Genomic DNA, 144,179 nt, shown 5'->3' with positions numbered 1-144,179 from the left:
CCTTAGCGCGTGAACCACAGTTTAATTTCTTCTTCGTCTTCTCCTAACATGTTGTCGAAAATGACCAAATGGGTTTGACGGGAGTCAGAGACGATGCCGTCGTCTTCTTTAGGAATGCCTTCCACAAACACGATGAAATCGCCTTGACTTTCTCGCAAGAGGCTGTACGCCGATTGCCACTCTTTGTAACACCACACGATGCGTTGAGGTGGTCGATCGATCAAATGATGTTTATGTTCGATCAAACGTTTGACGAATTCGGTTTTGCCTGAACCGCTAGGTCCAGCAATGAGCATGTTAAAGGGATGGCGAAGATACAAAGCCTCCCAACTGGCACGATCTAAGTGTTCGTCGATGACTTTGACAGTGGAGGAAGAGGGAGCAGAGACAGCAGAGGTAGCCATAGTGTTAGGAATGTCACTTGTGACACGAAAACAAACAAGACAAGAGTTTATATACTTTTTTCAGGACACGTTTATTGAATGTTTTAAACATGAATACGAAAGATATAAATACATAAAAGCCAAAGGCTTAAGTACAACGATAAAAGGCACATGAAAACCATCAACGTGGAATAGAAACAGGTGTCTGTACAACATGTTTTGGGTAATGTTCTGACCAGTTCTATAGGGGGTAAGGTCACACAAGTGTCCTTCCGAAAGGGTCTTCAGGCATGTCCACGACAGTCCTGTCCTGGGTGACGGGTTCTTCTTCTGGCACCGTCACTAACACAGGTTGAAAAGTGACTATTTTACTTGAACAACTCTCGTGCATACTGGGCCACTTCTTGGGTCCAAGCCTCAAAACCCCCTTTTTTCCAGTCACGAACATCTGTCCAATGGGGGTATAAGTCACAAGCTACACACACATTGACATACACTTCTTCGGTAGCTAAAAGTTGACGAATCTTTTTTTCCCGTAGAGGTCGAGAAGTATCCAGATGAAAACGCAAGGCTTTGAGCAAAAGTAGTGTCTCGTGAACATTTAAAGGCACCAGTTTCATGTTAAATGGGGTGGTAAATACTGTTCGTAAAGAGTCCACAAGGAATCGGCTGGTAAACGAAATCCCAGGAAACAAGTCACTAAGACACACACCACTTGTCGACCCAAATTGAATGGATACAGTTCTTGTAATAATTGATGGTAATAATCCACATTTTGAATATGGTCATTGAGTTCCTTCCACGGAATCTGTTCAATCACATGTGATAAAAGTCGTGGCATGGGTTCCTGTTTTTATACTCTCTTTGTTTCGGAAGCAATACACATATTTTCTAGCCAGAGATCTTCGTTCTCCAGTGGGGAATGTAAATCTTGCATACTGTAACCTAAACTTCAGAGTTCGATTAGAAGTTTCCTCTTCCTCTAAGTAGATTCCACGTAAAATATGTTGGTAATCCTTTAACTTGTCTTCCTCAATGCGATGCACTAGGCAAATCTCGAAGTAACCAAAATGATGAACATTTTGTCCATTCACTAACTCAAAGTGTTGAACAAGGTCTGACCACTGAAACAATTTCTGACGAATCAGTTCTTTTATACCATTCAGGTACCAGTTGTTAAACATCTGGTGACGTAACGGATGCAATTGTTCTTTACGTTTCACTTGTATTTTGACCAGCTCTCGGTAAATGCGTTCTCTCAACTCCACAGGCAAACCACGAATGTTCTCTTGTAAAGTATCCATAAATAGGTCATACTAAATTCTCTTTCTGACACAATAAATGTACTGTTTGCACAGACATGGTTTTAATTCATTGTCGAATCTAAATCGTTTAATCACTAATTTACACATTACAATTCGTTCAGAAGTTTCCTCTTTCACTAAGTTGACATTGCGTAAAAGATGTTGGTAATTCATTAACTCTTCCTCTGGAATTCGATCCAGTAAGTTTACAATGTAGTAGATAGAATTATCAATACCAAACCAATTCTTTTTAAAACCAGGGGTCGTTGATCAATGTCAGTCCAATGGAACACTTTCAACTCAATCAGTCCTTGTATAGCATTCAGGTCCTAGTGGTTCAAACACCGGTGACGTAACGGATGCAACTGTTCTTTACGTTTCACTTGTATTTTGACCAGCTCTCGCTAAATGCGTTCTCTCAACTCCACAGACAAAGCACAAATGTTCTCTTGTAAAGTATCCATGAATAGGTCAGTCCGTACAATTCACAATCTTCTCCTAGAGCAAAAGTAATCCACATAGTGAGTAATTTCTGACCACTGCCATTCAGGGTAACGTCCAAGAATGTCACTGAACTCTTTTGATGTAAACGGTCTAGAGTAATATAATAGGACGAAAGCACACTTGACCCAGAGAAATCTAACACTTTGATTGACTTTTTCACTTTCCTCTTGTGAATTTCTCGGCACAAAGGTTCTACAGTCACCGATTGAGATTTCACTCTGGCAAGCCCCTGCCAAACTTCCTTGTAAATCTTCTCTTGCAGTTCTTTAGGTAATGATTCAATATCGTTTTTGAAATGAAGTTTAAATACTGGTCTCGGTGATGTCCAACATTTGACTCCTAACCAATTTGGTTTCTTCTTCAACGACATGGTAAGTTACTTCAATGTCTCGGTCCCACTAAGGGTAAGTAATGACAATTCGGTGACCAAGGAGCATGTTCTAGGTAGGACGAATCTTGTGGTTCCCAGTGGTGAAGTGACACACCGCAACTGAAGCACTTGACTTTATCCCCTTCGCCCAAGTAGAAAAATCCGGCTCTGGCTAATTCTTCGGGGGTCGGTCCTCCCAGATACTTAGGCCATTTTCCTTTGAACGATTGAAGACGATTTTCAAAGTCGCAGTATTCCGACAAACGCACAGGAAACGAATATTCGTCTTTCACAGGTTCGTTTCGATGAGGGTTGGGTGACATGGACAGGAGTTTGCTCAGGGCTGGATGACATCCGTAGCGGGGTAGACGTGAAGGTGGACATCCACATTTAAAACGAAACCCAGTAAAGTGTCCAAGAGGACAAGCGGCATCGCTTTCGCATCCCTCAGGTTTGACACGCACAGCATCACTTTCCATGATAGGGGTAGTGACACTAAAGTTCCCATGATGCTTTACGGCATCGCTAAGGTCACAACGTACGGGATCGTTCCCATCGCAAGGCTCACAATCGCATTCCACTTCAGAAGCCCCAAACTTGAATTGTGCCTTTCTGAACTTGTTTTGTGTTTCTCTGAAAGTATTCATCTTGTTCGCTCGGTCTTGGTAGTCACAATGAACTATCGATCTTGCCTAGGGTTCCTTTTTATATACAGACCAATACCGACGTGTCCATACGGTAAGGTGAAATGATTGGGAAGTCGCACTCGCTTCTGGTACACGATTTGATAGACTTTTTCCAAGGGTCGACTGACGATGTGGTGAGTGGGTAAACGTACAATCTTGTCGGGTTGATAGGTGGTCACTTTAAAGTGGTCATCTTCTCTAGACCGCAAGGCTTCTTTCAATACGTCAAAGTTCACCACTCGACTGGTACGATAATTCAGAGTCAATCCTTTCACTTTACAATTCGTGTGCACGTCTCCTTGTTTGTCCCGGTATTAGTAACCGTAATTTTTAGGACCACCACTGGCGAAACTTAGAATCTTGTCGTCCGGGTGTTCGTCTGTCCAGGTTCCTAAACGGTCTCCTTCGATGTCAGGGTGCTGTTGACTCGGGTGATGGATGTAAATGCAACTGTCCGTGTCAAAGTACAAGACACGTTCCCCTAACAGTTCTAAAGCTTCGTACAATTTTAAGCGAGCATGAGCTGTCACGTAAGCCGCAATGATGACATTTCCAAAAGGGTCGTCTTGTACAAAGTCCAGATCTTCTTCGTAATTCACTAAGATCAAATTTTCGCGAACGACGTCCACGTGTTTCATGAATTTGGTTTTGTCGTGAATCATCTGGAAGTAGCGGGAAGGTTCTGTCAAATATTCCGTCTTGGGTAAACACGGTCGTTGTGCCATTTTTCCCCACAAGCAATTTAACATCACTTTGGCAAACAATCTCCTGCCTTCGTTTTTCACGATGTGATCTAAAGTGATGCCTTCTTGTTCATTGTATTTCTCTTTGAATTTTATTTGGTCTTCGGGAGTGTGACACCAGGAAGGATAGCCGCTGGCTTCTTGCTTCAGTTTCAAAAAGGCATCCACGTAGTCTGCGAAAATGCTTTTCTGAGTGGGGTCACCCTTGTGGTATTGTCATGTCTTGGGAAAGTGGCAAATTTCGTACACTTCTAACAGTTGGTATCCCATGTCCAGAGCTTTGAACAATTCTACGCTGACCCACGTCCCCGTCAAGGCCCGTTCTTCCTGGGTGTGATGACAAGGCTGATCTTGGTTGCACGTTTCGGCACAAGTACGGCACAAAGGAAACATCAGTTTGCCTTGGCAATGGTGAGGTAAGACGGGATGGTAAAGGTTCGTGGGAGGCAAAACTTTGCACTTGATCAAGCCTTCGTATTGTCGAATGTTTTTCAGGTCGAAATGTTCCGTCAACAATTGTGGGTGCCCTGCAGGAAAGCGACAATATTTGCACACTTAGGGATACAGCCAACACACGTCCAAGTATTTAATTTCTTCTCCTTTCTCTTCGTCAGCTTGGTACAGCAAACAGGTGGCATTGGTCCTTCCTCCGTGCAAACTATCCCTCGGGTTCAGGGGGTCCATGAGCTGGTGACTTTCCACGAGGCGTTTAAACTCGGGATCGGTTTTCAAACGGTGATCGTATTCGTGTTCCCACATTTCCACCACTTGGTATCCTTCCTGTTCTAACTTTAGGTGTCGCTGACAAGTGTCCTGGTACAAGTCTTCCATGGTTCGTTGTAAAAACTGATTTTTAGTGCTACGGTCATGGTAACAGACGGGACATCCGTGAAATAAGCAATCGTTAAACTCGTACACGATCTTGGGGTTTTCTAAGTCCCAGCCATCGACCGAATGCGTTCCGATGGTCTTTTCGCCTCCTCCGTTGCGGACATGCTGAATCCATTTGTCTTCCTTGTCACACAAGTAATGTAACCAGCGTAGGGCTTTGACCGAATATTGACGTTTGACATAGTTGGTCGTTTGAGGACTGATGACAGCCACGGTGTTTTCAGGCATGAATCGTTGGCGGTACACTAAGGAACACGCTTTGGCAATGGTGCAAGCTTCTTTCAAAGGATCGACCCCTCCGTGTTCCATGAACAGTTCTCGACATTTTCCACAGCAACGCCGTAAAATGTCCACGTCGGAACGACAATACTTTAGCATTTCTTCTTGAAAGTCGAAAGGGTCGGAGGCGTGAGCCTGGTACCAAGCGTAGAAAGCTTCTCCTTGTTCGGCACGCATGTTGTCAGGGTCGTAATAGTGAGCCTCAGGCAAATGGGGTAGAACGGCGTGTTGATTGGCTTCCGTATTGAAAAAGTGTGGAAAGTACCCTTTAGCCATTTCTGTCATTCCAAACGTTTTAGGCATTCGACTCAAAGGCATGGCCAAGTAACTCATCGAATCTTTAAACTGCACTTGTCCCACTTGCATGAAAATGATTTTGGCTCCGTTCAAAGTGACTTTAGGACGTCCTGTGCCATGTTCCCTATAGTACCTCAAAAGAAACTGTCCATCGTATCCGGAGAAATTGTGAGCCATCACCGTGGCATGACGATGACAATCTCCGTAACGTTCAATGCCCTCTTGGCTCCATGTCTTGTCGATGTGGTCTAAGACCCATTGTGCGAAATCGGCTAGCGTGTTCGGTCCCCGAAAGATTTTTTCACGTCCTCCAGGAATCTTGCTGCAGTGATGGCAATGTCTCACGATAGGTTCTTGAATGCATTTCTCGCATGCTCGATGAGCCACGCAGAAATTAGGAACGTGAATACCGGTCTCTTGCATGCATTCGAAATCGAAAAAGATGAAATTGCCTTTCTTCTTCTTGTTACCATCCTCTTTCTCTGGTTGGGATTGGTATTTTTGCACGTAGCATTGGTGTTCCAGTTCCACGATGTGGTGACAAATGTGACATTTTTTCTTTCCTGAACATACGTGTGCCTTGGTACTGTTGGTACGTATGCCTTGTCCACACGCGGGTCACAATCTCAGCAGTTGGCAAGCACATTTCTTCTGTGAACCTTGCGTCTTCAGATGTTGTTGGTAACAGGCAGGGCTGACAAACGTGCGCAGACAAGCTGGACAATGCACTGGCTTTTGCCCTTCGCTCAGACAGGGTGGAGAGGCCAAACATCCTGAGCATTTCGATCCGCAATGTTTGTGTTGCTCTCGATTATTATAGCCATAGTCACATTTCTCACAGTAATAACCGTATCCCAGGAATGAGGTGATACTGGTAATGGTATCGAAATGGCCTCGAAACAATAGAGGCCCGCGCACTTCTTGAGGGTACACTTTCAAGGTGTAGCGTGGAGCTAGAATATCTTGCAATTTTTGCATCTCAGAAATGCCACAGGGTTTGTCTTTGGGCAAGTCGGCTTGTTGCAACAAGAATTCTGCTTCGTTTCGTTGTTTGGCTCGGTCCGATTTTCGAATGTTCTCCAAGGCTCTCTTCCATTCTACCGTGTCGTTTTTGTCGACATAGGTTCGTCCCACCACGATAGCCCTGGCTAAACACATCTGGTCTTGAGGGTTGTTAATTCGGACGAGACTTGTTTTGGTGCTGCGAAGCTCGTCCACCAATAACAATTTTTTGCGTCCAGTCCCTTGAGGAGGAGAGACGTGGGTCATGTCCAGTGTGGCTTTTCCATCGGTGATATCAAACTGGTCATTGGATTGTTGCACGTGTTGAATTTTGTTCATGACTTTGGAAGCGGTCAATTCTGCAGGGCTGCTAAACTCGATCCAAACAGGGGATTTCAAACCGTCGTGTTGTATGGAAAGTCTCAAGCGATCGTCTTTTTTGGGTTGACATTGTCGCTTCAGTGTGGTGAGCAAAGAATCCCACATGTCGGTGATGAACCCTTCTGCTTTCTCTAACTGTACTTCGGACTTGAAATCTTTAAACTTCACCGTGTATTTGTAAGCCGTGGTTCTAAATTTTCTAGAGGGACGCTTTTCCGTCTCTCGAATGTCATAGTACTTTTCAGGGTTGACTAAAGGTGGTGAACTTTGTTTAGAGGGTTTGGATTCTGGTTCACTCATGTCCTCTTCAAAATCACTGGCATGAATTTGTGCCAAGACTTCAGCCCTGGTACGAGGCGATAGATCACGTTTCTGCCTCTTACTTTCTTCTTCTTTCTTCTCAAATGAATTGGATCGTTTCATCTTAATAGCAAAAAGTCAAATGACTAAAGTTTAAACACCTTGGACTAATTTATAGTCATAGCAGACCAGTGTATATAAAGTATGTGTGTCTTGTCCTTCCACTATTCATTTCACTCTCAAACCGAGCACAACGATTGAAGAGACTCCACAAATCGAACGTTTCATCAGAGCTTTGCGAGGGGTTATCCGAAAATTCTCTTCAGACCAGTCGTCGGACTACTCACCTTCCTTGCGAGATAAAAGTCAAGATACTTGCTATATCTGTCAGAAGAAAGGGTATTGGTCTTTAGAGTGTCCAGACCGTCAAAAAAGAAAAAAGGGGCTAGAAAAGACAAAAGTCAAGATACCTGTTATTATTGTCAAGAAAAAGGACAGAAGAAGTGTATGAATTTTTTTAAAGTGCTCTGTTGTGAATTGTGAATTGGATTGTAAATATTTATTAAAGAATAAATTAGGCATAAAAAGGTAAGTGTCTTTGGGTTTTGATTTTAAAATAAGAACCTACACTCACACACTCATACACACGTACTATAGGGGTAAAATGTTTTTTTTTTTGAGTTTGAATGGATGTTGGCAATTGAAAGTCTATCTCTTTTCGATAGACGTGGGTGGCCCTGACAAGGGCCTTTTTTGGTGTAGGGGTGAGTTTAAGCAATCAACTTTAACTGTCTTAAGCCTTTGCCACGGCCAAGGCCTACTTCTGGACTGCGTACTGTTGATGATGATGATTTGGTTGAGATCACTAAGGGTGGCACGGTAGGCTTAGTCACAGGGTTGGCGTGTTTAGCTCGGGAAGGTCGTATTCTCTTCGGTCGTGATAAAGAAGTCTGATACATTTGTTTCAGACTTCTTAACTCAGATAAAATGTCTAACAGTACCGTGACCGTTTGATTTTCACACCCTTGTTTCTTTGCTGCTGCTGCTTCTTCTTCTTCTTCTTGTTTTTTTCTTACCTCTTCTTCTTGCTGTTGTTGCTGTAGGAGAAAAGCTTGTTCCGCTTCCTTTTGCTGTTGTATAAATTTCTCCAATTCTTCTTTCTGTCTCTGTCTAAAATTCTCCACGTGTGGTACTGAAGGAGAAGGTGACGAAGGTACCGGAACAAATTCTTGCGAGGTAAGAAAATCCACAAAATCCCAATCCACCTCTTCTGAAAAAGTAAGTCCGGGTTCCCTTGGGCGGTCTCCGCTGCTGTTGCACCCCAATTTATCGTTTTCTGAGTTTCCGTCATGTTGAAAAACTGTCGCATGAATTGACTGCACACAGGCGCTAGCGAATCTATATAGACCACGTGACGTCACAGACTGCCCTCTTCGGATTGGATGCGGGCTGACTGAATTATGTAACGCGTGTTTGGATTGGTCAACGAACTCAATCCGTTTCAATCCTTCCTCTCCCTATAAATAAAGTTCACTGCATTCCTTCACTTGTTCTCGGCGTCTCAACATGTGGACCGACGTTCAATCTTATACGCTTGTGTCAACGATGATGTTCAGGACGGACATACCGATGTATGTCCGATCCGAGTGGACAGTTATCCATAGGACCGACACGAGCCTATGGATACGTAGGATTTACGTGGAGAGGCAAGGATGCCTCAAAAGAGTTTTAGTCTATGGACCTACAGTTAGACGAAGTTTAAGAAGAAGAAGATGTCGCAGATGCCCTTTATGTTAAGGGCATATTAACATAAACCCAAAGGCCCTTTTCAGGGCCACTCATAGGTCTCGAAAAGATCTTGACTTTCAATTGCCTAGCCCTTTTTTATTTTTTTTTTATTTTCTTTTTTAAAATAAAAAAAATAGAGACCCTTCCTGATTCAATTTCCCATGTTAATTTCCCTTGTCCCTAGACAGACCCACAATTTATTCCCCATGTTAGATTTCCCCTTGTCCCTAGACAGTCCCACGATCTATCCCCCATGTTAAATTCCCCTTGTCCCTAGACAGTCCCACAATTTATTCCCCATGTTAAATTTCCCCTTGTCCCTAGACAGTCCCACGATCTATTCCCCCATGTTCAATTCCCCTTGTCCCTAGACAGTCCCACGAACTATTCCCCATGTTAAATTCCCATTGTCCCTAGGGTACAAACTTTTTTTCTCTAATGTTAAATTTTACCTAGTCCCCAGGGTACAACTCTCATGTTTTTAATGGTAAGTCCCATTGTCCCTAGGGTATCCCCATTCACTACTACCACACTACGAGTCCGAGTAGATAAATATACCCCATTACGGACACAAATGCAGTTGGATCATTCTCGATGCTCCCGAACAAGGTTAATACACTAAAAAAGATAAGTAATCAGTCTAAAAAAACAAAAAACAAAAACGACATAAAATGGCAAAGAAGATTACATCGTCGGTGGAGTTTCAAAAATAACTTGAGCTCCTAAAATATCAATCCAATTTCTCTCAGTTTATGATATCATCAGAGCAGCAGATGTTTTGCTCCGTGCCAATCACTCCCAAATGACCTTTCTTACTTCAGCTTGTACTAAAATGTTAAGAGAGCTGTTTCACTTGTCTCTAAAGTCGTATATCATAATAGACATAAAGGCCGCACTAGAGACATGGCTTGATCAATCGATCGATAGATAGATAGATAGATAGATAGATAGATAGATTGATTGATTGATTTATTGGTTGATTGATGGATTGATTGATTGATTGCATGTTTCTTTGGTTGGTTGGATAGTTTGTACACATACATAGAAACATGTATTTAAATAGATTGAGAAAGTCCACCAGATAGACAGTTTGATAGATCTAGCAACAAATGGCAACACAACTGCTAAAGTGGTTTGTAATGAAGGTTTCCAAAAATAAGGAATTTGAATCATAATAGTTCAACAACTTTAACTAGCAAACATAAAATATTCAGACAAGTAAAGTTTGTACGAGACGATAGACTTTGTTATCAGATTTTTATAGCTGACAATTTGTTTTTCCATGCAAATGAACCGACCCCATTACCCCGAGAAATGCATGGTCGGTGCCTTACATGCATGCAATGAGAAATCTTTACAGATGGTGGTAGAGACAGACATAATAAATCAAGCTTTGTTGGGTGCCAATCAAATTAGTCCATCTTTTTGTTGTTTTGTAAGGCTTTACTCGTTTGTTCTATAGTCCGATGCTGTGCTTTGGGCAAACCCTGACTTCACCTTATTCGATATGCTATACTATATATATATATATATATATATATATATATATATATATATATATATATATATATATATATACACAGAGAGAGAGAGAGAGAGAGAGAGAAGGAGATCACTTTACTCTAAGCATCTTTCTTTTTACGGGAATTTTGTCGACTGCTACTGGAACTTCCAGTCTCGAGAAAGATATCACGTCATGACAAATTGTAGAACATTCAGTGTTGACATAAATGTCTACTGTTCAATCTGCACATCATTAATCATATCCTTAGTTTGATTGGTGAAGTTTATTTAAATCTCGGTTGCATACAAGCAGCCAACGAACAGTGCACATATACTTGTTAACTAACCTTTGTACTCCTACTCAGTCTTTGTCAAAGGCAGAGAGAGGACACACGATGAACACAAAAGAAAGCTTATAAATCACAAACGTTTGCATGACTAATGTCTCATGGAAATGTTGTTTTAAAATATTCGATGTCGCCTAATTGGTTGTAACTCTGATGATAAGTATGGCCAGTTTTGTAATTTTTGTTATTGTTTGTCTTGTGTGTAATAAAATCCGAATTTGTGAAATGTATTTGGTATAACTGGATTAAGCTAAATTATATAAAAAAAAGAAAATTACGGAATTTGTAATTCTTCATATTTGTGCACAGTGGAAATAAAGCCATATGCACAGAAGAGAATATAGACGTTTTAAATAACTTGTAAAAAAACCCCGCAAAATCAGAAAATAATTGAAGTATAAAGAAGAAACAAATATGTCCTAAGAAAAAGGAAATTCTAGTCACAGGCACGATAAACAGGTCTAGACAAAATTTGCTTTGTGAAACTTGCAGTAACTTTCATTAGTTAGCGGTTTCGCATTTGACCATTTACGGGACGCAGAATAACCAGGTAAAGCATTCAGTTTTTGATAGTCAAATTCTTAAGTTCACTTTGCAGAGTAACTATGAATACGGACAGCCGGACACATAGTAGTTTCAAAAGTGGATTATTACCACTTCCTAGAAGTGTAATTAGTTCTTGGACATGTACCTTTTGAAACAACCAGTTTTACACGAAATTAGTGTAGTAGATTTTACAAATACTATAATATCATGTAAATACTTTCATTAGAAGTATATCAGATGTTTCAAATGTTCAAATCATGCATTAAAATCTCCATGTCATAATGACCAATTGGTCCAAAAGATTTGCAAAATCGCGTTCCTGTTTTATTTTTTTTTGTTTTGATTGGTTGTATAACCCAGGTCTCCTGATGCTGTCAGGATGAGAAACTCCTGGCTTAGACAAAGTACTATGAACACAGACAATACGGTGTTACATGTGTCTCTCTACATATTTAAATGTACCATGATGTAACTTAATTGACAGATACACAGACTGCTGAACACAAAGATAGATTGACAGACCGTACGGAACACACGGATAGAGAGACAGACTCTACCGAACACGCGGATAGATAGACAGGCTATAATGAACTCATGGATAGATAAGCAGACTCTACCGAACACATGGATAGATAAGCAGACTCAACTGAAAACACGGATAGACAGACTCTGCTAAACACACAAATTTATAGACTATACTGAACACATGGATAGACAAACAGAATCAGCTGAACACACTGATAGATATATAAGCTCTACTGAACACACGGATAGATTGACTACTGAACACACAAATAGACTATACTGAACACATGGACAGACAAACAGACTCAGCTGAACACACAGATAGATAGATAGGCTCTACTGAACACAGACTCTACTGAACACATGGATAGATAAACAGACTCTACTGAACACACGGATAGACAGACTGCTGAACACAAATAGACTCTACTGAACACATGGATAGATAAACATACTCTACTGAACACACGGATAGATACATAAGCTCTACTAAACACACGGATGGATTGACTACTGAACACGCGAAACAAATAGACTCTACTGAACACGTGGATAGAGAAACAGACTCTACTGAATACACGGCTAGATAAACAGACTCAAATGAATACATGGATAGATAGATAGTCTTTACGGAATACACGGATAGTTAGACAGACTCTGCGGAACACACGAATAAAATAGACAATCTTTACTGAACACACGAACATACCGACAAACCCTACTGAAAACACTGATAGATAGATAGATAGATAGATAGATAGATAGATGGATAGATAGATCTTGCAGCAAATACCAAAGGTCCTTTAAGTATCAAGCAAATAGGTCTCACTAGATAGTTTCGTATTGTGACACCTCCCTAATATTTAAGGTAAAGGGCATGAACCTAATTATTATAAGCCTAGCATTTATAAATACACACAGAAGCTAAATCTGTAATGTGGTTTAGATTTACTTTGAGTTAGGCTTGAAAATGGGTTGGCTTGTTTGGTGACTGCCTGTCACAGTTAGACTAGCATTGGAGATCAAATATGTAACTTGGGCTGCAAATGTACAGCGACTTGGCTTACCTATTTACGTATGTCTGCCAGAGCTAAATATCTAAAAATCGAGATGGTTGAAGGGTCATAAGTATGCTAATTTGTTATAGTACTAGTGAACTTTATTCATGCATAACGCACCCGCTTATTCTTTTAGACGCCTTTTCACAGGAAAATTTTCCAAATAGCTCTTTGCTGTCAAAAATGAATGTAAAAAGAGGGGTTGGTGGCAGTGTTGGTTCAGTATAAAAGCCACCAGTTGTATAAGGAATTAACCTGATTGCCGCGGTCAAAATCTCACATGCATGCTTTTTCCTCAAAACTCATTAGCTTGTTTTTATTTGTATCTTCAGTGTAAAATTATTTTTATTTCTCTGCACTAGGTCATTGTCGGATGAAAAATCACCAGATAAAATGTCCAGTGAGACATTATCAGATGACCTCATTTAGGTGGCCTACATATGCTGTCTGTGTATTGCTGGTTGTACCCAAAGTGCTTTAGACATTCAAGTCATGTCACAATGTAGAACATTCATTGCTGGTCTCATTCTCTACTTTATTTCATGATTGTTTGGCATGTTCCAGATGAGCAAATCAATAATAATAATATCATATAATAATGTCACAATGTAGAACATTCATTGTTGGTCTCATTGTCTACTTTATTGCATGATTGTGTGGCATGTTCCATATGAGCGACTGAATGAATAAATGAATAATAATAATAATAATAATAATAGCATTAATAGCATTACTAATAATAATGTCACAATGTAGAATATTCATTGCCGGTCTCATTCTCTTCTTTATTTGCATGATTGTGTGGCATGTTCCATATGAGCGAATCAGTAATAATAATAATAATAATAATAATATTGTCACAATGTAGAATATTCATTGCTGGTCTCATTCTCTACTTTATTGCATGATTGTGTGGCATGTTCCATATGAGCGAATCAATAATAATAATAATAATAATAATAACAATAATAATAATAATGTCACAATGTAGAACATTCATTATTGGTGTGATTCTCTACTTTATTGCATGATTGTGTGGCATGTTCCAGATGAACAAATCAATAATAATAATAATAATAATAACTGCCATGCCTGTACAATGAGTGGTAGTGAGAAAAAAAATCTAATGTGACTTGAAAAATATATCTTAAATATCCTGAGTTTTAAACATGATAGTTAAATATCATTGCTAAACTGTAATATAACATTTAGATATGAAACCTTTATCAAACGCGATGCTCCATAGTTTATTTAATCTTCTTGGAGAAAGTGTTGAGTGGGACTTGAATTTTCCTTCCCTGCACTTTTTCTTTTAATATTCACTTATAAAAAACTGTTATGTTGCCTGCACTAGGTGGACCAATATTTTATATGCTTAAGTGTTTATTTTACAAATGGAAAGCTGGATGTTTCTTTAATGTTTTTCCTCTTTGTGCTTCGAAAAAGAACCCAGTCCACCTACACTTACTTATATATATATATATTGTTATGCAATGAACGCGAACAATGCGTTTTATATATATATATATATATATATATATATATATATATATATATATATATATATATATCAACATATCATGATGGATCTTAACTGGTTCCATGTTCTTAGAGTACCAGAATTAGTCGATAGCAACTCTACCTTAAATTATATCAGGCACCATGTCATGCCACAATGTAGAACATTCATTGATAACCTATGTCCTTTACAGGCTTGTGCTCGTTTTACTTTGTTTGTTGTATCCCACTTCCTTGACTGTGCTAGGGGCATACTCAAAACTATAAATAACCCGTGGAATTCAATTCATGGTTATCGGCTATACTGAAGGCAAGCTGGTAAGACTGACGGAAACGTAGGATAACGGCAGCGTTAATACATGCTTGTTGAAATGAGGGGCAGTAGACTCGTATTTTTTCAATACAAAGCGGCACGTTAGGCTGGGGGATACCATGATTTCCACCTGTCTTGTGGCATATTGAACATTTTATATTACTTGATGTCATGCTAGTCATTTTGCACTTTTTTTCTTGTATCCTGACTCACACGGTATCTGATCGTTTGAGTCCAGTGTCATTTTCCCAGTAATCTTTGCATCTGATTTTTTCTTGTTTCGGTACATTGTGTGTCTGTCTTGTCGTATATCTGTTAATTCTGCAGGAATGTCTGTAAACATTTTCTTTTCTTACAGATTGTCTCAAACACAGGCGAAAAACCGTTCAGATCTATCAGAAGCAAGAACATCGAAGCAGCAAAGATTCCGATTCTGTGAACTCCGTTGCAACAGCACAATAGTCAGTTGATTTGGTTTTGTTTTGCATGTTACACTAAGAGACGATATATATATATATATATATATATATATATATATATATATATATATATATATATATATATATAGGCATGAAGTGCTGTTTATAAATTATATCCCTAGATTTGATGCAAATTTTGAACGCGTACAAAAACTATGATATTTTTATAAGATACTTATCAAAATCCAACGAGTATGTAATCATACATGTCCATTATAAATGTATTGCCTTCGTAATGATCTTGATATAAATCCAGAAAATTACACTCACCTAGGCCCCAAAATTGTGTGCCTATACTCACACGTTCGGAGTATTTACTTAAAATCTTATGAGAAATAGTACAAAGGAAAATAGTACTTCCGAATGAATAACATTAAAATTCCACATTTATATTTAATAATTTCGTTATACGTATTTCTTAGTGTCGTGTGGGGTTAAAGACGATAGAAATGAGAAAATTGTGGCTAAGTAAATCACTAGCTTGTGGCTTTGTCGGAAATGTTTGACCCATCAATGCATAATTTGCTATTGATGACGCAGAGAGAGAGAGAGAGAGAGAGAGATTTCAGTGTCAGAGAATTGGAGATTTTTCTTTTCCTAGAATTAAAGCATGGCTCAACAACCAGCATCAAGAAGGTATCATAGAGACCCCATGGTGAGAAAACTATGGGAACTGCAGGGCCAGATGAAAGATACGAAGACTCTGGACGAAGCGTTGGAGCTGTATTCTAAGAGGGACAAATACTGTGAGGACCATACTTCACCTGCCAGTCCCGTGTTACAGGAAATCAGCCAAATGACATTGACCCATCCTTGGAGTGAACTTTATGCCCAAGGAAAAACACTATGGAATCTGATGCCAGGGATGATGTCCGGTTTTCTGGAAGGTAAGCTGGTAACCTTAGATTTTGTATGTATCAGTGACGAATTTGGCTTTGCATTCAATAGACAGAAGCCTTAGGAAACGTTCTTATTATATGCTCATTTTTCTTTCTATTAACTTTGCATTGTCAGAAAGTTAATGCGGAATGTAGCAAAAGCAGCTGGTATGTGGCTGTCCACGAAACATCTGCTTTAGTTCCTTCAGAAACAAATGTAATCAACCAAAACGTAAACCGCCTACTATGTGAGTATACATGATTTGCTTACAAAAAGTGCTGGCCATCTGCGTCCATTGTTTATTTACAATAGGAAGTAGTTCCTTTATGAGTGTAATATGAAGTTGCGCGCGAGTTCAGTATCGTAAGAGACTGAACGATTCTGACAATGCAAAGATAATGGAGAAAAAATGATCATATAATAAAGTGTAGATATGGTCATGCAGTAATATAATGTAGATATGGGCATGCAATAATATAATGTAGATATGGGCATGCAATAAATATAGTTTAGATATGGGCATGCAATAGATATAGTGTAGATATGAGCATGCAGTAATATAGTGTAGATATGGGCATGCAATAAATATAGTGTAGATATGGGCATGCAATAAATATAGTGTAGATATGGGCATGCAGTAATATAGTGTAGATAAGGGTATGCAATAAATATAGTGCAGATACGGGCATGCAATAGATATAGTGTAGATATGGGCATGCAGTAATATAGTTTAGATATGGGCATGCAATAAATATAGTGTAGATATGGGCATGCAATAAATATAGTGTAGATATGGGCATGCAGTAATATAGTGTAGAAAAGGGTATGCAATAAATATAGTGTAGATATGGGCATGCAATAGATATAGTGTAGATATGGGCATGCAGTAATATAGTGTAGATATGGGCATGCAATAAATAGAGTGTAGATATGGGCATGCAATAGATATAGTGTAGATATGGGCATGCAGCAATATAGTGTAGATAAGGGTATGCAATAGATATAGTGTAGATATGGGCATTCAGTAATATAGTGTAGATAAGGGTATGCAATAGATATAGTGTAGATATGGGCATGCAATAAATATAGTTTAGATATGGGCATGCAGTAATATAGTGTAGATATGGGCATGCAGTAAAATAGTGTAGATATGGGCATGCAATAAATATAGTGTAGATATGGGCATGCAGTAATATAGTGTAGAAATGGTCATGCAATAAATATAGTGTAGGTATGGGCATGCAATAAATATAGTGTAGGTATGGGCATGCAATAAATATGCTGTAGATATGGGCATGCAGTAAATATAGTGTAGATATGGGCATTCAGTAATATAGTCTAGAAATGGTCATGCAATAAATATAGTGTAGATATGGGCATGCATTAATCATCAGTACGATCTCTATTAACATCAGGAATCAGCTGAGGCAAATATTATGATCGTTTTACAACTGTCTTTGTAGTTACATAAATGTAAAAACAATTACCGGTTCCTGATTTTCACGGGTCTATGTAGCTTTTATGGCAAATGATTTATTGGTGTTTCAGGACAGTTCCTAAAATTTCTGGTCAGTATGTCTAATGCCAAGAGGGTTCTCGAGCTTGGGATGTACACAGGCTACAGTGCGCTTGCGTGTGCAGAAGCACTTCCGGGGAATGGTGAGGTTATCACGTGCGATGTCGACCCATATCTAGAAAATCTTGTAAAGAAGTACATATCCAAATCTGTCCACGGAAGAAAAATAAGTATACGAATAGGTGAGGATTCATTTGGCCCAATTGGAATCATTGTAAACTCTCTCTCTCTCTCTCTCTCAACCATGATTGTGAATGCCGCAAGTATGAGTGGATATGCCTGTCACAGGGAGTAAGAGGGAAGGGTTTACTTCTAAGTATGGTTGCATTTTGGTTTCAGAATGATCGAAAACATTTCTTTAGCTAAGATCATTTATTTCTTTTTATCAGAAAGACATGCTTTGTTTGTCTTTTTCACCTTAGGTCCCGCTCTGGATACCATCAACAAACTAGCCGACGAGAAGCAAAGCTTTGACATTATTTTCTTGGATGCAAATAAAGACCAGTATTGGGAATATTACCAGGTATGTAATGCGTACGTTTTCATTTAATGCTTATGTCATGTTGAATAATAAAGTTTACTTTTATGTTTATTATGGACTTATACAGCTTTTCTATTCTTAAATTACTGCGCTAGTGCCTTAAAGTTTTACGTGGTCTTATTCGGTTGCTCGTTAGTGCATGTTTTTCACGTCTGCGTTCATGTATGTATAAAATTGCAAACTTCTTAAATATTGTTTAAAACAAAATGTACAAACTTTCAAAAGCATTGTAATGAGTATTGAAGATATGCAAAATGGTACTGGAATCATGATTCATGATTCAATATGATTGATGTATTGATGATTTAATGCATGGAGGAATGGCGGTAAAGTAGGTGGGGTTGGATGTGAATACCCGAGAAAAGTGCACGGACATTTTACCCTGTTCTTGTCTACCATAGCCTGATTCTATGTATCCATTAAACTATGCAGGTGATCATGGATAGAGGTTTGTTGGCTCCAAGAGGCACCATTGTTGTGGATAACGCCTTCTTCCAGGGACAAGTCTACTACGAAACAAGAGACATGAATGGAGAGGGAATGAAAAAGTTCAACGAAAATGTGTCCAGGGACCCACGTGTTGCTACAGTAAGTTTCTATTGTTCCATTAGTTTGACGGTCATTCATTTCAATCTCAATTTTTTCTACTTAAAATATCGATATAGATTGATTTTGTGACTGAAACAACTTTTCCAGTTTTTCTGGGCTGGAGAGATTTTGGTTTAACTTTAATCCAATCAAATTAAGCTTTTCTAGTTGTGATGGACTCGAGTTATTAGCTGGGTCAATTCAGTATAATGTGCATGTAGCTCAAGGAACTGGCCTAGATGTAAATTTTGCACATGTTTTTGTTCTGTCATTGGTAGTTTTGAATCATAGTGTGGAAAAAATACGAAATTCTTTTAATTCAAATTTTCAAGAAGACGCAGGATTAAATGTTATTTGTAATTCAGTATAAAAATTAATCTCTTTGGATTTCATTAAATTCTCTTTTTCAGTGCGGTTTCAGATAGAAATTTCATCTAAATTGCTGTACAATTTCGCGCTGTAGATCAATGTTTAGAACCAATGCGATTCCGATTAGCAGAAATAACAAAGAAAGTGCATTGGTATGTAAATTTATTGCCATTGTTAATACCAGTTACAGATGAAATTTTAATTCCCTGTCACTTGCTGATCTTTGTTGGAAGGACCCAGCCACATGACCTGCATGACGTGAATTATACATCCAAATATTTTGTTTTCAAAAAAGGTAAAACGGACACAATTCCAAAGCAACTGGAGTGTGAAAGCCCATTTTGCCAGCAAAAAAGATAGCTTTTTCATCGTCTTGGCTTCTTGGCTCCGAGTCTCTTGTTTTTTTACCAAAACCCGCCTTCTTCAGCAACGTTTTTTTTCTCGAATTTACTGCTTGAACTGAAATGTAAATTGGTAATGTCTCTAAGAGAGGTGGGACAGCCGTTGATCTTGATGTGGGTTTCTATGCTATTTTTATGACCCTTGAGAGCACGGATCATGGTCTAAATCATTCGATTTGCGAATCATTATGATCATGTTTCCAACTAAGCGTTTCAATGATCAGAATGATATTTACAATACTGCATGTCTCACTTTTGTTGTGCACATTGGAAACATGACGTTCAGTAATTTTACTTGGTTGAAAGTTTATCTTTGACTGAGTGAACATATCCAGATCGTCAGCTTTATCACCTCTGCTTTCAGATGGACGGAATATCTTCTTTCCAATTCATCCACAGCCAAATGGAATAAATAAAAAGCTCCGCGTCTGCTACACGAGCTTACATTGTTTGTTTAAAATTAAAAACAATTCCGAACACACGATACTATTTTTATGCACACGTGTCGTACAGTATGAAGCAGTGCCGTGTGTAGAAATACTCTACAATTCTGACATTGTAAAGTTATTTGAGAAAAAATGATCCTGCAATAATAAAAAATATACACTACAGAACATGTGAAATAGGTGTTATACAGTCCATTCACACTAATCCATCTTTAATCAATATTATTCAAGCCTTGGCTTTGCATTTTTCTTTCTTTATATTATTATTATTATTATTATTATATCAAAGACTGTACTTAAATGAAGCATGCCGATTTTCATATTATACCTACATCGAAAACACCAGAACTCATTGAAGACTTACAGTTACGCATGACTTAAATGGTAGCTAATTATTTTGCAATTTCTTCACAGGTTCTCGTTCCTATTCGGGACGGTGTACGCTTGATAAGAAGAAACGAGGACATGGAGGCTTAACTACGAGCCTATCAGTAAAATGTTTCAAATGATGTGAAAACTTCTTAATTGTAGATGATTAAAAATGTTATATACTTAGTATTTTATTAAAAATTTATCTGACTCATTATCACACCATTGTCATGTAAATGTCATGGTTCTTATTGTCATTGTCATCTAAATGTCATTTTTTTTTGTCATCGTCATATAAATGTCATGGTTTTTATTGTCATTGTCATGGAAACATCATGATTTTTCTTTTCTTACTGTCATTGTCATAGTGACAAAAAATAAAGTCTATAAAGAAATACTTTATTTCTTCTTCTAGGAAGAGGAAAATATTGTATAAATATTCTAAGACTTGCTGTAATGTCAGATGGATACATTATTGATTGTAGGACTCGCTGTAATGTCAGATGGATACATTATTGATTGTAGGACTCGCTGTAATGTCAGATGGATACATTTTTGATTGTAGGACTCGCTGTAATGTCAGATGGATACATTATTGATTTTAGGACTCGCAGTCATATCCGATGGATACATTTTTGGTTTTACGACTCATTGTCATGTATATTATTGCTATTAGGACTTGCACTCATGTCCGATTTAAATTTCATGAATGATACACAAAAATCGGTATGAATGGTCTTTCAGTCAACTTCTTTCAAATTACTATCTCCTCCCCCTGTACATCTTAATGACCATGCTCTAACATATGTCAAAAGTTATACGTATTTGGATCATATTATAAATCCATTCGGACAGATGATGAAAATATTACACATTTCAGTGTACTCGAACATACTTGTTTCTGAATAAAGTTATAAATTATTCTTTGAACATCAAAATTAGGTTATTTAAATCTTATTGTTGCAGTATGTTTTGTGCTCCTCTGTGGACAAATTTTAGTGAATGTATGAAAATGAAACTACTTATTGGTTATAGTAATAGTCTTCGTTTACTATAAAGCCTTCAAAGATGGAACAATGGCCCTAACATATTTGTAAACTATAATATATTCAGTTTTGGAGGGTTAATGAGAAAGTACGTGTTCTCACACATGTGATGACAAGAATATCTTATTGTAAGAATTGTATCATGAAATCCCTGTGGAACTTTGACATTTCTTTAAATTCTCGTGTTATAGATAGATAGATAGAACAAATTAATCTTTACTTCTTACATGATTTCATTGCTAACAATATCGGACACAGTCCATTGTTGTAGATGTGTCTGTATATTTGTACATAAGATATCTATGATCTTTTTGTTTAAAATATTGTTATTTTATATTTATATTTTAATTTTGATGTATGGACTATTCAATCTGAAATAAAGAATTATTATCTTATCTATTAACATCACTTTTTGTCTGAATTATCTCACTCTCTCGCTCTCTCTCTGTCTGTCTGTATTTCTTTCTCTCGTGCAGAATAAGAACGTTACTGTTAAAGGGAGGCTTTTATATTGAGCCTATGTATTTCCTAAATACAGCTTCTGCCATTTTATAATTGGCCTATTTCTTTGGGAATCACCGATGGGCGAATGATTCAAAGGAGCTCTGTTAATGATGACAAACAGCGATCATTTTTTAAAACCTGGTTTTCAACTACCATACCCAAAAAACAATATCCGTTAGAATAATTAACATGTCCGATATCCGAAGTACTGACCTTAAGGTATTATTGCCCTAGCTTTTTTCTTTCTTAAAGACAACGTGTGCTTATATCAACCTTACTGTACGCGTATGAATGCATGTGTGCTTATATCAACCTTACTGTACGCGTATGAATGCATGTGTGCTTATATCAACCTTACTGTACGCGTATGAATGCGTGTGTGCTTATATCAACCTTACTGTACGCGTATGAATGCATGTGTGCTTCAGTTTGTGTGCAATGTCACGAAACTTCTCGAGATAGAGACCAATAGAACTGTCGAATTTACTTGGGCAAATGTAGTTTGCAGATACGCACACATAATTGTAAGCCATCGAGGTGCCTCATTCTTCAATCAGTCTTATAAAAATGCTGGATGTGGGCTGGCTGCAATGTATTATTATTATTATTATTATTATCTGAGTTGGTGCATGTACATCTGTTGATGATGCATAAGATGCATTCAGATGGAAATTTTTATATCGCTAAAATATATGGTGGCAGATTTCTCTCAACCACTTGCCACTTATCGATTTAACGAAGCTGTCACAAGATGAGAAGTAAGCCGACTTATGTAAAATCTAAGGCAACGTTTGCATTTCTTTATGTTGACAAACTAAACGGATAAGTTGGCCAAAATTTGTGTTAATGACCGCTTTTGCCATCTATCGTGTATGGTGGCAGACTTCTGCCGACCACTTGCCACTTATCCACTTATATGAGACGACTTATTAATTCTAAAATATGTTGACATAATTATAAATAAGTCCTCTTATGGCGAGAAAAAAGTCAGCCTTTGTAAAACCTAAATCGACTTATCTGCTTGTTTATGTCGAGGTAATAAGAGGATAATTTGACCACTAGCCGCATTAGTAGTACCCACTTATGACATATGAGGTTGCATATTTTTGCCACTTATCCACTTAAATAAACCATCTTAATCATTCGTATTTGTTGGCATAACTACATTGATGACGTTTACAGACTCGAAATAAGTCGACTAACAATCTATTTCTGCCACTTATCCACTTAAAAAAGCCGTCTTATCATTTGTACTTGATGGCATACTCGTTTACAGACTCAAAGTAAGTCGACTAACAATCTAAATCTTAGGTCGACATAGTGTCTTTTCTATGCCGATAAAGTCGACCAAAGGTCGTGTTGATGCCAACATATGCCACCTGTCATAACCACTTGCATTACCCAAGATGTTACCGTGTTTTCTTTCTTTTTTATTTTTGACACTTATTGAAGATAGATGCTGTAGTTCATTAGTTGTATTTGCCCAGTATTTGTTTCGTACTTCAATGGAACATTTCTAAACGTTTCAATTTTTTACAAGTGATTTATGATGAAAAATCGCCTAGAGTGTCGCTCATTCTTATTTTCTTTTCCTTTTGCCTCAATCTTATTTTGAGATATTGACATCACTAATCCGGTGGCGATTGCAACAGCGCAGTCATAGTTATTGTCGTGTGGTACAATTTTGTGCTAACTGCTTGCACTCTAGGTACGGAGATGTGTCATTGTACACAATCAGAGTTCTGACCGAAATAGCGTTTAATTTTCAACATTTCATCGGATAAGATATTTTACACTGAATACTATGCTCATGTTTCTAAACTAAGCGAATAATTAAAATGAGTCGTTTGTATTATGTTTCCACGTGCTGTTTTTCTCGTTTTTAAATTTTATAAGTAGAAAGACACACAGATTACATATAACACCTTTTTCAGACCTTAAAATAGCACAAAAATACATTCATTTATTCGTTCGTTAAGCGGGATCTTCTATTGTCATCGTTACTACTCACTTTAAGAGAAAATACGAATTGGTCGTTTGTAGCATACTGACCCAATATGTTCCATAGATATTGAAGAAATGGGGATTTCGATGGCCACATGTATCCTGGGTAGTTGAGGGTGTTTTTAGACAGTCTTTTGTTATTTTAGGGTAGTCATGGGGTCTTTCATTTGATGATAAATTCCAATATGGGGGAAAAACTCTCCTGATCTTACTCTATAATTATACAATGCAGGATTTGACTGAGCACTGTCCTTTTTAAGGTTTGATTCAATATAATGGTATACATGTATCCTGGGTAGGTGAGAGTGTTTTCGGACAGTCTGGAGCTAGCTCCATTACTTTTAGGGTGACAGATAGCAAAATTAAACTGTTGGATGTCTAATTCATGCATAAGTTGTTGGAAATAATCAAACATAAAATTTGCTGGACAGATTTGGGGAGGCAAACAAGTGTTAGAAACATTGCCTACACTTTTAGAACAGTTTTTGCTTTAATATTCTTCAAAGGAATAGACTATGGAAATCTTGAGGACGCACACATTATGGTCAACAAGTATTGGTTGCTTGATTTGGTATTAGGTAAAGAACCGACAGTCTACCATTCTTCTTTTAAATGGCTTGTCAAATGGTCAAATGCAGAAATAGGTTGCAGATGCGCCTTATATATCTTCTGTTTGGGATTTTCTACCATTTGACAAGTGTGACAAGATATATGGTACTTATAAACATCACTTTTAATTTTCGGCAAATAAAATGGATTCAGGATCTTGTGATTAGTCTTATTGACACCAAAATGACCAGCTTAAGGAGTTTTATGGGCATTTCCTGTCTATATGACTTAGGAGCAACAATTTGATTGCTCACTGACCACTCATCGCCAGCAGGTACACCAGGTGTCTCCATTTTCTCATAATGACCCCATTTTTCACAAAGTAACAAACTCGTACCTGTGTGGCTTGAATGTCTAAAACCCAGTATTGTGTCTTCACTGAAGAATAAGAGTACTTGGGGGCTTTTAACTCAGATTAAAATAACTTGCATGCTTATAAAGTAGCTGTTACTTTCTGCAGTCAGAAATTGGATAGTGGTTTATTATTCCGTGAAGAAACTAACTTATTTATGAATCTCTCTCTCTCTCTCTCTCTCTCTGCTTAGTGATTAAGACATTTAAATTATGGAAGTTACCTTATCCATTGTTCCAAGGCACATACAGTAGGGATAAGATGCCAAATTTACAGTTTCATCTCAGGTTCATAAATATAATAGTTTTGTGAAGGTCAAAGTATCAGAATAACAAATTAGCAAATAAAATATAATCCTTTACGTGGTTTTTGCTCATAGCAAGTGCAAACAACTTGTTTTTATTGCCCACAAAATAAATTCATCAAAAAGTGAGCATTTTTATACAGTATATATATTGAATACAGATCCAGTAATGGAATGATTTTGGGGATTAATTCTTGAAACAGACAATACGGAATATAACCTGACTGTTCTTGAGTCAAAATTTACAAATGTATGTGGTACACAAAAGGTAAGGTGTCCTGGCCAATCCAGGATTTACTGTTTTAATTCCTCAGAATTTGCAATGATGAGTGTATGTCCAATCCAAAGGCCAGATTGTGTGAAAAGCTTGTCTTCATTCATGTTTTATTTATGTGAAAGTAAAAAGCAAAAGGGATTGGCAAATAAATCTATAAGAACAATGTAACAAGGCAATCCAGGTATTTGTTCCTTATAATTGCCTACCTGTATGATAATTTTTGTTTCAGACTAATTCATCTAACAATACTGTTTTTATGAATGCCGGTTTAAATTAAACTTTTTTTCTTCTTATATTTCCTATGAAAGTTAAACATAGTACTGTATATTGTTTTTATTTATTTATTTATTTTGCTTATTGCATAGTTGCATTGTGCTGATATTTTTTGTGTCATGACAATATTAGCTTTTATTTAAACAGGATAAAATAATGATAAAATCACAGACAAATGAAGATGTTCATGTGGGGCGGTGGAGGTGATGGATGCTACAACAGCCTGAGCTGTGACTAGCCTTAAAAACGTTACAAGTTTTTTAGAAAATTATGTGGGGTGTGTGTGTGTTATTCTTCCAATAGAAAACAATCACATCTGTAGAAGATACATGTAAAAAAATCATTAATCTTTTTAACTACTACATTAATTTCATATCCAAATGTAGCAAGCACTTTTAGTACTGTTTGCTTCTTGCTGTTGCATTGGAATTGGAGATTTAAAATGAAATTGGAGATGTGACATACTTGTCACAGACAACTAGTGACAATACTCGCTGGCTCTTGCATAATCATCCATGCCATACATATATAAGAATTATGCATAATTTGATTATTTACCTTACTTCTAGTGATGTATATATATATATATATATATATATATATATATATATATATATATATATATATAATTAAACTGCCACTGTAAACTGCAAATTAACAGAGAATAAACAAAATCCTCATCTTTGTGATGTACTCTCTCTCTCTCTCTCTCTCTCTCTCTCTCTCATGAATAAAGAAGAAATGAAAGTATTGCCTCGAGGTGCAATTATCTGCATTTTGCTCAAACCTTATGAGGTCTTTACTGCTACAAAAAGCAGATTTTGCACTCTAAAATAATAAATATGTTCTAAACTGATAACATTGTGAATGAGAATATATAAACAAATTATGGACTTAAATCCTACTTGTAAGCGACTACCCTATTCTGCCACCGTGCGGCAGCTGTAAATTAAACAGACAAAATGTTCAAATAAAATGGGGTGGGAAGGGTTAGCGGAAACATAACGTTGTGTAAATACATCTAATTGTATACAATTTGATACATTTAATTTATTTTGTGCTACTTGCAGGCCACCTCTTTTTCGAATGTTAATACTCTGAGACATCAGCTGCTGTAATTAAATTCGAATTATATTTTAAATAAGACGCCCAAACATGCCGTAAAGTGGTTAACCTCTTGTTGCTAGGGTGAGGGGAGTAGTCGTATTTTAAGAAATTGACGTGTCACAGCGCCATCTATTGTCATAATGAGAAATTATTTTATGCTGCCTTCCTTGATTCTAACTTGCAAAGTGCTTGATGCTATATTATAGTCATGATTTTGGAAGGTGCAATTTGTGTAACTTGTGATATAGCAAGTTTATAAATGGAATGTTAAAACTTGTAATAACTGACATAGAATTTGCCATACGACAAACTACAGAATCATTTCATTAGTTGGCAAATTGCAAGATACAAGGACGCAGAAGGAAAGTAGATCTAGGCAATTTCAAGCAGCCATTTACAGCTTGCAACAATGAAGAATAGAAAAATCCATGACTTGAATTATGATAGTATCACTTGCAAGCAGCCATTGGCAATAATGCCGAAGGAAAGTAGCACTTGCAAACTGCCACGTACAATCTGCATCAATGAAGAATACAATATACATTGATATAATTAAGAAAGTAGCACTTGCAAGCAGCTATTTACAATGGATCATCAAGGAAGATTAGAAAATACATGCATATAATTATGGCGGTAATCCCCCTCCATAGATAATATCTTGGGTAATGCAAGTGGCTATGACAGATTGCATATGTTTGCATTAACACGACCTTGGGTCGACTTTATCGGCATAGAAAAGACACTATGCCGACCTAAGATTTAGATTGTTAGTCGACTTATTTCGAGTCTGTAAACGTCATCAATGTAGTTATGCCATCAAATACGAATGATTAAGATGGTTTATTTAAGTGGATAAATGGCAGAAATATGCAACCTCATATGGCATAAGTGGGTATTAACACGGCTAGTGGTCAAATTATCCTCTTATTATATCAACATAAACAAGCAGATAAGTCGATTTAGGTTTTACAAAGGCTGACTTTTTTCTCGCCATAAGAGGACTTATTTATGATTATGTCAACATATTTTAGAATTAATAAGTCGTCTCATATAAGTGGATAAGTGGCAAGTGGTCGGCAGAAGTCTGCCACCATACACGATAGATGGCAAAAGTGGTCATTAACACAGATTTTGGCCAACTTATCCGTTTAGTTTGTCAACATAAAGAAATGCAAACGTTGCCTTAGATTTTACATAAGTCGGCTTACTTGTCATCTTGTGACAGCTTCTTTAAATCGATAAGTGGCAAGTGGTTGAGAGAAATCTGCCACCATATATTTTAAAAATGTCCATCTGAATGCATCTTATGCATCATCAACAGATGTACATGCACCAACTCAGATAATAATAATAATAACAATAATAATAATAATACATTGCAGCCAGCCCACATCCAGCATTTTTATAAGACTGATTGAAGAATGAGGCACCTCGATGGCTTACAATTATGTGTGCGTATCTACAAACTACATTTGCCCAAGTAAATCCGACAGTTCTATTGGTCTCTATCTCGAGAAGTTTCGTGACATTGCACACAAACTGAAGCACACATGCATTCATACGCGTACAGTAAGGTTGATATAAGCACACACGCATTCATACGCGTACAGTAAGGTTGATATAAGCACACATGCATTCATACGCGTACAGTAAGGTTGATATAAGTACACGTTGTCTTTAAGAAAGAAAAAACCTAGGGCAATAATACCCTAAGGTCAGTACTTCGGATATCGGACATGTTAATTATTCTAACGGATATTGTTTTTTGGGTATGGTAGTTGAAAACCAGGTTTTAAAAAATGATCGCTGTTTGTCATCATTAACAGAGCTCCTTTGAATCATTCGCCCATCGGTGATTCCCAAAGAAATAGGCCAATTATAAAATGGCAGAAGCTGTATTTAGGAAATACATAGGCTCAGTATAAAAGCCTCCCTTTAACAGTAACGTTCTTATTCTGGTGGCGCTATACAGTTTCGCATTTTGCATAGGTTAGGATTTTAAAGAAAAAGAATGTCCCCGGCTTTCCTCACTGGTTATACTGGCTATTTAAAAAAGACCTTGTATATCCTAGGTATAATGCAAAGAACCTTTAATTCCCTTTATTTTTGTGTATGATTGATGGGTGTACTATGGGTTATAGAGTATACAGCTTGGCCTTACTTCAAATGTGCACCTTTCAAAAAAGTGCTAGCTCTACTTGGTCATTTTCACTTCCTGAACTTCAGAGGTAAATTGTATAAAAAAGAGCCGATAACTTTTTATACATTTTATATATTTGGTAATTCATTCATTGCATTTTCAGAAGCTGGTATGTCTAGTCTGGCAAAATTCATTTTCCCTATTTTAATAGCTGCTATGTATAGTGTACTTTAGACTAATTCAGACTGATTTTTTAACACAAGGGAGCAGTCATTTTAGTTAGCAGTGTGCTTAAATCATGTAATATTTCCAAAAGTACAACATCCAAAAGAAATATCATCCACATTAAATTAATGTAGCATAGAGGTATGTAAACATTCTCTCCACTGTGCATGTTTTAAATGCGAACTACTTCACCTTACATACGTCACTCTCTAAAAAGTACATATTATCTGGTGAGCGCCACCTCTGCACGAGAGAGACAGACAGACAGACAGATAGACAGAGAGAGAGAGAGCGAAAGAGGGAGATAATTCAGACAAAAAGTGATGTTAATAGATAAGATAATAATTCTTTATTTCAGATTGAATAGTCCATACATCAAAATTAAAATATAAATATAAAATAACAATATTTTAAACAAAAAGATCATAGATATCTTATGTACAAATATACAGACACATCTACAACAATGGACTGTGTCCGATATTGTTAGCAATGAAATCATGTAAGAAGTAAAGATTAATTTGTTCTATCTATCTATCTATAACACGAGAATTTAAAGAAATGTCAAAGTTCCACAGGGATTTCATGATACAATTCTTACAATAAGATATTCTTGTCATCACATGTGTGAGAACACGTACTTTCTCATTAACCCTCCAAAACTGAATATATTATAGTTTACAAATATGTCAGAGCCATTGTTCCATCTTTGAAGGCTTTATAGTAAACGAAGACTATTACTATAGCCAATGAGTAGTTTCATTTTCATACATTCACTAAAATTTGTCCACAGAGGAGCACAAAACATACTGCAACAATAAGATTTAAATAACCTAATTTTGATGTTCAAAGAACAATTTCTAAATTTACTCAGAAACACGTATGTTCGAGTACACTGAAATGTGTAATATCTTCATCATTTGACCGAATGTATTTATAATATAATCCAAATACGTATAACTTTTGACATATGTTAGAGCATGGTCATTAAGATGTACAGGGGGGAGGAGATAGTAGTTTGAAAGAAGCTGACTGAAAGACCATTGATACAGATTTTTGTGTATCATTGATGAAATCATTCACAAATGCGTATTGTTCATAGATCTTTAATAATTTCCTTAAAACTGTGATAAAAGGACTTATTAATTACATATCTTCAGCAAAACTAATTGTTAAGAAATGACACATTTGTTTTCAAATGTAACAAAGTAAAGGAACACCTCATCGTCTAATCTAATTAGTTACATGGAAGGAGCTGAATACAACAATTCCCCAACGAACATATTACAACTGTTTGCCATACCAGTTAACTAAAGTATGAATTGTGTAGACGGGTATATGAATATCAAGCAAATTTTTAAAAGTGTCCATTGACTGACTTAAGCAAATGCCTTACTAGTGTCTAAAAAAAACAACATGCAAACACAGCGCTGCCACATTCAGCATACTATTTGACAGTTTCCTTAAAGACATAGAGGCATACGTCTGTTGAATGGTGCTTTTTAAACCAAACGGATTATCAGAAATTGTGATTTCACATCTCTGTAGTATAATACAGTCAAATGTTTTTGAAATAATTGTCAAATAAGAACTATCAGTCTATACTTATTTTGTCTGTCACGTGAGTTTTTATTAGCAGCATAATTGTAACGTTTGTGCAATCATCTGGAACAAAGTTATGCATAAACGTACAGTTGAATTAAAATCATCAAAAGGACGTGAAGTCTACTATCTGAAATTTAAAATGTTCCTCATATAAAAATCTGATGTTGGATATTTACCCTCTTTTTGTTTAGCTACGGCACAATGGATCTCAGATAATGTGATTAGTTCAATATGACTAGAGGGGGCCTTGAAAGCTGAAAGAACACACTCCTTATTCGAATCGTTTTTAACACTATTGAGTAAGGCGTCAAATAATTTTTCCACAGTTTGCATGTTATTTTGGCCAAAGTTTTCATCAATGCAAATAGTAGGAAGGTGATTTACATAACTCCAGCAAAAAAATCCTGAAATTTGTATCACCTAACGGCAACGAAGAAATTTAATGTTAGAACACAATAAAGTCTGACAGTCATACAAGTTCTAACATCAATAATATACATGACAATGAGTCGTAAAAACAATAATGTATCTATCTGACATTACAGCAAGTCTTAGAATATTTATACAATATTTTCCTCTTCCTAGAAGAAGAAGTAAAGTATTTCTTTAAAGATTTTATTTTTTGCCACTATGACAATGACAGTAAGAAAGTAAAAACCATTACATTTCCACGACAATGACAATAAAAACCATGACATTGACATGACAATGCCAACAAAAAAAACATGAAATTTAGATGGCAATGACAATAAAAACCATGACATTTACATGACAATGGTGTGATAATGAGTCAGATAAATTTTTAATATAAGTCTTAAAAATACTAAGTATATAACATTTTGAATCATTTACAAGTAAGAAATTTTCACATCTTTTCAAACATTTACTGACAGGCTCGTAGTTAGGCCGCCATGTCCTCGTTTCTTCTTATCAAGCGTACACCGTCCCGAATAGGAACGAGAACCTGTGAAGAAATTGCAAAATAATTAGCTACCATTTAAGTCATGGGTAACTGGAAGTCTTCAAGGAGTTCTGGTGTTTTTGATGTAGATATAATACGAAAATCGGCATGCTCCATTCAAGAGCAGTCTTTGATGTATTAATAATAATAATAATAATAATAATAATAATATAAAGAAAGAAGAATGCAAAGCCAAGGCTTGAACAATATTGATTAAAGATGGATTAGTGTGAATAGACTGTATAACACCTATTTCACATGTTCTGTAGTGTATATTTTTTATTATTGCAGGATCATTTTTTCTCAAATAACTTTACAATGTCAGAATTGTAGAGTATTTCTACACAAGGCACTACTTTATACTGTACGACACGTGTGCATAAAAATAGTATCGTGTGTTCGGAACTGTTTTTAATTTTAAACAAACAATGTAAACTCGTGTAGCAGACGCGGGAGCTTTTTATTTATTCCATTTGGCTGTGGATGAATTGGAAAGAAGATATTCCGTCCATCTGAAAGCAGAGGTGATAAAGCTGACGATGTGGATGTGTTCACTCGGTCAAAGATAAACTTTCAACCAAGTAAAATTACTGAACGTCATGTCTCCAATGTGCACAACAAAAGTGAGACATGCAGTCTTGTAAATATCATTCTGATCATTGAAACGCTTAGTTGGAAACATGATCATAATGATTCGCAAATCGAATGATTTAGACCATGATCCGTGCTCTCAAGGGTCATAAAAATAGCATAGAAACCCACATCAAGATCAACGGATGTCCCGTCTCTTTTAGAGACATTACCAATTTACATTTCAGTTCAAGCAGTAAATTCGAGAAAAAAACGTTGCTGAAGAAGGCGGGTTTTGGTAAAAAAGCAAGAGACTCGGAGCCAAGAAGCCAAGACGATGAAAAAGCTATCTTTTTTGCTGGCAAAATGGGCTTTCACACTCCAGTTGCTTTGGAATTGTGTCCGTTTTACCTTTTTTGAAAAAAAAATATTTGGATGTATAATTCACGTCATGCAGGTCATGTGGCTGGGTCCTTCCAACAAAGATCAGCAAGTGACAGGGAATTAAAATTTCATCTGTAACTGGTATTAACAATGGCAATAAATTTACATACCAATGCACTTTCTTTGTTATTTCTGCTAATCAGAATCGCATGGGTTCTAAACATTGATCTACAGCGCGAAATTGTACAGCAATTTAGATGAAATTTCTATCTGAAACCGCACTGAAAAAGAGAATTTAATGAAATCCAAAGAGATTAATTTTTATACTGAATTACAAATAACATTTAATCCTGCGTCTTCTTGAAAATTTGAATTAAAAGAATTTCGTATTTTTTCCACACTATGATTCAAAACTACCAATGACAGAACAAAAACATGTGCAAAATTTACATCTAGGCCAGTTCCTTGAACTACATGCACATTATACTGAATTGACCCAGCTAATAACTCGAGTCCATCACAACTAGAAAAGCTTAATTTGATTGGATTAAAGTTAAACCAAAATCTCTCCAGCCCAGAAAAACTGGAAAAGTTGTTTCAGTCACAAAATCAATCTATATCGATATTTTAAGTAGAAAAAATTGAGATTGAAATGAATGACCGTCAAACTAATGGAACAATAGAAACTTACTGTAGCAACACGTGGGTCCCTGGACACATTTTCGTTGAACTTTTTCATTCCCTCTCCATTCATGTCTCTTGTTTCGTAGTAGACTTGTCCCTGGAAGAAGGCGTTATCCACAACAATGGTGCCTCTTGGAGCCAACAAACCTCTATCCATGATCACCTGCATAGTTTAATGGATACATAGAATCAGGCTATGGTAGACAAGAACAGGGTAAAATGTCCGTGCACTTTTCTCGGGTATTCACATCCAACCCCACCTACTTTACCGCCATTCCTCCATGCATTAAATCATCAATACATCAATCATATTGAATCATGAATCATGATTCCAATACCATTTTGCATATCTTGAATACTCATTACAATGCTTTTGAAGGTTTGTACATTTTGTTTTAAACAATATTTAAGAATTTATGCAATTTTATACATACATGAACGCAGACGTGAAAAACATGCACTAACGAGCAACCGAATAAGACCACGTAAAACTTTAAGGCACTAGCGCAGTAATTTAAGAATAGAAACGCTGTTTAAGTCCATAATAAACATAAAAGTAAACTTTATTAATCAACATGACATAAGCATTAAATGAAAACGTACGTATTACATACCTGGTAATATTCCCAATACTGGTCTTTATTTGCATCCAAGAAAATAATGTCAAAGCTTTGCTTCTCGTCGGCTAGTTTGTTGATGGTATCCAGAGCAGGACCTAAGGTAAAAAAGACAAACAAAGCATGTCTTTCTGATAAAAAGAAATAAATGATCGAGGCGTTACAGTCTAATACAATGAAATAATGTAACTGATACTTGTAAAATCTAAGAACAAAATCAAACTAAACTTCCTGGGGCTAAAAACGTCTTAGCTAAACAAATGTTTTCGATCATTCTGAAACCAAAATGCAACCATATTCAGAATTAAACCCTTCCCTCTTACTCCCTGTGACAGGAATATTCACTCAAACTTGCGGCATTCACAATCAGGTTTGAGAGAGAGAGAGAGAGAGAGAGAGTATACAATGATTCCAATTGGGCCAAATGAATCCTCACCTATTCGTATACTTATTTTTTTGCCGTGGACAGATTTGGATATGTACTTCTTTACAAGATTTTCTAGATATGGGTCGACATCGCACGTGATAACCTCACCATTCCCCGGAAGTGCTTCTGCACACGCAAGCGCACTGTAGCCTGTGTACATCCCAAGCTCGAGGACCCTCTTGGCATTAGACATACTGACCAGAAATTTTAGGAACTGTCCTGAAACACCAATAAATCATGCGCCATAAAAGCTATATAAACCCGTGAAAATCAAGAACAGGCGATTGTTTTTAAAGTTATGTAACTTCAAAGACAGTTGTAAAACGATCATTATATTTGCATCAACTGATTCCTGATATTAATAGAGATCATACTGACGATTAATGCATGCCCATATCTATACTACATTACTGAATGCTATTATCTACACTATATTTATTACATGCCCATATCTACACTATATTAATGCATGCCCATATCTACACTATATTACTTGATGCTCATATCTACGCTATATTTATTACATGCCCATATCTACACTATATTACTGCATGCCCATATCTACACTATATTTATTACATGCCCATATCTACACTATATTACTGCATGCCCATATCTACACTATATTATTTGATGCCCATATCTACACTATATTATTTGATGCGCATATCTACACTATATTACTGCATGCCCATATCTATAGTATATTATTGCATGCCCATATCTACACTATATTACTGCATGCCCATATCTACACTATATTACTGCATGCCCATATCTACATTGTACTACTGCATGCCCATATCTACACTATATTATTTAATGCCTATATCTACACTTTATTATATGCTAATATTTTCTCCATTAACTTTGCATTGTCAGAATCGTTCAGTATTTTAAGATACTGAACTCGCGCGCAATTTATTGCACTCATAATGGAACTACTTTCTACTGTAAACAAACAATGGACGCAGATGGCCAGCACTTTTCGTAAGCAAATTAGGTACACTCACATAGTAGGCGGTTTACGTTTTGATTGATTACATTTGTTTCTGAAGGAATTAATGCAGATGTTTCGTGGACTGCCACGTACCTGCTACTTTGCTACATTCCGCATTAACCTTTTTGATACAATGTTTCGGATTTAGGCGGGAGATGCCAGATTTCATAAAATTGCTGGGTACCTACAAAAATCATGCAAGTGACAAGGCATAAACTGTTTTCTTTACCTGGTAATACGAATGGCAAAAAAAAAAAAAAAATATACGTACAGTTTTACATCCTGAATTTCCTTTCCTAGTTCTGCATATCCAAATTATATGAGCCATGTCATGGGTTCTCATGCTTGATTAGACACTTCGAAATTGTGCTGTAATTTCGACTATATTCCAAGTGCAATTACATCCTCCTTACTGCACTCAAAATGAAATAAACATTAAATTCGATAGCGTCTTTTTGATAATTGCAATTGAAAGACTTCATATTTCCCCCCACATTATGATTTTAAATATTCAATGACAGAACAGAAACGCACTTGCAGATGTCAACACGCTTCTCCCTCGCTACTTCAATCTGATGTATTTCATTCAGAATTTGCACAGATGAATCCAGTCGATAATCACGACATTTCATAGAAACGACAAAAATATAAAAAAATATTAATTCCAGATCAAATGGATCAAATAGCCTGTCAGTAATGCGATGTACATTCATTCACAATTTGAATCTAAATTTCAATTCTAAGTAGATGAAAACGCCATTTGCTTTCAAAAGTTATGTCTAGCGCGCGGCTAAGTTCAGATTTATCTGGGCGGAGTTATGTGCGCATTAATAATGTTGTGTAATGATGAATCTGCGCTTGTGTAGTTAGTTTGGAATACGGCATACATTCGGTTATTTTGTTTCTTGTAGTGTATTTTGTTTATATAATTAAGCCTTGGGTAGAATAAGAAAAACAAGCATCTAATAAAAAGGTTACTGCATTTGTATGGGAAAATATGAACTTGTTTTGTCGGATGGATTTACTGTACTCCAAAGGTCGTGCAGTTTTCCATCGAAAAAACTAGTTCATATTTTCCCATGCAAATGCAGTAATCTATAAATATGGTACATTTTGAATACTGAAGTAATATGTTTCGTTTTGAATATTAAGGTAAAAGTATGGTACATTTTGAATGTTAGGCAAATATCTGAACAAATGCTTAAGTGGTCTCTTGCGATTAATATTACATAGCTATGAACATGCAATAATATAGTGTAGATATGGGCATGCAATAATATAGCGTAGATATGGGCATACAGTAATATTTATAGGCTACTGCATTTGTATGGGAAAATATGAACGAGTTTTTCGGATGGAATAATGCCCGACTCTGGGAGTGCAGTATATCCATTCGACAAAAAGAGTTCACATTTTCCCATACAAATGCGGTAATCATTTTACTATATGCTTATTTTTCTTATTTTACCCAAGGCTTAATTATATAAATAAATCCGAAACATTGTATCAAAAAAGTTAATCCGGATATAGCAAAGCAGCTGGTATGTGGCAGTCCACGAAACATCTGCTTTAGTTCCTTCAGATTACACATCAACCAAAACGTAAACCGCCTAACATATGAGTGTACATAATTTGTTCACAAAAAGTGCTGGCCATCTGCGACCATTGTTTGTTGACAGTAGAACGTAGTTCAATTATGAGTGCAATATGAAGTTGGGCGCGAGTTCAGTATCATATAATACTGAACTATTCTGACAATGCAAAGTGAATGGAGAGAAAAAGAAGCATATAATACGAACGTTTCCTAAGGCTTCTGTCTATTGAATGCAAAGCCAAATTCATCATTGATACATACAAAATCTAAGGTTACCAGCTTACCTTCCAGAAAACCGGACATCATCCCTGGCATCAGATTCCATAGTGTTTTTCCTTGGGCATAAAGTTCACTCCAAGGATGGGTCAATGTCATTTGGCTGATTTCCTGTAACACGGGACTGGCAGGTGAAGTATGGTCCTCACAGTATTTGTCCCTCTTAGAATACAGCTCCAACGCTTCGTCCAGAATCTTCGTATCTTTCATCTGGCCCTGCAGTTCCCATAGTTTTCTCACCATGGGGTCTCTATGATACGTTCTTGATGCTGGTTGTTGAGCCATGCTTTAATTCTAGGAAAAGAAAAATCTCCAATTCTTTGACACTGAAATCTCTCTCTCTCTCTCTCTCTCTGTGCGTGCGTCATCAATAGCAAATTATGTATTGATGGGTCAAACATTTCCGGCAAACCCACAAGCTAGTGACCTAATTAGTCACAATATTCTCATTTATATCGTCTTTAACTCCACACGACATTAAGAAACACGTATAATGAAATTATTATATATAAATGTGGAATTTTAGTGTTATTCATTCGGAAATACTATTTTCCCTTGTACTGTTTCTAATGAGATTTTAATTAAATACTCCGAACGTGTGAGTATAGACACACAATTTTGGGGCCTAGGTGTGTGTAATTTTCTGGATTTGTATTAAGCTCATTACGAAGGCAATACATTTATAATGGACATGTATGATTACACACTCGTTGGATTTTGATAAGTGTCTTATAAAAACATTATAGTTTTTGTATGCGTTCAAAATTTGTATCAAATCTAGGGCTATAAATTAAAATTTCCCAACAATTTACAAACAGCACATCATGCGGATATATATATCGTCTCTTAGTGTAACATGCAAAACAAAACCAAATCAACTAACTATTGTGCTGTTGCAACGGAGTTCACAGAATCGGAATCTTTGCTGCTGGATGTTCTTGCTTCTGATAGATCTGAACGGCTTTTCTCCTGTGTTTGAGACAATCTGTAAGAAAAGAAAATGTTTACAGACACTGCTGCAGAATTAACGGATATACAACAAGACAGCCACACAATGTAGCGAAACAAGACAAAATCAGATGCAAACATTACTGGGAAAATGACAATGGCTCACACGATCCGATACCGTGTGAATCAGGATACAAGAAAAAAGTGCAATATGACTAGCATGACATCAAGTATTAAATGTTCAATAAGCCACAAGACAGATGAAAATCATGTGATTCCCCCAGCCTAACATGCCACTTTGTATTGATAAAACAAAAACGGTTCTACTGCCATCATTTCAACAAGCACGTATTAACACTACTGTTAACCTACGTTTCCGTCAGTCTTACCAGCTTGCCTTCAGTATAGCCGATAACCATGAATTGAATTCCACGGGTTATTTATAGTTTTGAGTATGCATACCTAACACAGTCAAGGAAGTGGGACATAACAAACAAAGTAAAACGAGCACAAGCCTGTAAAGGACATAGGTCATCAATGAATGTTCTACATTGTGACACGAAATGGTGCCTGATATAATTTAAGGTAGAGTTGCTATTTACTAATTCTGGTACTCTAAGAACATGGAACCAGTTAAGATCCATCATGATATGTTGATACATGTAGGGATATATAGAGCTTCTAAAGATTAGGCGCTATACTATTATTATTATTATTATTATATATATATATATATATATATATATATATATATATATATATATATATATATATATATATATATAAAACACACTGTTCGCGTTCATTGCATGACATATGTCATGGATAATTTTCATAATAATAATAATAATAATAATACTAATATAGGTAGGTGGACTGGGTTCTATTTCGAAGAGCAAAGAGGAAAAACATTAAAGAAAAATCCAGCTTTCCATTTGTAAAATAAACCTTTAAGCATATAAAATATTGGTCCACCTAGTGCAGGTAACAAACATATACAGACATGATTATTATTATTATTATTATTATTATTATTATTGATTTGTTCATCTGGAGCATGCCACACAATCATGCAATAAAGTAGAGAATGAGACCAACAATGAATGTTCTACATTGTGACATGATTATAATAATAACAATAATAATAATATTATTATTATTATTATTATTATTATTGATTCGCTCATCTGGAACATGTCACACAATCATGCAATAAAGTAGATAATGAGACGAGCATTGAATGTTCTACATTGCAACATTATTATTATTGTTATAATTGATTCGCTCATCTGGAACATGCCAAACAATCATGCAGTAAAGTAGGTAATGAGATCAGCAATGAATGTTCTACATTGTGACATGACTTGAAAGTCTAAAACACTTTGGATACAACCAGCGATACACAGACAGCATATGTAGGTCACCTAAATGAGGTCATCTAATAAGGTCTCACTGGACAGTTTATCTGGTGATTTTTCATCCGACAATGACCTAGTGCAGAGAAATAAAAATAATTTTACACTGAAGATACAAATAAAATCAAGCTAATGAGTTTTGAGGAAAAAGCATGCGAGATTTTGACTGTAGCATTCAGGTTAACTCCTTATACAACTGGTGTCTTTTATACTGAACCAACACTGCCACCAACCCCTCTTTTTTACATTCATTTTTGACAGCAAAGAGCTATTTGGAATATTTTCCTGTGACAATGTGACTAAAAGAAAAAAGTATGTGCCTTACGCATGAATAAAGTTCACTAGTTTTATAACAAATTAGCATACTTTTCATCACCCCATCAACAATCTTGATGTTTGGATATTTACCTCTGTAGCAGACATACGTAAATACCTAAGCCAGGTCGGCTGTTCATTTGCAGCCTAAGTTACGCATGTGATCTACAATGGTAGTCTAACTGTGACAGGCTGTCACCAAACAAGCCTACCAGCTTTCAAGACTAACTCAAAGTAAATCTAAACCACATTACATATTTAGCTTCTGTGTGAATTTATAAATGCAAGGCTTATAATAATTAGGATCATGCCTTCTACCTAAAAAATTAGGATGGTGTCAAAATACGAATATATCCAGTGAGACCTAATTGTTTGACACTTAAAGGAGCTTGGGTAGTTGCTGCAAGATCTATCTATCTATCTATCTATCAGTGTATTCAGTAGGGTTTGTCGATCTGCTCGTGTGTTCTGTAATGACTGTTTATCTTATTTCTTGTGTTCAGTAGAGTCTGTTTCTCTATCCACATGTTCAGTAGAGCCTGTCTATATGTTCGTGTGTTCAGTAGAGTCTATTTATCAATGTGTTTAGTAGAACGTATCTAACTATCCGTGTGTTCAGCTGAGTCTTTCTGTCTATCCACGTGTTCAGTAGAGTCGATCTTTATGTTCGTGTGTTCAGTAGAGTCTGTCTATTTATCAGTGTGTTTAGTAGAACTTATCTAACTATCCGTGTGTTCAGCTGAGTCTTTTTGTCTATCCACGTGTTCATTAGAGTCTATCTATATATTCGTGTGTTCAGTAGTCAATCTATCCGTGTGTTTAGTAGAGCTTATCTCTCTATCCGTGTGTTCAGCTGAGTCTGTTTATCTAGCCGTGTATTCAGTAGAGTCTGTTTCTCTATCCACGTGTTCAGCTGAGTCTGCTTATCTATCCATGTGTTCAGTAGAGTCTGTCTATCTATTCGCGTGTTCAGTAGTCAATCCATCCGTGTGTTTAGTAGAGCTTATTTATCTATTCGTGTGTTCAGTAGAGTATGTTTATCTATCCATGTGCTCAGTAGAGTCTATTTGTGTTCAGCAGTCTGTCTATCCATGTGTTCAGTAGAGTCTGTGTTCAGTAGAGCCTTTCTATCTATCCGTGTGTTCAGTTGAGTCTGTTTGTCTGTCCATGTGTTCAGTATAGTCTATCTATTTGTGTGTTCAGTAGTCAATCTATCCGTGTGTTTAGAAGAGCTTATATATCTATCCGTGTGTTCAGCTGATTCTGTTTGTCTTTCCATGTGTTCAGTATAGTCTATATATTTGTGTGTTTAGCAGAGTCTGTCTATCCGTGTTTTCAGTTGAGTCTGCTTATCTATCCATGTGTTCGGTGGAGTATATCTATCTATCCATGAGTTCATTAGAGCCTGTCTATCTATCCGCGTGTTCAGTAGAGTCTGTCTCTCTATCCGTGTGTTCCGTACAGTCTGTCAATCTATCTTTGTGTTCAGCAGTCTGTGTATCTGTCAATTAAGTTACATCATGGTACATTTAAATATGTAGAGAGACACATGAAACACCGTATTGTCTGTGTTCATAGTACTTTGTCTAAAGCTAGGAGTTTCTCATCCTGACAGCATCAGGAGACCTGGATTATACAACCAATCAAAACAAAATAAAATAAAACAACAACGCGATTTTTCTAATCTTTTGGACCAATCGGTCATTATGACATGGATATTTTGATGCATGATTTGAACATTTGAAACATCTGATATACTTCTAATGAAAGTATTTACATGATATTATAGTATTTGTGAAATCTACTAACTTAATTTCGTGTAAATTTGGTTGTTTCAAAAGCACTAATTACACTTCTAGGAAGTGGTAATAATCCACTTTGACTACTACTGCTACTACTACTACTAATACTAATAATAATACCACTACTAGCACTACTATGTGTCCGGCTGTCCGTGTTCATAGTTACTCTGCAAAGTGAACTTAAGAATTTGACTATCAAAAACTGAATGCTTTACCTGGTTATTCTGCGTCCCGTAAATGGTCAAATGCGAAACCGCTAACTAATGAAACTTACTGCAAGTTTCACAAAGCAAATTTTGTCTAGACCTGTTTATCGTGCCTGTGACTAGAATTTCCTTTTTCTTAGGACATATTTGTTTTTTCTTTATACTTCAATTATTTTCTGATTTTGCGGGGTTGTTTTTACAAGTTATTTAAAACGTCTATATTCTCTTCTGTGCATATGGCTTTATTTCCACTGTGCACAAATATGAAGAATTACAAATTCCGTAATTTTCTTTTTATATAACTTAGCTTGATCCAGTTCTACCAAATACATTTAAAAAATTCGGGTTTTATTACGTGCAAGACAAACAATAACAAAAATTACAAAACTGGCCACACTTATCATCAGAGTTGAAACCAATTAGGCGACATCGAATATTTTAAAATACTATTGCCATGATACATTAGTCATGTAAACGTTTATGATTTATACGCTTTCTTTCGTGTTCATGGTTTGTCCTCTCTCTGCCTTTGACAAAGACTGAGGAAGAGTACAAAGTTTTTTTTTAAAAAGTATATGTGCACTGTTCGTTGGCTGCTTGTATGCAACCGAGATTTAAATAAACTTCACCAATCAAACTAAGGATATGATTAATGATGTGGAGATTGAACAGTAGACATTTATGGCAACACTGAATGTTCTAATATTTGTCATGACGTAATATCTTTCTCGAGGCTGGAAGACCCAGCAGCAGTCGACACAATTCCCGTAAAAGAGGAAGATGCTTAGAGGGAAATGAACTCCCTCCCTCCCCCTCCCTCCCTCCCTCCCTCTGTCTGTCTGTCTGTCTGTCTGTCTTTCTCTGTGTGTGTGTGTGTGTATATATATATATATATATATATATATATATATATATATATATATATATATATCGAATAAGGTGAAGTCAGGGTTTGCCCAAAGCACGGCATCAGACTATAGAACAAACTAGTGAGTGAAGCCTTACACAACAACAAAAAATTACCCAGTTTGATTGACACCCAACAAAGTTTCATTTATTATGTCTGTCTCTACGACCGTCTGTAAAAAAATTCTCATTGTATGCATGTAAAGCACCGACCATGCATTTCTCGGGTAATGCGGTCGGTTTATTCGCATGGAAAACAAATGGTCAACTATAAAAATCTGAAAACAAAGTCTATTGTCTCGTACTAACTTTACTTGTCTGAATATTTTATGTGTGCTAGTCGAAGTTGCTGAACTATTATTATTCAAATTCCTTATTTTTGGAAACATTTATTACAACCCACTTTATCAGTTGTGTTGCCATTTGTTGCTAGATTTATCAAACTATCTATCTGGAGGACTTTCTCAATCTATTTAAATATATGTTTTTATATATATGTGTAGAAACCATCCAACCAACCAAAGAAACATGCATTCAATCAATCAATCAATCAATCAAGACATGTGTCTGGGGTGGGGTGGGGGGCTTTAATATCTATTATGATATACGACTTTAGAGACAAGTGAAACAGTTCTCTTAAAATTTTAGTACAAGCTGAAGTAAGAAAGGTCATTTGTGAGTGATTCACACGGAGCAAAACATCTGCTGCTCTGATGATATCATAAACTGAGAGAAACTGTGTTGATATTTTAGGAGCTCAAGTTATTTTTGAAACTCCACCGACGGTGTAATCTCCTTTGCCATTTTATGTAGTTTTTAGACCGATTACTTATCTTTTTTGCAGTATTAAACCTTGTTCGGGAAATATTAAAATCTGATTCTCAATAAATATTGTGACTCAGTACAAAAAGATAAATATTTGTTTTACTATAGTTAGAAATGAATTATTCCCTTAGTGACGCTGTCATCAGTTTCATATTTTTACTTTGTTTAGCTGTTACCAGTGACGTTGTCACTACTTTCACTTTCACAATTAGTTACTACTTTCATTTTGCTTTGACAATCACTGGTGACTTTGTCACCGCTTTCACTTTCACTTTTACAATGGATCGTTTCACGATCACACATGATCTTTCTCAACTGTCTTACACGCGCATTCACAATCTATTTTGTTTCTTATTCGTGAGACAATTTTGATCTAATTTTCTCAATCGCGTGTGCGAGTGAAACGAATCGTTCAACTTGTGTGTCTTCGACGGTCTCCAACGACTGTGTCATTGACTATTGAAGCAATTTTATAAACCGGTATCCGGATGGTAATGTATATCTACCCTGGTATCTTTGTTCCGACAGTGATTCAAAATCACAAATAATTTTTTCAGGATCAGGTTTATCAGAAAGTTGTATCTCTTCATCATGTAATTTTTCGATGGCAGAAATAATAGCATTTATATGTTCAAAATTCATTATATGATAAATAAAATTAATAAATTTACACAACACATATTTACAGAGTATATAATCTTAATTATATAGACGTCACATCTCCCAGTTGAACCCCTAGATTATCAAACGATATTCTAGCAGGTCCAGAGGGTGATAGGAAATATTTACACAAAACAGATTTACGTATATATAATCTTAATTCTATGGACGGCACAACAAGTGAACCCCTAGATTTCAAACGACATTCTAGCAGGTCAGATGTTAGATGCATCTATTTACATATATACACAACCCAGTGAACCTCTAGATTACCAAATGATATTCTCGCAGGTCAGAGGTTATATACATCCAATTACATCAGTGCTATCCAACCCACGGCCCGCGGGCTTATTTTAAATGGCCCTCAAGAGCTCGAGCAGCTATATAGTCGTTGCTTTTCAGTTTTCTGCTGTGGCCCTAGGCTTAAAGAAAAACATTTTTCAGTGGCCCATGGTGTCAAAAAGGTTGGACAACACTCATTTACATATATACACAACCGAATGAATCCTAGATTGCCAAACGACATTATAGCAGGTAAGAGGGTATATACATATTTACATCTATTTACACATTTACACACAGCCCAGTGACCACCTAGATTACCTAACGACATTCTAGCAGGGCAGAGGTTATATACACATATATTTACATACACCACCACCAGGGGGCCATTCTCTACGATCAACAGATTTATGCTGATAACTGAAATTTGTTTTGCACATCTCCCCCCCACCAAAAAAAAAAATCATCCTCGAAAGAGTGCAAATAGAACCAACCACGTTATGACACGGTGGGAAAGTGTCCATGAATTTTCAGTTATCGTTATGTTTTTTTCTGTTGAATTTCGAGCGTTATCAGGCGAAGCCCAACTTATTATGTGTGTGTCAGAAACTATATAAGCTTCTCAATACTTGGAAATCCAAAAGCAGCTCACACAACGGGCGTGGCTGCGCTGTTTGTATTTTTTTTTTCTTAATTATTATCGTTGACAAAAATCGAGAGGAAGCAAGAAACCTGACATATTCAGAAAAATTATTAAAACGTTATTCATTAGTAAATAAAAATTGTTTATGACACCTGACAGAGTTATATTCCTTGACTTAGTCATTGACTTAGTCCAATGACAAAGTAATTGACGCTGAATTTCTCTGTCTTACAATAGAGTTATGCTTCAGAAGTGAGATAATTTCTTTGAAAAGACCGATTTGGTTATATTATTTGCGACATGATGCAAAAAATTAACCCTCAAAAAGTAATTAATTTATAAGCAAATACTATTGTAAAATACAAGAGAGACAACTCTTTAATCGCTCTATCTTTTACAAGGCAGAGTTACCTCCCTTCATGTAGAGCATTTTTGCAAGACAACTACAACAAAATTCAAAAGTATTCTTTTGTCTTAATATTCAGGAGTGGTAGCTTACTTAAGTAGTATTCGTTGTTCAAATTTATTTGAAAATATTGATCTTATTATTCATCTGCGACCTGTTTTACTGAAGCACTGTAAATATCGAAACATTTGGCAGCCGCATATATCGAATGAAATTCTTTTTCTTCGCCTGTCTCCGCGTTTACAGATATAAATGCTCCTGAGCTCTTATCATTATCACTGGTTCTTCGGAATTTACAATTCTTACTTTGTGTAATTGCCCGCAAAGTAATCAAAAAATTATCGAGCTTTATACCGTTGATATGATCTATCACAAGTCCATCTTCGATTACTCCGTGAAAACACTCGTATATAAATCTATGACAATGATATGTTTCTTAGCAGTAAATTTAAGATAACCAGCATTATCGACCGAACCAACTGGGACTTGTCGTCTACAGTTTCGAATTACACCATCACGAGATGTCTCCTTATCTTTAATGATTGGATATTTCACAAATTCATTTTGCTCCATTTATATATCAATATTATTTGTCTTAATAATCATTTTGAAAATCTGGCGAGATAATCGCAAGTGTTTCTTATTCTGATGACGTTGTCATTATTGCCTGCGTTATATTTTTTATCATAATATCGTTTTATCTCTCTGCATTTTATTTTTACCACAACATTGCAAACACAACTGCGTTTCTCCTCTAACCCCTTTCCTACATTTTAAGCACGGTTTTGGTAGTAGACTCCCTCTTAGCATGCTTTGCATGTGATATCCACAAAATTCGTTTACACAGACTTTGTTACAGGGAGGTTGAAGAGCCAGTCATTAGCCGATTACAGTTGTTCTTTGCTTGAATCATTAATATTATAAATTCAACTTATATATATATATATATATATATATATATATATATATATATATATATATATATATATATATATATATATATATATATTGGTCTTAATTATAATATGAAGGAATTACCTGCGATTAAGCCTTCTAAACCCAGATTCGATCTTGACAGAATGCGCTGCCAAGTTGGCGATTCGAACGAGTTAACGTGAACAAGCATGGTATAGCTTATGCCGGCGAATCAGACCCTAATCAATTGTATCGGTGAAGCAAAGAAAGAGTTTCGCAACGATGGAGCGGCTCATGTGCTGTCAACATTGAGAACCATATGCGACGTTGATGCTACACTGAATGACCAACCAGCAGCGCCGATTATTAATTATCTTGACGAACGAAGATACTATATTTTAATAAAGTTTATTATGGAGACAGACGATATCCGTGACAAAAGTGAACCTGTTCGAGGTGGAGATATTGTAACGTTAAGTAAAAATTCCAAAACAGGAACGTTAACTGGTATTGACAAACCACATTATGAACGAGCTTATTTTGTGACTGTAGTTGTTTATGCGATATTACTACTGAATGATAAACTTAGCATTGACGATCTCAAAACCGATGAAATTTTCTAGCTTAAAGTGTGTAGTTGATCGAGTTACAGAACATTTCACAAACGCGATGCGTGGAAATGGTTTAAATGATTTACGACGTGAAAAAATAAATAAATGGGCAGAAACAGTTAAAGATACCGGAGCGTCTATCAGCGACGTTGCTGAACTGGAAAAGAAACTAAAATTTTCGATTACGGTGAAGACACTAACAGGCTAGGCTTTGTATAAATCATCAACATATGAATGAAAGGAGCTCCGATAACAATTTTTGTTTATAACGAATACGCATGGACATCGTCTGTAACAATATTTCCGCGAGACAGAACTGTTAAATTTCGTGATGATTATATATTTGATTTTATCAGAAATATCAGCAAAAATGGTCCTGTATCCGTGTGGATATTTAGTTCAGATGACGAATCTAAAAATTACGATGAATTTGTACTACCTAATGGAGATATTTATCGATCTGAAGATCTTCACGAGAAAATAAAAAATCTTGCGATGAGCTATACCGATGATACTTGTAAGGATACAAATTTCTGTCGATCTATGAAGGGCACATTAACTTGGGCCTTAGAACAATTAATTAGAGTTATGGGAAGAGGTGCTTGGCAAATCGCTATACTGTAATGATTTCTAATGTCTGTGTCAGGAGAGGAAGTGATTTTTAATTAAGCCTTCATTTACATAACCGTTTGACGACTAGAAAAGGGGAAGGTTAACTTCGATTTTATATCGGAACTGTCAGAGCTGAGTTTTTCCAGAATCGCTGTTTGGAAATCTAGAAGTCAGGTTGACCATAATTTTGGCGTCTCGTTATAAAAGGCGGTAGATATATTTAATCCTGATTGGTTACGCTAAATTAGGGGGGTGTTTCCCACACGAAATTTCCTAGATTTAAAATTGCCCTCATGAAAAAAATCTAATCAGTCTGCATTTTTCCTGCAAGAATGAAAAAATAGAAGGGACTCCGAGATTGAACTTAGAAGAAATTCTCTCGTAAACATTCGTAAAAGGGATCCGCTGTCGAGAAAGTCGACGGACGCAATTCAGCTGTAGACGAACAACGCTTGAAAACACAAGGTATTTGCGTCAGTCTCATGTAAATCGTTGATACCAATATAATGATTTGCTTTAATTTATTTGCTTATATTTGCATGAATGTATTTGTTTAAATCCGTAGTTCAATTCTCTTGATATGAGTATAACTGTGCTTGAGTTCATCTCACTGAATTCGTACAATGATCTTCTTTTTATAAGTTTGACGAATTGTTTGAATTTGTCATCTTGATTGTTACAGCAATCTAAGAATTTCATGCATTACTTTAGTTGATATGGTTTACGAGAATCCGTGTGAATTCACCGATCTTAGATGATTTCATGTATGATAAAGACTTGAATGTGTGTATTCGCTGAAAATAACGTAGTTAAGTCATCTAATGAATTTCATTCGCTCATTTGTGTCATTAAGACGATAACGGAACTGTTATGTCTCGTGTGATGTTAATGTGTCAGGATGGAATAGCCTTTAGGAAGTACATTAATCATATGAAACTAGGTGTGTTTATGGGCTGCCATGTTTAGCTTGACTAGATAGCCTTTGGTATCTGTTTGAATTCCGATAGAACGATATCTGACATAACGAGAGGGGAGTAATGATCTATTGCCAGTAGGAAAACTGACAGAAGATTTAGGTTGCTTCTCTGTTTATTTTGAAAATGGAAACAGCTCGACTGGCGTATCTACTGATGTATCCACTGATATATCTACTGACGTATCCACTGAAGAATCCACCAACGTATCCACTGAGGTCCACTGAAGTATCTACTGACGTATCCACTGACATATCCACATAACAATTGATCTAAGTATCTACGTATCTACGTACTTACGTTTCCACCTACCCGCACAAAGTTTGAGGGCCGAAAAGAGGCGAGACAGTAGGGAGGTTGGAGAAGGGATAAAGCGAAAGGACCTAGAGGAACAACCACAGTGAAGTTGGAGTGGACTGGAATCAGCAGGTCATGAAGTTGTATAAGGCAATGACTTCGATTATTCACTCGATTCTATGATGAACCAATTCTATCATTTAAAACAGATCGGCTATTTATATAAATATATTTGTGTTTGAAATTCCGCGAAAGATTTATTTAAAAAAGAAGTGTATCTTCCTAATGTAATGAATGATCACAGTTGTTTATGTAATTAATTGTTGGTTTATTCACGTACGGGGGCCCGTATCATTCTGTTCTATGTATCTGCTCAGATCTCTTTTTATTCCATCTCTAAGTTTCACACTTTATATTAATATTTACTCGATTCGGGCAATAACACCGATGGTGATCACCCTCTAGATAACGATAGCCAAACAAAGCGGTCACCTTGTAAGAAGATACAACATCACAGCACCACCACCAGTAGCACTGCTACATTACTGAACAATTACTAAGTCATTATTTTACGGTTCCGTCGGTTGCTGCCTCTTTCGTCAGGGAGAAAATTCATGGAAACGGACACGACGGGAATTTATTGAAGATGTACGGACATGGAGGATTATGGAATACTATATATAATTACAGAGAGGTTATCAGCGCTGATATGACTGCATGTTATCCTGTACGTTTTCTTGGGATGGGAGAATGTGCTGAGTATTTTAAGCAATTGGACATCCAACACACGAGATGACCAGAGTTGCAATAAATGGGCCTTTACCAGATTTTGATTTAAGTGGATTTGCATGTAATAAATCGTTTTCGTTTAAGGAAGGTCTTCATCCCATTGTTTATGTCTGGTTTGGTCGTCATTTTTCAGAAATATGTTGGGCTCCAATACTACTATTACGATATATTCTTGATAATGGAATTTTAATATTGTTAACTGTAAATGAAGCAGTAATATGGTATCGCCCACAGAAAAAAGTCTGGTAACCAGCATCTGGCAACAGAATTGTTAGCGACGATGTCAGGGAGAAAATTATTCTCGACGAAATCTTTGAGCGTAATCCTGATGAAATTTAATATGAAAATAATCGGTAAGTTTATCCCGGGTGGCATATGATCACAAACGATAATGCAACGATTAATTATAGACGATGCCGAATTCGATTTTATAATTGCTGATACAACGGAGAATGGCACATTTATAAGCCGGAATAATACTTACTTGTCGGAGGGAACTAAAGTAGGTACAATTATGAGCTATATTGATGGTGACTCACGGCAGTTTACCCATTTGAAATCGTCGATGTTAGCGTATGTTTCGATAAAGTTGTCGATGATAAACAGGTTTCCTGATACCGCGCTTAGAGTCCCCACAGTATCATTTTATATCAATAAAATACACGGATTTTAAAGATTGGTACCGATACATCATGGAGTGAATGGAGAATAAAACGAGAAAAGATACTTGGTTAATCCGAATCAGCCGACGTTGAATCTAAGGATATATACCACAAGAATAATCAATTGTCATTATTATCATCAGCACCATCGGTATATGATCCTGTAGCTAGACATAAAACCGTTTATCTTAACGGGTGCGGTGGTTCTAGTAAAACAAAACGTACGCTTGAATTTTTTTGGAATATTGACATGGTTGTTTTGACACCTACACTTAATTTCGCCAGAGAAATGATCAAACGTGAAGTAAAATCTCAAACTTATCATAGTTTCTTTACATGGCGCCGAGACGCATGGAGACTTGAACGAATGGGTGAAAAATAAATTCCCAAGATCAATATTTTTGATGAATTATGCACGGTGTCGCTGGGGATATTAATACTATACTCGAAACACAGCTGTAATAATGTATGGCGATCATGGTCAACCGCCGCCTTTTGTTGGATCATCTCCGCATGAAAGGTTAAAAACATTCGTTGATTATAACGAAGAAATAACCATAGATTACTGAGCGCTTGATCCAGAATTAAGATAGTTAAAGAAATTAATCAGATTACAACCAGACAAGATTCAGTGTGAAATAACGCGTGAAATAATTCCGGAAACACATATAAATGATGTTTGGAATTTATGGAGTCCTACTGATTTGATAGTTACAAGTAGAGAGATAGTTCATGATAGACTTATTTATGTTACATAAAGAAAAAAAATTCAAGTCTACCTGTACCATTGTGTTATCACCCAGCAGATACGAGACGACAGAAAATCGATGATGAAATTCATGGAATTAATGAGAAACAAAATATTGTACTAAATGATATTGATTTAGTTCCTGTGAGTACTTTTGAGAGCGCGTTAACGATGGATAAAACTCCATGGACTCTAGGATATGCTATAACGATTCATTCGTCACAAGGATTAACTATTTCCGATACAGATATTTGGATTGTCGATGTTCGTATTGAATGGTCAAATTTAGTTTATCTCGCAGTCTCTCGAGGCAGAAGAATGTCTCTGCTGCGAAGGGTTATCATAGACTCCACTGTAAATAATATTCAAAATACTGGCGACACCGAAGGTGTTGTTGATGATGTAGTAAAGAAAAAATGAAGTAGTTACAAGCGATGTGACAAAAAAAAAATTAAGCGCGACTTTGATCTCGATGCTGAAATTATAATCACACTGAAAAGCGGCAGAATAATCGTTGTGCGAGCTGTAACACAGAAATGTTGTGGCAGTATTTGAATAATAATCCAAGACTTGGTCACCCACGCGAAAATATGATGCTGACCTGTCTTGAATGTAATTTAAGGATATAAAATATTGGTCCACCTAGTGCAGGGAACACAATTTTTTTTTTGAAGTGAATATTTAAAAAAAAAGTGCAGGGAAGGAAAATTCTAGTCCCACTCAACACTTTCTCCAAGAAGATTAAATAAACTATGGAGTATCACGTTTGATTAAAGTTTTCTAAAGTCAGTACTTCTAGAGCATCGCGTTTGATACAAGTTTCATGTCTAAACGTTATATTACAGTTTAGCAAAGGTATTTAACTTAGGATATTTAATATATATTTTATTTTAAGTCACATTAGAAAATTTGTTTTTCTCACTACCATTCCTTATACGGGAATGAAAATGATTATTATTATTATTATTATTGATTCGTTCATCTGGAACATGTCACACAACCATGTAGTAAAGTAGATAATGAGACCAGCAATGACTATTCTACATTGTGACATCATTATTATTATTAATATTATTATTCATTCGCTCATATGGAACATGCCACACAGTCTTGCAATAAAGTAGACAATGAGACCAGCAATGAATGTTCTACATTGTGACATTATTATGTAACATTATTATTATTGATTTGCTCATCTGAAACACGCCACACAATCATGCAATAAAATACACAACGAGACCAGCAATGAATGTTCTACATTGTGACATGACTTGAAAGTCTAAAACACTTTGGATACAACCAGCGATACACAGACAGCATATGTAGGTCACCTAAATGAGGTCATCTAATAAGGTCTCACTGGACAGTTTATCTGGTGATTTTTCATCCGACAATGACCTAGTGCAGAGAAATAAAAATAATTTTACACTGAAGATACAAATAAAAACAAGCTAATGATTATTGTAGAAAGCATGCATGTGCGATTTTGAATGCGGCAATAAGGTTAATTCCTAATGCAACTGGTGGCTTTTATACTGAACCAACACTGCCACCAACCCCTCTTTTTTACATTCATTTTTGACAGCAAAGAGCTATTTGGAATATTTTCCTGTGACAATGTGACTAAAAGAAAAAAGTATGTGCCTTACGCATGAATAAAGTTCACTAGTTTTATAACAAATTAGCATACTTTTCATCACCCCATCAACAATCTTGATGTTTGGATATTTACCTCTGTAGCAGACATACGTAAATACCTAAGCCAGGTCGGCTGTTCATTTGCAGCCTAAGTTACGCATGTGATCTACAATGGTAGTCTAACTGTGACAGGCTGTCACCAAACAAGCCTACCAGCTTTCAAGACTAACTCAAAGTAAATCTAAACCACATTACATATTTAGCTTCTGTGTGAATTTATAAATGCAAGGCTTATAATAATTAGGATCATGCCTTCTACCTAAAAAATTAGGATGGTGTCAAAATACGAATATATCCAGTGAGACCTAATTGTTTGACACTTAAAGGAGCTTGGGTAGTTGCTGCAAGATCTATCTATCTATCTATCTATCAGTGTATTCAGTAGGGTTTGTCGATCTGCTCGTGTGTTCTGTAATGACTGTTTATCTTATTTCTTGTGTTCAGTAGAGTCTGTTTCTCTATCCACATGTTCAGTAGAGCCTGTCTATATGTTCGTGTGTTCAGTAGAGTCTATCTATTTATCAATGTGTTTAGTAGAACGTATCTAACTATCCGTGTGTTCAGCTGAGTCTTTTTGTCTATCCACGTGTTCAGTAGAGTCGATCTTTATGTTCGTGTGTTCAGTAGAGTCTGTCTATTTATCAGTGTGTTTAGTAGAACTTATCTAACTATCCGTGTGTTCAGCTGAGTCTTTTTGTCTATCCACGTGTTCATTAGAGTCTATCTATATATTCGTGTGTTCAGTAGTCAATCTATCCGTGTGTTTAGTAGAGCTTATCTCTCTATCCGTGTGTTCAGCTGAGTCTGTTTATCTAGCCGTGTATTCAGTAGAGTCTGTTTCTCTATCCACGTGTTCAGCTGAGTCTGCTTATCTATCCATGTGTTCAGTAGAGTCTGTCTATCTATTCGCGTGTTCAGTAGTCAATCCATCCGTGTGTTTAGTAGAGCTTATTTATCTATTCGTGTGTTCAGTAGAGTATGTTTATCTATCCATGTGCTCAGTAGAGTCTATTTGTGTTCAGCAGTCTGTCTATCCATGTGTTCAGTAGAGTCTGTGTTCAGTAGAGCCTTTCTATCTATCCGTGTGTTCAGTTGAGTCTGTTTGTCTGTCCATGTGTTCAGTATAGTCTATCTATTTGTGTGTTCAGTAGTCAATCTATCCGTGTGTTTAGAAGAGCTTATATATCTATCCGTCTGTTCGGAACTGTTTTTAATTTTAAACAAACAATGTAAACTCGTGTAGCAGACGCGGGAGCTTTTTATTTATTCCATTTGGCTGTGGATGAATTGGAAAGAAGATATTCCGTCCATTTGAAAGCAGAGGTGATAAAGCTGACGATGTGGATGTGTTCACTCAGTCAAAGATAAACTTTCAACCAAGTAAAATTACTGAACGTCATGTCTCCAATGTGCACAACAAAAGTGAGACATGCAGTCTTGTAAATATCATTCTGATCATTGAAACGCTTAGTTGGAAACATGATCATAATGATTCGTAAATCGAATGATTTAGACCATGATCCGTGCTCTCAAGGGTCATAAAAATAGCATAGAAACCCACATCAAGATCAACGGATGTCCCGTCTCTTTTAGAGACATTACCAATTTACATTTCAGTTCAAGCAGTAAATTCGAGAAAAAAACGTTGCTGAAGAAGGCGGGTTTTGGTAAAAAAGCAAGAGACTCGGAGCCAAGAAGCCAAGACGATGAAAAAGCTATCTTTTTTGCTGGCAAAATGGGCTTTCACACTCCAGTTGCTTTGGAATTGTGTCCGTTTTACCTTTTTTGAAAAAAAAATATTTGGATGTATAATTCACGTCATGCAGGTCATGTGGCTGGGTCCTTCCAACAAAGATCAGCAAGTGACAGGGAATTAAAATTTCATCTGTAACTGGTATTAACAATGGCAATAAATTTACATACCAATGCACTTTCTTTGTTATTTCTGCTAATCAGAATCGCATGGGTTCTAAACATTGATCTACAGCGCGAAATTGTACAGCAATTTAGATGAAATTTCTATCTGAAACCGCACTGAAAAAGAGAATTTAATGAAATCCAAAGAGATTAATTTTTATACTGAATTACAAATAACATTTAATCCTGCGTCTTCTTGAAAATTTGAATTAAAAGAATTTCGTATTTTTTCCACACTATGATTCAAAACTACCAATGACAGAACAAAAACATGTGCAAAATTTACATCTAGGCCAGTTCCTTGAGCTACATGCACATTATACTGAATTGACCCAGCTAATAACTCGAGTCCATCACAACTAGAAAAGCTTAATTTGATTGGATTAAAGTTAAACCAAAATCTCTCCAGCCCAGAAAAACTGGAAAAGTTGTTTCAGTCACAAAATCAATCTATATCGATATTTTAAGTAGAAAAAATTGAGATTGAAATGAATGACCGTCAAACTAATGGAACAATAGAAACTTACTGTAGCAACACGTGGGTCCCTGGACACATTTTCGTTGAACTTTTTCATTCCCTCTCCATTCATGTCTCTTGTTTCGTAGTAGACTTGTCCCTGGAAGAAGGCGTTATCCACAACAATGGTGCCTCTTGGAGCCAACAAACCTCTATCAATGATCACCTGCATAGTTTAATGGATACATAGAATCAGGCTATGGTAGACAAGAACAGGGTAAAATGTCCGTGCACTTTTCTCGGGTATTCACATCCAACCCCACCTACTTTACCGCCATTCCTCCATGCATTAAATCATCAATACATCAATCATATTGAATCATGAATCATGATTCCAATACCATTTTGCATATCTTGAATACTCATTACAATGCTTTTGAAGGTTTGTACATTTTGTTTTAAACAATATTTAAGAATTTATGCAATTTTATACATACATGAACGCAGACGTGAAAAACATGCACTAACGAGCAACCGAATAAGACCACGTAAAACTTTAAGGCACTAGCGCAGTAATTTAAGAATAGAAACGCTGTTTAAGTCCATAATAAACATAAAAGTAAACTTTATTAATCAACATGACATAAGCATTAAATGAAAACGTACGTATTACATACCTGGTAATATTCCCAATACTGGTCTTTATTTGCATCCAAGAAAATAATGTCAAAGCTTTGCTTCTCGTCGGCTAGTTTGTTGATGGTATCCAGAGCAGGACCTAAGGTAAAAAAGACAAACAAAGCATGTCTTTCTGATAAAAAGAAATAAATGATCGAGGCGTTACAGTCTAATACAATGAAATAATGTAACTGATACTTGTAAAATCTAAGAACAAAATCAAACTAAACTTCCTGGGGCTAAAAACGTCTTAGCTAAACAAATGTTTTCGATCATTCTGAAACCAAAATGCAACCATATTCAGAATTAAACCCGTCCCTCTTACTCCCTGTGACAGGAATATTCACTCAAACTTGCGGCATTCACAATCAGGTTTGAGAGAGAGAGAGAGAGAGTATACAATGATTCCAATTGGGCCAAATGAATCCTCACCTATTCGTATACTTATTTTTTTGCCGTGGACAGATTTGGATATGTACTTCTTTACAAGATTTTCTAGATATGGGTCGACATCGCACGTGATAACCTCACCATTCCCCGGAAGTGCTTCTGCACACGCAAGCGCACTGTAGCCTGTGTACATCCCAAGCTCGAGGACCCTCTTGGCATTAGACATACTGACCAGAAATTTTAGGAACTGTCCTGAAACACCAATAAATCATTTGCCATAAAAGCTATATAAACCCGTGAAAATCAAGAACAGGCGATTGTTTTTAAAGTTATGTAACTTAATGTAGGTCACCTAAATGAGGTCATCTAATAAGGTCTCACTGGACAGTTTATCTGGTGATTTTTCATCCGACAATGACCTAGTGCAGAGAAATAAAAATAATTTTACACTGAAGATACAAATAAAAACAAGCTAATGATTATTGTAGAAAGCATGCATGTGCGATTTTGAATGCGGCAATAAGGTTAATTCCTAATGCAACTGGTGGCTTTTATACTGAACCAACACTGCCACCAACCCCTCTTTTTTACATTCATTTTTGACAGCAAAGAGCTATTTGGAATATTTTCCTGTGACAATGTGACTAAAAGAATAAGTATGTGCCTTATGCATGAATAAAGTTCACTAGTACTATAACAAATTAGCATACTTTTCATGACCCCATCAACCATCTCGATTTTTAGATATTTATCTCTGTAGCAGACATACGTAAATACGTAAGCCAAGTCGACTGTTCATTTGCAGCCCAAGTTACATATTTGATCTCCAATGCTAGTCTGACTGTGACAGGCAGTCACCAAACATGCCAACCCATTTTCAAGCCTAACTCAAAGTACATATAAGCCACATTACATATTTAGCTTCTGTGTGAATTTATAAATGCTAGACTTATAATAATTAGATTCATGCCTTCTACCTTAAAAAATTAGGATGGTGTCAAAATGCGAATCTATCCAGTGAGACCTAATTGTTTGATACTTAAAAGAGCTTTTGTAGTTGCTGCAGTATCTATCTATCTATCTGTCTATCTATCAGCGTATTCAGTAGGGTTTGTTGTTCTGTTCGTGTGTTCAGTAAAGACTGTCTATCTTATTCGTGTGTTCCGTAGAGTCTATCTATCTATCCGTGTATTATGTAGAGTCTATCTATCTATCAGTGTATTCAGTAGGGTTCGTCAATCTGTTCGTGTGTTCAGTAGAGTCTGTCTATCTATCCGTGCGTTCATTTGAGTCTGTTTATTTAGCCGTGGTTTCAGTAGAGTCTGTTTCTCTTTCCACGTGTTCAGTAGAGTCTATCTATCTATCCGTGTATTCTGTAGAATCTATCTATCTATCCGTGTGTTCATTTGAGTCTGTTTATCTAGCCGTGTATTCAGTAGAGTCTTTTTCTCTATCCACGTGTTCAGGAGAGTCTGTCTGTATGTTCGTGTGTTCAATAGAGTCTATCTATATATTCGTGTGTTCAGTAGTCAATCTATCAGTGTGTTTAGTAGAGCTTATCTATCTATCCGTGTGTTCAGCTGAGTCTGTTTGTTTATCTATATGTTCAGTAGAGTCTGTGTTCAGCAGTCTGTCTATCGGTGTGTTCAGCTGAGTCTGCTTATCTATCCATGTGTTCAGTAGTCTGTCTATCAATCCATGAGTTCATTAGAGTCTGTCTCTCTATCCGTGTGTTCCGTACAGTCAATCAATCTATCCGTGTGTTCCGTACAGTCTGTCAATCTATCCGTGTGTTCCGTGCAGTCTATCTATCCGCGTGTTCCGTAGAGTTTGTCTCTCTATCCGTGTGTTCCATACAGTCTGTCAATCTATCCGTGTGTTCCATACAGTCTGTCAATCTATCCTTGTGTTCCGTACAGTCTATCTATCCGTGTGTTCAGCAGTCTGTGTATCTGTCAGTTAAGTTGCATCATGGTACATTTAAATATGTAGAGAGACACATGAAACACCGTATTGTCTGTGTTCATAGTACGTTGTCTGAAGCCAGGAGTTTCTCATCCTGACAGCATCAGGAGACCTGGGTTATACAACCAATCAAAACAAAACAAAATAAAACAACAACGCGATTTTGCAAATCTTTTGGACCAATTGGTCATTATGACATGGAGATTTTAATGCATGATTTGAACATTTGAAACATCTGATATACTTCTAATGAAAGTATTTACATGATATTATAGTATTTGTAAAATCTACTACATTAATTTCGTGTAAAACTGATTGTTTCAAAAGGTACATGTCCAAGAACTAATTACACTTCTAGGAAGTGGTAATAATCCACTTTGACTACTACTGCTACTACTACTACTACTAATAATAATAATACCACTACTAGCACTACTATGTGTCCGGCTGTCCGTGTTCATAGTTACTCTGCAAAGTGAACTTAAGAATTTGACTATCAAGAACTGAATGCTTTACCTAGTTATTCTGCGTCCCGTAAATGGCCAAAGTCGAAACCGCTAACTAATGAAACTTACTGCAAGTTTCACAAAGCAAATTTTGTCTAGACCTGTTTATCGTGCCTGTAACAAGAATTTCCTTTTTTCTTAGGACATATTTGTTTCTTCTCTATACTTCGATTCTCTTCTGATTTTGCAGGTTTTTCTTTTCAAGTTATTTAAAACTTGTATTTTCTCTTCTGTGCATATGGCTTTATTTCCACTGTGCATGAATATGAAGAATTACAAATTCCGTAATTTTCTTTTTATATAATTATAGTTTAATCCAGTTATACCAAATACATTTCACAAATTCGGGTTTTATTACACATAGGACAAACAATAACAAAAAATACAAAACTGGACATAATTATCATCAGAGTTGAAACCAATTAGGCGACATCGAATATTTTAAAATACTATTGCCATGACACATTAGTCATGCAAATGTTTGTGATTTATAAGCTTTCTTTTGTGTTCATGGTTTGTCCTCTCTGCCTTTGACAAAGACTGAGTAAGAGTACAAAGGTTAGTTAAGAAGTATAGGTGCACTGTTCGTTGTCTGCTTGCATGCAACCGAGATTTAAACAAACTTCACTAATCAAACTAAGGATATGATTAATGATGTGTAGATTGAACGGTAGACATTTATGTCAACACTGAATGTTCTACAATTTGACCCAGTAGCAGTCGACAAAATTCCCGTAAAAGAGGAAGATGCATCGAGTAAGGTGAAGTCAGGGTTTGTCCAAAGCACGGCATCAGACTGTAGAAAAAAGGAGTGAAGCCTAACGAAACAACCAAAAAATTGACCAATTTGATTGGCACCCAACAAAGCTTGATTTATTATGTCTGTCTCTACGACCATATGTAAAGATTTCTCATTGTATGCATATAAGGCACCGACCATGCATTTCTCGGGGTAATGGGGTCTGTTCATTTGCATGGGCGATAACATCGAGGGCGATCACCCTCTAGAGAACGATAGCCAAATAAAACGGTCATCTTGTAAGAACGTACAACCTCACAACACCACCACCAGTAGCACCGCTATAATACTGAAAAATTATAAAGTCATTCTTTACGGTTCAGTCGGTTGCTGCCCACTTCGTCAGGGAGAAAAATTCATGGAAACCGACACGACGGGAATTTATTGAAGATTTGTGGCTAAGTTACGTTGAATACGGACATGGAGGATTATGGAATACTAAATATAATTATAGAGAAGTTATCAGCGTTGATATGATTTCACGCTATCCTGGAAGTTGTCTTTGGATGGGAGAATGTGCTGAGTATTTTAAGCAATTGGACATCCAACACAGGAGATGACCAGAGTTGCAATAAATGGACCTTTACCAGATTTTGATTTAAGTTGATTCGCATGTAATAAATCGTTTTCGTTTAAGGAAGGTCTTCATCTGATTGTTTATGTCTGGTTTGGTCGTCATTTTTCAGAAAAATGTTGGGCTCCAATACTACTATTACGATAATGTTGGGCTCCAATACTACTATTATAATAAGTTTATTCAGGGTGGCATATGAGCACAAACGATAATGCAAAAATTAATTATAGACGATGCCGACCCCGATTTTATAATAGCTGATCCAACTGAGGATGGCACATTTATAAGCCTGAATAATGCTTACTTGTCGGAGGGAACTAAATTAGGTACAATTGTGAGCTATACTGATGGTGACTCATGGCAGTTTACCCATTTAAGATCTTCGATATTAGCGTATGTTTCGATAAATTTGTTGTCGATGATAAAAAGGTTTCCTGATACCGCGGTTAGAGTTGCCACAGATTCATTTTATATCAATAAAATAAACGGATTTGTTAAAGATTGGTACCGATGCATCATGGAGCTAATAGAGAATAAAACGAGAAAAGATACTTAGTTATTATTAATCAGCCGACGTTGAATCTAGGAATAAAACCACAAGAATAATCAAATGTCATTATTATCATCAGCACCATCGGTATATGATCCCGTAACTAGATATAAAACCGTTTATCTTAACGGGTGCGGTGGTTCTGATAAAACAACAGGTGCGATTGAATTATTTCGAAATCTTGACATGGTTGTTTTGACACCTACACTTAATTTCGCCAGAGAAATGATCAAACGTGAAGTAAAATCTCAAACTTATCATAGTTTCTTTAGATGGCGCCGAGACGCATTGACACTTGAACGAATGAGTGAAAAATAAATTCCCAAGATCATTATTTGGGATGAAATATGCACGGTGTCGCTGGAGATATTAATACTCTAAACACCGCTGTAATAATGTATGGCGATCATGGTCAACCGCCGCCTTTTGTTGTATCATATCCGCATGAATGGTTAAAATCGTTCGTCGATTGTAACGAAGAAATAACCATAGATTACTAAACGCTTGATCAAGAATTAAGATAATTAAAGAAATTAATCAGATTACAACCAGACAAGATTCAGTGTGAAATAACGCGTGAAATAATTCCAGAAACACATATAAATGATATTTGGAATTTATGGAGTCCTACTGATTTGATAGTTGCAAGTAACAGAAAGTTCATGATAGACTTCAACAGCAATTATTTATGTTACATAAAGAAAAAAAATTCAAGTCTACCTGTACGATTGTGTTATCGCCCAGCAGATACGCAACGACATAAAATCGATGTTGAAATTCATGGAATTAATGAGAAACAAAATATTGTACTAAATGATATTGTTTTAATTCCTGTGAGTACTTCTGAGAGCGCGTTAACGATGGATAAAACTCCATGGACTCTAGGATATGCTATAACGATTCATTCGTCACAAGGATTAACTATTTCCGATATAAATATTTGAATGGTCAAATTTAGTTTGTCTCGCAGTCTCTCGAGTAAGAAGAATGTATCAGCTGTTTAGGGTTATCATAAACTTCACAGTTAATAACAATCAAATACTGGCGACACCGAAGGTGTTGGCGATCATGTAGTAAAGAAAATATTAACTAGTTATAAGCATTGTGACCAAAAAATAAAAAATAAGCGCGACTTTGATCTCGATGCTGAATTTATTATGACATTGAAAACGCGAGAGAATAATCATTGTGCGAGCTGTAGCACAGTAAATGTGGCAGTATTTTAATAATAATCCAAGACCGTTTACCATAGATAGAACTAATAGTAGTCTTGGTCACACACGCGAGAATGTTATGCTGACCTGTCTTGAATGTAATCAACGTCGGGGCGCTGGTGTACTGTTTTCATAAAAGTGAAGGTGGTGGTAATCGTGTATCCTCAGGAATTACTTGTAATTGTTCGCGTACAAGCGTACACATCCACGTTGAAGCGCAGTTGAATCTAGTCTGTAGAGTGTAGGTCTACCCGTGGATCGTAGCACGCTGTAAATTTTATGTGTAGTCACATTCCAAATAGGATTAGTTGCTCTTTTGCTCTTTTTTTTAACCACCTTTACGTTCACCAGATTCATGTAAATATCTTACAGTCACATTTCCTAGTACTGGTTGTTTTGAGAAAGAATCACCACGTTGTATTGGTATATGTTTTCTATGATCGCATTAATGGGTTTCATAGAAGTTCCACGAGTAATTTCATTACTTAACGCAGCTATAACGCATTCACGAGATCTCATGTCTTTTTGAACTTTGTTCAGGGATATTTCCTGCGCATACTGGTATCCAAACAATCGCCCAGAAAGTGTTCGCCAAATGATTTCCTGATCGCGATGAATTGCGGTGTGCTGTCGTCTGATTTTGACGTTATATTGCTTGGTCATCGACGTTGCTGTACCAAGAAATTCTTAGCCACGATCAACCTGTAGGAACTGTGGCCATCGTGGACCACCACGTTGATAAATTCGTTTTAACGCAGATGACTCTTCAATTGACGTTTTAGTTTGTAACGGCTCTACTTCTTTATACCTACTTGCAACGTCAACGACAGTCAACGTGTATTTGTATGTGCGTGATTGTTTAATGGTTTCATGTGGTAAAAACAAAATATCTGCTTGATGAACTTTATTGGTAGAGCTGACATGAAAATGTGCAAACTGAATTTGTTTAGGTGGTGGTAGTTAATTGGCCATATTGCCTGTCATGCTAACCAATTTTAAGCATCAGAGTAGCGATTAGTAAACTTGCTGATGACGCGTTGATGTTAGCTGCCCTAGCTTGTGTGTATTGATCTATCAGTTGTTCTACAGAGATTGTTAACCATTTAACTCATACAAAACTTTGATTTCTCCATATGTAACATAGCTCAACATTATCTAACATAGCAATTACTTAAAGTAACCATTTATTTTGTCATAAGAATTATCACGAACGTGTTTGTATGAGAATAGATACGATAAGATAATTTTTACTATAACCGCTAACTTAGCCCAATAGTTTATTATGCGACTTTTAATGTTGATAATTAAAGGGAAACTATTGTATACTATATACAGAAGGGTACATTTTTGGACATTCTAAGGAAAGAAAGATAATTCTTCGACTATATCAGATTTCACAAATCCCTAAATTTTACAAGGAGATAGAATCTCACAAAGATGCTATACATCACACTTTGTATACCATTCAACACCCGATAATACTATCCATAACCGTTTTGTTTTGCTTAGAGTGTAAGGGAAGGAGATGAAATATACTACCTATCGCACCTTCCATACCATTCATCATCTGATAAACACTATCCACAACGTCTTGTGTTAGCTTAGAGATTAAGATAAGGAGAATAAATCTCATAAACATAATATCTAAAACATCACATATAAGTAGTGAAGGGGGGCACTATACGTACAATGGGAATTAGCATTAAAAACACCCTTGGGGCACTATACGTACAATGGAAATTTAACATGGAGAAAAATCGTGGGGCACTATACGTACAAGGGGAATTTAACATGGTGATAAATCGTGGGGCACTTTACGTACAAGGGGAATTTAACATGGGAATAGAGTTTGGGCTTGTTTAGGGACAAGGGGAATTGAACATGGGATTTTTTTTAAAAAAAAAAAATTTTTTTAAAAAAAGGGGTAGGCAATTCAAAAGACTATCTCTTTTCGAGAAATATGGCTGGCCCTGAAAAGGGCCTTTGGGTTTTCTTCTTCTTCTAATTTCTTCTTTTCCTCCACCAACTTCTTATTTTATCTCCAACACTCTTTTTCTTCTTTTTTTTCTCCTTCTCTTCTTTCTTCTCTTCCTCCTCTTCTTCTTTCTTCCTCTTCTCATTTTCCTCTTCTTTTTCAATTTTTTCGTTCCATGTTCTTATTCTTATCTTTTCCTCTTCATCCTCCTTCTCCTCCTTGATCTCTTTCATGACACCACTAATCTTGTCCTTTGCTTTCCTTAAATTGTTAATTTCCATCTTTACACGATGGGGACTATAGGAATAATGGTCTTCAACCAGTCTTAATAGCATCTGTTCCATTATTCCTAAATTGTCTAAAACGTCTTGCAAGGTTTGTAATTTGTCCATTTGGTTTGACGCCATCTTCTTTGTATTCTTTGCAGAATGGTTTGAACGACGAATACTGTGGGTTCTTATACGAAAAGCGCGTACGTGAAGGAAAACATCCCCCTAAAACATAAAATTGATCTTACCTAGATGATGACCGAACATCGCGCGGACGTGAAGGAAAACATCCCCCTACTTTCTCATTTCATATAATATAACCCTAACTATACTCTCCACATTTGCTAAGAAACCCATAATCTACTATTCACACCAACATACCTGAGCTCTTACAAACACACACAAACACATACACTTCCACTATTAATAAAGAGTTAGTGTTTATTTTCACACTACTCTACCTACATACATTGGCAAATTAATAGTTATTTCTTTTCTAGAGTATTGGGTAGCCCTGAAAAGGGCTGTTTTGTTTGGAACTTCATGGACACCTGGTTAATGGTGGCACCTTCCAGGCCTGGCGCCACATACACATCTTATCCCCCAGTTACTTTTTACCTTTTGGGGGGAGAGAGCAGAGGCAGGATATGTTGCTTCAGAATCCCAATTTTCACTCTCTGGGATTTTGAAATTTCTTCTCTCCTTTTCCTCCTCCTCTTCTTTGTTTCTTCTTTCCTCTTTATATCTTCTTTCTTCTTCTTCTTCTTTGTTTCTTCTTTCCTCCTCTCTTATCCTTCCCTCCTCGACAATGGCTTCCGCGGCCAGTTCATTTAATATGCGCCTGGCATATTCCAGATGCACATGAAGCTCCAACAGTTTCTCCAGTCTCGTGTTCATTTTTGGTGTTGATCAATCAACAAGGGTAGCTCGACTGCCGAACGAGTTTCAATTTATAGTGAAAGCGCGGACGTGAAGGAAAACATCCCCCTAAAAACATAAAATTCATCTTACCTAGATCATGACCAAAAAACAACAACAACGCGCGGACCTAAAAGAAACACTCGCTCACTTTTTTTATGCTACCCATCACTTCAATAGACTATCCACATACGCAAAGCAATCCAATCTAACCCCTAATATACACCTCAAACAACCCCAAAAACAAACATCATTTTAATCTACTATCCACACCAACCTACTTTATCACTTACAAACACAATCACACAAACTCATACGCTCACATTTTTAAAAGCTAGAGTTAGTGTTTATTTTCACACTACTCTACCTACACACATTGGCAAATTAATAGTTATTTCTTTTCTAGAGTATTGGGTAGCCCTGAAAAGGGCAGTTTTTTTGTTTTGCTATGGCATTCTTTTTTAGTTTCTAAGAATGCGATGTCCTCTGAGGATAGACTTTCTGGCAATAGGTCTGCTTCTTCGGAAAGAGAAGAAGAATTCTTTGGTGTCTATACGACAATCGACAAAGCCTCTGTCAGCTTCAGGTTGCTGCTGCTGCTGTTGTTGCTGTTGCTGCTGTTGCTGCTGTCTCTGAAGTCTGTACTTCTCTGTCCATTCTTCTTTCTCCCTGTTCATTTCTTCTCTGAAGAGCTCTTCTATCAGGTCTTCAGTGATTTTTAACATTCTCACATTCTCTATTTCTTCTGGCTTCGGTATCAGACTGTGTCTGACCCTATGCAGATTCACGTAGGCTTCGTTGAGCTTAGCTAGTTTGGAGCACATCTTCTTAGGAGGATGAGTCGACAATGGATGGCTAGACTGGGAACAACCCGGTTCTTAAAGTGAAAGCGCGGACGTGAAGGAAAACATCCCCCACACGGTTTTCGAGCCGCAACGTTCATGAGAGGGATAGTAAGAAATGAAAGAGCATCAATCCAACATTCTTATAGCTAAACAAACCACAAAGGCATTTTTTTCAAAACACAACATTTTTTATTCAAAAAATCACTTAACACTAACTAACAACAACATTTTTAACAATAAACCAACACTATAACATCAAACATTTTTCTTCAAATCACAAACATTTTTTTCTCAATCTACAAACTACTTTGAACAAGGCTGACAACGTTGTGAATGAAATTGTGATTTCCACTGTTGGAAATCATTAGGCCATTGATGGACACTACGTTTCCTAGCTTGAGACAAAAGATAAGCATAATGGTCACAAAACCATCGATCTACTTTCACATCGTTTCTAGCAGAAGAACGAGGATCGAAATGAGTCACTAAATGTTCTAAGGAATAGCCCAGGCTGCGATGATGCAGAAAATACACACAGTATTGTCCACACACCAAGGAATCTGTGCCTTGTAATTTCACGTTATTGAATCGGGTGGTTTGAGCATTTCTTCTCATAAAGTCGATGATATCGTCTTCCAAAGGGGGCAATCCGTACGAATCGAAATATTCCACACATCCTTCTTGAGGAAAGTAAACGGCTACCCAGTGGGTTCCTGGGAGATGACTATCGTCCGTGTTGATCACGTAAGCTTGATGGTCTTTAGGTTTGCGATGAGGGAGTTCATCTTTAGCACAGACGACGGGATTCCAAGAAGCCGTATACGAACTGTGGTTCAAAAGGTAATAAAGTTCCCAGGTATCCATTGTTTTGTGTTTGTTTTCTTCTTCACAGGTAATAATACGTCGTCAATTCGATCCTGACTTTTTGCTTGAAAATGTCTGACGAATAAACGGTTATTCGTTCTGTTTCCTCACTCTGATTCAGGAGAGCTTCGATACGATGGATCTCTTGAGTGGTTAATGGTGGACAAGAATGTTCACGCAAGTCTTTATACCACTGGTGCAACACGTCTTCGTTCGAGATGAGACTCCAAGCTTCGTCCAGATACTCGTCCAATTTTTCTTCTTGACTCAACATCAGGCATTTATCGTGTTGAATTTGACTGGGATGATCGTTTTGACATCCATAGCAATTTTTCTTGATCAATTCCGTCATTTTGTCGACCAAGTGTTTGGCAAAACAGGAGACTAAATGGGCTTCTTGTTCTGGCCATCTCGACTTCATCAAAACTTCTTCGTCTTTGTCTTGAGATTCTTCTTTTTCCACGGTCTCCTCACATTCCATCTCCAAAGTTTCTCCACTAGGTAAAGAGGGAGAACAGTCTTCCATGGCTTTCTAATAATCTAGAATGACTTCTCTCAAACTGTTGATTTCTATGGTATTATCGAATTCTGCATACAGGATGACGTTCACTGTATGTGTCAGTGGCTTTGCAAACTGAAGTTCCACACGAATCTGGCCAGATTTTATAGGGTGGAAATGTCCCTCGTCGCTGCCTTGGTCTGGAGTGAAATCGAAAGCCCACAAAGCATAGCCTTTGTCATAATCGTCATACTCAATGCCGTGACTGGTGTTGGTTCCTAACTGACCGGTGGCTTCGTACAGGGACAAGTACGATCTCAAGTAATTTTTGTTCGTGTCACTAAAGTCAGGTTCGAAAGGTCGGGTACACAAGGTCTTGCCATCACGACTGACTTCGATTTTCTTCACGTCGAAGTGTTGAAAGTTGAAAGGATTTTGATCGAAGGTTCCGTTGAAGGCTGAATTCCAGACCATACCAAGGATTAAACGTTTGGGTAACTGTCCTTGGAACAGATGATCTTCGGTTATGGATTGAAGGTTAGTGGGAATGGTGAACGTTTTCACTTCCACACGTCGGATGGGATACTTGGCAGTCGTTCTGCTCAACGTTTGACTGATGTCGTTTGCCACTTTAGGTAACACTTCTACGCGTCGTACGTAGAGTTTGGCTTCTTGGATTATGCTTTTAGGATTGCCAGCAGATTTATTAGCCATCAAATGGAAAGCGGTACTGCTGCGATTCAGTCTGAAGCGGACATTGACTCCGTTCAGCAAATATTTCTCTTGCAACCACATGTCCAAATGCAAACGATCCATCAGTTCTAAACTTTTCTTGTTTATGATTTTGTCTGCTCTTGCCTCCAAGCCGGAATTGGATGTATCTGTTTTTTCTAACTTGCCCGCTTCGTCAGCTACCCACAGCACACAGGCATTGAGATGACTATCCTTGGCATCTATTCCGTACGTCAAGAGATTTTCCAAGTAGGCACGGTAAGGGTATGTATCCATGCTGCTGCTGACTAGTTTGTTATTCAAGTACAAATCCACTGAGCTGAACAAGGAATGCATGAAATTGTTGACGGGACCTATTTCGTCATCGTCTTTTACTCCATTACCATCCTTATCTAGAACTTGGACTTTCAAGTACAAGTAACTGCTATTCAGATCAATGTAATCTTCGGGCTGTGCCTTGATTTCAAACTCGATGGGAGCGGAATCGGTCAGTGAGGAGACGGGATTAAATTCCACCCATTGGGATTCTTGCATGGTCATCATGGTGGGGGGCATGGCAAACAGATCCAGTTCCGTCTTGGAACAAGCGCAAGACTCTCGGTGCATCATTTTGTTTTGTGTCTCAATAATCGAAAACGTCTAAGTCTCGAACGGTTCTTCTTTTCTTGGCCTTTCTCGCTTGAAGTCTGGTGAAAGGGTGTTTTCTTCTTCGTCGTCTCTTTCTGCCTTGTCCTTGCTGAATGCCTGACTCGGTAGCGTGCAGGGCATTTATAGGTGTGTCTCGTCGGCCCAAAATGTCTTTGCCCGTTTGTAGCAAGACATTTTTGCCAGCCCTCATGAAGGCTTCTTTAGGGTTCTGTTTGTCGATGATGACATTTTGGAGAAATTCTTTGCCTTGCGTCAGTGCCGCATCTTTCAAGGCGTGCAATCCGCGTGTCACCATCGGTTTCAACACTGGGGCCACCGAACGAAAGGCCGATTTTAACATGTCTCCTAAACCGTGTCCTCGCTGTCGAGCCACCCCTTGGTACACTGGATACATGACTTACTTACGAGTCGTGAGAGAACCGTTTTCGAAAATGGAGTTTCACCGTGACTTTTCCTTTGGTGAATGGAATATTTTGTCCCAAATCTCCTTTTATAGTAATGTTGACCGTGTCCAAATACGACTTGCTGACCGGCAAATAGTGAGGATGGACAAATTCGCGGTGGACGTGGTAAGTGTTTCCACCTTCCTCGTCAGCGTTCGTGGCAGAATCCACTTTGAAAGGAATGACACGCAGTAACGGTACGGAGGTGTGTCCCACCACGTTGTATTCCACCACATCGGAGTACACAAAGATCAAATTCAGTCCTTGGTTCAGTTCTACCGGGAAACGAAAATACTGGCCAAAAGTCACGTTGTCGTAAATGACTGGTAATTCGGGTGATGTTTTTTGTTCTCCTATCTTCCTCAGCTCCATGTCACCGCCCAACATGTCAAACAATTCGGGACAAAATATAATGGAGACGATTTTACTTCGCTCAAATTTCATCAAGAAGCGACGAGCTACTTTGTGGTACTCCAGGGTGACACTTTTGTTCCTGAAATTGTCCTTCTTAAAAACTTCCCCAAACACACCATTAAACTTGGAGGCTATGGCGCTGACCAAATGATGACCACTGAAATAATAGCCTGGGGGAATCACAAAGTTGTAGGTCCACGTTTTAGTTTTCTCATCATAGGTTTTATTGGTATATGTGCTACTAGTCTTATCCAACTCATCTTGCAATGGTTTGTCATAAACTTCCACCTTAAAAGTATTTTGATTGTTAAGGACATTGTGGACTTGGGTCGCGTGAATCATTTCTACTAAAGCCACTTCCCAATGGGCTTCGTGATCTAAGGGGATGGCTTGAGGTAATTTGGCCGTGTAACAGCACAACGTGTTGTTGGGAAACACCTCCATGGAACTGTCACTGGGTAAGGTTAAGTAAAATTGGTTTTGGTGACTCATAATTCTAGAGTTCTGTGGCTGTCCGAGGGGTTAGTGGACGTCAGAGGCGTGTCTCCGCCCAAAATGGGGTTCTGGTTGTGGTGGTTGTTGGAGTGGTGACTGGCACTGGCACTGGACACAACGTTCCCGTTCGAGGAGAATTTCAGGGAGGGATTGGGAAGTAGGTAACCGATGCAACTGCTCAATAAAATGGTCCACAATTGTTTGTCTCCTTGTTGCAAACTCAAATTGGCGATGGCTGCCCCGATGACACAATACACCACGAAGATTTGGCAGAAAAAGACGATTTGCGTTTTAGGCACACGTTCTCCACACCACACCCACAAGGGTTGTTTTTGTAAATCTTGCACAGAAGAACTAGGGGAAGAAGGACTGGTCGACGTAGCTGCGTCTGATGTGTGAAAGGGCATGATGGTCACTTCTTCTTTTTATAGTCGATGACTTGCGAAGCGTCGATCCAAGAATCGAAACTGGGTGGATATCCTTTCCAACGTACTTTGACTTCTTTGACACGTCGTTTGCCCACTTTACGGGTTCTGCGTTCGAGAATGCTTTCGATGTCGTACACGTCGTCTTCTTTTTTGGTGACACGTTGTAACTCGGGCAAATAAAACGTTCCTTTGAGTACTTCTCCGTTCATGTCTTCCAATTTATAGACGGCAGGATGACGGCCATGCACTCGTCCAGTGACGCGAAACAGTTCGGTCGTCCAGTTAGGTAAGTAACCTTTGTCGAAAGTGCGTTTGGTTTTGCCAATGCGCACCCAATCTCCTACGGCCAACTCTCCACTTTTCTTGGGGACAGCCCTCGTCGGGGACGTACCAAACAGGCGCTCAAACACCAACACTTCGTTGTCGGGAGTCACGTCTTGCGGGGCACGTCCGATGCTTCGATGGTAAGATTGGTTGTACGCTTGCACCAGGTGCGGTAAGATGTCGATGTACTTCAGAGTGTGGTGATGCGTAAAATATTTCCACATGCGTTCTTTCAAAGTGCGTTGAAAACGTTCCACGATGCTGGCTTTGGTTTCGGGATTCTCGGTGGTAAAAAAATGAATGTCACGTTTCTTTAATTCTTTTTGGAAAGCTTGGTTCAGAAATTCGGTGCCTTTGTCCGTTTGCCATCGAAGAGGGTGACGACCGCTTTGTTTCAACACCCGTTGCAGGGCTCGTACTAACTCGCTGCTCGATTTGGAAGTCAAGGGCACGACCCAGGCAAATTTGGAAAAGACGTCGATGACACAAAACAAATATTTGTAACCACGATTGTAGCTGGCCAAATGAGAGACATCGGCTAAATCGGCTTGCCATTGATGATCGATGCCTTCCACTCGGGTGCGACTTCTGGCAAACTTGCGTCGAATGGGTTTGTGCAAAGTGTAGGTAGCTTGTTCTTGTAACCATCGTTGCACTTGAGGTAAACGGAGACTTTTCAGTCGCGTTTTGGCAGCACGATACAATTTTTGAACTCCTGCGTAACCTGCAGGATGCGAGGGATCGTAGCAAATGCTAGCTAAGACTTTTTCCATTTTTTTGTGTTGATTGGTGTCTTAATAAGGCACCCACTCTTGGAAGAGGCTACTCTTTTTCTCTTGGGGTATTTTCTTGGATTGCAAGGCTTTGCGTGTGCGACCGGCAATAGGTGTCGAAGAGGAGGAGGATGTCTGAGCGGGGGATATCGGTTCTTGTTTCACTTCTGTCTTCACTTCTGTCTTCACTTTCTTTTTCTCTTGTGAGGAAGAAGGGGTGGCCATCATCTTTTTAATCCATCCAATTCTGGAGGTAGGTGGTGTTGTTAACTTGCGTACTTTTTCTGGTGGAGTTTGAAACCCTTCTTCTTCTTCTTCTTTTCCTTTTTCTGTCTTGGTCACGGGTACTGGTGGTACTGGTACTGGTACTGGTGATGGTGCTGGACTTTTCATCAAGGTCTTAAAATCTTTCAAAGTGGGTAAAGCTGTTTCGTCTAAAGCTTTCTGGTGAAAGAGTTGCAGTCGTTGCAAGAGTTGACCGTACTTTTGCGATTTTTCTGTTTCGGACAAATCTTGGCGATCCAGCAAGGATTGCAATTCGTGTTGTAACTGGGACATCTCGCTCAAATTGGGATTGGGAGGTAAATGCGGGGTGCGTTGTTCTTGCCACCGATGGTATTCCATCCATCGTTTGTAAGGCACTAAAGCTAGTTTTCGTCCTTCCATGGGGTTGTCAGGGGTGAATTCTGAGATCTTGGGACTTCCGAAGGCCTTTTTATCTTGCTCCCACCAGTCCTCCCAACATGGTTCCCAAGACTCCTTTCAGTATGGGGCCTAACAAGAGAGGTAAAATACCTCCACGTTGGACCAACATCTTCTTTTTTTGACGAATGGGAATTTTCTTTTGAACCATTTTCCGAAGAACGTGACGATGTTTTCCTAAGCATTGTTTCTGGTGTTTGGACAAAGGGATCGTGCCTTTCAAGACGTTCAAACAACATTCGCACACGGTATCGATGACCTCTTTGGAAGCCGTTTGAATGAGTTTTTTTCGTACGGGTGGAGAAGCTTTGGACAGGACAGATAACAGGTCCCCATGTTTGGCTAAACGTGGTGGCAGTCCTTTCCTTTTCTTTCCTTGGGGTTTTCTGGAGGGTGACATCTTTGAGTCTTTAGGAGCACCTAAAAACACTGATACCCTACTCGGTCACAGGCCTTTTTTATACTGGAACGCGTCGCCACTGATTGTCTTTACGTCGTATCAGTTTGAGGACAGGCATGACACGTCGTGCAGGGGTACGTAACGGACTAAATCGAGCCAGTTCTTGTTTGGACAAATCCAGTAAACTTTGTAACATGCCCGATCTTTCTTGGACTTTGATTTTGGGAGAAGGTACTTTGTGAGCAGCAGCCACTGCCGCTAAATGGGAAGGTCCTGCCACTGGGGAAGTTCTTTTGGGGGTCATCAACGGAGAAGTTCTTGGTGTAATCAACGTCTCCAAGTACTCTTCAGTTCCTGGTGACATCAACGGAGAAGTGGACAAACGTGAGGCTGCCGGAGACGCAGTCACCGCTGTGGCAGGTCGTGGCTTGCGAGTGTAAGGTTGCGTCCTGGCCGAAGTGCCTCTCTTGCGACTAGTTTTCTTCTTCTTCTGTGGACTTTTCTTTTTCTGAGGACTTTTTCTCTGTTTCTTTTTCTGGGGGCTTCTTTTCTTTTTCCGGGGTGATGGTGGTGGTGTCTGGTAAGAGAAGGGTCCTGCCACTGGAGAAGTTATTCTTCTTGGGGACTTGGTCTTTTTCTTTTTCTTCTTGGGGCTTCGTTGAACTTTTGTCTTGGGGATAACTTTGGGGGCATTAGGATCCCATCTTAAGAGTGAGCGAATGATGACCCCTCCTAGAGTACCGCTCCCTCCAGGTTTCAAAATGATTTGTTTTTTGGTTTGAGTGTCGATGCGGGGATCGGCCAGTTGGACCAAAGCGACTTTGTTTCGATCGAAAAAGCGTTGGGTTTGATGAGGAATCTGAATGATTCCTTGGAGTAATTGACGTGCCGTCACCGTGAACCATCGTAAGACTTCTTTGAGACTAGCTTCTAAGACACGGGCTCGTGTTTGTGGATCTTTTTCTCGGCTGATGCCATACAAGGCACGAATCAATTTGACGGGAAGATGCGACTGAAGGGACGTCATGTTCACACTGTGTGAGACAGACGAAAAAGGGTCTGAGGTTTTTATAGATTTTTTTCATGGGAGGAGTGAAATGAAGTCGAGGACGGAGACGTGTACAGGACAGGCCCTCCGTCTTGGCACCAGTGGTGAAACAAGTGGGTACGAAATCGGAAATCCTCGGGGGTCGTAGGTTTCAAATCGACGAGTAAATAGGCGTGTGGCGTTTGAGTGGCATCGTCGTACGCCTGAGTCAGCCAAGGCGTTCCTAACTGTTTGGCTAAGACTTGCACTTGCGATTTATCTCGAGGGCTTTTAAACAAGACTACGTAATGCGCATTGAGACTGATGGTGCGATGGGCTTTACTTTGTTGAAACAAATTTTGGGTGATGTAAACGACACTGGCATTACGGTGATGCCCTTTGCGCGTAAACCACAATTTAATTTCTTCTTCGTCTTCTCCTAACATGTCGTCGAAAATGACCAAATGGGTTAGACGGGAGTCAGAGACGATGCCGTCGTCTTCTTTAGGAATGCCTTCCACAAACACGATGGAATCGCCTTGACTTTCTCGCAAGAGGCTGTACGCCGATTGCCACTCTTTGTAACACCACACGATCCGTTGAGGGGGCCGATCGATCAAATGATGTTTATGTTCGATCAAACGTTTGACGAATTCGGTTTTGCCTGAACCGCTAGGTCCAGCAATGAGCATGTTAAAGGGATGGCGAAGATACAAAGCCTCCCAACTGGCACGATCTAAGTGTTCGTCGATGACTTTGACAGTAGAGGAAGAGGGAGCAGAGACAGCAGAGGTAGCCATGGTATGAGAAATGTCACTTGTGACACGAAAAAACAAACAAGACAAGAGTTTATATACTTTTTTCAGAACACGTTTATTGAATGTTTCAAATATGAACACGAAAGACAAAAATACATACAACCCAAATAGTGATGTACAGGAATATAAAACACAGCAAAGCGATCAAAGTGGAATATAAACAAGTGTCTGTACAACATGTTTTGGGTAACCAAGATGTCCTAGGGACAGTGTGTAATGTTCTTACAGTCTCTACATGAGGTATTGTCACACAAGTGTCCTCCCGGAATGACCTTTCAGGAATGTCCATGACAGTCCTGTCCTGAAGCGAGTGGTTGTTCTCGGTGACGGGTTCTTCTGGCACCGTCACTAACACAGGTTGAAAAGTAACTTTTTTCCTTGAACAACTCTTGTGCATACTGGGCCACTTCTTGGGTCCAAGCCTCAAAACCCCCCTTTTTCCAATCACGAACATCTGTCCAATGAGGGTGTAAGTCACAAGCTACACACACATCGTCATACACGTCTTGGGTCGCTAAAAGTTGACGAATCTTTTTTTCCTGTTGAGGTCGAGAAGTATCCAGATGAAAACGCAAGGCTTTGAACAAAAGGAGTTTTTCGTGACCATTTAAGGCCATGGAGGTGGTAAGTACTGATCGTAAAGAGTCCACAAAGAATCGGCTGGTAAACGAAATCCCAGAAAACAAGTCACTAAGACACACACCACTTGTCGTCCAAAATTGAATGGATACAGTTCTTGTAATAATTGATGGTAATGATCCACGGTTTGAATATGGTCATTGAGTTCCTTCCACGGAATCTGTTGGATGACATGTGACATAAGTCGTGGCATGGCAGCCTGTTTTTATAGTCTCTTTGTTTCGGAAACAATAGACGTACTTTCTAGCCAGAGATCTTCGTTCTCCAGTAGGGAATCTAAATCTTGCATACTGTAACCGAAACTTCAGAGTTCGTTTAGAAGTTTCCTCTTCCTCTAAGTAGATTCCACGTAAAATATGTTGATAATCCTTTAACTTGTCTTCCTCAATGTATTGCTGTAGGTGAATCTCGAAGTAACCAAAATAATGAACGTTTCGATCATTCACTAACTCAAAGTGTTGAACAAGGTCTGACCATTGAAACAATTTCTGACGAATCAGTTCTCTTATACCATTCAGGTACCAGTGGTTAAAGATCTGGTGACGTAACGGATGCAATTGTTCTTTACGTTTCACTTGTATTTTGACCAGCTCTCGGTAAATGCGTTCTCTCAACTCCACAGGCAAAGCACGAATGTTCTCTAGCAAAGTATCCATGAATAGGTCATACTAAATCCTCTTTGGTCTGACACAAGAAATGTACTCTTTGCACAAACATGGTTTCACTTCAGTGTCGAATTTAAATCGTTGAGTCACTAATCTACACATTACAATTCGTTCAGAAGTTTCCTCTTTCACCAAGTTGACATTGTGTTCAAGATGTTGGTAATTCGTTAACTCTTCCTCTGGAATTCGATGCAGTACATTTACAATGTAGTAGATAGAATCGTCCATACCAAACCATTCCTTTTTATAACCAGGAGGTCGTTGATCAATGTCTGTCCAATGGAACACTTTCAATTGAATCAGTCCTTGTATAGCCTTCAGGTACCAGTGGTTCAAACACCGGTGACGTATCGGATGCAATTGTTCTTTACGTTTCACTTGTATTTTGACCAGTTCTCGATAAATGCGTTCTCTCAACTCCACAGGCAAAGCACGAATGTTCTCTTGTAAAGTATCCATGAACAGATTATTATGGTAAGAAGTTACTTCAATGTCTCGGTCCCACTAAAGGTAAGTAATGACAATTCGGTGACCATCGAGCATGTTCTACGTAGGCCGAATCTTGCGGTTCCCAGTGGTGAAGTGACACACCGCAACTGAAGCACTTGACTTTATCTCCTTCGCCCAAGTAGAAAAATCCGGCTCTGGCTAATTCTTCGGGGGTCGGTCCTCCCAGATACTTTGGCCATTTTCCTTTGAACGATTGAAGACGATTTTCAAAGTCGCAGTATTCCGACGAACGCACAGGAAACGAATATTCGCTTTTCACAGGTTCGTTTCGATGAGGGTTGAGTGACATGGGCAGGAGTTTGCTCAGGGCTGGATGACATCCGTAGGGAGGTAAACGTGAAGGTCGACATTCCCCTTTAAAACGAAACCCAGTAAAATGTCCAAGAGGACGAGCAGCATCGCTTTCGCATCCCTCAGGTTTGACACGCACAGCATCACTTTCCATGACAGGGGCAGTGAGAACAAAGTTCCCATGATGCTTTACGGCATCGCTCAGGTCACAAGGTACAGCATCGGTCCCATCGCAAGGCTCACAATCGCACTCGTCTGCAAACTCCGTTACGCAATTACAATGGTAACCACATGGACAATCGCAGTTTCCTTCCGGACATTTTCCGTCGCAATGTCTGGGTCTTATCCATCCAGTATTAGTCACACTAGAGGAAGATACAACCTTTTTACAATCCCCAAACTGGAACGATGTCTTTTTCAAAGTATTCATCTTGTTCGCTCGGTCTTGGTAGTCACAATGAACTATCGGTCTTGCCTAGGGTTCCTTTTTTATATACAGACCAATACCGACGTGACCGTACGGTAAGGTGAAATGATTGGGAAGTCGAACTCGCTTCTGGTACACGATTTGATAGACTTTTTCCAAGGGCCGACTGACGATGTGGTGAGTGGGTAAACGTACAATCTTGTTCGGTTGGTAAGTGGTCACTTTAAAGTTTCCATCCTCTCCCGATTGCAAGGCTTCTTTCAATACCCCAAAGTTGACCACTCGACTGGTACGATAATTCAGAGTCAGTCCTTTCACTTTGCACGTCGTGTGCACTTCTCCTTGTTTGTCCCGGTATTCGTAGCCGTAATTTTTGGGACCGCCACTGACAAAACTTAGAATCTTGTCGTCGGGATGCTCGTCTGTCCAGGCTCCTAAACGGTCTCCTTCGATGTTAGGGTGATGTTGAATCGGGTGATGGATGTAAATGCAACTGTCCGTGTCAAAGTACAGGACGCGTTCTTCTAACAGTTCTAAAGCTTCGTACAATTTTAAGCGAGCATGGGCTGTCACGTAAGCTGCAATGATGACATTTCCAAAAGGGTCGTCTTGCACAAAGTCCAGATCTTCTTCGTAATTGACCAAGATCAAATTCTCTCGAACGACGTCCACGTGTTTCATGTATTTGGTTTTGTCGTGAATCATCTGGAAGTAGCGGGAAGGTTCTGTCAAATATTCCGTCTTGGGTAAACACGGTCGTTGTGCCATTTTACCCCACAAGCAATTTAACATCACTTTGGCAAACGATCGCCTGCCTTCGTTTTTCTCGATGTGGTCTAAAGTGATGCCTTCTTGTTCGTAGTATTTCTCTTTGAATTGTATTTGGTCTTCGGGAGTGTGACACCAGGAAGGATAGCCGCTGGCTTCTTGTTTCAGTTTCAAAAAGGCATCCACGTAGTCGGCGAAAAAGCCTTTCTGACTGGGATCACCCTTGCAGTATTGTTGTGTCTTGGGAAAGTGGCAAATTTCGTACACTTCTAACAGTTGGTATCCCATGTCCAAAGCTTTGAACAATTCCACGCTGACCCAGGTTCCCGTCAAGGCCCGTTCTTCCTGGGTGTGCTGACAAGCTTGGTCTTGGTTGCACGTTTCGGCACAAGTACGGCACAAGGGAAACATCAGTTTGCCTTGACAATGGTGAGGTAAGACGGGATGGTAGAGGTTCGTGGGAGGCAAAACTTTACACTTGATCAAGCCTTCGTATTGTCGAATATTTTTCAGGTCGATGTGTTCCGTCAGCAATTGTGGGTGCCCTACGGGAAAACGACAATATTTGCACACGTAGGGATACAGCGAACACACGTCCAAGTATTTGATTTCTTCTCCTTTCTCTTCGTCGGCTTGGTACAGCAAACAGGTGGCATTGGTCCTTCCTCCGTACAAACTATCCCTCGGGTTCAGCGGGTCCACGAACTGGTAACTTTCCACGAGGCGTTTAAACTCGGGATCGGTTTTCATACGGTGATCGTACTCGTGTTCCCACATTTCCACCACTTGGTATCCTTGCTGTTCCAACTTTAGGCGCCGCTGACAAGTGTCCTGGTACAAGTCTTCCATGGTTCGTTGCAAAAACTGATTTTTAGTGCCACGGTCAGGGTAACAGACGGGACATCCGTGAAATAAGCAACCGTTAAACTCGTACACGATCTTGGGGTTTTCTAAGTCCCAGCCATCGACCGAATACGTTCCGATGGTCTTTTCGCCCCCTCCGTTGCGGGCATGCTGAATCCACTTGTCTTCCTTGTCGCACAAGTAATGTAACCAACGTAGGGCTTTGACCGAGTATTGACGTTTGACAAAGTGGGTCGTTTGAGGACTGATGACAGCCACGGTCTTTTCAGGCATGAATCGTTGTCGATACACTAAGGAACACGCTTTGGCAATGGTGCAAGCTTCTTTCAAAGGATCGACCCCTCCGTGTTCCATGAACAGTTCTCGAAATTTTCCACAGCAACGTCGTAAAATGTCCACGTCGGAACGACAATACTTTAGCATTTCTTCCTGAAAGTCGAAAGGGTCCGAGGCGTGAGCCTGGTACCAAGCGTAGAAAGCTTTTCGTTGTTCGGTACGCATGTTGTCGGGGTCGTAATAGTGAGCCTCAGGTAAATGGGGTAGAACGGCGTGTTGATTGGCTTCCGTATTGAAAAAGTGTGGAAAGTACCCTTTAGCCATTTCTGTCATTCCAAACGTTTTAGGCATTCGACTCAAAGGCATGGCCAAATAGCTCATCGAATCTTTAAACTGCACTTGTCCCACTTGCATGAAAATGATTTTGGCTCCGTTCAAAGTCACTTTAGGACGTTCGGTGCCTTGTTCCGTATAGTACCTCAAAAGAAACTGTCCATCGTATCCGGAGAAATTGTGAGCCATCACCGTGGCATGACGATGACAATCTCCGTAACGTTCGATGTCCTCTTGGCTCCACGTCTTGTCGACGGGGTCTAAGACCCATTGGGCAAAATCGGCTAACGTGTTTGGTCCCCGAAAGATTTTTTCACGCCCTCCGGGTATCTTGCTGCAGTGAGGGCAATGACTGAAGATAGGTTCTTGAATGCACTTCTCGCACGCTCGATGAGCCACGCAGAAATTAGGAATGTGAATGCCGGTCTCTTGCATGCATTCGAAATCGAAAAAGATGAAATTGCCTTTCTTCTTGTGACCGTCCTCTTTCTCTGGTGGGGGTTGGTATTTTTGCACGTAACATTGGTGTTCCAAGTCCACGATGTGGTGACAAATGTGACATTTTTTCTTTCCTGAACATACGTGTGCCTTGGTATTATTGGTACGTATGACTTGTTCACACGTAGAGCATAATCTCAGCAGTTGACAAGCGCATTTCTTCTGTGAACCTTGCGTCTTCAGATGTTGTTGGTAACAGGTAGGGCTGACAAACGTGCGCAGACAAGTGGAACAAGGCACTGGTTCTTCGCTCAGACAGGGTGAAGAGGCCAAACATCCTGAGCATTTCCATCCACAATGTTTGTGTTGCTCTCGATTGTTATAACCATGGTCACATTTCTCACAGTAATAACTGTATTTAAGGAATCCGGTGATACTGGTAATGGTATCGAAATGTTCATCGTGATGATAAAGGTGAATGTATTTTCCGTCCTTAAAGTCTTGGCCTCGAAACAACAGAGGTCCGCGCACTTCTTGAGGGTGCACTTTCAAGGTGTATCGTGGAGCTAGGGCATCTTGCAAGTTTTGCATCTCAGGAATGCCACAGGGTGTGTCTTTGGACAGGCCGGCTTGTCGTAACAGGAGTTCTGCTTCGCTTCGTTGTTTGGCTCGATCGGAACGTTGAATAGTGTTCCAGGTTCTTTTCCATTCTACCGTGTCGTTCTTGTTGGCATAGGTTCGTCCCACCACGATGGCACGGGCTAAACACATCTGGTCATGAGGATTGTGAATTTGGACAAGGCTACGCTTAATGCTGCGAAGGTCGTTCACCAATAACATCTTTTTGCGTCCAGTCCCTTGAGGAGGAGAGACGTGGGTCATGTCCAATGTGGCTTTTCCATCGGTGATGTCAAACTGGTCATTAGATTGTTGCACGTGTTGAATCTTGTCCATGACTTTGGAAGCGGTCAATTCTGCAGGGGTGCTAAACTCGATCCAAACAGGGGATTTCAAACCGTCGTGTTGTATGGAAAGTCTCAAGCGATCGTCTTCTTTGGGTTGACATTGTTGCTTGAGTGAAGTGAGCAAAGAATCCCACACCTCAGTGATGAACACTTCTGCTCTCTCTAACGGCACTTCAGCCTTGAAATCTTTAAACTTCACCGTGTATTTGTAAGCCGTGGTTCTAAATTTTCTAGAGGAGCGCTTTTCCGTCTCTCGAATGGAATAGTATTTTTCAGGGTTGACTAAGGGTGGTGAACTTGTTTTAGAGGGTTCTGATTCTGGTTCACTCATGTCCTCTTCAAAATCACTGGCATGAATTTGTGCCAAGATTTCAGCTCTGGTACGAGGCGATAGATCACGTTTCTGCCTCTTACTTTCTTCTTCTTCCTTCTCAAATGAATTAGATCGTTTCATCTTGAAAGCAAAAAGTCAAATGACTCAAGTTCAAACACCATAAACTACTTTATAGTCATAGCAGACCAGCGTATATAAAAGGGTGTGTGTCTTGTCCTTTCACTATTCATTTCACTCTCAAGCCGAGCACAACGATGGAAGAGACTGACCAGATGGAACGTTTCGTTAGAGCTTTGCGAGGGGTCATTAGAAAATTCTCTTCAGACCAGCCGACAGACTACTCTCCTTCCTTTCGAGATAAAAGTCAAGACACTTGCTATATCTGTCAGAAGAAAGGGCATTGGTCTTCAGAGTGTCCAGACCGTCAAAAAAGAACAAAAACAGGGACTAAAAAAGACAAAAGTCAAGATACCTGTTATTATTGTAAAGAAAAAGGACATTGGTCTCCAGATTGCCCAAAAAAGAAACAAGAGGAATCAGAAGAAAAGAGGGATTCTTCAGAAGAGAGGGGTTCTTCAGAGGAAGAGAGGGATTCTTCAGAGGAAGAAAGCAGACAGGTGAAGAAAAAGAAACAGGAGAAGAAAAGAAGAAGGGAAGAAAGTGAGGAGGAAGAAGAGGAAAAGAGTGTGACAGTGAAAAAATTCAAAAAACCGAGGGACTAAACAAGGAGACAGAAGAAGTCAATGAACTTTTAATTAAAGTGTTGTGTTGATAATTGTGAATTGGATTGTAAAAAATGGAGAAAAGAATAAATGAATGATATAAGGTAAGAGTCTTTGAGTTGTGATTTTAAAATAAGAAGCTACACTCACGCACTCATACACAGACACGTACTATAAGGGTAACATGGGTGGGTTTTTTTTTTTGAGTTATTGGCAAATTGAAATTGTATTTCTTTTCGAGAAATGTGGGTGGCCCTGAAAAGGGCCTTTTTCTTCATGGTGTAGGGGTGAGTTTAAGCAATCAGCTTTAACTGCCTTATGCCTTTGCCACGGCCAAGGCCTACTTCTGGACTGCGTAATGTTGATGATGATAATGATTGGGTTGAAATCACTAAGGGTGGTACGGTAGGCTTAGTCACAGGGTTAACGTGTTTGGCTCGGGAAGGTCGTATTCTCTTCGGTCGTGATAAAGAAGTCTGATACATTTGTTTCAGACTTCTTAACTCAGCTAAAATGTCCAACAGTACCGTGACCGTTTGATTTTCACCCTCTTGTTTCTTTGCTGCTACTACTTCTTCTTCTTGCTGTTGCTGCTGTTGTTTTTTTCTTACCTCTTCTTCTTGTTGCTGTTGCTGTAGGAGAAAAGCCTGTTCCGCTTCCTTTTGTCGTTGTATAAATTTCTCCAATTCTTCTTTTTGTCTCTGTCTAAAATTTTCCACTTGCGGTAATGAAGAAGGTAACGCAGGTTCCGGAACAAATTCTTGCGAAGAGAGAAAATCCACAAAATCCCAATTCACTTCTTCTGAAAGTAAGTCCGAGTTCCCTTGGGCAGTCTCTCCTGCTGGTGCACCCCAATGGATCGTTTTCTGAGTTTCCGTCATGTTGAATGACTGTCGCATAGATTGACTGCACACAAGCGCTAGCAGATCTATATTGACTACGTGACGTCACAGACTGCTTTCTTCGGATTGGATGCGGCTGGCTGAATTTTGTAACGCGTGTTTGGATTGGTGAATGAACTCAATCCGTTTCAATCCTACCTGTACCTATAAATAAGCGCCGTTGACTGCATTGATTCACCTGTTCTCGTCGCTTCAAGATGTGGACTACAGTTGAGTCATCCACCCTTGTGTCTTCCATGATGTTTCGGACAGACTTGCTCATGTATGTCCGATCGAAGTGGACCGTTGTCCACAGGACAAACACCAGCCTGTGGATACGTAGGATCTACGTTGAAAGACAAGGATGCCTAAAAAGAGTGCTGATGTACGGACCAACAGTGAGACGTAGCCTAAGAACAAGAAGAAGACCAATGCGGTGCCATTTATGTTAATGAATAGATTAACATAAAACCCAAAGGCCCTTTTCAGGGCCAGCCATATTTCTCGAAAAGAGATAGTCTTTTGAATTGCCTACCCCTTTTTTTAAAAAAATTTTTTTTTTTTAAAAAAAATCCCATGTTCAATTCCCCTTGTCCCTAAACAAGCCCAAACTCTATTCCCATGTTAAATTCCCCTTGTACGTAAAGTGCCCCACGATTTATCACCATGTTAAATTCCCCTTGTACGTATAGTGCCCCACGATTTTTCTCCATGTTAAATTTCCATTGTACGTATAGTGCCCCAAGGGTGTTTTTAATGCTAATTCCCATTGTACGTATAGTGCCCCCCTTCACTACTCATATACTATCAAACACCCCATCCACACTATCTAAAACGTCTTGTATTAGCTTAGAGTGTCAGACAAGGAGATGAACTCTCACACAAAAGATACTATTTAGCACACCACCTATACCATTCAACACCTCATTCACGCAAGCAAAACACTCTGTTTCACTTATTGATTAAGAGATGGAAAATAAATCTTACAACTATAATAAAGAAAACATCACATGTACCATACAACACCACTTACACACACTATCCAACACATCTTGTTTTGGCTTAGATTGTAAGTGAAGGAGATGAAATCTAACAAAAAATACTTTCACATTCCACCTATTCTATCCTGAATCACACACACACACACACACACACACACACACACACATTATCCAAAACGTCTTGTGTTAACACAGAGTTTAAGAGGTGATGAAATCCAACAAACATATCATTCAGCACACCACAAAGCATAATATCCATCACATCATCTTTATAATTCAACACTCCATACACTTACACACTTTGTTAGCTTAGAGTGTAAGAGAAGAAGATACAATCTCACAATATATACTATCCATCACACCACCTATACCATCTAATACCCAATACATACAATCCAAAATGCTTTGTTTAGTGTCTTCACACTAAATTTCAGCCGAAAAGGGTATCGTGTAAAAAGAGACGAATTGCACTCAAACATTCTAATCTAACACAGGACGTTTGGGATAGTATGTGTATGGGTGTTAGATGATATATGTGTTATTGTGGATGGTATCTTTTTGAGATTTCATGGTGTTATTGGCCGTATTTTCGTGGTGTGATGATGTAGTAAGTTTGTGGGATTTGAGTTGTTTTCTAAAACTCTAAGTTTACACAAGGCGTTTTGGATAGTGTGTATGGTGTATGGGATGGTATAGGTGGTGTGCATTTGTATCTTCGTGAAATTTCATCTCCTTCTCTTACTCTCTAAGCTAACCCATGGTGTTATAGGTGGTGTGTGATTGTATATTTGTGAGACCAAGTCTCCTGCTTTTACACTCTAAACTAACAGTCTGTTTGGGATGGTGTGTATAAGGGATGTTGGACGGTAAATAAGGTGTGTAGGAGTATTTTTTAAAGTTCATCTTCGCTTTTACCCTAAGCTAAAACAAGGTGTTTTGGATAGTGTGTGTATGGGATGTTGTGTGTGTGTGTGTGTGTGTGTGTGTGTGTGCGTGTGGTTGTCTAATTTGACGATTCAAACTTAAAACCCTTTACTATTGCTCTTCCCCTTTGACCTTATAAATCCTTTTGACACTATAGGCCTTTTTGGACGCCATATAGTCCTTAACACGTTAACTCTATGACCCATTTAACACAGAATTTCCCACACATACTTAGTCTAGCGCGTATTGAGGTCAACTCGAAAATTGTTACTAAGTCACCGCCCGATAGATGTCAGCCACTTGTAACACTGCAGTGTTTTGGGGCTATAAATATATGCTAGAGTTTTTCCATGAGATTTTCCCGGAAGTTGAGGCTATATATATATACTGGGTTTTCTCATAGGGTTTTCCCACAAGTTGATGCTATAAATATTCCAGAGTTTTTCATTAATATTTTCCCACAAGAGAAGAACTGAAGAGAGTCTTCATGTCCGGTACCTCAGCCAGACGGAGCTTGATGAAGATTGAAATATAAGTGCGCTGCTCCTAATATTAACTCTCTTTGGCTAACAAACCCTAACGGTCCCTCTCAGTACCACTAACTTGCATCGAAAAGAGACTAGTCGGTTTGCCAAACAGTTTTGCTTTTGTGTTCTATAAGTATTTGTTTGTTTGTGTATGTTTTGTTTGTCCCAAGCAACCTCTTTGACATTTTCGCAGGCCAAGGTTCCGATATGTTAATCCAATCTACACCGTGGCGTATCAAGCATATATTTCAGTGCTTTGTCCTAGAGACATCTATCGGATTTCATGAGTTGCATCCCTTAGTATGTAATGCCAGCTAATCAACAGCGTGTGACAGCGGAGCATTGTATATTGGCCGAAAACGGTGGAGACAATTGACTTCAAAATCATTATGGCTACGTACCAGAGAGAAACCATTACAGGTGTATTTGCGTGTAAGGTATTTGTACAAACATGGACCGGCAGTGGAGAATCGCTTATTTATGAGTCCATTCAAGTTGTGTGCTCCCCTTGTCTCGATCATGTAGACACAATTTTCAAATTTGAAGAACTTAATTTTGATTGGATGCGGTGGCTTACCGCCGTACCCAATGAAATTCACAGACCCAAATCACAGAAATATCTACTCGATCCGCCAAGGTGCAGATAGGGTTAACATATCTGGACCTTGGCTAGTGAAGATGCCTTTTTGATCCTTTAAATATTTCGAATGGAATTTTCCATACCTACCTAGAGTAGCGCGTATTGAGGTCAATTCGAGCACTGTTACTATGTTCCCGTCCAATTGAGGTCAGCCACTTATAACACTGTCCCCATTTGACCCTACAAACATGTCTATCTCTCACTTTTGACCCTCAAGTGCCATTCTCATGTTCATTTCTCGTTTGACACTATACATTTTTTTTACCCTATGTTACCTATTTTATCTTTCTGTATGGGGGTTTCCCATTGACTCCCAGTCGCCCCCAATAACTAATAGAAATATAGAACATTCCGGCTTCTTCTTAACTTAATAAATTGAATAGAATCTGGCTTGATACTGGTCAGTGGTCCATAAACAGCTGGTAACTATTTGGAAAATATTCGTCTTTTATCGACGCGAATATAATAATTTCGCCTCTCTAACTTAGACTCGGAAGTAATAGTAGTGATTCTTCCCGAATCGGTTAGTTTTTAAAAGCCAAACATACGGCTAGATGTGCGAAGAATATAGTCTTCTAAAAATGATCATTGTTAAAAATAATACTTGACGACATGTGAACAATCAATAAAATACCTGCACTTATAATTTTTAATGTCATTCCTGCAGCTTTGTAACGATAAAAAGCGAAGAAATAATTTGGTTTCAGTAGATTTAAACTATTGCTTATGTTGTTGATGATGACATCATCTAGTCGTTGTGACGTTAAAGAACTTATTCTGTCATAATAACAATCAAGGGCTTCAGGGCAGTTCAAAATGGCGATTATTTACATCCAACATTATTTATAGCATGCGACGGAAGAGCCCGACAATGTTCCGATTGAGCTCGTGGTAAGTACGGTTCATGGTCAAAACGAACCTCTACGAAAAAGGCCCATGGCCAAAACAGACTAGTGCTTGAAATACCCAGTTCCAAAAAGGCCGTTTTCTGTATGCATTACTAATTATTATCATCATTTATACTAAAAAATAATACAAATACCAAATACTTACTTTTTATTGTGAAATATCTATGAATACTGAAAAGGAAACCAAACACTTAACTGACGAAAACATGATAAGGAGGCGTTGGAAGAAGGGTAGGTCAAAAGATTTTGACTACCGATTGCTAATACTCTCAATATAAATTGCAGGTACATCACTCGCTTGCAAACGTTTCAAACATATAATCTGTAAGCATCTTCTTAACCACCTGGAAAAATAATATTCTAACTAAAGTGAACCGCGGCTTTAGATCGGGATACTCCTGCCAAACGCAACTTCTTACAACAATGCATGACCTACTTCACATAAAACAATGCATGGCCTACTTCAAAACAACGATAAAAAAATAGAAACCGACATGGTGATACTGTGCCACACATAAATTACTATTCAAGTTCGAAAACTATGGAATCACAGGGCCATTATATTGCTGACTAGATACGTTCTTGACAAAACGACACTTGCAAGTGGTGGTGGATGGGAGAATCATCTGAAGCATTCACTGTCGACTCCGGTGATCCTCAGGATGCTGGTATCACTCCTTTTCCTTTGCCACATTAATGACCTTCCAGACTGTGTGAAATCTCAGGTCAAGTTGTTTACAGACGACTGTCTCCTTTAACAGAACAATTCAAGCTCAGAGTAACCACCATACCCTACAGAATGATTTCACAGCCCTCGAAAAATGGGCGGCAGATTGGGGTATGACTTTCAATGCCACTAAATGCTATCTCATGAGTATGACCAGTAAATAAACAAAATCATCTCACTTATGCACCTTAGGTAACCACATACTACAACAAATCAGTGAATACCCCTATCTTGGAGTAACAGTATCTGAGGACTTAAAGTGGGAATCGCACATTATCAAATCGACCAATCAAGCAAACTCTGCATTGACATTTCTCAAAAGAAACCTCAGACACTGTCCACAGACATGCAGACGCCCAGCCTATTTAGCGCGTCATGTACGTTATTAGAGTATGGTTGTGTCGTCTGGGATCCCTACTACACGAAGGGTATTGACATAGTCGAGAAGGTTCAACGCTAGGGAGCGAGAATTATATTTGGTGACTACAAAACCATCGAAGCAGAATGCGTCACGAAAATTGTAAATGACCTGGGTCTACCAACACTCCAAGACAGGCTTAGTATGATCCAACTGATATATTCCTCTACAAATTTGAAATTATAAACAAAAACAAGTAACAAATAACAGTAGATGTTTCATAGTTGAGCAGTGTATAACAGAACCATTTAGGAATTCTTTCTTCGTAAAAATAATCGTGGACTGCAGTGCCGATTAAGGTCTTTCAGGGCCATAGGCACTGAAAATATTATGCCCCCCCCCCCATGTGAAACTAAAAAAAAAGAAGCAATATTAAAACCTAAAAATGTGGTCAAATAACAGTGTTGCCATAATTCCAGATCAAAATACTCGTACATGTTGATTGAAATGGTCATATATAATTCATTCAGTTTTATCATCAACAATTAATTCAATTTTGTTTTCTTCTTCTGGTGTTTATGTTGGGCTGGTGCTATAAGCACGTGGTCAGTAAGCCTAATTGTGTAATCCGGCACTGTTGTACTGGAATCATTTTACTGACAGTGTTATGTGCGCGCAAAATTTTTAATGGTTCTCTTTTCCGGTGCAATTTCATGCCGTTACTGGCCTTGCACTTCATACATTCAAATTATGATTTAGACATGGACTTGAGCGCAGTTAAAACTGGTCATGTTTCTCTTTTCCTTTCTTTCTTTTCTTGTTTTCTAGCATGCAATGGAAAAGGCAGACAACATTCCATTTGTCTAATTAACAGGACAATCGGAGCATCCTTTGTCTTTTCCATCATATGGTAGAAAAACATCGGATGTAAATTTTGGCCATCTTGAACTGCCCTCAAGCCCGTTGTTTGTTATTCAAGCTTAATGACGTCACTATTTTACTACGGTCTTGAATCGGTTGTATTCGGATTTCAACAGTGTTTTGTGCTGAAAGATAACCAATTTTCGGAATTTTAATAACTAATTATGAATGAGTAATCCCATACAATAAGGAGTCTTTTCCCTGAGATGTTTATTACCGCTGTACCAGTCCATTATATTTGTAAGTTTGATTTGTACAGATTCGTTCAGAAAGCTTTACTGTCATATATAAGTGTGCTAGAAACCCATATTCGTATGCTAGATCCACTATTGTTACAGGCTAGACTCCTAATTTTCTTTGTAATGAACCCCTGTGGTCGTGAAATCCAGAAACCTGAATTTTTCAGTGAAATGTATTAATAGGAAGTCATAGTCACCATATAAGGTTTTACGACTTTCAAAAAAATTTATTTGTGCGAAATTGGAAAACTGAAATTAGTTTGTAGTAAAGTTACCAGCACGGTAGGATCATTTTGGCTATACTCATTCAGACAGTTTTGTATTTTGCTTGGTGGATTGGCATCATTTGTATTGATGACCCCTGACACTTTTGGTCAAATTGGTTCAGAGATTTTCTTTTTTAGAAGTTTAAAATAGCAGCTGATGACATACTTATAAAACACAACTGATGCACAGCCATACCCCATACCCCATCCTTCCATCCATTAACCTGTTTTATGAATTACATTGGCAATGAGCGCCTATGGAATAAAAAAAAAAAACTATAACATTTTACTAGTTTTAACAACAGTGACCAGCAAAAACGGTGTTCTTGATTGAAAATGAGCCTATTTTTATGGAAGAAAAGACTGCAGCATTTTCGGACAATTTTAATTCTAACATTCAAAAACTGAATGCCAGTCATAATAATATTGTACGTGGCCACTGTCTACTATTACCCATGTCCTGTAACACAACTCTTACTTGGTAATCTCAGTTATTTTCATTTGTCCTCAGTGAATCATATGGCAAATACAAGTTTAAAAAAAACTAGGGTAGTGTATACAAAAATGTAGGTCCGGCCATACATGGAGCATAAAGGCCTAATTATTCCCACTTTCCCCTAGTATAATAAAACTTTTGGACATTTATAAAAGAATATATTTGTGAAATGTTTGCATAATGTGAACTATGTTAATAATAATAATACTCTAAACTCAAGAAAATTTGGTTTTTGGGGAAATACGATTGATTGTACTGTCTTATTGAAATTTAAGATTATCCAAAATTGTACTCAGGTCTTGTCAAAAATCAAACACTAAGACTAGGTAACTGTATGAAGTAACTCAAGTGTACTCTAAGTGTACTTCCTGTTTGGGAAAATGCAACTTGCTGAATTCAGCAGCCACATTATTCACAGCTAATATCAGTAAAGTAGATGTTTCCAGAGGTAGAAAATCTGAGGTTTTAAAGACAAAGAGTGATATTAAAAATGTGAAAAATGCGTCCAAATTTAACTAGAGTTTTTTCCTGCTCATGTATTGCTGCATAAAATGATCTTGTATGCTGTACATAGGTGTAGATAATAGTTTGACTTTTGATGGGACGTATATGGCTGTCATGTTGCCTGCCCGCACCCCACCCCAACCCAACAATGGCATGTGGAAAACCCTGGATATGCAGGAGATCAGATAAGAAAGGGGTTGGGAACAGTCACATGTGCTGCTTATCTGGGTTTATGGTTTTTCAGATACATTTCAGGGTTCTGCACTTCATTCAATCAGCCAATTCATGTTGTACTTTTACTGTTCAATTTTACCATTGCACAGAACTGACATGGTAATCATTTCCTATTAATCATTCTTAAAATTCTGTTTGCATTTTTTTCTTTTAAAATTTATAAATGTTTTCTTTCAATATATCTAGAGCAGAAATGAAGTTTTCAGTCTTGTGTGTAAGGGGAAATGGAGCTCGCCTAGGTCGATTATCCAGTGTTGGTCATCAAGGAAGCAAGATACTTGACACACCTATGTGTATGCTGTACACAAGAGGAGGTTAGTATTAGTGTTTATTTGCCCTTTCTTTCCATTATTTAATGCCCTCTACATGTCAGTTTAAGCATCATTTTCGTTTTCTGTGACCCAGAATGAGTAAAGTTTAACTACATTTATTTCGTAAGCATTTTGGCTGTAGACCACTGTTATTGGTCACTTGCCTCTGGTTATGTGTACAGTCTACAGTCAGATGCTAGTGTTTGAAAGCATTTCAAACTTTAATTGCTCATAAATATTACTTATTATATATGTTCATGTGCTGCTGTGATAATAAATATAGTTTTGATATAAAATATGCATTTGTTAATAGCAGGACTGTATAAACACCTTGATGGGTATGGGAATAGCAATATAGTATAAACAGCTTGATGGGTATGGGAATAGCAATACAAAATAAACACAATATGAGCATTGGAAAAGCAATACAGTATAAACACCATGATGTATATGGGAATAGTGTAATACAGTAAAACACCTTGATGAGTATGGGAATAGCAATACACCTTTATGAGTATGGGAAAAGCAATGCAGTGTAAACACCTTGATGAGTGTGGGAATAGCAATACAGTATAAACACCTTGATGAGTATTGGAATAGAAGTACAGTGTAAAAACCTAGATGAGTATGGGAATAGCAATACAATATAAACACCTTTATCAGTATTGAATACGTAATACAGTACAAACACCGTGATGGGTATAGGAATAGCAATACAGCATATACACTTTGATGAGTATGGGAACGGCAATACAGAATAAACACATTGATGGGTATGGGAATAGCAATACAGTGTAAACACCTTGATGAGTATGGGACTAGCAATACAGTATAAACTCCTTTGTGAGTATGGGAAAGCAATACAGTATAAACACCTTGATGAGGATGGGTATAGCAATACAGTGTAAACACCTTGATGACTATTGAACTAGAAATACAGTGTAAACATCTTGATGAGAGTGGGAATAGCAATACAGTAAAAACACCTTGATGAGTATGGGAATAGCAATACGGTGTAAACACATTGATAAATATGGGACTAGTAATACAGTGAGTACAAACACCTTGATGAGTATGGGAATAGCAGTACAGTGTAAACACCTTGATGAGTAAAGGAATAGCAATACAGTACAAACACCTTGATGAGTATGGGAATAGCAATACAGTACAAACACCTTGATGAGTATGCGAATAGCAATACAGTGTAAACACCTTGATGAGTATGGGAATAGCAATACAGTACAAATTCCTTGATGAGTATGGGAATAGCAATATGGTGTAAACACATTGATAAATATGGGACTAGTAATACAGTACAAACACATTGATGAGTATGGAAATAACAATACAGTGTAAACACATTGATAAATATGGGACTAGTAATACAGTGTAAACACCCTGATGAGTATGGGAAAGCAATACAGTATAAACACCTAGATGAGTGTGGGAATAGCAATACAGTATAAACACCTAGATGAGCGTGGGAATAGCAATACAGTATAAACACCTTGATGAGTATGGGAATAGCAATACAATATAAACACCTTGATGAGCAAGTGAATAGCAAGACAATATAAACACCTTGATGAATATGGGACTAGCAGTACAGTATAAACACCTTGATGAATATGGGAATAGCAAGTGAAAATGTAAAATTATAATGTTGATGTTTTCATTTTCTTTAAACAAAAACTGATTAGAACATATGTCTGTTTACTTCTTTTTTCATGAACCGGCATGAAGCTAATAATTAATAAAATAATTACCAGTCATACAGTGTCATTTTCTATCCCAGGAAGTTCCGTTCTTTGATTGAAATCATGTTACAGCCACATTCTGTCCCTGGATTTCCCTTTCTTGGATTGAAAACAAGAGACAGCCACAGTTATGTCCCAGGAAGTCTGTTTCCCCCAATTTTTGAGAATTAACAGTTATCTCTGACAATTATTTTTCTCTGTATTGACAGGTAGTGCACCATACCTGGGCTTGGATATGCTGAAAAAAATAGAGAATATTCCTTCTGTTGCCCACATAGCACTGAGTCACATGTACGTACATTTGAAGCAGAGAGCTAAGAACTTAAAGTAATGTACAGATCAGGATTGGCACCTGCAGTACAGCATTTCAACTGTATGACTCAAATTTTCATTCATGTAATATATGACATCATATTGTACATGTTTTAGAAACAGTGATGTGAACACCTTGATGATAATGGCTGATTTAACATTGCAAAAAATAAATACAAGTTATGTTTACATTCCTAATGGTTTTAGAGGATTACATTATTATTATTTTTCTTTTTATTATTACTATTGATTAAGCCAGGATCCATTCAGGCACTCTTTTATGGCCATTTAATATTGGGTGAATTTATGTCTCTGTTGAGAATTGCATTTTTATGGAATTAGGGAGGGACATTGCGTAGTTGGTATGGCTGTAGGTGGAGTTATGGAAGGATATAGTATGGTATGGTTGGCATAGCTGTAGGTGGAATTATGGAGGGATATAGTATGGTATGGTTGGTATAGCTGTAAGTAGAATTATGGAGGAATATAGTATGGTATGGTTGGCATAGCTGTAGGTGGAATTATGGAGGGATATAGTATGGTATGGTTGGTATAGCTGTAGGTGGGATTATGGAGGGATATAATATGGTATGGATGTACATGGAATTATGGAGTGATATAGTATGGTAGGGTTGGTATAGTTGTAGGTAGAATCATGGAGGAATATAGTATGATATGGTTGGTATATCTGTAGGTGGAATCATGGATGGATATAGTATGGTATGGTTGGTATAGCTGTAAGTAGAATTATGGAGGAATATAGTATGGTATGGTTGGTATAGCTGTAGCTGGAATTCTGGAGGGATATAGTATGGTATGGTTGGTATAGCTGTCGGTTGAATTATGGAGGGATATGGTATGGTATGATTGGTGTAGCGGTAGGTAGAATTATGGAGGGATATGGTATGGTTAGTGTAGATTTAAGTAAAAAATATCAATTTTAGCTTTACACATGAGCATAGAAAATCTTGTATCATTATTTTGAAGGTTGGCAGTTCCAAAGAGCTGTCAGTGAAAGTGCAAAACAGATATATGGCGAAAGGATATCATTGAAGTGACAATGCAAAACTTGTTGAGCCAAGATTGGTGTAAGGATGTCATGTTGACAAAAAATTTACATTTATACAACTATTTGAACATGAAACAATTCTGTTTAAATGTAATTAATCCATTTGTATATCAGAACTAACAGTTTGTGGCATATGTTTTTTCCCTTGTTTTATATTTCATAAACCCCTTATTGGATTTAGAAAAAACATTCTCTGGTATACTTGCTGCACCCTTTGATCTTGTACTGAAGTATTTAGTTGAATTATTTTGAAAGGAAATATTTCTAAGTTAATCTGACAGCTTCAGTTGTAGAGGACAAGTTGAGATAGAAGCCAAATGATAGCTAGTCATTTGCAGTTTGTATTATTCTAAACTCAAGGTCACTGTAAGCATTGGATACACCATACCTTTATCCTATGGTAAACTTTGGAATATATGATGACATTTCTTCTGTAGTACATTAATCCTTTTGTAAGACAGAACCATAATCTTTTGTTGCAAGTAAAACAGTACATTGAAAAATTTGCTTGTTTTGCACTACCAAGTGCAGTCATTATCAGTACACGTCATTCTCTGATGATATAAGCCTGTCATCAGACCCAGGATTACCAATGTTATAATCATCATAGGATTACCAATGTATTGACTATCCCAGGATTACCAATGTAATAACTATCCTAGAATTGCAATTTTAATAATTATCCATGATTACCAATGTAGTAACCACACCTAGGATCACCCATGTAATAACTATCCCAGGATCATTATGATAACTGTTAACAGTTGGAGCATTTTGGTTACTGAAACAGCATGAAGACTCCACTTTAGAGGGACATTGGCATTTCACATCACATTTAATATTTCCTACTCTCCACCCTTAACTACTGAATTTTTGGGAATGCAGTTGAGTATTTTCTTAAAAATACAGTACAGATTTTAACATGCATATGTTTTCTAACTCTGTTTTAAGAAGGTTCTTATCTTAGGTTATAAATTGTCATCTTTATGCATGATATGATTTGTTGCAGGTCGGATCATTATGAAGCAATTCAGGCTTTCCAAGAAGGAGTGGCCAAGTTCACAGCCTTGAAGGTGTGTAAAAACCATACACTTATTTGAATGCACAGTCATGAAACACTCCCACCTTTTTTTCAAAATTGCAGTCAAAAGTAAGTTTTTCAGATCCATCAGGACAAGAGTTCAGACTAGGGCCAGGAGAATGGGTGATGTGACTTCTTTCTCAAGATAACAAAGGGAGGAGTGAGAAAAGTTTGAAAAAGGAGCATAAATATCTTTAAATATCAGGGCTTCTGTTAATGGACATTCCAGCGTGTTATACACCTGACTCCTCTAGGATGTCCAGATTTCTAGAACTGAATGACCTGGGGACTGTCCATCTCTTGTACCTATATGCCAAAGAATGAATCCCTTTTATCCCACTCATTCCCAAGTGTAGCATACCTCTGCCTCTTGTGGCAATTAATTGTGCATATTAATTGATTTTCGGTACCCGTATAAACTTACCTCTGCTTCTTGTGGCAGTTAATTGTGCCTATTGATTGATTTTCAATGCCCAGTAAAACAAGTGCTGGTTCAGGTGTTTTTTCTGCCAAGTCACTATTACCATACATACCATGAGTGACACTGATGAAAAAAGGTATTTATCTTTGATTGAGGCATCTCTTAGCAAATTATCTGTGCAAATACATTTATTTTCAGTCATTTTATCAACTATCCATAGCATTCAACAGATTATGGCTACGTGTAGCATCTTGCTCAAAGTAAATGTGTACTAAACCTCTGAGCATAATGTGCCGGTGTGGCAAACACTGAGTGCTGACAATTAAAGATATATACCATTGTTTTCTTCAGATGTTTGAATCTCACCAAAATTTAGGGAATTCCTTGTTAAAAATCATGCAGTTGTTTTGCCTTGAGCTTGAGGAAGACCAAATCATTCATTTATTTTAATAAAGCTCAATTTGATCTGATCCTGTCATTGTAATAACACACAATTACTGTCACTGTAATAACAGTACAGATACACAACTGTAATATTTACAGTGTCATTGTAATAACACACAATTACTGCCACTGTTATAACAATACAGATACACAACTGTTATATTTACAGTGTCATTGTAATAACACACAATTACTGCCACTGTAATAACAATACAGATACACAACTGTTATATTTACAGTGTCATTGTCATAGCACAAAATTACTGTCACTGTAATATTTACAGTGTCATTGTAAGAACACAATAATTTATTACTGTCACTGTGGCAATAATACAGATACACAACTGTAATATTTACTGTGTCATTGTAATAACACATAATTACTGCCACTGTGGCAATAATACAGATACACAACTGTTATATTTACAGTGTCATTGTAATAAGACACAATTACTGCCACTGTGGCAATAATACAGATACACAGCTGTAATATTTACAGTGTCATTGTAATAACACAGTTACTGCCACTGTGGCAATAATACAGATACACAACTGTTATATTTACAGTGTCATTGTCATAGCACAAAATTACTGTCACTGTAATATTTACAGTGTCATTGTAAGAACACAATAATTTATTACTGTCACTGTGGCAATAATACAGATACACAACTGTAATATTTACTGTGTCATTGTAATAACACATAATTACTGCCACTGTGGCAATAATACAGATACTCAACTGTAATATTTACAGTGTCATTGTAATAAGACACAATTACTGCCACTGTGGCAATAATACAGATACACAACTGTTATATTTACAGTGTCATTGTCATAACACACAATTACTGGTACTGTAATGTTTACAGTGTCATTGTAATAACACAAAATTACTGCCACTAATATATATACAGTGTCATTGTAAGAACACAATTACTGTCACTGTGGCAATAATACATATACACAACTGTAATATTTCTTCCATAACATTCAGTTCTAAACCATACAATGTAGTGATATTGTCATACCATGTAACCAGTGAGGCTTTGATGATAATAAAGATAAACAATTTACAATTTTATCTTAAAGTTACTTATCACACATTCGTTTTTCAAAATACACTCAGTTATGTTGCTAGGCCATGCTAATGTGTTAATCATGCAAATGGACCCACTTCAGATGTCTCTTTAGGGACTCGGATCAAATTGAAACAGCTGAAGTTTCTCGAGATTGTAGTAATCTTGGAATCAGTCTGTATGTGATGAACCCTAAAATAGCAAGAAAAAAAGCAAAATTTCAGAGGTTTTGGTCTTGTTAAAGCTAGAAATGTCATTCTCAGCTCTGCTGGGACACGTACTTTGAATACTGCACACTCATGAATATCAGAGATAGTTCAACACTGAAAAGTTAAAATGAAGAAACAATGTTACTTCGGATTATTGGAATTGTTTTTGTGAAGGGGCTGTAGAGCTTCACGAAAATCTTATTGAATCTTCTCCAGAGTGAGTGGTTGTGTCAGCATGGGGTTCTCACTAAAGTACTTCTTCTAGATGGTCTGAGTTAAATTGGTGCTGATCAGACATTCAATGATGCTACCATGGCAGCCATCTTGAAAATTTTGGTGTGGCTACCATTCCTAAATGAACATCATATGAGGAATCTTTAAAAAGTTTTGAAAATTATTGTTATTAGTGAAAAGTACAACAGTGCATTTTCTTAGCCTTTCTGGTACTTTCTTACACTTTTCTCTTGATCATATTTATGCTTGCATTCTCTGTTATCTAATTTCTGATATTTGGTTGCAGCTGTGCAACTTGTAAAAACTTCCATTTCACTTTTCAAACCTTGAATCTTGCTTTTGCCATATGATATAACCACTATTGTGCTAAGATGCCTTAAAATGTTACTACATACATAGGTGCTTTTGCAGAGAGCAGTTTTCCAGAATGTGTGTCATTCTCTGGTTTTGCAGCCAATGATGAACAACCTCATAATTGTATGATATGACAGAATTACATGTAAACTTTATCCATGTTGACCTTGATAGCAGTAGAGTGCACACGTTATAGAATGCCTTTTACTAAGTTGCAGAATTTTTCACCTTCTCTGACATTTTTATATCTTGCACATATATCTGCAAGTGTCCAGCATGCTGCTGCAAATTGTTTTATAGAATCCTATTTTGTGTATCAATCGGCATTAAATTTATTTACAGGTTTAAAGAAATGAAAGGGTTACAACAAAATATTCAAATGCTCCTAGTATGAACTTGGGCTTTTCATAAGAAAATTTGATGTGATGTCTCATTGGTTCGTCCTCAGATACATTACCCAATCATAATACCTTAGGAGAACTACTACTACCTCGCAAATCCAGCCCTCCCAGGCTAAAACTTTTCAGTTAAAAAGCTACATGTTATCTGTCTAGGTGGCAGTCAGATATCTGGATTGGCACCAAATCCCATGAAATCATCATTTACTACATCCGCTCATGCCAAGTAGCACTCGCTCTATAAACATAGAGGCCTCAAAAAATAATTATAAGCAGTTTAGAAGTTCTACCTCAGAACAAGTTTAAGGAGTTTCATCTTCAAAGGGAAGTATACTCCATTTTTAAGTTTCCAACTTTTCTGTTCTTCCTTCTGCTGATAACAAAGTTTCCTAACATTCTGTGTTATCACTTTGTCATCTTAATACATTTAGGTGCCTTTAGTACATACCTGCACAGGTCGTGATGGCATCCCTTTACACTGCTATAACATTAATAATAAGTGCATGTCTGGTGTGTGATATAAAAAAGTAATTTAATATTGCTGTTTAAATTCTGCTTAGTTAGGATACATACAGTTAAATTTCTGTATTATCTTGTCTTAGCATCTAATTCATTGTTGTATATGTTACGATTTACTGATTTTACCTGTATAGAACATCATTGGAGCTTTCCTACAAGTAACATTGTCTCATAATAAGTATTTTAGTGCTGCTTCATACATATCAATAATGATGCTTCAGTTCCTTTCTTTTGTGCAGGTTTAGTGTGTAATATAGAAAACTAGTCTATATAGCTTTAAAGCTTCCTCTGTGCTCGGATAATTACAGGAAACTTTTCTATAAATGGTGTACTCACTGGCATCCAGTTTATACATGTAGTTGCATCAGTGATTTTACCTGTATAGGCAGTCAAAAACTGAACTTCCTATGGGTCAGTTGTTACTAGAATTAATTACTTACATCACACTTCATATATGTGGTTACTATAAGCAATGCTTTGGTGAATTTACCTGTATAGGCAGTCAACATTGGCCTTCTTACAGGTTACATGTTATTAGAACTGTTTATTTAGCATCCACTGTTTAAATATTAATAGTGATGCTCTGATGTTTACATGCCCCCCTTTACGGGTATTTTACAATGGTAATTCTACATGGACACGCATATGTTCATAAAGTAAGACACTCACTGTGTATATATAGTCTGCTCTATTTTGGGTTACAGATTTAGACCATGGGTGAGGCCAGTTTGACAACAACGCAATTTGTATAGTTTTCTCTGTTTGTCATTCCTTGAATTCATGTTGGAATTGCATATTATGGAAAGAAGTCAGTGGGCAGCAGTTCTTTGGCTAAGGGGAAGACACAGACGCATATCTTGGGACGAAAGCATCAGATTGAATGCATGGGTTCGAAGCCATATAGTTTACTGGGGAGTGAAATGGACAGCAACAGTAGGCAATAATGCTGGCAATCTTGAAAATCTGGAGTCCCCTCCAGAAGGGTTACCTAGAAGCTGTCTCCACCTCCACTTCTTACCTGTTTGATTGGGTATTGTATTTGAAAAAGAAACCAGTTGTCCCTAGTAAAATGTGTTTCTTTGAGAATTCTTACCAAGTCATAATACACATCCACTCTCTCAGTCTCCCAACAGTTACAGCCATAGAGAGCATGCTTCAGTTCCAGTAGTAACTGAAAAGTTCATGCATTTTGCTGCCAATTCTTGTTCCTGAGGGAAGATCACTCTGCCCAACCACCATGTAGGCTGGCAGACAACTTTTATCTCTCATTAGCTAAAAGTAGCATCTGGGAGGGCTGAATTTGTGAGGTAGTACATGTAGTTGCTAGTTCTTTAAAAGTATTATGATTGGGTAAATATTCTTGAAGAAACATGTTTTACTAGGAAAAATTGGAATTTTGGAGACATTTTGGGAGACTATACAAGTGAGTAGTCCAGATGATCACCATGCAGATTATTGGCATTCTTCTGTATTGCTTTTATTGCTTAAAAGTATGTTGGGTCAACCACAGTTTTATCATAACAAATGAGAATGACTGGCTTATTGACTTACAGGCACTGGATTAAAATATGTCATGTATTATACCCAGTTTCCTTTATTATGTCTAGTGTCCTTTATTATGTCTAGTATCCTGTATTATATTCAGCATCCTTTATTGTCCGATAACTTGTTTTATATCATGGTCTGTAATATATCTAGTATCCTGTATTATGTAATGTCCAGTAATATATCCAATATTATGTATCATGTCTAGTATCCTGTATTTTGTCAAACGTATTGTATCACGTCAAGTACCCTTTATTTTGACCAGTATCTTTCACTGTTATCATTGTTGATAATACAGAATAATGCTTGATAATATTGGTTTGCTTGATGGATCAAGCTTTGGATAAAAGCTGGCCATAGAAACTGTTTTAACACTGGATTATCATCTTCAATAACATTTTGTTGAAGAAAGAATAAATTTAAATAATGCTGATAGTTCCAGGATTAGTAAATAGTACTGTTTGTCCTGTCTTTCTTTCTGGTTGCCTTGATATGGCAATGTAAAATAATGCATCTGTGGAAACAGTCACAAACAGAGCTTTGAAATACAGTGTAACTCCACTGGTGCATGCTCCGTTAAAACACAAATTCAGATATAACAAGATTTTGGCTTGTTTTCCGAAATTTCATTTGCATGTATTTTTCTCATTCACAAATTTTTTTTTCCTACATAAAAGTATAAGAAAGTAAAGTGCTAATGTTTATTATCATTTTGTGGAAGAGATCGTGTATGAATTCTAACACAAGATGATCGTGGCATGGCTCAAGCAATTTCATATACATGTAGTTTACTTGTACACAGAAAAGTTCTTCTTAAAAGTATTTGAAATAACATGTAAAAGTTTTATTCAGGGGTCATGCTGACTTTGCCAGTGTTGCAAATTGTGATTTTTCCCCGCTTACTGGAGACAAATGATACCATCTGGCAAGATTTTCTGTGACATTGTTTGCTGTTTAAACTTGTATATACAACCTTGGGTTTGGAGTAATGAAATTCAGAGGCACCATGAAAGGAAGCTGCAAACATGATATAAAATGCACTGGAATTTATCTTTCGTTAGATAAACAAATTCTTTGCTGATATTGACAAATGGTGTTAACAGTGCATTGTTTTGTCATAATCTGCTTATTCCGACAATCTGGCCTGAGTACTGCATGCTATGAGATCTCAGTTTTGAGATTTCTGGTAGCGGATATCAACCAGACAAGGCAGTATCTCATAATGGATCTTTCAGGTGAAATAGGTGGAGTATTGGCTGCATGCTAGTAATTAATATATTTATTTAGACTGACCTCAGGATGTGGCGAGTAATTAAAATTCCTCTTCTTTTCACCCATAGAATTAAATACTTCAGAACACTAACATTTTCAATAGTAATCCCTGTCAGGACAGAACACCTATTGGCCTTTTGAAAAAACTTCTGATGCATATGTGGAAGGCAGAGTCACTCTGCTTTGAGAAATGTTAAAAATGAAAATCACCCCCCCCCCCATACCCCCCTTCCCACCCACCCTCTTCCAAATACCCACCCCAACCCCTAGAGATCTGCTTTTTGTTCTATCGAATAAGTCATGCTACTGGGACAAGCTACAATCAATCAACTTTTGAAGGAAGGAACAGTAACTGCTACAATTGACCTAACAATGGCTAATTTGTTTTTAAAATGTACACAGAAAAACTAGTTTTTCTGAAACTTCAAAGAAAACTGATTACCTTTGAAGCACCGATCATACTGTGTAAATACTAAACAAATAAAAAAAAAACATTCAGCCACAATCAATGTTCTACATTTATTTGATGTTGCTGCCACAATAAGAAACGGACATCTGCTTGGTCCTCCAAAGATGTCTTTTCCCATAAACATCAATAACACAAAAAAACAGTTTATTGAGACAATGATAGAATTTTATAAAACATGGTGATTGGCTTCTTTCAAGAAGTTTGTTGAGCAGGGATTGGTCTGCTTCACACAGTTTGTTTAGCCAGGGGTAGTACATAACACTTGGATTGGAAAATCCAGAGACAGGGACAGTACATAACACTTGGATTGGAAATCCAGAGACAGGGACAGTACATAACACATGGATTGGAAAAGCCAGAGACAGGGAGACTACATAACACATGGATTGGAAAATCCAGAGAACTGTCAGATATCACCCATAACCTTTTGATATGCAGATGAGGTTCCCAGTGCTCTTTTGAGCTATAAGAGTGAATTTACTTTCAAGCAAGAAGTCTAGCTGTGAGAGGTTTTTGAATTTAGTTGTTGCATTTTATTCTTGGCAAGCATCCTATATTTGCTACCTTTCTTATTTTAAATTAAGATTTATTCTTTTTCTAGTATCAGTATCAAAACATCAACTTCTCCATTCTGATGTATTTTTATATGCTTAAATCAGGCTTATGTTATGTACAAATCTCAGTTTTTAGTATTTTGAAATTGTAAGATAGTGGCCCCTATGAGAGATTGTATTCATAAGAAGAATAATTATTTTCTGAGAAATGATTGCGGTATAGGTAGGTTTTTTTAATGGATTCCACACATGATTGATGGCCAGATCAGAGAGTAACCTGTGGTTTATTGTCCCAGTAGATGACAAGACCATGATCATGTCATAATGAGTGCATTGCAACCGGAACACTCCCAACAGGGATGTGATCCATCATAATGACTATTGTCTTTAGACTATTTGAAATGTAGTATATGAACGGCTGCCAAAACATCATTTTTGGTGATGTGGCAGTAGCAGTGCTAGTATGGGCATTGGAACGTGCAGGCAGGCGATAGTTGTCTTATCTCGCATAAAGAGGTCCTAGGTTCAATACCAAGCAGAAACCCAGTATGGAGCGAATTATTTAAATTGCTTGTTTAGCGCTAGGGTATCAATATTTGTAGTAATCAAGGTCCCTAGATTTGTGAGCTGTAGGGATTTTAATATACATCCTTGTATTGTTGTTGTTGTTGTAGGGTTTAACGCCATTTTTCAGCACACGATAGGCTATACATGGCGGCCAGTATTAATGGTGGAGGAAGAACCCGGGAAAACCCAGGAAAGAACCACCGACCCACGAGAAGCTACTGGCAAGCTTTCTCACATATCCACATTAGCCGAATCCGAGACTCGAACCCACGCAGACAGAGGTGAGATGGCAGTGATCCGCAACGAAGAGCGCTTTAGACCACTCGGCCACTCGGGGCCCCTACATCCTTGTATAATTCCTCGTATAATATATATATATATATATATATATATATATATATATATATATATATATATATATATATATATATATATATATATATATATATATATATATATATATAAGTATATAGTCTTAAGAATAATTCTCCTTAGACCAGTGCTTGGAGTAATGTGATATTACTGCCTTAAATGTAGTATCTTTTTGTGAGTCTCAATTTTCATATTTTTTTTTTTTTAAAGATAAACAAAGAAGACATTTTCTTGGTACTTAAATTCATGGTTTTGCCTTAAAAAGTTTGCCTATTTGTAGGTATTTCATTTCCTGGATTAATCTCAACAAATACCCCAAATAAAGAATACAAAACAATACAACTATGCTGACAACAAATGGCAGTCACTTCAGTGATAGATTCAATTCTACCAACTCACAAATCAAATACCTATCAAGATCAGTCACTTCTACTCAACATAAATGGACCGATGCAGCTAGCAACACTTAAGTTAATTGGTTATTAAAGTATATGTGTATAATTTCTTTTTAAAACACAGTTCATAAAGTTGCACCATCAATTATTTTCTGATGATCATGGTGGTAACAGAGTGGCTTAAGAGTGGTAAAATTCAATTTAGACCCTTTTTGGTTTGGATAATGTCATCATTCCACATGTCAACCAAACATGTGACCAGTTGCCCCTTGCTCATTGCAGTTAGCGAGCAGTGTCAACATTTGATGTTTTCCAAGCCAATCAAATTGAGAAGATGCTAATTTGATGTTTTCCAAGCCAATCAAATTGAGAAGATGCTAATTTGATGTGTTCCAATCCAATCAAATTGAGAAGATGCTAATTTGATGTGTTCCAAGCCAATCAAATTGAGAAGATGCTAATTTGATGTGTTCCAATCCAATCAAATTGAGAAGATGCTAATTTGATGTGTTCCAATCCAATCAAATTGAGAAGATGCTAATTTGATGTGTTCCAAACCAATCAAATTGAGAAGATGCTAATTTGATGTGTTCCAAGCCAATCAAATTGAGAAGATGCTAACTAAATTGAAAAACAATGAGATCGCACCCTTGTTTGAGCCTGCCTCATGGATGAACCAACTTCAGCCATTAGACTTTACTTAAAACTTTATCAATCAAACCAATTCATGCAGAATGGATAATTGTGGCTTATGCAAAACTGTATGAAACATTGGACCTAATCAGCCATGACTTTTAGGATGCTAGACTTGTTTAACAGAATAATCTTATGAATTTTGACTTGACGATTGATATGATGGTGATTTGTTGTTTTTTCCAAAAATCTATGAAGTGTGAGCTTCATTATTTTGCAGTAATTAGTGTATGTACCTAGTGTTTCATTAGTAATTGCTTTAGTATTTTATAGTCAGATTGTTCATTGGGATTAATCATGCATGAATAAAATGAGACATGCTTTCACAAAGATTTAATTTTTTGGACAACAGTTTCACTTGAATGAAATATTTCTTTGAATAAGTATTAAATATTATTTTCATACACTAGTGTCATTTATTATTCTTTCTTTAATTTGTAGTAATACTGGTGCTTGAATACATGTACCATGTTAATTTTCTTGTTTCTCTCTTGTCCTAACTTATATCACAAGATGCCAATTTAAGGCAGTGACTGGAAATTAAAGCTGCCCAATATGGTACCATATAGCTATGTGTGTATAGAAGCGATATAAAATGAAATATAATTCTTTTTTTTAAAGGGTTAAAAATAAAACAAATATTTATTACCAGATTACAGAAATTATGTTTATTTATCAAATAGCTTTCTTGATCTCAAGGAATGAAACAGAGTATATAAAAAAACTGAGTGTGTTTCTTCATCATATGTGGCTAAGTTTTGTTGGGTTTTTAAATTCATTGTTTATGGCAACGAATGATGCTGCAGTGACTGATGAACATAACTGTTGTAGAAAATAGCTGATACCATATTGTTTACCATCAGCCATTGACAGTAAGTCACATACCATAGTCATGCCACTTGCCTAAGTGTCAAGATCATGAAAAGGGAAATGATATATCAGTGACTTCAATCTGTATATTGGTATAACCTTAAACCAATGAAGATATAGTGAAACTTTAGCTTTTTATTTATCTTGACTTGACAGTTTCTCGCATTTCAAATCACACTGTTTGCTTTCATGGTCACAAGAAGGGGTGAAGGTCAGTGGCCTGTGTCCTTAGCCAGGCTCTCTCAATTATTAACCCCTAAGATATTTTGATGAAACTTTACCCAGACCTTCACCTTATCAAATACTAATCAAGTTCCTAGTTCATGGGTCAAGGTCAGGGAAAAGGTGATGAGGGTTCTTTGTCATCTGCCATTTGCAGTGCTTTTATTTTGATCTTATGATTTTTAGTGTCATTGATAATGTCATCTTTCACTCTCACTTTTCCAACCGTGTTGCTTAAATTCCCCCCCCAAAATTACACCAATGAACTGTCACATTTTTTGCCATTAAAAGGATACATTATTTCTTGAATTAATGGTAAATTATAGGCATAGTTGTGGTTTATAACATATGTACTATGAAAGAGCTTCTCTTTCCCTTCAACAAATCCACCATATAATCTTGCAGTGCACTAGGAACCTCATTTGCATAACAATAGAGGATAAATGATATTTGGTGGCTTGTGAATTTACCCCAGTATGATGGACCTATGTTGAACTATTTATGTATGGCATACAAAAACATGTCATTAGATTCATTTCTGAAGCCATCTGTGCTATTCTGTTTCAGGATCACCTGGTATTTACTTCACTACATGATCCAGCTGTAGAAGTTCACTCAGGGTTTAATGAGAAATCAGGAATTGCCATCTGGGGAAAAGGAGGAAAAACCAAGGTCATTATAATTATTTATTGAATTAGGTGTAATTGTTAATGAGAACTGTAGATTTAATTCAGTGACAGCTTCAGTTATGCATTGTTGGTGTAATTTACAGACTGTGCAGGCAAGGCGATGGGTGCCATTTACCTCTGGACCTAGGTTATATATATATATATATATATATATATATATATATATATATATATATATATATATATATATATATATTGTAAAAGATACATTGAGATGACTGAAAAACTTAAAGTTAATAATGGAAAGTATGTCACAATAACTGTTTTAGTGGAATAAGCACACACTCATCATCAGATGCTTCCACTGTACAAGCCTGATGTCAGTAGGAGTATTAATATGGGAGTTTTAGGCTGGACAAAGGTTGGACAGAATTAAGAACTGCTTTATACATACCTCAATATGGTTGTTGATATAATCTTTGTAAATCTTGTACATCTAATCATTTCCAAACTCCTGAGTGACCTTTTTTAACAGTACTTTGCAGCTCTGTTGTTCAAATGATAAATGTAACTTGGAGTCATAAAGAGTATCTATTTTCAATTGTTTTGAATGTTAACTTTACTTGGCACCATGATTGCACTGAGGTGCTGTAAAATGCTACTACATACATGTACATACATGCATAGTCTCTTCTTGTAAATGAAAAAGAATAATTCTTCTTGAAAAGTTTGCGACTTTACTATATAAAATTAATAATTATATTTATCTAAGTCATCTGTCATTTATTTCTAGAATAAATATGCATAATGGAGAAATAGGAATGCATTATATAGCTAGGCTAGAGGCATGTTGTATATAAATTAATGTTGTACTAACCTAGAACCAAGTGTTCAGGGCCATTTGACATTGATGGGTCAGTTGTGTAGATAAGTATATATACACATATATAATCTCAAGCCAAGTGTTCAGGGCCATTTTACATTGATTGGTCAGTTGTGTAGCTAAGTATATATACAAATATATAATCTCAAGCCAAGTGTTCAGGGCCATTTGGCATTGATTGGTCAGTTGTGTAGCTAAGTATATATACACATATATAATCTCAAGCCAAGTGTTCAGGGCCATTTTACACTGATTGGTCAGTTGTGTAGCTAAGTATATATACACATATATAATCTCAAGCCAAGCGTTCGGGGCCATTTTACATTGATTGGTCAGTTGTGTAGCTAAGTATATATACACATATATAATCTCAAGCCAAGTGTTCAGGGCCATTCTACATTGATTGGTCAATGGTGTAGCCAGGCACATAAACATTTAAGTGGGAACCAGGTGTTCAGGTCCAGTTTACACTGATTGGTCAGTGTTGTAGCTAAGCATATACAGACATATGCACAACATATAAACAAGAAGTATTTGTTGTTAGTGTGTTCATCAGAAAAGTGCCTAGCTATTAATGTATTGTAGGTAAATTTTCTGTCCAAAAAAGGTACTTATTATACCTGTATAACCATTTCACTATTGTTTCCAGTTTTGTGTCAGATGGAATCCTTCCTTCCTTTTTTTACGAATTTATCATTTGAAATTTTCACCACAATCAAAAATGTGGTTTCTACATCCTTAGAAAGTAATTTTCAAGGAGTTTCAAGGATTTTTATATTTGCAAGGAGTATTTTTTCTCACCAAAATTAAACTTTTTGCATATTTTATTTTGTTATTTCACTGCATAAATAGATACAAAAATTGAAGAAAAAAGAAATAAACAGCACACCACTACAGCAAAGGGATGCTACTCCATCTGTTAACTATCCCTGCCATATATCATTGTGTTCTTCCATTTTATTCCATTTTAAATATTTATTCATTCATTATATTTCACAAATACATAAATGACAAAGATGCTGAATGATTGTACAGAATGATTTATTTTATTCAGTTTAATGGTATTTATTCCCTCATAATAAATTAAAGAAGTTCAAAGACAAATGCTGTCTAGTTGGTCCTAAATGAAAATGGTGCCAATCTGACATTCAATATGGCCACCATAAAGGTAATCATCTTAAATCTTGTTATTGTTACTTCTCTCTCATATCGAAATAGGGTTTTCACCAAACAACTTCTTGTGGTGTCTAGTATGTCCTAAATGAAAATGGCACCTGCAGACATGTACTATGGCTGCCACAGTGAACATATTGAAAATCTTGTCACTTATTTTCCTTAATGGATGGTCATATCAACATGGAGATTTCTCCAGAAGTCTTCTAATGGTGGCTACATGTAGGTTGTCTTAAACAAAATTGGTGCCTATCTTACATCCAGTATGGCTGCCACACTGGCTTAGTTAGAAAATCGTATTGCTCAAGAATATCAGATGATTTTGAGACTTAGCAGTTAAAAAGACAAAAAAAGATCTTAGCTTGAAATCCTGGAAATTCTCTTTAGATAGTAGAGCATCATTTCCATCGAGGAATTCCTGCTCAAGTTTATTTGAACCATGAAAAATGTTGTTAAAAGTCATACCCCATCATAATTTGTAAGATGGTGAACTGCAAAGATTTTGAAGGTGCAAACCTTATAAGATGCAAACCCATGATATCTCACCATGTGAGGAGGGGGGCAGACTTTTGGATCATACCACAGATTCACTTCTGTTGAATTCTCTCTCAGACTAATACATTTCCCATGGTAATTTTTTTCCTGATGATACTTTGAACTCAAATTTCCATTCCATCTAATTTGCTTGTTGGACTAACCTGCAGATATACAAACAATGAGGACTATTTAATTCATGATTGTGTGCATATCTTGTACAGTCTGTACCTTTTTTAGCATGTGGTAAAAGTGAAGCCAAGGGATTGCTTATTAGCATATTGTAAAAGTGAATCCAAGGGATAGCTTATTAGCATATTGTAAAAGTGAAGCCAAGGGATAGATTATTAGCATATTGTAAAAGTGAAGCCAAGGAATAGATTATTAACATATTGTAAAAGTGAATCCAAGGGATAGATTATTAGCATATAGTAAAAGTGAAGCCATGGGATAGATTATTAACATATTGTAAAAGTGAAGCCAAGGGATAGGTTATTAGCATATAGTAAAAGTGAAGCCAAGGGATAGATTATAACACTTTTGTAAAAGTGAAGCCAAGGGATATATTATTAACATGTGGTAAAAGTGAAGCCAAGGGATAGATTATTAGCATATTGTAAAAGTGAAGCCAAGGGATAGATTATTAGCATATAGTAAAAGTGAAGCCATGGGATAGATTATTAGCATGTGGTAAAAGTGAAGCCAAGGGATAGATTATTGGCATGTGGTAAATGTGAAGCCAAGGGATAGGTTATTAGCATATAGTAAAAGTGAAGCCAAGGGATAGATTATAACACTTTTGTAAAAGTGAAGCCAAGGGATATATTATTAACATGTGGTAAAAGTGAAGCCAAGGGATATATTGTTAGCATGTGGTAAATGTGAAGCCATGGGATAGATTATTGGCATGTGGTAAATGTGAAGCCAAGGGATAGATTATAACACTTTTGTAAAAGTGAAGCCAAGGGATAGATTATTAGCATATTGTAAAAGTGAATCTAAGGGATAGATTACTAGCATGTGATAAAAGGGAAGCCAAGGGATAGATTATAACAATTTTGTAAAAGTGAAGCCAAGGGATATATTGTTAGCATGTGGTAAAAGTGAAGCCAAGGGATAGATTATTAGCATATGGTAAAAGTGAAGCCAAGGGATAGATTATTAGCATATGGTAAAAGTGAAGCCAAGGGATAGATTATTAGCATATGGTAAAAGTGAAGCCAAGGGATATATTATTAACATGTGGTAAAAGTGAAGCCAAGGGATATATTATTAACATGTGGTAAAAGTGAAGCCAATGGATAGATTATTAGCATGTGGTAAAAGTGAAGCCAAGGGATATATTATTAATATGTGGTAAAAGTGAAGCCAAGGGATAGATTATTAGCATATTGTAAAAGTGAATCCAAGGGATAGATTATTAGCATATTGTAAAAGTGAAGCCAAGGGATAGATTATTAGCATATGGTAAAAGTGAAGCCAAGGGATAGATTATTAGCATATGGTAAAAGTGAAGCCAAGGGATAGATTATTAGCATATGGTAAAAGTGAAGCCAAGGATAGATTATAACAATTTTGTAAAAGTGAAGCCATGGGATAGATTATTAGCATATGGTAAAAGTGAAGCCAAGGGATAGCTTATTAGCATATGGTAAAAGTGAAGCCAAGGGATATATTATTAATATGTGGTAAAAGTGATGCCAAGGGATATATTTATTATCATGTGGTAAAAGTAAAGCCATGGGATAGATTATTAGCATATAGTAAAAGTGAAGCCAAGAATAGATTATAATAATTTTGTAAAAGTGGAGCCATGGGATAGATTATTAGCATATTGTAAAAGTGAAGCCAAGGGATAGATTATTAGCATGTGGTAAAAGTGAATCCAAGGGATAGATTATTAGCATATGGTAGAAGTGAATCCAAGGGATAGATTATTAGCATATTGTAAAAGTGAATCCAAGGGATAGATTATTAGCATATTGTAAAAGTGAAGCCAATGGATAGATTACTAGCATGTGGTAAAAGGGAAGCCATATGATAGATTATTAGCATATGGTAAAAGTGAATCCAAGGGATAGATTATCAGCATATGGTAAAAGTGAAGCCAAGGGATAGATTATTAGCATATGGTAAAAGTGAATCCAAGGGATAGATTATTAGCATATGGTAAAAGTGAAGCCAATGGATAGATTACTAGCATGTGGTAAAAGGGAAGCCAAGGGATAGATTATAACAATTTTGTAAAAGTGAAGCCAAGGGATAGATTATTAGCATATTGTAAAAGTGAATCCAAGGGATAGATTATTAGCATATGGTAAAAGTGAAGCCAATGGATAGATTACTAGCATGTGGTAAAAGGGAAGCCAAGGGATAGATTATAACAATTTTGTAAAAGTGAAGCCAAAGGATATATTATTAACATGTGGTAAAAGTGAATCCAAGGGATAGATTATTAGCACGTGGTAATAGTGAAGCCAAGGGATAGATTATTAACATGTGGTAAAAGTGAAGCCAAGGGATAGGTTATTAGCATGTGGTAAAAGTGAGCCAAAGGATATATTATTATCATGTGGTAAAAGTGAGCCAAGGGATATATTGTTAGCATGTGGTAAAAGTGAAGCCAAGGGATAGATTATTAGCATATGGCAAAAGTGCAGCCAAGGGATAGATTATTAGCATATAGTAAAAGTGAAGCCAAGGGATAGATTACTAGCATGTGGTAAAAGTGAAGCCAAGGGATAGATTATTAACATGTGGTAAAAGTGAAGCCAAGGGATAGGTTATTATCATGTGGTAAAAGTGAGCCAAGGGATATATTATTATCATGTGGTAAAAGTGAGCCAAGGGATATATTGTTAGCATGTGGTAAAAGTGAAGCCAAGGGATTATTAGCATATAGTAAAAGTGAAGCCAAGGGATAGATTACTAGCATGTGGTAAAAGGGAAGCCAAGGGATAGATTAGTAGCATGTGGTAATAGGGAAGTCAAGGGATAGATTATAACAATTTTGTAAAAGTGAAGCCAAGGGATATATTTATTAGCATGTGGTGAAAGTAAAGGCAAGGGATAGATTATAACAATTTTGTAAAAGGGAAGCCAAGGGACAGTGTATTAACATTTTGCATCAGTGCACATTGATGACGTGAAGAAAATTTCACATACATGTAATTTGATTAAATTCACAGAATAATTTTTGTCAAATCTCAAAATGTGGTAGTCTGAATGTATCACAGGTACATTTGGCAATTCTTGGTGTATACCCATCATCATTGTCATTTGTGTGCATTTTGAAGGAATAATACTGCTACTACTACTAATAATAATAATATATTATAATACAACAAAAAATCAGTTAATGTTAATGGTACTGCAGCAAACATAAGAACCTGATAAAAAATGCTAAAGAAAATGCATCAGTTAGTGATACTGTGCAATGCATATGTTCTCTTGTTTCACATGTTCCTAGAAACATTAGTCAGCTGCATGTAGGATATATTATGTGTAATGCTTGTGCTCCCATACACTAACCTTATGCATCCACTCACATGTTGAATGTTGTCACTCATCGTAGATAAGGATCAATGCCTTCATCACAGAAACTACCAAGATCATGAAGGACAACTCATTCAAACATATTTTCCTTACTTCATTTGTAAAAATTTGAATGACTAACCTGTAACATACATTTTATGGGAGTGAGACTGTTCATATTGTGTGTACAAAGTGGAGCTGAATTTCATTCATATATAATACTGTGATCAAATATATTAGGGGCCGTCCATTTAGTGTGTATGCATGGAGGGGGAGGGGGGTTAACCCAAATGCATACGCTTGCTTATGGGGAGGGTCTACTGATAATGTATGTATGCATAGGAAACGGGGCTTGGGTGTGGTGAAACCTCGATAATAATTTGTCTAATACATAGCCTGTTCGACTAGTCGGCATTTGAACTTTATCGGACACTAGACAAACTTTTTAAAGTTACGCAGCTTATTTCTTTGATGCAGTCAGACATTCAGCATTGGTGGAATATCTGTTTTATTAAACAAAATAATATTATTAATCCTTGATCAGTCGGCGTTTGAATTTTAGTGGACACTAGACAATTATTTTAAGTTATGCAGCTTATTTCTTTGATGTAGTCAGACATTCAGCATTGGTGGACTATCTGTTTTATTAAACACGTTAATATTATTAATCCTTAAACGTTTCTGCCTGGATTAAATATAGGCCATTTTATAGAATTTGCGGGGGTGTGCATCAGGCATACATACATAGGTGGAGGCTTATAAAAAAGTATGCATGTGTACATGGGGGAGGGATCAAGCTTTGCCAGATTTTTGTGTACGTACTAAATGGATGACCCCTTATGCATTCGTCATTATCTAGTATATTTTCAAAATACACAAAAGGCTTTATTGATATCTCACGTATAAATTATTTTAAAATTGTTCTCTATGATTATGTAGAATGCAGACCTTTACATGGCTGTTGTGGGCATCTGGTACTTGTAAGCGACAGCAGGCCAAGTACAGTATCATCAGAAAACACTGTTCAATCACTCATTATTCAAAGCACACTGAGCCACTTTATTCCAAAAGTTCAGTCACTCTTTATTTAAATGGACATTTATCTGAAGGTTTGTTCACACTTTGTTCAAGCTGACATTGAGTCACTTCAGTCAAAGGTATAGTCACTCCTTGTTCATGTTGACAGAACATGTCTTGTCACTAGATATGGTTGTGAAGGAAGATTGATATACATGTATACTGCATGTCCTGTCACTAGATACGGTTGTGAAGGAAGATTAACATACACTGCATGTCCTGGGTCTAGATTTGTTTGGAAAGGAAGATTGATATACAGTGCATGTCTTGTCACTAGATATGGTTGGGAAAGAAGATTTATATACACTGCATGTCCTGTCACTAGATATGGTTGTGAAGGAAGATTAACATACACTGCATGTCCTGGGTCTAGATTTGTTTGGAAAGGAAGATTGATATACAGTGCATGTCTTGTCACTAGATATGGTTGGGAAAGAAGATTGATATACACTGCATGTCTTGTCACTAGATATGGTTGTGAAGGAAGATTAACATACACTGCATGTCCTGGGTCTAGATTTGTTTGGAAAGGAAGATTGATATACAGTGCATGTCTTGTCACTTGATATGGTTGGGAAGGAAGATTGATATACACTGCATGTCTTGTCACTAGATGTGTTTGGGAAGGAATATTGATATACACTGCATGTCCTGTCACTAGATATGGTTGGGAAGGAAGATTGATATACACTGCATGTCCTGTCACTAGATATGGTTGTGAAGGAAGATTAATATACACTGCATGTCCTGTCACTAGATATGGTTCGGAAGGAAGACTGATATACACTGCATGTCTTGTCACTAGATATGGTTGTGAAGGAAGATTAATATACACTGCATATCCTGTCACTAGATATGGTTCGGAAGGAAGACTGATATACACTGCATGTCTTGTCACTAGATATGGTTGTGAAGGAAGATTAATATACACTGCATATCCTGTCACTAGATATGGTTCGGAAGGAAGATTGATATACACTGCATGTCTTGTCACTAGATATAGTTGTGAAGGAAGATTAATATACACTGCATATCCTGTCACTAGATATGGTTGGGAAGGAAGATCGATATACACTGCATGTCTTGTCACTAGGTACGGTTGTAAAGGAAGATTGATATACACTGCATGTCCTGTCACTAGGTATGGTTGTGAAGGAAGATTGATATACACTGCATGTCCTGTCACTAGGTATGGTTGTGAAGGAAGATTGATATACACTGCATGTCCTGTCACTAGATATGGTTGTGAAGGAATATTGATATACACTGTATATCTTGTCACTAGGTATGGTTGTGAAGGAAGATTGATATACACTGCATATCTTGTCACTAGGTATGGTTATGAAGGAAGATTGATATACACTGCATGTCTTGTCACTAGATATGGTTATAAAGGAAGATTGATATACACTGCATGTCTTGTCACTAGATATGGTTGTGAAGGAATATTGATATACATTGCATGTCTTGTCACTAGATATGGTTGTGAAGGAATATTGATATACACTACATGTCTTGTCACTAGGTATGGTTGGGAAGAAGATTAATATACACTGCATGCATCAGTGAATGGTACCATACAGTACACAGAATATTGGAAGAAACAATAATAATGCAGCAGGTTGTAACGTCTTTTTATATGCTTGTAAGATGATACAGTTATACCATGGGATTTTCATTGCAGGCATTTGCATAATTCTCATGAATTCTGGATTCTTTCAACTGAAAGTCACAATTTTACAATGATATTTACACCTTCATTTAAAAATCGGAGCTAATCTTTAAATACTGGTAGAGTATATTGAAGGCATACATTTTAATTAAATTAGCAAGGGACAAAACTACATATTTTAGATGGTAATTCTTTTCATTAACTCTGACAAAGTAAAATGTATCTGTTTTGTTCCAGAACTAGCAGATTTCAAACCAAAAATGTCTGAGGTTACTGCTGAAAGTGAAGAATGTTCAGATAACAGCAGTTTGCAGTAATTCACTTCACACAACACTCACTGATCCATTTTCTCGTGTGTTTGACCAAATAAGTGTAACATAGTGTTTATACTACTTAGACGTAATGTTTATCATTTCTAGCTGGAACAGCCTGTCCAGTTTCTCCTCTGTATTATATTCTTTTAGCAGTGATACAGTTGTAGTGGGGGAAAAAAATCCATGCTAAATTGCTTAAAATGTTTGCCTTTGTATTTTTTGACTGTCAAGCTCGCATTATCTAAAGTTTGACACAGCAGTCACTTTGGTGTCTGTATTTGTGTCTTTACATCTGTCTGTCTGTGTTTTACTCTAGGTTTACCAAAGTGTTAACAATCTTTTATTTCCCTTTTATTTCAATCATTTTTATCCAACCCTCTGCAGATCTGAAATATAACTTGTGCTGGCTTGACATGTAGGCCATAACCAGCTTCATGTTTTATAGTATATCATACACACTAAATCTGGATGGTACAGGCAGTGACTGCAGTTTGAGTATCCATAAATGGGATATCATTAAACATATGATTGTGAGAGCAGTTGGGATGGATTGAAGCCAAATATTCAGGGCATAAACTGTGATTTTTATAACTGTTGTGTTTTTCAGTCTGTACAATTGTGCATTTTGGACACTAAAACCATGAAAAAATGTATAAAAAAAAGTAAATTAATCATTTTTTACATTTCCAGTTAGATGTTGATCTCTTTATAAAGATACAAGAGGCTTTGCTTCCTGACTGGTACCAGGCTCTTAGTGATGGGGACACCAGCAAGGACACATCCAGAAAAAGAGCTGGTAAACACTAAATCTGGATGGTACAGGCAGTGACCGCAGTTTGAGTATCCATAAATGGGATATCATTAAACATATGATTGTGAGAGCAGTTGGGATGGATTGAAGCCAAATATTCAGGGCATAAACTGTGATTTTTATAACTGTTGTGTTTTTCAGTCTGTACAATTGTGCATTTTGGACATTAAAACCATGAAAAAATGTATAAAAAAAAGTAAATTAATCATTTTTTACATTTCCAGTTAGATGTTGATCTCTTTATAAAGATACAAGAGGCTTTGCTTCCTGACTGGTACCAGGCTCTTAGTGATGGGGACACCAGCAAGGACACATCCAGAAAAAGAGCTGGTAAATCAGTCAAAAGAACACTTAGCTTCCTGGACCAAATTGTAGAGAGACACAGTCAGTCAGAGGTATTTCTTTTAAGATCAGGCAGGTTGCTTTTGATATGAAAGTCTTGCTAAGTGTTAATAATTGTTGTTCTTATGTACATAAAAGGTAGACAATTTATATTCCATTCTCATGTTGACAGCTCTTTTTCTTTGCCTCATGTAAGTAATAGACTGTTGAGTAAATGTAAATGTTAGACATTTGGCCCAGAGGATTAGTTTTAGACACCCTTAGCTAGCTACAGTCTACAAGTGACTCAGACTTTGGTCTATAGGTAAATAGTTACATAGAATACTGATAGTCAATCACCATGCAGAACATCTACAAAACTGTCTTGTAGTTTGTTGTTATAACCTAGAGACTGAAAGTTACAGGACAGGCTACCGGCATTATGACTAATAATCTTATTTAAGCATAGGAAAGATTTTGATGAAGGTTTAAAATCTGTGCTTTTATCTTATAGTAACTTATAGTAAATAAAAAATCTTACATGATTTGAAGTGAGTAACTTTATGAAATATATATTTTGTTTGCATTTCATTAGCATTCCATTTGTACTGCATCTGTCGTCTTGTTGCATTTTCATTTATGGTCTCACAGACGAATTCAGTTTGTTCATATTTTGCATTATCAGTGATTTAGTTTTGCTTGTTTTCATTTTGGCAAGAAAGGGAAAGAATTATAGTATTCTAAGCATGTATTTACTAAAAGTGTGTTTTAATGAAATGTCAGTTGTATGAAATGCAAAAGACAGCATTGACTTGACACAAAAAATGTAACATCTTCTGCAGGAAATGTTAAAATATGGTTGTTGAGTATGAATCAGAATACACAGCTGTCAGTGGAGATGCCATCACATACATGGCAGTTGTCGGCATTTACAAAAACATCATGGCCTGTACGGGCTGTAAACATGTCAGTGTAAAGAATATGATCCTGGATTACAATTTGAATGGACTTTTCACCAAAGAAATTTAATGGCACTTTGAAAAAAAAACTATTTTTAAAGCCATTCATGAAATGCATTTTTGTTTCATTCCATTTTCATTTATCATTCATTATTTTATATTTGTGCTGTCTGATTTCTTTCAAATGCATTTGTATTCATTTTGCCTTCTGTTTTGGTTTCACTGCTAAAATTACCTTTTTTCAGGGTATGTACTCACTTCAAATGAAATTTAGGAAACATTAAATAGTTTCAGTGTTGTGTGGGCCTTGACTAGCGAAGACTGATTTCTTTTTTACAAGTCTCAGTAGTATGATTTTGAGCAGAACTGGGAGATTCCATTTTCACATGGGGAAAAATACTTATTGTATTTGATGAAACTGCAGAATAGTGAAGTGAAAAAATCATTTTGAAAAATGTTCTGATGCCATGGTCTTTATCACACTTTAATGTCATTTATGATATAAGTATGCTAACCTAACAAATATAGTAGTCATGTTAATATTTTCTTTCATGCACAGTTAATATTTTCTTTCATGCACAGAGGCTAAAGAACAGTGCCCTGTTTGGTGTGATAGAAGGAGGTTACAGTGAGAAGGATCGTGAACATTCAGCCAAGGAGACATCTGCTAGACCTGTCTCAGGTTTCTTAGTGTTATAAATCATTTATGACACTGATCACACTGGAAACAAAGATGCTTATAAATTGAAATTAATCTTAATGAATTTACTGACACATAAAGTCTAATAACTAAGATGTGAAGATGGTATTATATGATGATACATTTCTAGTAATGTCCAAACAGAGCTTCAGTACTGAAATGTAATGTACTTGTGTGCCTCATGTATTGTGATAACTGACAGTATTATCAAGCATTAATACTGAAACGCAATGTACATGTGTACTGTGATAACTGACAGCATCATCAAACCTTAATACTGAAATGCAATGTACATGTGTACTGTGATAACTGACAGCATCATCAAACCTTAATACTGAAATGCAATGTACATGTGTACTGTGATAGCTGACAGTATTATCAAGCATTAATACTGAAATGCAATGTATATGTGTACTGTGATAGCTGACAGCATCATCAAACCTTAATACTGAAATGCAATGTACATGTGTACTGTGATAGCTGACAGTATCATCAAGCATTAATACTGAAATGTAATGTACATGTGTGCCTCATGTATTGTGATAACTGACAGTATTATCAAGCATTAATACTGAAATGCAATGTACATGTGTACTGTGATAAATGACAGCATCATCAAACCTTAATACTGAAATGCAATGTACATGTGTTCTGTGATAACTGACATCAAGCATTAATACTGAAATGCAATGTACATGTGTGCCTCATGTATTGTGATAGCTGACAGTATTATCAAGCATTAATACTGAAATGCAATGTACATGTGTGCCACATGTATTTGTGATAGCTGACAGTATCGTCAAGCATTAATACTGAAATGCAATGTACATGTGTACTGTGATAAATGACAGCATCATCAAACCTTAATACTGAAATGCAATGTACATGTGTTCTGTGATAACTGACAGTGTCATCAAGCATTAATACTGAAATGCAATGTACATGTGTGCCTCATGTATTGTGATAGCTGACAGTATTATCAAGCATTAATACTGAAATGCAATGTACATGTGTGCCTCATGTATTGTGATAACTGACAGTATTATCAAGCATTAATACTGAAATGCAATGTACATGTGTACTGTGATAACTGACAGCATCATCAAACCTTATTTTTATATGCTCATTTTTTTCCCCGTTAACTTTACATTGTCAGAATCGTTCATTATTACCCGAACTCGCGCAACAATACACATATAGCATTCACATGCATAAATGAACTACTTTCTATTGTAAACAAACAATGGACGCAGATGCCAGCAACTTTTGATTTGTACACAAATCATGTACACTCGCGTAAGAGGCTCTTTACGTTGTGGTTGTTTAATTTGTTTTGTGGACTGCAAAAAAAACCCAACTGTTTTGGCACATTCCGCGTTGATACAATGTTACGGATTTAGGCTAGCTACATTATATAACAGACGGAAGATAAGGTCCTTACAAATAACATACAAGTGACAAGTCATATACACAAATAACATACAAGTGACAAGTCATATACTCTCTTCTTTAGCTGGTGATAAGAATGGCAAAATAAAATATACTTACAGTTTTACATCCTGAATTTCCTCAAAATGTATTTTCTTAATTCTGCAAATCCGAATTACATGAGCCATGTCATAGGTTTTTCATCTGGATTACACATTTCGAAATTCTGCTGTAATTTCGATGATAAGTGCAATTGCATCCTCCTTACTGCCCTCAAAATGAAATAAGCATTAAATTCCATAGCGTCTTTTTGATAATTGCAATTGAAAGACTTCATATTTTTCCAACATTATGATTTCAAACATTCAGTGACAGAAACAGAAACAGATTTGCAGATGTAAACATGCTTCTCCTGCGCCACTTCAATCCGATGTATTTCATGTATAATTTGCACAGATGAATCCAGTCCAAAATCACAAACTTTCGTTGAATCAAAACAAAATACCAAAATATATTTATTCCAGATCAAATGGAAAAGTTGTTGCAATGCACATTCATTCACAATATGACTGCAAATTTCAATTTTAACTAGACACGCCATTTTCTTTCGAATGTTATGTCAAGCGCGCAACTAAGTTCAAATTTATATGGGTGGAGTTATGTGCGCATTAATAATGATGTCACTGTGTAATGACAAATCTGCGCTTGTGTATTTAGTTTGGAATATGGCATTCATTCATTTACGTTGTTTCTTGTAGTGTATTTTGTTTATATAATTAAACCTTAGGTAGAATAAAAAAATGAGCATAAAATAAAAAGGTTACTGCATTTGTATGTGAAAATATGAACTCGTTTTTTCAGAAGGATATACTGCACTCCCAAGGTCATGCAGTATTCCATCGCAAAACTCATTCATATTTTCCCATACAAATGCAGTAACCTATAAATACTGTTATGTAAGTACATGTTTACTGTGATAGCTGACAGTGTCATCAAGCATTAAACCTGAAGTGTAATGTACATTTTTGCTGTGATAGCTAACAGCATTATCAAACCTTACTACTGAAATGTAATGTTCATGTGTACTGTGATAACTGACAGTGTCATCAAGCATTAAAACTGAAATGTAATGTAGACATTTACTGTGATAGCTGACAGCATCATCAGACCTTAATACTGAAATTTATTTCATATCCAGATCTGGCATTGGATGCAGATGTTCAGTCTGTGGTTATGTATTGCACACCAAAAATTTCTGTATCACACATCCAGCCAGAAACCACTTTTGGATTTTGAAATATTCAGTAATAGTCCACTTATAAAATTTTGGAGTCATTTATTGCTATACATTTTAAATTATTCAGAAATGCCAAGACACTTTTGTAATTTTAAGAAATCCACTCATTTTGGGTAAAAATAACTACTTTTGCCACTGGAAAAATTGTGGAGTACTATACATTGCAATGAGCAGTTTATGGGTTTCTCATTGAATCTAATGCCAAGAAATAAGAGTTAGCTGAGGTTGACACTTCTCTTTTGGAAAGAATGTTTGACATCACCCAAGATGAGAGAGAGACCAGCTGAAATATTGTATTGAAAGATTAAAAAATCCAAAGTAAGAAAGACTCAGGGAGTCATGTCAAGATAATCAGATAATTAAGGACATTAACTTTAGCTACAGTATTTGAACTTCAAATGAGTTTGCTAATTGCCACAAAGTGCTGAATTCTGGGAGCAATGACCTTAACCTAAAAGGTCTAAGAAACCATAGAACAAAAACTTTCAACTCCATTGATCTCATTCCAAACTATAACAATGATGACAAAGAGAGGAGACATTCCACAAAGTAAATAATCTAAAATTCCAAGCTTAACCAAAATCCATTTCAGCTTCATAGTTTAAAAAGTATGGTCGGCAGGAATTTTTTTTAAAAATATTTTTTTAAGGAGCATGTTTAAGTGGAGGAACTTTAAACTTGACATTTAATATTACTTTGGAATATTACTTTATTTTAGTAAAGCTGATGATAAAACTGACAAACATTTGCATCATAGAGGTAGATGTTTCACAGACAGCAGCATCTGTTTTGATGCAAATTTAGAAGATTATATTTACAGTACTGTTGAGACTTTTTCATTGGGGCACACTCTGAGAGGTCTATGTTTGCTTAAAAATTTAAAGTCTTGCAATTGTTCAATAGAAAATAAATAGATGAACAAGATCAATATTGTCTAGAATTTTCTTGTAAAAAATATCCAAATGAATATTAAAAATTTAGTCTGCATATTAGAAAGAGACAGAATCTTTGTTTTCTTAAAATGCTTAAATTATCACCTTTAAGTTGACTGCATTAGTAATTTCTTGTATTAAATTAAAACATAAAAATTGAGTTTGAAACTACTGTGAATAAATCGGCTTTCTGTATGAGATTGATTGTATTTAACTACTGTTTGTCTGTGAACTTTGCAGAGAAAGTTACTTAGAAGTAGAGTGTGTATTCAGTATGTAGGATGTAAAACAAGGGGTTATTTACTGGTCCAAAAACTACGTTCCATTTGAGACGTTAGGAAAACTTCCACTTGCCTATGTCTGCAGTTTAAATCCATTCATATGTTCCATAGAACATTTTTAAAAATAGCTATATCTGCAATGCAGAGAGACCAATGGTGCAACTGCACAGTATATATCTAGGCTTAGCAATAATTATGTACATGGCGATTTTTCAGAGGGTTCTACAATATTTTTCCTAAAACTCCAAATGCCTAATTTATTTTTCTGAGAGGATACAGTATACATTAAATTTTGTTAAAAGAATGTGTGAATACAAAGGAGATATTAATAAATACAAAACCGTATAAGTGGTTTGCTCTGAGTCAGAGGAAAGAACTTGTTTGATATTGCATAGAAACATTCATCTCAGTTGATGGCCTTGACATTCCTATACCATATCAAAGTCTTTACTTCACCACTCTCAGAACAAAACACATGTAATTTTGTTTCTGTAATGTACTTGTGTATTGTGATAGCTGACAGCATTATCAAGAGCATTTAAGCGACCCTTAATTGGGTTGTTTCAGTGGAACAGTTGGTAGGAACAATGGATATTAAAGTGCTAGGTGAGTTAATACTCAGATATGGGTTTGAATCCTGCTAAAGAACATTTTATTTCATGAAACCGAAGTCTGGTTCCTCATCAGATTGCCTATGTTCAGAATGGCTTTTTGTATTTTTGTATCAAGTGTTTATCGGTGTCATTAAATTTTTCACTGTAAGTAAATGCCACACATTTGCAACCTACAGCATTAGCAATTACTGATCAGCTGCAAATTCTCACTGCATAATGGTTTTCCATCAGAAAAATAATTTTGAGAATTCTGATTTTTTGTGTGGACTTTTTTTAAAATGTAGCTTTTAACAATTGTTCAGTCATACCACTACGATGTCTGCAATGTGGCAGTTTATAGTGTTGTCTAGCACTGGGACATCATGCCACAGACATGTAGCATGATGTCCCACCCAGTTGCATTATCCTGACACCAGGCCGACCAGTCCTAACACTAACCTCGTAATGCTGATTGCCAAGTGAGGCAGCTGTTAGTACCATTTTTGAAAGTCTTTGGTATGACTCGGCCGGGGATCGAACCCATGACCTCCCACATCCAAGGCGGACATTCTAATCACTAGGCCACCAGAGCGGGAATTCAGTTACATGGCTAAATTTGAAAAACTTCCATGCTTTTGAAAAGTTTTTGATTGATATTATTTGAGGTTTTGTTTCATTTACACCTTCAGTTTTTCATGTCTATATTTATGTATGTATGTGTACCATTCCTTGGGAGTCATAGATTTTCATACATGAACACTAGTTTTCTTTCATAGTCACCCTCAAAAGGTATTGCAGGGTACTTTATCAGAATCAAATTTAGGTAACCATGTTTGAATTTTGTTGGTTTTAATATTTTCTACTTTTTAGGTTTTAATGTAATTTTTCTGTTGTATTTTGTAATTTTAGATTTTAATATGAATATTACTTAAATGTGATGTGCTTTAAATTCACATCTCTAGATAAGGAAAGGACCAATATTTTCTTTGGAAAACTGACAGAATTTTACTATTCCATTACACCTTTCTATGGTTTTTATTTACGGTTTTTTAATCTTGTTATCTTAGAAATTTTGATCCTGCGTATTATTATAGCAGTCAAAAGCATTGTTTTTGTTTAGTAATTTGTGTCTTGTTTTTGTCCCGTCAGGTTTTATCATAGAAGGATTTCACAACATGGGACCAAAGTCAGAACAATTCCATATTTCAGATGTCTCAGCTGTTATCCAGAAGACACTGGTAAATTATTGTTGTCCCGGCATAAGCAAAATTTGAGACATTTGTTCCAGTTGTGTTGATTGTAGTGCTTTTATCATTTTGATCAGAATGTAGATTGTTATGTAATATTCCTAGCTAAGTCTTATAAGCAGTTGAATTAGATTAAAAACATGTAACACATCAGTGTGTAAAAAAATGTTGTTTGAGACACATGCCCAGTGCAAGAGGCTTTGGATAATCATTTGCCCAAAATGCATTCAATTTACTCATTTTCAGCATTTATTGGCCACTCAAGATAGTCTACTTAAGAAATAAAATGTGTATGTCCTCTTCTCCAAACATTTTTAAATGTTGTTTGATTTATTAAAAGCAATGTTTTCTCCAGGTCCTGATATCAACCAGTGTTCACTAGCTTTGTTTTTTGAATGCTGAAAAAAATCTAAACATGATTGTTGATCAGAATTAAAAACAGAAATGAAGTTAGAGAAGCATTGCTTAGGTAGAGTTGCATTAGGGGGCGCTCACCAGTTATAATATACTTTTGAGAGAGTGACATATGTAAGGTGAAGTTGTTTGCATTTAAAACATGCACAATGGAGAGAATGTTGGCATACCTCTATGCTACATTAATATAATGTGGATGATATTTCTTTTGGATATTGTACTTTAGGAAATTGTACATGAGATTTAAGCACACTGCTAACTAAAATGACTGCTCCCTTGTGCTAAAAAAATCAGCCTGAATTAGTCTAAAGTACACTATCCACAGCAGCTATTAAAATAGGGAAAATGAATTTTGCCAGACTAGACAATACCAGCTTCTGAAAGTGCAATGAATGAATTACCAAATATATAAAATGTAAAAAAAAGTTATCAGCTGTTTTTTATACAATTTACCTCTGAAGTTCAGGAAGTGAAAATGACCAAGTGGAGCTAGCAGTTTTTTGAAAGGTGCACATCTGGAGTAAGGCCAAGCTGTATACTCTATAACCTATATTACACCCATCAATCATACACCAAAATAAAGGGAATTAAAAGTTCTTTGAATTATACCTAAGATATACAAAGTCTTTTTTAAATAGCCAGTATAACCAGTGAGGATAGCCAGTGAAATTCTTTTTCTGTAAAATTCTAACCCTATGCAAAATACAAAACTGCAGAGTGCCACCTTAATCATTGATACATTTGTAACGAAGTTAACATGAGAAAGGAGAGCTCATTATTATTCTTTAACCAGTGATGCATTGGTAGCCAGGTCAGCATGAGTAGGGAGAGCTAATTACTATTTATTAACCAGTGTTGCATTAGTAACCAAGTCAGCATGAGTAGGGAGAGCTCATTATTATTCTTTAACCAGTGATGCATTAGTAACCAAGTCAGCATGAGTAGTGAGAGCTAATTACTATTTATTAACAGTGATGCATTAGTAACCAAGTCAGCATGAGTACGGAGAGCTCATTATTATTCTTTAACCAGTGGTGCATTGTTAGCAAAGTTGGCATGAGTAGGGATTGCTAATTACTATTCATTAACCAGTGATGCATTAGTAACCAATTCAGTATGAGTAGAGAGAGCTCATTATTATTGATTAACAAGTGATGCATTGGGAGCCAAGTAAGCATGAGTAGGGAGAGTTCATTATTATTCATTAACCTATGGTGCATTGGTAGCCAGGTCAGCATGAGTAGGGAGAGCTAATTACTATTTATTAACCAGTGTTGCATTAGTAACCAAGTCAGCATCAGTAGGGAGAGCTCATTATTATTCTTTAACCAGTGATGCATTAGTAACCAATTCAGCATGAGTAGGGAGAGCACATTATTATTCATTAACAAGTGATGCATTGGGAGCCAAGTAAGCATGAGTAGGGAGAGTTCATTATTATTCATTAACCTATGGTGCATTGGTAGCCAGGTCAGCATGAGTAGGGAGAGCTAATTACTATTTATTAACCAGTGTTGCATTAGTAACCAAGTCAGCTTGAGTATGGAGAGCTCATTATTATTCATGAACCAGTGATGCATTAGTAGCCATATCAGCACGAGAAGAGAGAGCTCATAATTATTCATGAACCAGTGATGCATTAGTAATCATGTCAGCACGAGCAGGGTGAGCTCATTATTATTCATGCATGACAACTGAGTGCTAATTATTGTTAACCATTGAAATGAGAACTGAGTACTGTTCCCCATACAGCAGTCATGTATTTTGCTTAGTACATAAGCCTTAAAGCTTGTAATACAATTAAGAAATTGATCTTCATTAGGTGGAGGGACCTACAAATGGAGCTTCAACAGGAGGCTGAATATTAATAATTTACCAGTGTCTGCCAAGAACTTCAAAACAAAAATGCTGCATTTTGTTGTTGCGCTTGAGGCTTAAGATTTAGAGGGACGCTTGGCAGCAGAATGATTTTTTTCAGCTTTACACAGTAATGTGTAATTTGTTTGCTTTGATAATTTTGTTTTTACTTTTTACTGTAGAAGAAATACATTTGATTATATTTTTTACTTGTTGCTTGCCAAATTAGCAGACATACATGAAAAAGCTTTTATTTAATTCCTGAATTTGATCAGATTAGCCTTTCCAAAAAACTTTGGAATTTTGACCCGTTTTATTTCAGAATTGTCTTCCAGAAGACAAGCCACGTTTAATGCATGGAGTCTGGCCACCAGATCAAGTTTTAGAAGCTGTAGAACTTGGAATAGATATATTTGACAGCTCGTATCCTTGTTCTGATATATGCATGTACATCTCTATGTAGGGAGTCAGACCACCAGATCATATTATGTGTGTGTGTATGCGATTTTGATTTTAAACCTCACTTTAAAATTTTTTCAGTCAGATCGCTCCATTGTCTGCAGTGCAGCAGTTGATAGTTAGGTCTATCACTGGGGCATCGTGCTGCAGACGTGTAGCATCTTGTACCACCCTGACATCATGCCGACCAGTTTTAACACTAATCTCTTAATGCTGATTGCCAAGCAAGGCAGCTGCTTGCACCTTTTTTATAAGTCTTTGGTATGACTTGGCTAGGGTTCAAACCCATGATCTCCCACATCCGAGGCAGACTGATCAGTTGTCGAGGCTGTTGGAGTAGATACATTTAACTGTTGTACTGATATACATATATACATATTCATGGTTTATGTGAGAAATAAATAACTTTTGGAACATGTTATAGATGTACAGGTTAGAATGATGTTTCAAGTTTACATATAATATTGGCTAAATTATTATTTTAGACCACCATGTACACCTTTCCCTCATTAACTTGCACACAATATAGACTGCACTATAAGCAAGGTCGTGAGTAACAAAGGACCTAAAAAAATCATGAAAATTCTTTATTTCTTTTAGCATTTTGTATAATATTAGAAAAAGTATTGTTACTGCATACAGCATGGAATTTTACTTTTGAGTGGTAACGATTTTGTTTTTCTTTGTTTTTATTATTTGTATAGAATAGGAGTTGTTTTTGAAGATTATATTTTATTCATTTCAATTCATTCTAGTAGATTGTTTTTAACTACTTATGTATTTATTATGCCTAAGTCATTGTCTATACCTTACAGACTATTATGTTTATCAGATATAATCATTGTAATTCCTATTCAAGTATGCAACACTAGTACGTTGAATATACTATGCTTTTATGTTGTAATCTATTTGTATTTATTTAAGACAGCATTATAAATACTTAATACATTGTATGTCTTGCATTCATAAGATGTTAGGTTTCCTTTAATTTAGTGTAGTTAGAGAAAAGAATGTAATTGTAGATGTGACATAAAGAGAGCACTTGTATTAAACAGTGCATGAGGGCACTATATGAAACTGTCACTCAGTGCAATGCACATTGATGATTTGTTTTGTAGCCACTTCCAACCCTGGAGAGTTATGGCCAGGTTGAGAGACTGCTAAAGGGTATTTGTGTCAGCTGGGAATCCTGCCACAAGGGCAGACAAACCCACGATGTCCTTAAAACATAAGGACATGTCAGCCCCAGCTGCATGAAGTACCCTATAAATTCACTAAACAGTGGAGAAGCCACTGCAGCAAAACAATAAAGGAGCCTTTGAAGGGCATACCTATACAGTGAGGAACCAATGTAGGGCATTTACAGTCAGTGAATAATAATAATTCAGTGCAAGAAGTATCAGTGAACAGAAAGTGCTCTAAAGAACTTTAAGAACAGTCAATAACATTTAAGAATGATATTATTTCAGTCATGTTTTTTGTTTTTACTGTTGTTGCAGTAATTTAGTTTTAATTCATCATAATCATTTTTATTAAATCATCTTAATTTTTTATGCATGTTTTCTTTATGTTCTTCATAAGTAGCATTCTAACCATCCTTTCATCCATTCTGTAATTGCATTGCAAGTACTAGTGAAATATATTCTCATCCTTCAGGAATGTATGAGTGCTAATTCAGGAATTTTAAGTTAAGTACAAACTCAGGAACTATTTTCTCCATAATAAACCATATCTGTGAAACAAAGCTTTTTTATTTACCAATTTAAAGTAGTTTAATTATGTTGCTTACATGATACTATTTATGACAATATCCGATCGATCAGCTGAAATGAGTTGACCTGACATATGACAGTGACTGCTAGCTCTTACGCAGGTAAGATTTGTGTGACTTTTAATTTTTCTTTTATTCCACCCCTCTGTTTGATTTGATACAAAAGATGTAATTAAGATGATAATACAAAGCCTTTAATTGAGTGTAACATTACATCAAATACTTCTGCAAGTCAGAGATTAAAACATGGTCGGCACTTAATTAGGTTCTCACAGAAACACTCACTGACAAAGTTGTGATGGTAGATTGATTTTTTTCACATTTCAATACAAAGGGATGAATTGCATTTATGTCGATTACACTCAACCCAAACTTAAAACAAATTTCACTTGATGAAACTTATTTAATTGGTATTTATTAACTAAAGTATTTCTACTGTTATGTATATTTGATTTAATTATATCTGATTTAATATATATATATTTCATTGTAATTGTTTTAAAGTTTTTAAATATTTTTTTATTACATGCTGTCGTAATGTAAATTTATTCACTAGAGATAATACTTTTTTCAGAAAATGGTTTGACCTTGGCTGTTCGTTTTGTGAACACAAGGTGTTGACCTTGATCTAAAATTTGTAGCAACCACATAAACAAGTTCTATTTTTATTGAAAAATGATTGGTTGTTGTCGAGGTCATGATGGGACTATGTGTTTAAGATGTAAACAATATTTTTTATTTTTTATTTCTTAGAGTAAAATTATTGGTTTTCATCAAGGTCACATTAGGTGTATGTGACCTTTAACAAGTACCTAATTTCTAAAAGCTTCTAGAAGAAGATCACGTGACCCCTTGTTTATGTCTTAGGAGACAATGTAACCTCTGTTTTGGAGAGTTATTCTCAGTAGAAGCTGGGCTGTTACATTGAAAGTTATATGTTGTGCTGTTTGGAGTTATTTCACATTGCTTGGATTCAAAAGGATTAATTCTGTTATTTTTCTGGAAAATACATGTGCTCATGCAAAATTGTTGAACAAGGACAGTTTTTTATAACATTTATTCAGCTTTCCAAAGCCAGGGTGATAATTTTTGTTTCTACAAGTAACTGTAGACTTCAAAACTACAGGTTAAAGCATATGTCATCATCTTCCATCTTGGATTCTTCATCCAGATTCGAACGTGAAATTAGTTGAACATTTTGGTATTAGGACTACTAAAATTTTATTCTTGGATTATTTTTGGATTTAATTCTATAAAACTGAGTTCATATTTTTTTTCTCATTTTTACAGAATTTTTCCAGGTACATGTAAATTATTGTATTTTTCAAAGCTTGTTTTTTCTCTCACTTTTTCTTGTGTTAATGTTTATTCGAGCCTAAACACGTGACATAAGACTGCCACTGGGCATTACTGACATTTTAATTGAGTGATTTAAAAAAAAAAATATTGTTATTTACAATGTTCTTAGAATGTTGTTTGGAAAGAAAATGTGACAAAATATATGACATGCTGTTGTTTATCTACTGTTGTGTCTTTTAATCTGCTGTTACGATTGGCACTGTAATGTCTAAATGTGTACTGTTGCACTGTAAATCTGTACTGTCTGTTTAATTAAGAAATTCTGTTATGTCAGTAAAGTAGTTTGTAAAGAGCTAGTGTTTTATGTAGTTTAAATTTTTTTGTATCTTTCTTGTATCCTGTATTAAAGGTTGAGAATTTCATGATGTTGATTCAAAATTTCCATCAAATGTTTGATGTATCAAGGTTTCATTGGCAATACTTATTGAAATTTTCATCATGTTCAATAATAGGGATCTGATTTGGGGGTAATTTCCAAGTATTCAAATGGGATCAACACCTAACCCTGTGTTATCAGTGGATTCCTGATCTATATGGTGCTAGTTTTCAAGAAGTGGAGTGCTGCATAGGAACTTTAAATGAGTTTAATTATTGAGCACTGCAGGTATTGGTGTTGTCATGTTCAACAAATTTTAGATATAGTGCATGTTTGTGTATGATAACATATGGGCCTAATCTGTCATTAAAGCTTAATTGATGAATGCAAACCTCAACCTGTTTAACACCAGCTGTCAGTCAGTTGTTGTTGAGCATTTATTTAATGATACTTGTTTTTAAGTGTCGAATTTTGAATTGCAGTGAACTTTAAAGTTGAATGCATTGAGCATTAAAATTGTATCGCATTTAAGCCAGAAAGGTCTTCGTTCATCTCCTGCCATGTCAGTGTAAAATTCAAAGGGGCAGTATTCCAACTCACTGAAATTGACCAGGGTATCTTAACACGGTCCTTAGAAAGTAAACATTTGAGCTACCAACCCTAACCGCTTGGTAGGAACCTATGTCTACTTATCATTTTTTTCAAAGGGAAATTGTTACGCACAGTCGTTCACAGATTCCGAGCTGTCTAAACCTGATGAAAGGAGTTATTTCTTTGAGAAAAATTAGGGACCGCTGTCTATGATTGGGCAGAATAAATTAAGGCGTACACTTTAGAGCAATCAGACTTTAAAGTGACAAACTTAGTCGAGATTCTTTAGTCTGAAAATCTCCTGAAAGAGGAAAGGGTCTCGACTCAGTGGAAAGCCTAAAGACAATAGTGCTTTCCTCGTTAAACAAGAAAGGGACCAGGTGGCCATCCTGTAAAAAGAAAGACAGCGTTTAGTGCTAGGACACACAAGTTCTGAAAGAGAACAGCAATAAGGAACAGCTTTCTGGGACAGAGAGATGGGTAAGTCTGAAGACAGAAGAATGAGGTCAGAATAAAAAGACCAGGAAGTCCATGAAGGGGGCAGAGCATAGAGCTTAGGAAGGATGAACTAGGAGATGTTGATATATGGTCAAAAGGAAGGAAGGTGATGCACATCAATCGTGGACATTGCGCTCTTTTCACTTCTCATTATGATGATGAAATAAATTCATATTGGACACTCCTGTTCAATTCTATTGATATAATCTAACTTGAATTGGAATTGCCATTATTAATTTGTTCTAATTAAATTTGTTATTTCCTTGTCAAAGGGGGCTCGTATTGCTTTATTTCTTCCAAGTATTCTTGCTCAATTCTCTGTTGAAATTCCATTCTTCTTTTACTCCCGCCGGGCTATAATATTGAGGGAGGTCATCCTCTAGGTAATGCCAGCCAAATCCAATTAACCACCCATCTTACTAAGAGGGCGACATTACACTTGTTTTGCTAAGCTTTTCTACAAGAACATTTGCTGCCCTAATGATAGACACCTGGACAGTTTGCACTGTATATCATGATGAATTTAGTGTTGAATGACTTCATTATTTGTAATCAAATTAGCATGAGGTTTTTAATATCAGATGAAAAGATTTCTTTTAAAAATTTGATAGAATTCTGAGAAAATCTTTGGTTTTACATTTAAGACTTTATTTATAGTTGTTGTTGTTGTTGTTGTTTAATGTCATTTGTCAGCACATGATAGACTATACATGGCAGCCAGCATGATAGACTATACATGGCAGCCAGCATGATAGACTATACATGGTGGCCAGCATGATAGACTATACATGGCGGCCAGTATAACTGGTTGCAGAAGAACCCTGGAAAACCCTGGGAATAACCAACACCCCACAAGAAGCTACTGGCAAGCTTTTTCACATACCCATGTTAGCCGAGCCTGAGACTCAAACTCATGCAGACAGAGGCGAGATGGCAGTGATCCAGAATGGTGAGTGCTTTAGGCTACTTGGCCACTTGGGGGCCCCTACTTTATTTAAAGTAGAGATGTTTATCTTAATATTGTGTTTTGTTGGTTTTGACAGCTGGGATCACATGCTCTGGCACATAAGTTTAGCAATTTGCAGCCATGATATGTTTGGAAAAAATTAAACAGTTGCAATTTTTCAGAGCTGAATGTAGAGAATGTGGGCAGTGCTTCTTAGGAAGGAAACAACATACATACTATGAATGTACCAGAGGCTTTGGTCACCCAAATTTTAATTTTAGGCTTAGTCAGATATTTGTTAGATTATACTTAGACACCTCGTGTATCAGCTGTACAGCAAGAGTTTTTTGGGTTAGATTTTGAAGTTGCTCTTTGCATTATAGTACAATTTTTAGTTATTTTTGTGCACTTGTTATGTAATGTTTTAACACATGTGTGATACATTTAGGGGTATATTTTTATAATGGATTTTTCCATTCTTGTAAGTATTTAAAAAACGAGTCGCTGACATTTTCTGTCCATCTATGAGATATTTGTCCTTAACCAGAGATAGGTATCCTTACCTTGTCACAGAGAGAGGTGCAGCCTTGACATTCAGTCACCAATATAGCAAGAACTCAGAATCCAACTCTGAAATAGGCCACACAGGGTTTGAAATGGATTTAAAAGATAAAAGGTAAATTTTTTGGTATGCAAGCTTGAATATATAGACTACACTTGTATTATTTAAATACTTTTACTACCTTAAAACATAAACACATTAATATTAGTATCATATAAATAATGGTTTGTATATAAATATAATAATAAAGTTGGTAAAAGCATAAATCTGGTTGTGTGGGTTGCATGCTACAGTGAAGACACGAGTTGCTGTGAAGTGATCATTACACAGGATGAGTGCTTGTTTCTGATTAGATGAACAGTATTTAAATGACCTATTGACTGTGCTTTTCTTTTCTGTATTAGCATCTCAACAGCTTTAGAATTAAAGATATTCTTTAACTTAAGGTGATTTAAATTTGTATGTTATATTGTGAAAACTGCCTATGTGTTGGAATCTCGATACCAGAGACATCAAACAAATAACAGCTACCTAGGTAACTATGCAATGATTCACACATTACTGCAATCTAACTGGCTAGTCTGTAATTACTGAGAAACTATGCATGATTGACAGATGTTGATATCTTGATGATCTGCTATATTTTATACTATGTATCCACTAGTAAATTTAACTTGAACTGAGTCAGTCAGAGATATTGGTTATGTTCTCAATCTTGGTTGGTGCTAGAATCTCACATGTAGTCATCAAGTTTCTCAATCTTGGTTGGTGCTAGAATCTCACATGTAGTCATCAAGTTTCTCAATCTTGGTTGGTGCTAGAATCTCACATGTAGTCATCAAGTTTCTCAATCTTGGTTGGTGCTAAAATCTCACATGTAGTCATCAAGTTTCTCAATCTTGGTTGGTGCTAAAATCTCACATGTAGTCATCAAGTTTCTCAATCTTGGTTGGTGCTAAAATCTCACATGTAGTCATCAAGTTTCTCAATCTTGGTTGGTGCTAAAATCTCACATGTAGTCATCAAGTTTCTCAATCTTGGTTGGTGCTAAAATCTCACATGTAGTCATCAAGTTTCTCAATCTTGGTTGGTGCTAAAATCTCACATGTAGTCATCAAGTTTCTCAATCTTGGTTGGTGCTAAAATCTCACATGTAGTCATCAAGTTTCTCAATCTTGGTTGGTGCTAGAATCTCACATGTAGTCATCAAGTTTGGCACTTAAAAATACTGCCATGTTTGACTATATTGTTGACAGTATAACAAGATTTGAGCAACCTCTGCCATGAGTGACCAACTGTTCTTTAGGACCAGAATCATCATGCAGTTTTGTTTAATAAATGCCTGTCATGAGCACCCACTCACTAAAAATGACCATTGACCATGAATTTTGGCAAAATATGTGTTTCTAGATTGCTATGAATGACTGTCTCATAACGCCGGGTATGAGCACTAGTTGTTTTTTTCAAATGCTGCATAGCCACATTTGCTGATGACTAGACTCTGCAGGCAGAGTGAAGATTGCTTCAAACCAAGATACACAATTTTTTTCATAGGGAAAATGTTGAGTCTAGACCATAAAGCAGACTTACGTACATGTCACAAATAGCCATTGCAGTGCCATAGTCATCAAAATCTCAGTCACAGTTAACTATTCTTCCATTAAAGGGTTTTCAATCATGGACACACATAGTTTAAAGAGTTTGTTTATCTGTTGTAAAATCCTGCACAGTAATGAGAATTCTTGTGACCCTGTTTTCAGTGCATTTGATGGGTACTGCCTTATATTATTTGCTTGCAGTGTTACAGTACGTAATGATCAGGTTGATTGAGGTCTTTGTTTTTTCTCATTAAGATATTTGCCTTTTCTGGATGAGATGATTCAATAGTTTTTGTAAAGGCATGTATTCTTAGTTGCTTTATTGATGTTAGTGTTATTACAACTTACACAAGAGGCATAATGTGCCATAGTCAGAAATCAAAACAGTGCATCAGTTAATCCTTTTGTTTACTGTGTTGATCCAGTTAATGTTTAGGCGGTGGGTGACTTAGGTTTGGCTTTTGGCTGTAAATAAATTTATTGAATTAGTGTTATCATAGTTAACATTACAATTTATGGACAGGTTAAGTAAGTGAATTGTAATTCATGTACCTTTATATCAGTAGGCTGCATATGAACTTCAAATAAAATTATAATGTTTATGAATATTTATAGCATATGAATGCATGTAACATTTCAGCAAAAACTATGAATAAAGAACAAAATATATGTTCAGTAAACATGGGTATTTTTACTTATATTCAGTTGAATATCAACCTTGAAAACTGGTCCTCCGGCACAGACCTTTTATGAGCAATCACCTGTCTTGGAAAACCAGTCATTGTTGGTAGAAATTGTGTTCTTTCAAGACAAGTTTTGAAGTACCAGAAAAGGGCTGCACTGGAATTTCCCATTATGGATTTGGTGCAATGTATTGTATATGAATGTATGCATTGTTGAATATGAATTGAATGGAATCACTTGTAGATAACCAACTCTTATGATTTGATTGCAAGTCTTAATGAAATGACTCTTAAAGTATGAAAATACAGATTAATAGCTACAGTTATGAAAATACGATTGTTCTAGTATGTATCCAGGTACTGGCGTGTCAGTTTTTGATTTGGCTGCAGATTTCATAGCAGATATAATGCATTTGGTCAGGGTATCAGATTAACTTTACCTGACTTGCTTAAAACTGACCAAATGTTTTATGCAAAATGCCTGTATCATCAGGCTGTTGCTCATGAAATTTTTTAGAAATGGCATCCAACAAATGAAAACAGGATGAAAATGAAAGGGGGGTAGTAAGTTTCTTAAAAAGTTTAAACAGTCTTCTCAAAAAGGAAGTGTTAAAAGGAATTCTGAGAAGAAAAGCAGGGATGTCAAGATTTACATTTATTGAAGATCAAATCATGTTGAGCTGAGTATTTCTTATGGCAGGAGAGATGATTGCTGTGCCACATGAAAATAGAAAAATACAAAGACATAGATTACCTCAAGCTGAGAACTCTTAACAAGAAGCCTTTTGAGCTCCATGGAGTAAGGAACTGCAGTTTCTGAAATGATAAATGAGTCAATGAGCTCCATGGAGTATGGAACTGCAGTTTCTGAAATGGTACTCGAATCAGTAAGCTCCATGGAGTATGGAACTGCAGTTTCTGAAATGGTACTCGAGTCAGTGAGCTCCATGGAGTATGGAACTGCAGTTTCTGAAATGGTACTTGAGTCAGTAAGCTCCATGGAGTATGGAACTGCAGTTTCTGAAATGGTACTCGAGTCAGTGAGCTCCATGGAGTATGGAACTGCAGCATCTGAAATGGTACTCAAGTCACTGAGCTCCATGGAGTATGGAACTGCGGTTTCTGAAATGGTACTTGAGTCAATGAGCACCATGGAGTATGGAGATGCAGTTTTTAAAATGGTACCCAAGTCAGTGAGCATCATGGAGTATGGAACTGCAGTTTCTGAAATGGTACGTGAGTCAATGAGCTCCATGGGGTATGGAACTGCAGTTTCTGAAATCGTACCCGAGTCAGTTAAGGTCTGTATACTTTTAAAAACTTTTTATTTGAATGTAATGTTTGCCTTTGCTGCGTCACTCTGAGATCACACTTCTGACTATTTTAAATTCAGGTTATTGCTAGTCCACAGTAGTTGTATATGTGTGATTACTCTTTACAGAAAATTGGTCAAATTTACGGAAACACGTTGACTGCCTTACTGGGAAGGTATTTTTAGGGCTTGTAGGTCTGACATTATTATTGTCCTTAAGACATTTTAAATTTTGTTTGCACCCAAAGCATTTCCATTGTTGGTCCATGTTACAGACTCTAAGTTTGTTATTCTTTGTGTGCATGGTGTTCATTTTAGTACTGGACTGAAGACAGCATACCCCTGGCCACTTAAAAAAATAGTAAATAAAAGAGAAAACAGCTAATGCTTGCACAGCAAATTAATTTCATTTTGCAGGTATTTTGATGATCTGACACCCATATCTGCACACTGTACCTGTTACACATGTCATAAGAAGTTTACCAGGGCCTACATCAACCACTTGTTGAACACCTCGGAAATTTTAGCTGGAGTGCTTTTGATGATGTAAGTAAATGTAGGCCTCAGAAATAGTTACTTGCATACACCTTTTTGTATGATAACCTAATAGCAAATCATTTTTGTCAGTAGATACATGTTACTCAAGTCTTTAATTGTAGAAGATAATTTACCTTACAAAAGAAAACTCAATAATTCCAACAATGTTTAAAGGGCATTCTTTTATTAGTCGAATATTAATGATTTCAGCTATTAATGTATCATTTTTACATTATAGGTGAAATATTTCAGTTATTGTGCCATTTGGGTTTAATAGGTGAATGACTTGAGCTATTTATGTATCATTTTGGCATTATAGATGCAATATTTCAGATATTAAAGTACCATTTGGGCATAATAGGTGACTAATTTCAGCTATTAATGTATCATTTTGGCATTATAGGTGAATATTAAAAATATTAATGTACCATTTGGGCATGATAGGTGACTGATTTAAGCTATTAATGTATCATTTTGGCATTATAGACGAATATTTAAGCTATTAATGTACCATTTGGGCATGATAGGTGACTGATTTAAGCTATTAATGTATCATTTTGGCATTATAGGTGAATATTTAAGATATTAATGAACCTTTTGGGCATGATAGATGATGTTGTTGTTGTGGGGTTTAACGCCATTTTTCAGCATGATAGGCTATACATGGCGGCCAGTATTAATGGTGGAGGAAGAACCCGGAAAACCCTGGAAAGAACCACCGACCCACGAGAAGCTACTGGCAAGCTTTCTCACATGCCCACATTGGCTGAATCTTAGACTAGAACCGCCGCAGACAGAGGTGAGATGGCAGTGATCCGTAACGAAGAGCACTTTAGACCACTCGGCCACTCGGGGCCCCGGCATGATAGATGACTAATTTAAGCTGTTAATGTATCATTTTGGCATTATAGGTGAATATTTAAGATATTAATGTACCATATAGACATGATAGGTGACTGATTTAAGCTATTAATGTATCATTTTGGTATTATAGGTGAATATTTAAGATATTAATGTACCTTTTGGGCATGATAGGTGACTGATTTAAGTTATTAATGTATTGTTTTGGCATTATAGGCAAATATTTAAGATATTATCGTATCATTTGGGCATGATAGATGACTGATTTAAGCTGTTAATGTATCATTTTGGCATTATGGGTGAATATTTAAGATATTAATATACCATTTGGGCATGATAGATGACCAATTTAAGCTAATAATGTATCATTTTGGCATTATAGGTGAATATTTTAGATATTAATGTACCATTTGGTCATGATAGGTGAAAGATTAAGTGCTTATGATAAATCTGTAAAATGCATGCATATTAGGTTGACACATTTTAATGAGTGAATTCTACTTAATTGTTGATTCCTTTAGCAGAGATCAGTAAAATTAGGTAGCATCAATAATAATCATGCCTTTAAGAGTCATACTTAGACAGGTGTGTAGGACAGTACCTCAATGAAAATGAGGTTATAGTGACATACTTTTATTTTTTACATACTACTAGTATGCCCAGAAAATGTCATTATAATCCATGAGAGAAAGGTTATTGAGCAAAACATTTTTGACATATAGGCACCATGTTTAATGTAAGGGGAACAACTCAGAAAGAAAAAGCAAGAGTACTCACTATCACACCTGTCTGAGACATGGAACATCTAAAGTCAATTGGAATCTTAGAAAAGAAAATGAATTACACTTCAGAAGTATTTATTGTATATAAAAAATATTCAGTATGCCCAAATTGTTAATTGTAAGAACCATTAGAGAGTTTGTGCACTGTTGTATTTGTATATTGAGAAAGTTTTCCATGCATAACATTTCTTCTACACAATAACTCTTTTCCAATAAGTACTATATAATGCTTGTTTTATTATATTTCAGACATAATTTCCATCATTACTTCCAATTCTTCAGAAGTATTCACAGTGCACTGGAAGAAAACAAATTAGAGGAGTTAAAAGAAGTCATACAACAACAGAAAACTTCAGTTATTTCAAAAGACACTTGAACTTTATTGTTTTTATTTTTTAAAGGATAAAAATATGTTCTTTTATGTTTCATATATTGCCCTTTCTTTTATTTGAATTAAAGTGGGTTTGGGTCAGATTCATATTTTATGTTATTCTTGAATGAACATGACATTTTTTTCCTCTGTGAGACAGAAGTTTGTAGTCAAATGAATGCAGATGGACAAATATACTTACAAAATCTTGACAAGCCTTTCTTTCAGTTCATGATTGGTCTGAATAATGAACTAGCACAATGTATCATGAAATGAGTCTTTCTTATTTAATATCATGTATGCCTCTTCAACTCGATACTTAACTCTATCGTTCTCCCTCAACTGTACGCCCCCAACAAACCCACTCCTACCTCTTTTACCCATACACAAACCCACACATACCTGTCATTTACTCAGGGCTGTTCCATTAAAAACTACATGGGACCCAGGGAAGGCACTTTTAAAGTGGGGTACCCATGCCATAGATGCAATTTATAATTTCTTATAAATTTTATACGAACACTGTGAAATCAAAGTACCCTGGCATACCTGAATACCATTTATGTTTAAATGAAACAGCCCTCATACACACCCTACACCTACACAAAGACATAACTTTCTCTTTCTCTCTTACCCTTATGCACTCTACACCTACACAGATTCACTCATAACTCTCTGAGTCATCTACACAAACCCAATTCCCTCTCTCTCTCTCTCTCTCTCTCTCTCTCCTTACAAACCTACTCATATTTATTTTTTCTTCTCTAAATACATTACCGAATCATAACACCTCAGGGGAACTACGACTACCTCACAAATCCAGCCCTCCCAGAACAAGCATTAGGTAGAAAGAGCTAAAGGTTCTCTGACCACCAAGGTTTCAGTTGGGCAGTGTGATCTTCTTTTGATATAGCGATTTGTGGCAAAACCCATGAATATGTCATTTACTATTTCCCCTCATGCAGAGAGCATGCTTTGACCACAAGAAACCTCACAAAAACCAGGAATCAACATTGATACATTATGGAGAGTTCTCACTCCCCAAGGAAAGTATACTCCATCTATATTTCCAACTTGTCTTTCTTTCTATATCAACAAAGTTCTGCCTTAAGAATTTTAGCCAAATTTTGTCATCTTTACACATTTAATTGTACTTGGAGTAATTACATGGTAGTCTATGTGACTTCACAAAAAAGTTTTGGCTGTACTTTTAATTATTTTTATGTGCAAGTCCCCTAGACCTGTAGAAGACTCTTAATATATGTACAAATCCACTATGACTGGCTACATACAGGTGAGTTTTCTCTGCTAATACATTTTGTGTCAGGACACCATGCTTCACTGCATTTACCTTTATGGGTCATCATTGAACTTTTCACATATAGTATGGTGAATTATTTTGGTTTTTACCTGGATGCTTCATAGCTTTATTAAATTCATCTGCTATTTTCCAGGTAATGCTATCAGGTATAGCTCTGCGCCATCTTTGTGTTCAATAATAAGAAACAGGTGCAGAGCTACAACAGTTTTATAAATTCTGCTCTTTTTGTCTTACGGAGTAGATACCTTTGTCACCACCACAGGATGACTCATTGTCTCATTGTTGGCTATAAATTTAAGCCACTCAACAGCTCTTGAGAATAAACACCAAGTGAATGAATACAACAAAGTATCCATTCACTCCACCAATACATGGATCAGTCACATGGATTGAACATCCTGTAACCCAGCCCAACATTATGACTCAGACGATGTCCTCCTTACAAACATGGCCTATTTCACTTTCGACTGGCCTAGGCCTACTTCAAGAGATCATCAGGAGCAAAGACCTCAACACAGTAAGTTCCTGGAAATCAATCTGTCATCCAGTCTGTTGAACCTAGTGTATACCGATAATTATAGAGACCAGACTAACCTACACCACTTTCATCTCAGGAAACTCAAGAGACATCAGCCTGACTTCATGCAATCAGAGATGATGATGCTTTCTGTCAGACTACTTCTTCACTTCTTGATCTCACTATTCAACCTTCTTCACTCCTTGATCTCACTATTCAACCTTCTTCACTCCTTGATCTCACTATTCAACCTTCTTCACTCCTTGATCTCACTATTCAACCTTCTTCACTTCTTGATCTCACTATTCAACCTTTAGATCCTCCATTGAAGAAGTTTTCTGCCTTTTACATCCAGAGTCCTGACCTCCTGCCTTATCAACCACCTGGACCAGAGCTCTAGCATCTGTTGATCTTATCATGATAAAGGAAGAATCCATCTTTTAATTACTTCTGCAGTTGGGTAGACATTTTTAATGTTTACATCGTCAGTTACTTGACCCCAGCATCAACAGTCTCTTTTTCTCACAAAATGCCTTCCATCAACTTTTTGCTGGTGGTTCTTCTATTGCCACACACCAGCTTTTCATTTGGAAACATGAACATTTGACTGGGACATCACAACTTTGGGTATGACTAAACCATACTCTAATCATATGGATCAAACATCTTTCAATGACACTCAACAATTGGTCCACAGTGTGGTAGCTCTGGGCTCTGTGTTGGGCATGGTATTGATGACTATCTTCTGACAGGCAGAACAGACCTCATCATCTCTTACTCTGGATTCCACAGTACCACAGTACATGCATGGGGGTCAGTCTTGAGAATGGCCCAGGTCTTGAACAGACATCTCAACATACTTTAACCAGTGCCATCACAGCAGCTACAAATTTACGAATGGGGCATTATGATACACTGTTCTCCACCTTCCTTAAGGATCATCATAAGGTCAAGCTGTGATCACAACCATTATCCTTTAATCTACTTTTTAATGGCCAGACCAATGAAGTACGCAAACAAGCCACGAAGGAGATGAATTTTCCCACCCACAACTGCAACACCGATACAGAGACATTTTGGGAAACCAGCTAAAGGAACCAAGGGACATGACTCAAACACAAACCTATGACAAGTTGTCCTATCATAGTTCCTCACATTGAAAACCATGGTTCTCATGAACCAAAGTGGACAAAACACAGAGAAGTCGTGATGGCTTATGCCAAAGTTTTCTACACAGGCCATCTCTATCTCTCAATTGCTCAAAAAAAAGACATCATTTCCACACTGCCCTTCCCACAGATCCCTTTATGAGGAAAGCTTCAATTATTTGCTGCTAAATGGGACAAGCTTTGGCAGAATGATCTTTGGACCTGACAAGCAGTTTCTGATGGACTCTACATCACTTTCAAAACACCTCCTTTTCTGTCCCATCAGCTACAAACATTTCAACAGACCCATTCAAAGCCACTACCTTGCAGCAAGAAATAAATGACTTTCTTCAGCAAAGGATGGTAGAAATCTTTTGAAATATAAATTTCCCAGGAATTTTATTCCAAACCTTTCTTGGTCCCAAAGGCAAATAGCACTCTGCACCTTCTCATCAACCTAAGCACCCTCAATAAATTAATTCATGTTACTTAGCTCTTGACAGAAACACTATGCTGCATTTGGAAGGCCATTCAAGAGGGAGACTTTGCAAAAAGATGCATATCTTCATGTCCCTATTCACAAGGCTCCTAGGAAGTTCCTGCATTTCGTCTACAATGACATTGAATATCAAAACCGAGCTCTCCCAACTGGGCTCAGCATCAGCCCCTGGGTCTTCACTCATCTGATGAACAGTGTTGTCGCTCATGTCTGGACCATCTCCAAGGTGATGGCATCAATGTTACCTGGATGACATCCTGCAAAAACATTGGGTGAGTTATATTTTAGAACACGATATAATAACCCTTGTCACACTGCTTACAATCTGGATTTCCTTCTCAACAAGGACAACTGACATAGAATCATCTCAAACAATTTCTTCATCTAGAAAACGAATTCAACACGCAGATAGACAGAGTATGTCTCTCTGAAGAACGGGCATTGAAAATCTGGACCATGCTGGCTTTGTTACATGGGAATCTCTCCGCACAGGAATTTCTTCACCTTCAAGGCTTGCTCAATGTGGCAGCGAACCTGATCATCCTAGGTCGCCTTTATCCACAAAAGGAGGCCAAATGGTTGCCCACTGGATGAACGTCTCCCCATTTGCACCAATGTGAGGTACCATCTGCAGACTTGGAGTTTCCGAACTTGACTCACAGTGGATAAACCTCTACAAGTACAACGACCAAAGATCACAGTCTGTATGGATGCAAGTACAGAAGGCAGGAGGGAACACCTACTACCATCTTTTCTGAAAGTCATTGGAGTGTGATCTCCTCAGGACTGGCATCTACATCTCAATACAGTATCATTGAGATGATGGCCATTTTGAAAGTCTTTCACTGGTGGCAGGAATTTTTAACTGGAAAGGAAGTCTTCATTCTATCTGACAACTCTGCGGTGGTTACTTATCTCAGATTGAAAGTAGGACCCAAGTCCCCAGACCTTTGCATACTGGTGTGGGACTTGATCAAGTTGTGTTGTCAACAACAAAGCCATACCCAAGTCCATCATGTTCCAGGACATCTAAACATAATAGCTGATTATTTGTCCCAGAACAATCAGCTTATACAGATGGAATGGTTTCTACATTCCTGTTTTCACTCAGATATGCACCCATTGGGACTGACCATTGGTGGACTTGCTTGCGACAAGGTGGAATACCAAGCTCCCATCCCAGATCCCAAAGCCTGGGTACTTGATTCGCTATCATACATTGGAACAATCTGGATGCAAATGCCTATCCTCCAATACCTCTGATTCGAAAATTAATACAGGAAGCAAGAGAACTGAAGTATTGCCTCATTCTTATTACACCACTCACATGGGAGAAGTTGTGGAACAGCAACCTCCAAAATCTCACAATGGTAATTCTCCAGAAATTAGCAAATTTCCCTCATCTTCTCCAACAACCATGATGGCAGTTATTTCACCCAGAATAAAAGCTACTGAACATGTTCGTCTAGATCATGTTAAACAAGCCCGCAGAAATAAAAAGTTCTTGCAACCAGTTGTGGAGAGAATTTCTCAAGCAAGAAGGTCCTCCACTCTGAAGGGAGATGAAAAATTTTCATACAGTCACTGTGGTGGACACAAGAATACATTCTACCACTACATGCACCTATACCTGAAATAGCTAATTTTCTCCATTGGCTCGTCAATGAGAAAATTTAGCACCAAGCACAACTGCTCCACAATCACA

The 144,179-nt window shown here is 36.9% G+C and overlaps 4 protein-coding genes across 7 annotated transcripts; 2 read left to right on the top strand and 2 right to left on the bottom strand.

The window, feature by feature from the left end:
- The first annotated feature begins 15,095 nt into the window (after nucleotides 1-15,095).
- Nucleotides 15,096-21,808, top strand: LOC149778417 (uncharacterized). Its single transcript, XM_089938477.1, has 6 exons — nucleotides 15,096-15,199; nucleotides 15,819-16,104; nucleotides 17,645-17,854; nucleotides 18,095-18,195; nucleotides 18,646-18,801; nucleotides 20,432-21,808. Exons 2-6 carry the CDS (start codon nucleotides 15,828-15,830, stop codon nucleotides 20,492-20,494), a joined length of 807 nt encoding a protein of 268 aa, XP_089794603.1. The 5' UTR covers nucleotides 15,096-15,199; nucleotides 15,819-15,827; the 3' UTR covers nucleotides 20,495-21,808.
- A 7,772-nt stretch (nucleotides 21,809-29,580) lies between these two features.
- LOC149778415 (uncharacterized) lies at nucleotides 29,581-92,801 on the bottom strand. 4 transcript variants are annotated; one of them, XM_089939234.1, is made up of 7 exons: nucleotides 92,619-92,801; nucleotides 38,229-38,330; nucleotides 37,354-37,639; nucleotides 34,485-34,694; nucleotides 34,046-34,146; nucleotides 33,439-33,594; nucleotides 29,581-31,796 (listed from the first exon to the last, which is right to left on the bottom strand). In XM_089939234.1, exons 3-7 carry the CDS (start codon nucleotides 37,628-37,630, stop codon nucleotides 31,734-31,736), a joined length of 807 nt encoding a protein of 268 aa, XP_089795360.1. In that variant the 5' UTR covers nucleotides 37,631-37,639; nucleotides 38,229-38,330; nucleotides 92,619-92,801; the 3' UTR covers nucleotides 29,581-31,733. The 4 variants fall into 4 exon arrangements, with proteins under 4 accessions (XP_089795360.1, XP_089795359.1, XP_089795361.1 ...); XM_089939233.1 differs by lacking the exon at nucleotides 92,619-92,801 and adding an exon at nucleotides 40,117-40,177; XM_089939235.1 differs by lacking the exon at nucleotides 92,619-92,801 and adding an exon at nucleotides 40,075-40,156.
- LOC149778416 (catechol O-methyltransferase domain-containing protein 1-like) lies at nucleotides 38,228-56,749 on the bottom strand. The gene is made up of 5 exons (XM_089938339.1): nucleotides 56,544-56,749; nucleotides 56,111-56,211; nucleotides 55,504-55,659; nucleotides 38,756-38,808; nucleotides 38,228-38,330 (listed from the first exon to the last, which is right to left on the bottom strand). The coding sequence occupies exons 1-5, from the start codon at nucleotides 56,725-56,727 to the stop codon at nucleotides 38,228-38,230; spliced, it is 597 nt and encodes a 198-aa protein (XP_089794465.1). The 5' UTR covers nucleotides 56,728-56,749.
- On the top strand, nucleotides 88,601-136,989 carry LOC149778414 (queuine tRNA-ribosyltransferase accessory subunit 2-like). Its single transcript, XM_089939237.1, has 11 exons — nucleotides 88,601-89,042; nucleotides 90,728-90,855; nucleotides 92,819-92,900; nucleotides 95,000-95,063; nucleotides 106,256-106,360; nucleotides 116,540-116,710; nucleotides 118,178-118,277; nucleotides 123,976-124,064; nucleotides 126,667-126,767; nucleotides 132,838-132,960; nucleotides 136,857-136,989. Exons 2-11 carry the CDS (start codon nucleotides 90,735-90,737, stop codon nucleotides 136,987-136,989), a joined length of 1,089 nt encoding a protein of 362 aa, XP_089795363.1. The 5' UTR covers nucleotides 88,601-89,042; nucleotides 90,728-90,734.
- Nucleotides 136,990-144,179: the final 7,190 nt, after the last annotated feature.

The sequence above is a fragment of the Sinohyriopsis cumingii genome, chromosome 17 (genome assembly GCF_028554795.1).
Source record: "Sinohyriopsis cumingii isolate HCF-2022 chromosome 17, ASM2855479v2, whole genome shotgun sequence".
Taxonomy (NCBI): domain Eukaryota; kingdom Metazoa; phylum Mollusca; class Bivalvia; order Unionida; family Unionidae; genus Sinohyriopsis; species Sinohyriopsis cumingii.
The sequence above is the reverse complement of the archived record's forward strand: the minus strand, read 5'-3'. Positions and strand labels throughout refer to the sequence as shown.

What these genes read in the sequence shown, in the direction of transcription:
- LOC149778417 (XM_089938477.1), top strand. Translation starts at nt 15,828, where the DNA reads ATGGCTCAACAACCAGCATCAAGAAGGTATCATAGAGACCCCATGGTG. An exon ending in AAAAATAAGTATACGAATAG is followed by an intron (nt 17,855 to 18,094) that starts GTGAGGATTCAT and finishes TTTTCACCTTAG; the next exon opens with GTCCCGCTCTGGATACCATC. An exon ending in GGGACCCACGTGTTGCTACA is followed by an intron (nt 18,802 to 20,431) that starts GTAAGTTTCTAT and finishes ATTTCTTCACAG; the next exon opens with GTTCTCGTTCCTATTCGGGA.
- LOC149778415 (XM_089939234.1), bottom strand. Translation starts at nt 37,630, where the DNA reads ATGGCTCAACAACCAGCATCAAGAACGTATCATAGAGACCCCATGGTG. An exon ending in AGTATTGGGAATATTACCAG is followed by an intron (nt 33,595 to 34,045) that starts GTATGTAATACG and finishes TAAACTATGCAG; the next exon opens with GTGATCATGGATAGAGGTTT. An exon ending in GGGACCCACGTGTTGCTACA is followed by an intron (nt 31,797 to 33,438) that starts GTAAGTTTCTAT and finishes ATTTCTTCACAG; the next exon opens with GTTCTCGTTCCTATTCGGGA.
- LOC149778416 (XM_089938339.1), bottom strand. Translation starts at nt 56,727, where the DNA reads ATGTCTAATGCCAAGAGGGTCCTCGAGCTTGGGATGTACACAGGCTAC. An exon ending in AAAAATAAGTATACGAATAG is followed by an intron (nt 56,212 to 56,543) that starts GTGAGGATTCAT and finishes TTTTTACCTTAG; the next exon opens with GTCCTGCTCTGGATACCATC. An exon ending in GGGACCCACGTGTTGCTACA is followed by an intron (nt 38,809 to 55,503) that starts GTAAGTTTCTAT and finishes TGTCCTTTACAG; the next exon opens with GCTTGTGCTCGTTTTACTTT.
- LOC149778414 (XM_089939237.1), top strand. Translation starts at nt 90,735, where the DNA reads ATGAAGTTTTCAGTCTTGTGTGTAAGGGGAAATGGAGCTCGCCTAGGT. An exon ending in CCAAGTTCACAGCCTTGAAG is followed by an intron (nt 95,064 to 106,255) that starts GTGTGTAAAAAC and finishes ATTCTGTTTCAG; the next exon opens with GATCACCTGGTATTTACTTC. An exon ending in ATAGATATATTTGACAGCTC is followed by an intron (nt 126,768 to 132,837) that starts GTATCCTTGTTC and finishes AACCAGAGATAG; the next exon opens with GTATCCTTACCTTGTCACAG.